Source organism: Haliotis rubra, unplaced genomic scaffold (assembly GCF_003918875.1).
Source record: "Haliotis rubra isolate DU_JTF1 unplaced genomic scaffold, ASM391887v1 Scf504, whole genome shotgun sequence".
In the NCBI taxonomy this organism is placed as follows: domain Eukaryota; kingdom Metazoa; phylum Mollusca; class Gastropoda; order Lepetellida; family Haliotidae; genus Haliotis; species Haliotis rubra.
Window position 1 is genome coordinate 267,724 of NW_025767196.1, and position 137,459 is coordinate 405,182.

The 137,459-nt window shown below is 39.4% G+C and overlaps 4 protein-coding genes, 3 long non-coding RNA genes and 1 pseudogene across 7 annotated transcripts; 3 read left to right on the forward strand and 5 right to left on the reverse strand.

Annotated features, from left to right (window-relative positions):
- Positions 1-12,401: 12,401 nt before the first annotated feature.
- LOC124292004 lies at positions 12,402-19,838 on the reverse strand. Its single transcript, XM_046729077.1, has 7 exons — positions 19,438-19,838; positions 18,917-19,109; positions 18,181-18,324; positions 17,425-17,730; positions 15,539-15,787; positions 15,104-15,229; positions 12,402-13,637 (listed from the first exon to the last, which is right to left on the reverse strand). Exons 1-7 carry the CDS (start codon positions 19,714-19,716, stop codon positions 13,096-13,098), a joined length of 1,839 nt encoding a protein of 612 aa, XP_046585033.1. The 5' UTR covers positions 19,717-19,838; the 3' UTR covers positions 12,402-13,095.
- Positions 19,839-27,327: 7,489 nt separating this feature from the next.
- On the forward strand, positions 27,328-36,937 carry LOC124292002. The gene is made up of 7 exons (XM_046729075.1): positions 27,328-27,719; positions 28,041-28,233; positions 28,906-29,049; positions 29,538-29,843; positions 30,914-31,162; positions 32,148-32,273; positions 36,094-36,937. Exons 1-7 carry the CDS (start codon positions 27,423-27,425, stop codon positions 36,489-36,491), a joined length of 1,713 nt encoding a protein of 570 aa, XP_046585031.1. The 5' UTR covers positions 27,328-27,422; the 3' UTR covers positions 36,492-36,937.
- Positions 36,938-56,687: 19,750 nt separating this feature from the next.
- LOC124292006 lies at positions 56,688-57,294 on the reverse strand. The gene is made up of 2 exons (XR_006902340.1): positions 57,217-57,294; positions 56,688-56,894 (listed from the first exon to the last, which is right to left on the reverse strand). It is a non-coding gene; the product is annotated as an uncharacterized LOC124292006 (long non-coding RNA).
- Positions 57,295-65,193: 7,899 nt separating this feature from the next.
- LOC124291984 lies at positions 65,194-92,623 on the reverse strand. The gene is made up of 9 exons (XM_046729062.1): positions 92,610-92,623; positions 91,796-91,971; positions 77,971-78,003; positions 70,369-70,394; positions 68,495-68,516; positions 67,576-67,602; positions 67,112-67,246; positions 66,089-66,148; positions 65,194-65,355 (listed from the first exon to the last, which is right to left on the reverse strand). Exons 1-8 carry the CDS (start codon positions 92,621-92,623, stop codon positions 66,093-66,095), a joined length of 489 nt encoding a protein of 162 aa, XP_046585018.1. The 3' UTR covers positions 65,194-65,355; positions 66,089-66,092.
- On the forward strand, positions 89,875-89,998 carry LOC124292012 (annotated as a pseudogene).
- Positions 92,624-93,923: 1,300 nt separating the features above from the next.
- On the reverse strand, positions 93,924-95,694 carry LOC124291994. The gene is made up of 3 exons (XR_006902336.1): positions 95,609-95,694; positions 94,735-94,782; positions 93,924-94,050 (listed from the first exon to the last, which is right to left on the reverse strand). It is a non-coding gene; the product is annotated as an uncharacterized LOC124291994 (long non-coding RNA).
- A 14,339-nt stretch (positions 95,695-110,033) lies between these two features.
- On the forward strand, positions 110,034-113,054 carry LOC124291985 (the record flags this gene model as incomplete). The annotated part of the gene is made up of 2 exons (XM_046729063.1): positions 110,034-110,069; positions 111,957-113,054. Coding segments are annotated over 2 exons (1,134 nt in total), but the record flags the coding sequence as incomplete, so codon positions are not given.
- Positions 113,055-128,947: 15,893 nt separating this feature from the next.
- Positions 128,948-131,813, reverse strand: LOC124292001. Its single transcript, XR_006902339.1, has 3 exons — positions 131,752-131,813; positions 129,354-129,437; positions 128,948-129,130 (listed from the first exon to the last, which is right to left on the reverse strand). It is a non-coding gene; the product is annotated as an uncharacterized LOC124292001 (long non-coding RNA).
- Positions 131,814-137,459: the final 5,646 nt, after the last annotated feature.

The window sequence follows — 137,459 nt, forward strand, 5'->3', positions numbered from 1 at the left end:
TCGGCCTCAGAATCCACGCTATGTGGGGAAAATGTCTCAAGGAGTAGAAAAAAAGAAGGAATATTTTCTTTTACTCACAGACAATTACTCAATAACATTATTGTTTTCTTCTTAAATAAATAATAAACAAAAGACAATTGCACTGCACTGACAAAAAATGAACAAAAATAATGTCACCAATTTTACGATTAATTTTACCACCTTTTTACAGGTGACCATATCAATATTATTTATACAAAAGTTGATGTGATAGAGAACACCCAGTTATTATGAAGTGGAGTATCAGCTCCACAAACCTGCCCCCCAAGTCTAGCGTGGTGTGTAATTCCATACCAAATCATGCTGTAGATACTCACACATAGCGGGCGTCAGTGGTCTTTTCCAGATAATGGTGTTTGGCTAGGACTTAGCAGGTGTACAAACATTTCCATGGTGTGTGACCTGATATGTCCAGTACACAAGGTGCCAAGGATCATCACAGTGGTATACCATATGTCAAACAAAGTTATACACCACTGTCAAACATAGTTGTACACCATATGTCAAACACAGTTATGCACTGTATGTCAAACATAGTTGTACAGTACATCACTACATGTCAAACATAGGTATACACTGTATGTCAAACACTGTTGTACAGTATATGTCAAACATAGTTACACACTACATGTCAAACACTGTTGTACAGTATATGTCAAACACAGTTGTACAGTATATGTCAAACATAGTTACACACTATATGTCAAACACTGTTGTACAGTATATGTCAAACACAGTTGTACAGTATATGTCATAAACAGTTGTACAGTATATGTCAAACATAGTTACACACTACATGTCAAACACTGTTGTACAGTATATGTCAAACACAGTTGTACAGTATATGTCAAACATAGTTACACACTATATGTCAAACAGTTGTACAGTATATGTCAAAAACAGTTGTACAGTATATGTCAAACATAGTTACACACTATATGTCAAACACTGTTGTACAGTATGTCAAACATAGTTACACACTGTATGTCAAACACTGTTGTACAGTATATGTCAAACACAGTTGTACAGTATATGTCATAAACAGTTGTACAGTATATGTCAAACATAGTTACACACTACATGTCAAACACTGTTGTACAGTATATGTCAAACACAGTTGTACAGTATATGTCAAACATAGTTACACACTATATGTCAAACAGTTGTACAGTATATGTCAAAAACAGTTGTACAGTATATGTCAAACATAGTTACACACTATATGTCAAACACTGTTGTACAGTATGTCAAACAGTTACACACTGTATGTCAAACACTGTTGTACAGTATATGTCAAACACAGTTGTACAGTATATGTCAAACAGTTACACACTATATGTCAAACACTGTTGTACAGTATATGTCAAACATAGTTACACACTACATGTCAAACACTGTTGTACAGTATATGTCAAACACAGTTGTACAGTATATGTCAAACATAGTTACACACTATATGTCAAACACTGTTGTACAGTATGTCAAACATAGTTACACACTGTATGTCAAACACTGTTGTACAGTATATGTCAAACATAGTTACACACTGTATGTCAAACACTGTTGTACAGTATATGTCAAACATAGTTGTACAGTGTATGTCAAACATAGTTGTACACTTTGTCAAATACAGCTGTACACCATATGTCAAGAATAGTTTTACATCATGTGTTAAAGACAATTGTACACTATATGTCAAACACGGTTGTATACAATGTACATCAACACAGTTGTACAGCTGGCATTTCAAAGTACACTATGCACTTCCAGTTTGTGACCTGTTTAAGTTTTCAGTCATTGCATACCAGCTACACAGTCACTAAGCCAAAGTCAAATATACTTATAATAACTTGTATAATAACACTAACTTACACTAAAGTTATGCTAAGTGTTCAGGGTAGTAGTCTCTAAATGCACACACAGGTATTTGTTATCATCTTTGTTGATCGTGTTTACCAGCCGTATATATTGACAAAAACTTTTGATATGATCAATACTGACCTACTGTGGACAATGTACAAAACACTTACAGAAAGATGGCATCGATTGAGGAGAATCTTGTAAAACATGTTACAGGTATTGTAAATTGAGCTGAATATATATTCATATTATTTGTATAGCACCCACAGATTTCAATTTCCATGATCAAGACGACAGTTCTACTTTCATAACTGACCACAAAGTTCATACACATGATAATGATAAGTTATTTTATTGTCAAGTTTTGTATTTTGTGATATTTACCTTGCAGTTTTAATACCCATCTTTCAATGACAGCCACTAGTTCTGAGCCCAAGCATAGTCACATTCTGTTAGGTTTATATACTCAGCAAATATTTGTCCATAATAGAGTTAAAAATCTCTTGAACATGATCCATCGAGACAATTTAGTACTGGTAAATTTTAAGTATTTAGCACAGACTGGATTAATCTATCCTCATCACTATCAATCTCATATTGATCAATCTTTCATTTTCACATATCTCTGCATACAGATCTGACAACGCATAGGGCGTCATGGCCACTGAATTTTCTAATCAGCCAATCAGTGCATGAGGCATCTTAAATCTTGGTATCTCAAAATAAAAAAAGATAAGTGAGAGCGAGGGATATACCGATATTTAGGTACGAGTGTCGTAAATATAGTATGATATGGACAATACAATATTCTGTTTATTACCAAAGTTGTCAATTGAGGTAAATAGACCCAAATCTACTTTCAAACATAGGCAGACTACCCGCCTTCGCCGCATGTAGAACGCAACGTCACAGAAAAAATGTGACGTCATAGCATTGTTCATGACGTCACTTCACCAAGACAAAGTGATATTCTGCCCTAGGGCATCGTATGAAAAGTATGAACCCCAACATTTTCTCCCTCGTAGGTAATAAAAGTGGATATTCCATACACCCTGTCATTTTTAGTGTCATGGCGTCGACTCCAATATCAGAGTTCCATGTACAAATATTTGTGTTCTATGTGGGCATTCCAGTTTTTTTTTTCAGAAAAGCTGACATCTGTTTGGCTCTTATCCATATAAAAGATTTGAACAAGATTACATCTCTGTGTGGCTAAAATATTGCAGATGCCATGTAAAATTTAACTCACTCCTTCACTTATTCACTGTTATAACAGATCGTTGCTTTATTCCTTCTTTCATTAACACAACTTTAGTAATACGAGTGAATGAGTGAGTGACACCAATACCTATTGCCCATGTAGTATTATTTGGTACTTAAACAATAAAAACGAATTTTCAGTAAATCATGTCCACCTATGATGGTCAATATAACAAATTTTTTCAAGAATTATTTGGACCTGCACAACACCGCAGCAAAATATTGCTAAACTGTATTTCATTATTTCCCCAATCTTTTTGACAAGATAGTTATAAGCAATGAGATGGTATAGTCAAGGTCACATGTATTTCACTAACAGCAGGACCAATAAGTGAGAGTAAGTGAGCGAGTATGCTTTTACTCCGCTTTCAGCAATATTCCAGAAATATCATGACGGGGAACACCAGAAATGGGCTTCACACATTGTACCCATGTGGAGAATCAAAACCGGGCCTTCAGCGTGACAACCAAACGCTTAACCACTAGGCTACCTCACCACCCCAGCAGGGTCATTAAACAGTGTTTAATGTTTAATTTTACATTATTGCAATAAAAGCAGTGTCACAATAAAATAGCAAAATACTTCTGAGATCAATAAAATACAACGTTGGAAAGACTTTTTCATCTATATGCCTGCCAAGGTAACTTAATTTATCTAAATCCCTGCTTAGAAAGATACTGTTTACAATGTTGAAAAGGCACTATTGTCAACACAGATTCACAATTGGTTTTAAGTACCACAAACATGTCAAATAGTGTTTGGTGTACAAGGTAACAAACACATGATTACTGTAAGTAACACTGTACTGTCAGTTAACCATTACCTTGCTGTGTCACTTCAACTAAATTTACTTCAGCTACGCATGCATCCATACCTCCAACAACTGTCAAAACAATGCCACCCTCTACAGGTAAGTGTTCTGACGTGGACCAAACACAATACAGTTCCTGACAAACATGGCGAGACTAATGTGTCCACATAACCTGATATTGAGAGATCAGCTACAGGTCTGTAAAATATGGACAGCACGGTTCACTAGCTGCTTTGTCGGAGGGATCAGGCCTGCTTTGAGTCTGTTACAACTTAGGATTTACTGATAAGTTATAGCTGAAAAGTCTGAACACTCAGATCCTGTATTCCAATAATGAAGTTAGCTGGGGAACATAAATAGCATATATAGTACTAGTTATAAAGCTGGAATGTGTGCAGTCGAGATGGCATAACACTGAACTCAAAAGGATATAGTCCAGTTATAAAGCTGGAATGTGTGCAGTCTAGATGGCCTAATACTTTGCTCAAAAGGATATAGTCCAGTTATAAAGCTGGAATGTGTAGAGTCTAGATGACCTAATACTTTGCTCAAAAGGATAGAGTCTAGTTATAAAGCTGGTATGTGTACAGTCTAGATGGCATAACACTGAACTCAAAAGGATATAGTCCAGTTATAAAGCTGGAATGTGTGCAGTCTAGATGGCCTAATACTTTGCTCAAAAGGATATAGTCCAGTTATAAAGCTGGAATGTGTAGAGTCTAGATGACCTAATACTTTGCTCAAAAGGATAGAGTCTAGTTATAAAGCTGGTATGTGTACAGTCTAGATGGCATAACACTGAACTCAAAAGGATATAGTCCAGTTATAAAGCTGGAATGTGTGCAGTCTAGATGGCCTAATACTTTGCTCAAAAGGATATAGTCCAGTTATAAAGCTGGAATGTGTAGAGTCTAGATGACCTAATACTTTGCTCAAAAGGATAGAGTCTAGTTATAAAGCTGGTATGTGTACAGTCTAGATGGCATAACACTGAACTCAAAAGGATATATAATGCTAGTTATAAAGCTGGAATGTGTAGAGTCTAGATGACCTAATACTTTGCTCAAAAGGATAGAGTCTAGTTATAAAGCTGGTATGTGTACAGTCTAGATGGCATAACACTGAACTCAAAAGGATATATAATGCTAGTTATAAAGCTGAAATGTGTGGAGTAGAAAAACCAAATGTCTTCCCTCGCTACATGTCTGATATGGTTATTGTTCAGCCGATGACATCAAACAAAGACCAGACAAGCGGGTGATGTCAGTCAACCTGTAGAGGTGAGGTGAAATTGGGTTTAATGTCGTGCTTGAGAATATTTCGCTCATATGACGACGTGCATGCGTGTGTATGTGTATGTGCGGTTGCTTGTACTAGCCCAGACTGAAGCTGGTTTTATAGTGCTAGCCCACTGAGATACCATGCCGCAGTGAAGCATGAATACCCCACTCAGACCCACTAATGCCGAGGCAGAGACCAACAAGTACCATATTTTAACGTCTTTTGGTATGACGCGGTCGGGGATCGAACCCGCGACCTTCCGCTCTCTGGGCAGACGCTCTAACCACTACACCCTCGAGGCGGTCTCAACCTGTAGAAGCTTCTTAATGTGGCACTGACAATCTGGTATGATGAAGAGTAACGGAATGATTAGATACATAGACAACAAAATTTATATTATTTCTCTTCAACCTGTATGAGTGCATCATTCACCAATTAAAATTCACCATTCAGGAATTACAAAATATAGGATATCTATTCTTTGTGTTGTTCCTTCAATAAACTTAACAGCAAGACAATCAAAACAAACTTGCTTTCAGTGGAAAGTTGATGATGATATCATTTAATCAATTTAATGCATATGCTATCTCAGTAAACTGGTCTTTAAACCAACCAACTTTATTCAACCAGGGTACAAATCGAAACAACATTGTGTGTGTCTTTTCTGAATATTGAGCTGTGTTGGAAACTAGTGATTTAATTTCACATCCCCATACTGTTTAGTATTTACTGCACATTTTAATATGAATAGCCACCATTTCATCATTGAAGAACATAATAAAGCTATACCAGTGTAGGAAAGATGTAGAAAATGTAGCCTGTCCACAGGACTGGCTGGCCAAACTTTTTACCAGTCCTGCCAAAATCTAGCCTGTCCTCCAAATATAAATAAAACACCATTTCAAGACTTAAAACTGGTTTGTTTTATTTTAAGCTATCATTTATATGCGTACACAGAGCTTGGACTGTTAATCTCTCCTAGTGGAATCATCTGGTTACAACATAACAGAACTAGTCTTCAGACAAGTCATCAACATCGCCATGAAGATCTGAAAAGTCAGAGTCATAGTCAGAATCTGCATCCTTGCCAGTTGCACATTCAACATTGACTAAAATAAGAGTAAATTCGCTCAGTCATAGCAGCAGACCGACCGATGAGGGTCGCGCCATTTTGGTTTGAAATTGGGGGAAACAAGAAACATGTTTTCCTATTCGTTGATTCTGTGACAACCGGCCAATCACGCACTCCCTTACTAAACTTGTTTCAAGAAGCTAAGGGAGAGAACTCTGTTCTTATAGCAAACATATCTCATCGATTTCGTTTGCGATAATTTTATCTGTTTGATTATTCTAGTATCCTTTGGCAGTAAATATTCAGAAAGGTTATAATATAATAATGATTATGTCATTGGTTTGCTATAACTGACCCGACATGTGGACGGACCAGATTTTTTTTTAACCCGTCCTCCACAAAATTCACCCGTCTCGGACATTGGGACGGGCTATCTTTCCTACACTGGCTATACCCTAGAAATATGTAATAGGATGTGATACCGCTGACAGATCATTTGACCCAATGCTGTTTACTGCTACACCAGGCTATCCAGAACAGATAAGTCACCGTCAGAACACTGACCGACAAGTTGCTATGGCGCAGTGGTCAGAAACAGCACAGCTGTCTGAAAACCATGCCACTTTACTACCACGCCTCAGACTGCATGATTAGGCCATTAAAACAATATGTGTGTTTACGGTTTCCCGACCAACCCCATCATAAACCTCCCGACCCTAAACTTTTTTTTCCGTTTTTTAAAAGACAGCAAACATTTTGCTATTCCAACTGTATGTACTCCCCAATGTTGGGAGCGACCATATGTGACCTGTGCTCACTTACTCTTGTTTTTCATAAATGTGTTTCCCCTCTTTTCTTTCACACCTGGTCCCTGATATTACATAAATATGCGATTTTATGAAAAATATGCAAGTGCATTTTAAAAAAAATGTAAGAAAAAAAAGAGAAAAACCCTACCTACCGACCCTGTTTTATAATGTCATGTAACCCTAAACACACACATATTTTTGTTGGCCTTATCACAATAGCGTTTACAGAGATGATCAGCCATTGTTGAATGTCATACTCCAGCGTTGGAAACAATACCATGGAGTGATACTTCATACAAAAATTCATTATTAATTATTAATGAATTTTTGTATGAATTATTACACCATGATAATTCATTGAACTGGCAGTGATGTGGACTGGTATTCAAACAAATGATTGACTTTAACCAGGGTTTTACACAGACTTTTAAAAATGGGAGTCATGGTGACTCACAATATTTATTTTTTGGAGTCATTTTCAATATTTGGGAGTCATGAAAAGTTTAATATTTCTTTGTGTTAATCATTCTCAGTATATAAATGTATGTCACACCACTAAATGAAACTACAGCATTGTTCAATTCAAACAGCCAGAACTACTGTCTCCTCTGAGTTCTCTGGAACAATCTGACAATATCATTTTTTTGCTTATCAAATCGATTTTATTGAACTGAGTTGTGAGGGTCACCCATAAAACTTGCGTCAAGCTTGACTCGTATGATAATATTTTGAGAGTTGTTTACAAAATTGTTGCGTCAAATATGCAGGAATCATGTGTCATGTAAAACCCTGCTTTAACTTTAATATCAAACAAGGATATAGAATAGTTATTCACCAAGAAAGGACACAGAACAGTTATTAAAAAGAGTGGATATGGAACAGTTATTAACCAAGAGAGGATATGGAACAGGTATTAACCAAGAGGGTATATGGAACAGTTATATACCATTTTTCACACTAACATGATATACTCATGAAAATGAATAAGGGAACACATGAAAGTACAAGTGTCCCTTTATTCTTTTCAAGGTTTATGTTCCAATGGTGATTTCCTACCAAACTGTCCATTTAACAATCCGGGGTAGAATAGGTCTTCAGCAACCCATGCTTGCCACAAAAGGCGACTATGCTTGTCGAGTGGTCAACCTCGTTGACTTGGTTGACACATGTCATCGGTTCCCAATTGAGCAGATCGATGCTCATGCTGTTGATCACTGGATTGTCTGTTCCAGACTCAATTATTTACAGACCGCCGCTATATAGCTGGAAATTGGAATATTGCTGAGTAGGCGTAAACCTAAACTCACTCACTCCATTAAACATGGTTCTCATAAAAAGGTTGAGGATGTTGGTGTAGTTTGGTGCAATTGGATGACAATCTGTTTAGTGAGATAACAGTCAGTGCATATTTCCATAGCTACAGATAACTTTTTTGGTCATTGAGTTATGTACTCGCTAGTGTTCATCTCAATTGGGTATCCTAATTTTCCTTTGAGTAACCGAATAAATTGTACCCACCTCACTCAAACTCAACTGGGTATTCTTCCATTTTAAAATCTAATAAAATTTAAATGTTGGTTTACGTGTTTGTTATTTGTATTTGATCTGTAATATGAGAAACAATAATAAGGCTGCAAGTTGCCAAGTTCATGTGTGGAAATAGAATCTCTCAATATACCTCAGTTATTTGATCTGGCCTCGATTCTTGTACTTGTACGCAATAGACTTAATAGGAATTTAGTTTTCACATAACTATTTGCGTAATCTATGCAGATAAGCAGCTTATCTGTACCTCTGATATTTCCCCAGCCATCAGAACCCGTGAAGATCCGGGTTAGAGTTGTCATTTTATCCCAATTGCGTAATTGATGCTCATGCTGTTGATCGCTGGATTGTCTGGTCCAGACTCGATTATATACCGACTGGTGCCATATAGTTGCAATATTGATGAGTGTGGTGTAAAATTAAACTCACTCACTCACCTAACCATCAGAATCAGGGTTGGAAGCAAGGCCAAGGTTACACCTCACACCAGAGAACCGATTCCATAACATGACCAAACAACATGAGTCGTAATGTGTGGATTGTACAGATTTAACCAACATAATTTTTCGGTTTATGTGCATTTGACTATTTAGGACTGTGTGTTGACAATGTTTTTGACAGAACTTTCACCTTTGGCAGTCTACACATGCATCTGAATATGTTGTATATTGAGTGAAGGCTGACATATCTTTGGCAACAGACATGACCAACATCTCAGTAAGTGAGTGAGCTGGGATCCCACTGAATTATACAACTCAACCAAAATGTTTCAAGGATCTGATGTGTACCTAAATCAGTCATATTCTCTTTGCAATTATTACAAAATTCTGATTGGATACTTTTTGGAAACAATCAAACCAAGGATTCTATTTTGTTCTCTCTGCTCAATAGCATTGTATTCATGTAGGAGTGTGTAATATATAATATGTCGGGTGGGTGTGTGATGTTGATTTCTATGGAGAAGCATGTTCAGTGTGAATGACCTCCCCTAAAATGTATGTACGAAGTAAGTGACACCCCCCAACCCCACTCCACATACACCTGTATGTCATGTAAAAAATAAATTGGTGACCCCCTCCCCCCCCTAAAATGACCAGCAAAACACACACAGACACACACACCGTCATAAATTATGAACGGTTCCTTTGGTGAAGTTGTTGTGTTTCCTGTGACAGACACTAGTTGTGCTGTGTTTATCATTCAGTACTTAAATATGTTTTAAAATGTGCTTGAGCAGGGAAACGCTGACTTGGGTATGACCACTGTTAACATACCTGTGGATGTATTCGCCTTTAGCGTCAGATCTACCTTTTTTTCGTGTTTCATGTGAACTTTAAAATAACTCCCACATTCACCGTTTAAGACAATAGTCACAACACGGTCTATCAACTGTAACTGTTATATTTGACATGTGCTCGACTAAATCACTAAATCCGAGTCTTCGATGATCAAAATGTCGTACCGGCCGAATTGAAAGCCGCTGTCTTCTACGGTATTATGTTTTTTACAGGAAATTACATGCATTTTAAAAATCAGATAAAGTTATTTCAGATCATAGCTCATCGCCGATGTAACGGAATATTGCCGTACTTACGTAATAAACTACCGTGCTCCGACCTGATGATAAACAATCTCGCTTTCAAGGCTTGGTGACAGCCAACATGGCGTATACAACATATCCCACAATGCAGCGTGTCTTAAACGTTCCCATGGCCACGACCTCTGAACTTCCGTTCGAAATAGTGTTACTTCCCTTGGCAGCGGTAACGTTGCACTCCTGACACAAACCGGCCTAGACTAATGCTTAGTCTCTGAATATATATAATTTTGATGGTAACAAACAAGCCCATTTAAATTGAAAAGGAGCCCCAGGGAGACCAGAGATTCAGAGACTAAGAACATCTGCATTGGGGCTACACGTGCTTCATTACCAATTAGAAGTCACATCATACAACCATCAGATATTAAGCCCTGTCCATCTCTATGCTGTCATCACCTCATGTGAGCCAGTCAACCCCCCTACTGTCTAACAGTTTACAGTTTGGAAACTTGCAGCCCACAATGTCACTTAAAGACTAGATGACCAAGGTGCAAGATCTATCTGGAACACCCAAAAAAATATTTATGAATTTTATCTCAAAATTCAAAAGTTTTCATTTGTATAATATGAGAAGAGGATATAGACAAACCCCTTTTTTCAAACAAACTGTTCAATGGAAGTGAAAAGACGAGCGTCTGTCGTATGCTTGAAGATGTTCTGGATATTTCTTGACACATGTCATTGTATCCCAATTGCGTAGATTGATGCTCATGCTATTGATCACAGAATTGTCTGGTCCAGACTCGATTACTTACAGACCGCTGCCATACATGGAATATTGCTGAATGTGGTGTAAAACCAAATTCACTCACTCTTCATGAGTGCTACGAGTTAGGATACAACAGTTACTGTTGCTTCGTTTGTTACGTGAAGTTCTGTTTCTGAAACAAATCCTGGCATATGAACAAAGGAGCGATAGTAATACATTGATCAAATCAATCAGATTGAACCTGTGCACAAATAGGTCCCTGCCATATGTTGACACAGAGTTTTACTGTAGAGCAATTAGATAAAAAGCGATACTCAAAACACAACAGAGTTTCACAAAATAATCCTATACCAGGAATAAAAAAATAATCCTTTTTTAATTACACATTAACAATTAGGCTGCTATGTTTGGACCCAAGTCAGACAATGAAACAATACTTATTACATCATAAGAGGAACCTTTCCCCAAGATTTTGCTTGATTTGTCTCTTCAAGACCAGAAACTGTACACAAAGCCTCCACTATAGCTTCACATCACCCAATGTGCTTGTTAATTAAGAGTTGACAGATGAAAATGTGAGGCAAGATTCCGGACAACTGGTGAGGATGTTGGTCCGGCCAGCCATGGTAGTTAGATATGTTTACTTTGTAACCCGACCCCCAAAGTAAGTTAGTTTTCTTGCAGATGAGACAGACTAAAACCGGCCCTGTGCAGTGTAGTGAGTCGGTGCGTTTTACTTTAAACCACATTTGCGCAGTACTAAATTGTTTAAAATATAGAGAAAAGCAATATATAAACTGACAGTAATGGCGATCTTAGGATCTTCAACGAGTAGGATTTCGTTTGAATGTTAATAAAAAGACCCCGATACGATACGATAATGTCGAAAAGGAGTTTCTATTGCACAATAATTAGTGCATAAAGTCATATAATGACACATAGATACACACATAAATGCATGCATATGATACGTCCGCCTTATAACATTTTCCATTTCGCTTCCATTTAGGGTAAAGCTAGGGCAATAAAGAGGTGCAATTGTATGAATGGATCACTGAAGATCAGAGCTGACACCAAGTGATCGCGACAACTGCAAGTATGGTCACCTTTAGTGAAATCATCGTCCATCCCACATTTTGCATATTAAGTGTTTATTACCAAGAATCTTACCCCCTAATATTTAATAGTGGATATAGTTTAAATCCATAGAAACTTGTACAGTAGGCCTAATATACAAATAATTTCGTTCCAAGATGCAAGACTGATATCGAGGTAAAAGTAAGATTGACTAATTTCAATGTTTCTCAGTGGGTAAAACATCGCCTTGCTTTTTGACGACACACAAAAACTCTTTCTTGCCATATAAAGAAACTGTCATTGTATGTGATATTAAGAAATTTCACAACAAAAATAGTAATTATGGGTTAAAAAGGAAAGATGTTTTATTCAGGATGACGTATCAAATACAGAAAGGTCTACCGTACAAGGCCATTACGGAGTTCCCACTAGTATGTGTCAAAAGGATTTCTTCGAGAGCAGGGGCGGTGGGGATAGCCTTGTAGTTAAAGCGTTGGCTCGTCACGCCGAGGACCCGGGTTCGATTCCCCACATGGGTACAATGTGTGAAGCACATTTCTGGTGTCCCCCGACGTGATATTGCTGGAATATTACTAAAAGCGGCGTTAATCCATACTCACTCACTCACTCTTCGAGAGCAAGTGGTTCAAAGGGACGTTGGTTGAGTTATTCAAGGTGGTTTATCAGTACAAAATGCTGTGACGGCTTTCGACTACATGTACATTATTACACAACATTAGAAAATCTAGAATACTCTAGGGATGTACTACAAAAGGTCCAGATATTTATTGTGTTTACAGTTCAAACCCATTTCAGACACTACTGAGCAATCTCTCAAAGTTAGGTACAACCATAGCCATTAACCCCCAAATAGAAAATATTACAGGCGAATGAACGTTAGGAGAAATTATCGCATTACATTTTTCAAGGTTACCTGTTCCAATTTCTTATCTCCGATACTGTTATAATGACACGCTGTTATAAATCATTTCTGTCGTTTAACAATCTACCCGAGAAAGACTGGTTTACTTTTATAGGGGCGTCTCTGCTTCGTCCACACTGAACATGACATGTCCCTCTGCCTCTTGTGCACGGTCCTCGACACGGTCCTCTGTCTCTAGTGCACGGTCCCCGCCATGGTCCTCTGCCTCTTGTGCACGGTCCTCTATCTCTAGTGCACGGTCCCCGACACGGTTCTCTGCCTCTTGTGCACGGTCCTCTGTCTCTAGTGCACGGTCCCTAACACGATCCTCTGCGTCTTGTGCACGGTCCTCTGTCTCTAGTGCACGGTCCTCGACATGGTCCTCTGCGTCTTGTGCACAGTCCCCGACACGGTCCTCTGCCTCTTGTGCACAGTCCTCGACACGGTCCTCTTCCTCTTGTACACGGTCCTCCACATGGTTCTCTGTCTCCTGTACTTGGTCCTGGACAGGGTCCTCTGCCTCTGCCTGATCACTGAGAGAAGGCCAGCGTTTTATCACCGCGGCTGCAGTGATGGCCCCAACTCCGGCAATGATCAGGGACACGCCAGCACAATACAGGGCAGCATTTACTGGGGAGGATGAAGTACTTGCTGAAATATGAAATACAACAGGATACCAGAGATCATAGTTGATGGTGTTGGTGTAAATACAACAGAATGCTTAAGAAACAGCGATCATAGTTGATGGTGTCGGTGTAAATACAACAGAATGCTTAAGAAACAGCGATCATATTTGATGGTGTCGGTGTAAATACAACAGGGTACCAGAGATCATAGCTGATGGTGTTGGTGTAAATACAACAGGATACCAGAGATCATAGTTGATGGTGTCGGTGTAAATACAACAGAATGCTTTAGAAACAGCGATCATAGTTGATGGTGTCGGTGTAAATACAACAGGATACCATCATAGTTGGTGATGTTGGTGTAAAACACTTGACTTCGTTCAGGATCATTAACTGACTGACTGAGTTTGGTATTACGCCGCTTTTAGCAATATTCCAGCAGCATCGCGGCGGGGGACACCAAAAATGGGCTTCACACATTGTACCCATGTGGGGATTCGAACCTGGGTCTTCGGCGTGACGAGCCAACGCTTTAACCATTAGGCTACCCCACCGCCCCTCGCGATCATTAAAGTTAAAATAGCAATCCAGAAAAAACAATGTTAATTCATTTCCTGACATCTTGTAAATAAATACCGATATTTGACCATTATTGATATCTTGAATTGTTGATATCATTGTTGATATGTTGACTTCCGCCTATTTATAGAGATCTACTTCATGGCGTGCGGTGCTGACAATTCTCAACAGGTCCTTGACTGTATTTGTTTAACAATGACAATTTATGTTGACACGTTCCTGTACAAGTTGTTCATGTTTTTATTTGCTGCAATTTTTGGAACCGTAAGAATAACGGATATGTAACCGTGACGATATCTTGGGAACCAGAACGATTCCACATTTCCGATTTCAACAATCTATATAAGGATCCCTTCCAAATTTTTGTGATATCTGTACTTTGATTTTGATATCAGTAACACTCAGAAAAGGTGAAATATCTCAAATTGAATTGATGCTATCTTACATGAATCAATTATATCTGTTTTCAATGTATTTTTGGATATGATATCATGATTAACGAAATTGAATTAAATCTTGACTTAATCTGTAACATGACTCTTTAGTATGATGTAATTGTTATGATATCTAAAACAAATTTAGAGATGTCACGAAATATGTCCTTGATGACAATTTTAACATATCAGTGATAGTACTTTGAATATCAGATTGTAACGATATCACCAGATATGTAATGGTGCCTTGACAACATTGATATCCTTCAACAGAATACCGAAATCTATAAAACAATTGAGGATATCAGTAATTTCGTATTACACATGTACATGTAAAAATGACTTTCCAAGTGTGAGTAATGTTTGATGGTCTTGTAGCAGTGCTGGACACATCTCGCTCCTGTCATTGTGGCACCGTTGCCAGTCTTACAGGTTTACCAAAATAAAGCTGAAGTACACCAGTTACAGTAACACCTACCCTGGATGGAGCCGCCGATAACTCGTCCCATCTCATCAAGACAGACCAGCAGAGGGAGAGACAGTTTCAGGGTTTTTCTGCCTGTAGTGTTCACCAACGCTAACGGCAACATGACTTTAGTGAACGCTGGAAAAGAATACCAATCAGAAGGCGACATCCTTAATATTATGTAACCATGAGAGCAGATCTTTGGCACTCCTAAGGGACGCTGCTCCACACAGTAATTGATTTTCCATCACACTAAACGGTTGTTACCGAGGATAGTTAAGTCTGGGTATGCTTTTGAAATAACTTTCTATATCTCCGTTGGATTACACTGCAGCCACTATTAGGCGACTTACTACAACTACAGGGCCTAAGACGACTGGGCCTTAAAACTAAACAATAAAGCGTGTGTGCATAAATTATATGATGCAGACTCGTTAGTTTACTCACCTATGACTGCTCCAAGCAACGAGGAAGAGGCCATTACAGATGCACGACTGTAAAAGACATCCTGGTGGACCATGGCAACTATACCGAGAGCTACGACCGATATACCCATCGAGAAAAGATATGACTCTTTCAGCTTCTTCTTCTGGAAGATCCAGATGATAGACAGGACTACCAGCACAAGAATCTGACTGACGTAGATAGAGACAAAATAATCGAAGATGATGATTTCTGCCTGAAGGATTGACAACCCTGTAAACAGAAGTGCAACCATGAGTGTTGTTATCACACAAGAAACATCATCCGTATATGTTTATACAACAACATATGAGTGTATGCTTGTTATCACATAAGAAACATCATCCGTATATGTTTATACAACAACATAAGTATATGCTTGTTATCACATAAGAAACATCATCCGTATATGTTTATACAACAACATATAAGTATATGCTTGTTATCACATAAGAAACATCATCCGTATATGTTTATACAACAACATATAAGTATATGCTTGTTATCACATAAGAAACATCATCCGTATATGTTTATACAACAACATATAAGTATATGCTTGTTATCACAGAAGAAACATCATCCGTATATGTTTATACAACAACATAAGTATATGCTTGTTATCACATAAGAAACATCATCCGTATATGTTAATACAACAACATAAGTATATGCTTGTTATCACATAAGAAACATCATCCATATATGTTTATACAACAACATAAGTATATGCTTGTTATCACACAAGAAACATCATCCGTATATGTTTATACAACAACATAAGTATATGCTTGTTATCACATAAGAAACATCATCCGTATATGTTTATACAACAACATAAGTATATGCTTGTTATCACACAAGAAACATCATCCGTATATGTTTATACAACAACATAAGTATATGCTTGTTATCACATAAGAAACATCATCCGTATATGTTTATACAACAACATAAGTATATGCTTGATCTCACACAAGAAACATCATCCGGTATATGTTTATACAACAACATAAGTATATGCTTATACCACAAAGCTATGAAGTATATAATGCTGTCACGAAATGGGTCTGGTGCATTTGTGTATAGTTGGCCTGAGATTTTGGACCGATAACGTTCGAATAGTTGGTAAGAATTAGAGTATATACACAAAGAACTTAGTTAAGCACCCCCGCCATATCTCACGATTGAATGAGTCCTGATCCTACACCTTTTGGGTATATCTGGGACATGATTGGTCGCCGAGAGCAGCAAAGGGTTCCTCCTGTACAGAACCTGGCACACACAATTGGAGGCTGCTTTACTTGAGGAATGGTGTAACCTGCCCCTTCACAGGAGTATGAGGAGGGGAATTCTGGCTGGCATACAGTCACATAGAGGTTACACTTGGTATTGACCTTGAATCGTGTAAGACACGCGAAATGACATTTCGAATGTTAACATAAACCAATAAACATTCCAGGGCCATACTTGTACAGACATGGTTTTGTATGAAGATTAGTGTTTGGTTTTTATTTTAAATGAGCAATGATCATCATATAATCAACATGGATTCCAATGGTTTTTTCGTTTTTTATAACTTAAAGGATCATACGGGCCAGAAAAACGTACACGGAGTGCTTAATTAAGTTCTTTGGGTATATTTACCATCGTTAACCCTTGATATTTGTTACATTGATTACAAATATCCAGACAAATGTCAAGATTAAACATCCAAAGCAGCAATATTTGCGGAATCCTGTTATTGACTCAAAGACGAACAGGTGGGGATAGAAAAGGAACGTTAATCTAGAAATCAGTTTGGTGTCTCTCCAAGATCTTTTTTACCCGAACACCCTGATTTGAGTTTACAGATGTATTTGAAAACCTACCCACAGATGCGGCAAGTGTGATCGAGATGAGGAAATAAAACAGTGGGTGTTTGAACAGCATGGTCACATTTTCCTGTGCCTGGGAGGTCCTCTGAAGACAACAACCGGCGATCAGTCCCATTACAGCAATCATCCCAAACACTCTCCTGTCGATGTGCCAGTCATATTTTTTAAGTCCGAAAATACTCCAAACGTTCCCCATGGTGAAGCCAGTATGGCTGACAATAAGGGCTAGGGTTTGGTGAGTGAAGAGGTGGTCGACGATAGCCACAACACCCAGAGTCCGGAGATGACCCACAGCAAGTCCTGACAAACATTGTGTAAGGACTTCATCAAGGTCAAGTAATATCAGACAAATTATTAATAAATGTACTTTGTGTGTAGTCGATAGCTTAAAAAATTCAAAATGGCTGACAAGTCCAGAATGTTTGACAAAAATTCCAAATGATTGCACCGAACAGGATATTTTACAATGAAAGATTCAGCTGATTCCATAATATTGTATTAATTTGACAATTAACTACATCTGAGTGAGTGGGCAAGAACTGCCCAAATGCCTGTAAAAATATTCACACTTGAAATACTCAATTCTCAAAAATATTACAAATGACAGCGTTACGTGTAAGGTATATACTCATTCAAATTTAGGCCCTAAACATCACCTTGATATTAAGTTTTCTTTTGTTTTGGCGATCTAATGTGTGTCTAAAAACAGCTCTAAATAGAGACAACAATCTTTAAAGGATTTTGACAGACCTCCCATGATGCCGAATAATATAGATAGGTTATCGGCTGTGGTTGTCACTGACGACGAGAGAGAGATACAGATGAGCAGAACACTTCCGGCTAGAGCAACCTTCCGGAAGCCAAATCTGATCACGAGCGGCCCACAGGAAGCAGCTGAAATACATGACAGAAGGGCAACTATTGATGACTAAGAGCAAATATGACAACATGTAGTGTCTTTGTAGACATAATTAGCATGTCAGGAGTGAACAACGTGAACAACAGACAACTACAAAAGTGAACAATAGATATGAATTACATTGGTGGTCATGGTGAAAAGGTGAACAACAGATAGATATTACATTGGTGACCATGGTGAAAAGGTAAAACAACAGACGGTTATTATATTGGTGACCATTGTGAATAGGTGAACAACAGACAGATCTTATATTAGTGACTATGGTGAAAAGGTGAACAACAGACAGGTATTACATTGGTGACCATGGTGAGAAGGTGAACAACAGGCAGGTATTACATTGGTGACCATGATGAAAAGGTGAACAACAGACAGGTATTACATTGGTGACCATGGTGAGAAGGTGAACAACAAGCAGGTATTACATTGGTGACCATGATGAAAAGGTGAACAACAGACAGGTATTACATTGGTGACCATGGTGGAAAGGTGAACAACAGGCAGGTATTATATTGGTGACTATGGTGAATTGAGCTGAGATGGTTAAGGTAGTCGAAACACTGAATATACCTGCTAGTGAAGAAAACACAATAAATGTGGTTCCTGCTTCAGCAGTGATCCTTCCATCTTCCAAGGATATTTTTCTTGGTAAGACCAGAGTATGGAACATTAAGGACGTGAGGAACCCAGCTATGATACTCAGTGTCACACTGGCGAATGTGGGTACGAGAAAAACAACATCCTTCATACACTTAGATGTTAGCTGAAATTAGAGATAGTTTCAATATCTGTATTAAGTCAGTGATGTTATAACGCCTCTTTTACACACTATCATCACCTTAGGGATTTGTTCAATAGTTACGATGTCTTTTGATGGATTTGAGTTTACTGACAAAGCATAAGTCATCTTATATTGCTTACAGGGTTTCGTGTATACACTGTACTCAAAGTCCGCGTTTATTGAATAAAACCCTAAAAATAATCGTTTATCTTCTAACCTGAAGTTAAAACATCACAGGTTCAAACCTAAAAGAACCCTTTGAAACCTGTACATTAAGAATACAATACAAGAGTACAATTTCCCGTCTTACCGTAAGTGGCTCGTTTATTGCTTGAATGTAATCATAGGCTGGATTAGTTCCAGCAATGTCTTCATAGTCGTTGGCTTCCGACTGGTTTTCTTCAATGGCTTGATGATCAGAGGTTGGGTTGGTGTCGTCAATGTAGTGGTACTCAACAGATCCAGGGTCGTTGTTGTCTGTGCCAGGAGCACATTTGAGTTCGTCAATGGTTTCGTACCCAGCATGTCTATCTTCTACCAAATTATCTTGCCCTTCAGGAATGATGTCATCACAGGATTCAACTGACATTGTCGGTAATGTCAAAGTGATATAAAGAAATATATCGGCAATTGGCAGCAAGACCTAATCTAGCTGACTCAGATGCAATGGCCTACAAGATAAAGTCGTTGCGGTGTGTTTCAGTTTGCAGTTCCTTGTTGAATATCGTACCCGGATACGATCTTTGTAATCCGCAATGGACAGAGTAGTGAGTGAGCGAATTTAGGTTTACTCCACAGAGTCCACACTCAGCAATATTTCAGCTATATGGCGGCGGTCTGTAAATAGTCAAGTCTGGACCAGACAATCCAGTGATCAACAGCATGAGCACCGATCTACGCAACTAGGATACGATGACATGTGTCAACCAAATCAACGTGACTGACCACCCGCCTCTTACGATAACCATTGATTTCTGAAGATCAGTTCTAACTCCGATCTTCAATGGAAGGAGTAGCTTGAGAAAACGCCTCCTCTGCATTTCGTTCAGCCACAAAGCGACGAAAACAAGTTTATGCAAAGACACAAATCCTTAAAAATACAAGGCATATTTACAAAACAATTTGTTATATACGTTTTCGCATAACAGCATTATATGCAGTTGTGTAAAACACAAACACCAGCAAACAAAGCTAGGTCACATCCCGAGCATCAGGCAGATGAAACCTGCTGTTTCCTGCCGTATGAGACAGTAGTTCAGTGAGATGGATTCATCATTCTGACAGTATTCATAATGGTTTCATATTTAGTAAACGTTAAGGAAGTATTAAATAAATGATTGAAACCTTATTTAGGTGAGTCATAGGAATTAGATAGGTGAGGTTAGGTGAAATGGGGTTCAACGTCATACCTAAGAATATTTCGCTCATATGACGACATGCATGCGTGTGTATGTGCGCCTGCTTGTACTAGCCGATACTGAAGCCGGTTTTATAGTGCTAGCCCACTGAGATACCATGCCGCAGTGAAGCATGAATACCCTACTCAGACACATTATACTGACTCCCAGCCGACCAGTCCTTGTTGTACCCATTAATGCCGAGCGCCAGGCAGGGAACAACAAGTACCATATTTTAACGCCTTTTGGTATGACGTGGCCGGAAACAAATGAAATAACAGAACATACTTGACCACGTGTGTCGGGCCATGATTTTGTTCACGATATAATCACTACAACGGAAAAAGGAATATTTTCCAAAGTTAACAGGTGGGCAGTTTCAAACACTTGTTCTTAATCTTCGGTTTCAACAAGTTTAAAAGCGATTATATATTTTTAAGCCTATTGAGTGGTAACATGCACCACCACGCCCTTCAAGTGAGATTACCATGGTTTGGGTGAATGACATGCCAAGTGCACATACCATTGTTAACCACAGCCCCTCATGTCTTTGCAAGGATTAAAGATTTTTAAAAAATAAATAAAAATTTGAGATGACGCCCGACTCGAAATGCTTCACAGTACAATACATTATAATGTATTGTATTGTACTGTGAAGCATTTCGAGTCGGGGGGTCATCTCAATTTTTTATATATTTTTTAAAAATCTTTAATCCTTGCAAAGACATGCGGGCCTGTATTGTGAACCACCATTTGCAAAGACAGCAAAATCAACATTTAAAACACGAACGCTGTTTCTCCGTCTATAAACTTCCGGTATCATTCGAGCATTGTGAAAGTACATAAATAATTTAATACAACATGAAACTACATTAGCACATTGCCTTAAAGGTCACATAAACCCTAGGGGGTAAAAATACATAAATCACTAACTCGCATCATTATAAATGAAACCCCGTCATTAAAACTACTCATTTCGACCTTTAATTGACTTAAATCGACCTTTTTGACAACAGTGCACAATTCTCACCCGCGAACGAAATTTCAACCAATCAGAGCGGCGCGACTCTGTGACGTCATATGAGGAATAGCTAGGAGGGCCTGTGCAGAATTCATCTACATTTTAGGGGTTAAATTATCTTGTTTACAGGCTTGTATAAACCTGAAATCGTGACAATTGTTGTGGAAAATGAAAGCTATATGTTCTCACAATCTACTGGCATTTAATTTTGTCTCATGCTTTGCCTAGTTTCCGAGTTACAACTTGTTTTCATAGACGATTCTGTCAAAATCGATTGGTGTCGTTAGGCCCTATTTGTATAATGACTGATCCAAATTGATCCCATTTCTGTGTTTTTTTACCTCGATATTTAATCATGTCATGTAAAAATCTGTTTGTATTCTCAAAACAGTGTCGGCCCATAAGTTTTCACATGCAATACAGCAATTAATACTCCCTTGTTGTAACCCGTGTTAGGTGGTATAAACCTACACATGTTATTTGTCATCATTCACTTGATGGTCAGTTAATGAATTTATAACAGGTATAATTAGTGGTAACACACTTAAATTACCCGACAAAGGTTCCCATTTGGCATTTCTTGTGTCTGGAGTAAATATTCAACATTATAAACATCGATCAAAGGATTAACCGATAACACGCTGATTGATTAATTACTTTTATCTTACACAGCGGAATTGTCAAAAGGTAGTGTTTATGTACGTAGATTTACTAATCTATACTGAATACACTCTGTCGTGTCGGTGTCTGCGTAAAAACAACGTCCTTCTTTCAAAGGATTAACCGGCAATACATTGATTGATTGCCCATTATTGGCTAACTAAATTACTGTTTTTAAAGAAAAACAATTAGCTGCCAGGTGTGCTATCTTGGGTGACCAATGAGACTATACACCAATACCTGAAAAGATTTATCACTTTTTCGTATATTAAACTGTTAAAAGACACATCATTTGGAACAGTTTTGTGGATATTGATGGATACATTCCTCGAACAAGGTAATGGCCTGATATTGTTCCTATAACTTTAATCTGTTTTAATTTTAATATTTGCATTTTGTTTTTATTCATTTGTCGTAGCATTCAACAGAATCATTGTTTTCGCCGTGAAGTGTAATGAGACAGACAACATGCACTAGGTGTGTGTGCGAATTATGATTCACATTGGCAAACTATAAAATGTCTAGATATTACAGTTCTGTTATAAATTCACTATAAGTATCAGCAGATCGTCTGCTTTTTATTTAGTTTCAAAATGCATACAAGTATGATAATAAACTAATTAGGATTATAAGACCAAATATAAAGACGCACATTGACTAGTATCTACATACTGGTGAGTGGACATTAACCATGGGAATGTAGCAAGAAATTTATCGCGTAGTATTGTGACTTCGACCCCCACCTCGCTTCCGTGGAAGAAATCGTTATGTTATAAGTTGTGTCATGCAAAATCCGTTTGGTTATGATTCCAATACATATTTAACTACGAGTAGAAAGTAGTCTTGATTTTCTAACTTGATGAAAACAAACTATAATCTCCTTAATTCTAACAGATTTTTTATTTTTAAAAATGGCGGCGCCCTGTCGGGAACATCCGCCAGTCTGAGGATAAATGGTATTTAGGTTTGTTTCCACCGAGTTACAAAATCAAAACTACTTTCTACTGATAGTAAAATATGTATTTTATTGATGGCCAATAGGATTTTGCATGACAAAGCGTAAAACATAACAATTTCTCTCGTGGCAGCGAGGTGGGTGTCAATATAATACTACTTACAATATTATTGTTACTTCGACCACAACCTCACTTCCTAGGAAGAAATCGTTATGTTACAAGTTGTGTTATGGAAAATCTTTATGGTCATCAATCATATGCATATTTTACTACAACTAGTAAGTAGTTTTGATTCTTTAACTTCCGTGAAGCGATCTGAACACAAGTAAGATATCGTTTCAGGCTTCCACAACTCTCGCTTCGCACTCACAAACATAACCCATTTAGCACGAACTGCGGGGTCCTGTGGAAATCTGTGCATGGGGACACCATCGCCCGACCCCTAGGAGCAATTGACGACAAAGCAACGATTCAGCATGTCGTCGTTGATGTCGAGAAATCATCAAAATGATGAGCGTGCTACACATTTTCTATACAACTAACTGAAAATCGTTCCTCATATGACGTCACTGCAGTGCTCTGGCGACAGAGTTACGTAACCTGTCTGTGGTTTCGTTGGCGGGCGAGAGGGAAGCAGGCGACTTTTTGGCAACTTTTAATCGCTCGGTATTAAATAACCACAAGTTTTTAAAGAATAAATTTGGTGTTCCGCATAAGACTAACCACAAATCTTTCATATGTAATGGTTAAAAGAGTAACAAAAAACAAACTTTAGTGGTTCTTTAAGCAGTTGTTACTAATAACTAATTTCCAGTTTGGCTTGTGCGGCGTTCAAAGCCCCATGTCTTCACGTACCAACAATGTGTTAATTATGTGGCAATGTAATTCATTGTATAACAGTGTTGTAATGTTTATTAAACACAAAAGATATACCATCAAAAGTAAATATTTATTCATTTACCACCATAAAAGTAAGTATATCTTCATTTACCATCATAAAGGTAAACATGTATTCATTTACCATAATAAAAGTAACTATATCGTCATTTACCACCATAAAGGTAAATATGCATTCATTTACCATCATAAAAGTATCACGCCGAAAACCCGGGTTCGATTCCCCACATGGGCACAATGTGTTAAGCCCATTTCTGGTCTTCCCCGCCGTGATACTGCTGGAATATTGCTAAAAGTGGCGTAAAATTAAACTCAGTCAGTCAGTCAGTCATAAAAGTAAGTATGTATTCATTGACCATCGTAAAAGTAAATATTTATTCATTTGCCACCATAAAAGTAAATATATCTTCATTTACCATCATAAAGGTAAATATGTATTCATTTACCATCATAAAAGTAAGTATGTATTCATTTACCATCATAAAGATTCTAGCACTTTTCTAGGGTTGAGTCCCATCCGGGATTTGAACTCACACCCTCAGAGTCAGGCACCTAATCGCCAGGGTGTCCTCCCAAAACTTCTACATGCCAAAACTTCTACAGCTTAAAACCACAAAGTTAATGGTGCACTGCACCACTAATCTCCTGGCTATTACATGTTGGGGACCGCCTCCGTGGTGTAGTGGTTAGAGCTTCCGCCCGGAGAGCGTAAGGTCGCTGGTTCGATCCCCGACCGCATCATACCAAAAGACGTTAAAATATGGTACTTGTTGGTCCCTGCCTGGCGCTCGGCATTAATGGGTACAACAAGGACTGGTCGGCTCGGAGTCAGTTTAATGTGTCTGAGTGGGGTATTCATGCTTCACTGCGGCATGGTATCTCAGTGAGCTAGCACTATAAAACCAGCTTAAGCCTGGGCTAGTACAAGCAGCCGCACATACACATACACACGCATGCACGTCGTCATATGAGCGAAATATTCTCAAGCACGACGTTAAACCCAATTTCACCTCACCTGTTGGACATTGATTGGAAGAGCCCAAATAATTAAGTGTAGGAGTTTTGGCACTTCTCCAGTTTGACAATTTTATATTGTATTTCACTTCTAAGTACTATACAACAAAACATAAATTAAAATAGCATATAATGAAGACAATTTATTATAAATATCACGATTGTCAAATGTGCAACGTGAACGTGCCGTTGGCATGTTGCAACCGGGAAGATCAGTTATTGACGTCGCAAGAGCAATGGGTTGCAGCCGTCGTACGGTGTATGACTTGCGAGGTCGTCTACAACAAACTGGCACCAATTCTGATCGCCCAAGGTCGGGTCATCCACGTGTGACGTCACGAGCAGAAGACCGTCAAATCGTCCTACGTCACCTACGTGACAGATTTCTGCCGGCTACACGAACCAGGGCTGAGATGTTTAGAGGTCGACTGTCCTCACAGACCATTCGAAATCGGTTGCGGGCTGCAAAACTCCATTCTCGACGTCCATATCGTGGGCCAATATTGACACCGTTTCATCAACGTCAACGTCTGCTGTGGGCCCAACGTCACCTCCGATTGACCCAGAGAGACTGGAATCGAGTCGTCTTTAGCGATGAATCCAGGTTTACCCTCAGATTCGCGGACGGCAGGCATAGAGTCTGGAGACGACGTCGTGAACGGTATGCCCAATGTTGTGTACAGGAAGTCGACAGATTCAGGTGCGGAAGTTGCATGGTGTGGGGTGCTTTCTGTGGGAACAACCGTTCCTGACTTCCGGTCATCCGTGGAAACCTCACAGCTGCTGCTTACCGCGACCAGGTGCTCACCCCTGAACTCGTTCCTTTCATGGCGGCTCATGGCCCATGTCTACAGTTCCAGCATGATAATGCTCGGCCGCATTCCGCGATGTTGACACGAAATTTCCTTCAAAACGCTGGAATCAACATCATGGACTGGCCATCGAGGTCCCCTGGCCTTTATCCAATAGAGCACATTTGGGATGCACTTGGGAGAAGGCTTCGTGGTCTTAGGAACCAACCTCACAATTTGCAGGAACTTGGCGCTGCCTTGCAAGAGCAATGGCGCAGAATCCCCAACCACGTGTTCACAAGCATCAGGCAGTCGATGAGGAGACGGTGTTTGGCAGTGGTGAATGCGCGGGGCGGCCACACACGATATTGAACTGAGAAATTTCGCATTGTTATTCTTGTGATTTGACATTCTGTATACCCATGTTTTGGAACGGCGGTGTAGCCTAATGGAACTGATTATGGCACTGTCAGTGTATCGAGTACATCACACAGATCTCAGCAATGAAATAATAACAATTTAACTATCTTACCATCTCTTGTTCTTTTATAGTGCCCTGAAGAAAAAATGTGAAGTTTCTTTTTTGACTCAGTATATTTGAAATAAAAGCTTAAAGAAATGATGTGGCACTATTATGTCTCTGTAGAATCCCACTGGAAAGGTAAAACCTAATGTGCAAACACAAGGAGTGAGTGAGTGAGTATGGTTTTACGCCGCTTTTTGCAATATTCCAGCAAGATCACAGTGGGGAACACCAGAAATGGGCTTCACACATAGTACCAATTTGGGGAATTGAACCCGCGTCTTCGAGCGAACGCCTTCACCACTAGGCTACCCCTCCGCCCCCAAAGGCAAGGATCAAAACTGGAGTCACTTGATTTTTATGTCAACAGAAAAGATTGACCGACTAAACAATTTACAGCAAAACTGGGAGTAACTTCTTTGAGCGGCATTTAGAAGTTGGTGTGATGAACAACGAGGAGAGTTCTATGGCTATACAACTTCTTTAATATAATTATGAGCGACGTTCCGTGTAGCTTCGAACACCGTTATCAAGCAAGTGTTAGCATATATGAACAATGGCTCTGTTTCTTAACATATATGAAGCAATGGACCTGTTTCTTAACATATATGAAGCAATGGACCTGTTTCTTAACCGATATGAAAGAATGGACCTGTTCCTTCGTTGGTTTGTTATTTTACGCCCATTCAGCAATATTCCAGCTATATGGAGGAGGTCTGAAAATAACCGAGTATGGACCAGACAATCCAGTGATCAACAGCATGAGCATTGATATACGCAATTGGGAACCGAGGACATGTCAATCGAAACTGACTGACTGACTCACTACTGTGTCTCTTGCAAAGGTCACCTCCGGGTACGATATACGTAACATAGAGTTACCATTGAGTGTAATAAATGAATATTGACCCATGAAACTGCAAACTGAAACTTCCGCCAAACACAACACACCGCAACTGTAGCCCATCACATTAAGCGAGGTCAACTAGATCAGGTTTTGCTGCCAATAGCTTATATCACTTTGACAATACCGACAATGTCAGTTGAATCCCGTGATGACATCATCCATATTCCTGAAGGACAAGATGATTTGGAAGGAAACAGGCATGCTGGGTACGAAACCATTGACAAAATTAAATGTGCTGATGCTAGTCATGCTGGCACCGACAACAACGACCCTGGATCTGTTGAGTACCACTACGTTGACGACACCAACCCAACCTCTGACCATCAAGCCATTGAAGAAAGCCAGTCGGAAGTCAACGACTATGAAGACGTTACTGAAACTAATCCAGCCTATGATTACATTCAAGCAATAAACGAGCCACTTACGGTAAGACGGAAATTCTACTCTTGTATTGTATTCTTAATGTACAGGTTTCAAAGAGTTCTTTTAGGATTGACCCTGTGATGTTTTAACTTCAGGTTAGAAGATAAACGTTTATTTTGAAGGTTTTATGTAATAAACGATGAGTTTGAGTATTGAGTATTAACATAACCCAGTAAACAATATATAGATGACTTATGCTTTGGTAGTACACTCAAATCCAACGAAAGACATCGTAACTATTGAACTAAGGTGATGATAGTGTGTAACAAAGGCGTTATAACATCACTGACTTAATACAGATATTGAAACTATCTCTAATTTCAGCTAACATCAAAGTGTATGAAGGCTGTTGTATTTCTCGTACCCACATTCGCCAGCTTGACACTGAGTATCATAACTGGGTTCCTCACGTCCTTAATGTTCCATACCCTGGTCTTGCCAAGAAAAATATCCTTGGAAGATGGAGAGATCACTGCTGAAGCAGGAACCACATTTATTGTGTTTTCTTCACTTGCAGGTATATTCAGTGTTTCGACTACGTTAACCATCTCAGCTCAATTCACCATAGTCACCAATGTAATACCTGTCTGTTGTTCACCTTTTCACCATGGTCACCAATATTATACCTGTCTGTTGTTCACCTTTTCACCATGGTCACCAATGTAATACCTGTCTGTTGTTCACCTTTTCACCATGGTCACCAATGTAATACCTGTCTGTTGTTTACCTTTTCACCATGTTCACCAATGTAATACCTGTCTGTTGTTCACCTTTTCACCATCGTCACCAATGTAATACCTAACTGTTGTTCACCTTTTCACAATAGTCACCAATATAATACCTGTCTGTTGTTCACCTTTTCACCATGGTCACCAGTGTAATACCTGCCTGTTGTTCACCTTTTCACCATGGTCACCAATATAATACCTGTCTGTTGTTCACCTTTTCACCATGGTCACCAATGTAATACCTGTCTGTTGTTCACCTTTTTACCATCGTCACCAATATAATACCTGTCTGTTGTTCACCTTTTCACCATGGCCAGCACTTTTTTAGTTGTCTGTTGTTCACGTTGATCACGCCAGAGTAGCTGTTAATGCCTGACATGCTAATTATGTCTACAAAGACACTACATGTTGTCATATTTGCTCTTAGTAATCAATAGTTGCCCTTCTGTCACGTATTGCAGCTGCTTCCTGTGGGCCGCTCATGATCAGATTTGGCTTCCGGAAGGTTGCTCTAGCCGGAAGTGTTCTGCTCATCTGTATCTCTCTCTCGTCGTCAGTGACAACCACAGCCGATAACCTATCTTTATTATTCGGCATCATGGGAGGTCTGTCAAAATCCTTTAAAGATTGTTGTCTCTATTTAGAGCTGTTTTTAGACACACACTAGATCGCCAAAACAAAAGAAAACTTAATATCAAGGTGATTTTTCTTTGAGCGTTCTGTTTAGGGCCTAAGTTTGGAATGAGTATACACCTTACACGTAACGCTGTCATTTGTAATAATTTTGAGAAGAGAATTTTAAGTGTGAATATTTTTACAGGCAGTTGAGCAGTTCTCGCCCACAATGACGCAGTCCCTCCCTCCCTCACTCAGATGCAGTTAATTGTGAAAGTAATACTACATTGTGGAATCACCTGAATCTTTCATTGTAAAATATCCTGTTCGGTGCAATCACTTGGAATTTTTGTCAAACGTTCTGGACTTGTCAGCCATTTTGAATTATTTAAGCTTTCGACTACACACAAAGTACATTTCCTAATAATTTGTCTGATATTACTTGACCTTGATGAAGTCCTTACACAATGTTTGTCAGGACTTGCTGTGGGTCATCTCCGGACTCTGGGTGTTGTGGCTATCGTCGACCACCTCTTCACTCGCCAATCCCTAGCCTTTATTGTCAGCCATACTGGCTTCACCCTTGGGAACGTTGGGAGCATCTTTGGACTCCGAAGATCTGACTGGCACATCGACAGGAGAGTGCTTGAGATGACTGCCGTAATGGGACTGATCGCTGGTTGTTGTCTTCAGAGGACCTCCCAGGCACAGGAGAATGTGTCCATGCTGTTCAAACACCCAACGTTTTATTTCCTCATCTCGATCACACTTGTCACATCTGTGGGTAGGTTTTCAAATGCATCTGTAAACTTAAATCAGGGAGTTCGGGTAGAAAAAAGATCTTGGAGGCACACCAAACTGATTTCTAGATTAACGTTCCTTTTCTATCCCCACCTGTTCGTCTTTGAGTCAATAACAAGATTTCGCAAATATTGCTGCTTTGGATGTTTAATCTTGACATTTATCTGGATATTTGTAATCAATGTAACAAATATCAAGGGTTAACGAAAGTAAATATACACAAAGAACTTAATTAAGCACCCCCTATATTTTTCCAATGATTGGTTTTCAACACGTACATAGAACTTCTCACGGTGACCAAGATGGATAAACATGCGTTTTTTCTGACTCGTATGATCTTTTAAGTCATAAAAAACGACAAAATGATTGGATTCCATGTTGATTTTATGATGATAATTACTCATTTATAAAAGAACCCAAAACCCTTTTCATACAAAACCATATCTGTACAAGTATAGCCCCGGAATGTTTAATGTTTAATTTATTGGTGAATGTGAACATTCGAAATGTCATTTCGCGTGTCTTACACGATTCAAGGTCAATACCAAGTGTAACCTCTATGTGACTGTATGCCAGCCAGAATTCCCCTCCTCATACTCCTCTGAAGGGGCAGGTTACACCATTCCTCAAGTAAAGCAGCCTCCAATTGTGTGTGCCAGGTTCTGTACAGGAGGAACCCTTTGCTGCTCTCGGCGACCAACCATGTCCCAGATATACTCCAAAGGTGTAAGATCGGGGCTCATTCAATCGTGAGATATGGCGGGGGTGCTTAACTACGTTCTTTGTGTATATATTCTAATTCTTACCAACTATTTGAACGCTATCGGTCCAAAATCTCAGGCCAACTATACACAAATGCACCAGACCCATTTCGTGACAGCATTATATACTTCATAGCTTTGTGGTATAAGCATATACTTATGTTGTTGTATAAACATATACGGATGATGTTTCTTATGTGATAACAAGCATATACTTATGTTGTTGTATAAACATATACGGATGATGTTTCTTCTGTGATAACAACACTCATGGTTGCACTTCTGTTTACAGGGTTTTCAATCCTTCAGGCAAAAATCATCATCTTCGATTACACTGTCTTAATCTTCGTCAGTCAGCTTCTTGTGCTGGGTGTCCTGGTTATCATCTGGATCTTCCAGAAGAAGAAGCTGAAAGAGTCATTTCTTTTCTGGATGGGGATACCGGTCGTAGCTCTCGGTCTAGTTGCCATGGTCCCCGAGGATGTCTTTTACAGTCTTGGAGCTGTAGTGGCCTCTTCCTTGTTGCTTGGAGCTGTTGTAGGTGAGTAAACCAACGAGTCTTCCTCCTATAATTTATGCACTCACAACGTATCCTTGAGTTTTAAGACATAGTCGTCTTAGACCCTGTAGTTGTAGTAAGTCGCCTGTTCGTGACTGCAGCTTTGTGCAACGGTGCACAAGCACTCTCGGGAAGGCCAGAGTGTCAAAAGGACTGTGCTCCCGGTGGAGAACCCGGGCACTCTCCTGATCAGCGCCAAGAGATCAGGAAGTTCCAAACCAATCTACCGAGAACAATGGGGAGCCTGACGACAGAGTACTTGGGATGCAAGTGAGACATTTCAAAGGCGAGGTCCGCATACTTAGCATGCTTTTCCTGAATCTTGCCAATGACGTTGCTGTCAAAAGGGACAGGAAATTCAATGATGTAAATAAATTCATTCGGAGTGAAAGCAACAGGCATGGCGGAGACGGTAATAAAACCAACGAGCCATGCCATCATGTCTTTTCAGATATGGTGTTTGTGCCAAGGAAGGGCATCCACTGACAAGGTGTACGAGAGTCTCTGTAAATTCATTTCACAATCGACATTTCATGCAAATATTTTCTTTTAGAATCATATTTTGGCGACTGCGAGTGGAAAGTGACTGGTCCTGAGTAGCAATAATAATGATAATTATTATTAAGGTAAACCTATTTAGATATAGAGTGTGAGGGGAACCATTAAGTGTTAGGATAAAAAGTATTTTCTGTGTGGACTTGCGTCCCTTAGGGGTGCCAGGTACCTACGATCATGGCTACGTAAGTTCTTCGAGTGGCATTTAGACGCTGGTTGATGAAAAGGAACAGCTATTTATGGAAAGACAACGTCTTTATTGCCAATAGATGCGACGTTTCGGTGCATAACCCCATTATCTAAACGTCGCATCTATTGAAATGTAGGAAGTTGTCTGTCCACAAAACTTTCCCTCTTCGTGGCTTCATAAGGTTTGAAGGTTGTCATTTTCTGATTTATATTCATTCTCCAGCGTTGTCTGAAGTCATGTTGCCGTTAGCTTTGGTCAACACTACAGGCAGAAGAAACCTGAAACTGTCTCTCCCTCTGCTGGTCTGCCTTGACGAGATGGGACGAGTTATCGGCGGCTCCATCCAGGGTAGGTAGAGTTGTGTTGCTTCAGTTTCATTTTGGCAAACCTGTAAGACTGACAACAGTGCCACAACGACAGGTGCGAGATGTGTCCAGCACAAACAAATATACTCTCCCCAAAAAGAAACGCATATAGGATTTCGACTGTATTTTTATGTTTATTTTGAAACTTCTTGTAGGCGTTATGAGTCAATAAATTATAGCGAAATTGCACACTGGGAATGCAGACTTATCCGTCTTTGGCTACAACTCGAGGAAAGTCAGTTTGAGTGTCACATGGAGACGTGTGGTGGCGCTGAAGTCAATACCTCGTGTGACCACCGTGGGCATCCAGAACTGCACGGCATCGCCTCGGTAACGAACGATTAAGTCTCAGAACTGGTGTTGCCCAATCGCAGCCCACTCAGCCTGTAGTGCCTGTGCGAGTTGCTGAAGTGCCTGGGGCTGAGGGTTACGGCGTCGCACTCGTCTGTTCAGGGCATCCCACAGACGCTCGATCAGGTTTAAGTCCGGTGATCTTGAGGGCCAGGGGAGCACATTGATGTTGTGGTTCTGGAGGATGTCTGTCGTGTGACGTGCTGTGTGGCGTCTGGCATTGTCCTGTTGAAACAACTCCCTCTGGCGATCAATGATTTGAAGGAGGTGTGGGCGTAGGATTTCGTCACAGTTCCGTTGAGCTGTCAGGTTGCCCTGGATCATCACCAAATCACTTCTCCTACGGCAGGTGATCTCTCCCCATAGCAAGCGTCGGCGAAACGTTCACGTCGACGTCTGTACACCCGCATTCTTCCATCGCGTCGTTCCAATAGAAATCGTGATTCATCACTGAACCAGATTCTATGCCAATTCGGTAGGTTATAGGCCTGAACGTTGGTGCACCATTGAAGTCGATGTCGACGATGATGTTGGCGAAGCACAGGGCCAAAATAAGGTCTTCTGGCACGTAAACCATCCTCTCTCAACCTGTTCCTGACGGTCTGTGCAGAAAGCCTCCTCAATCCGGGTATTTGTCGAGCAGTACTGGTCGCCGTAGCTGTTCGATGACGCAGGTGATGTACCCGGATGTAGCGATCCTGCGCCGCAGTGGTCGCTCGAGGTCGGCCACTACGAGGGGCATCTGCTACAGCATTCTGCTGGCGATATCTCTCCCAGAGCCTTGAAAAGGTGCTTTGGTGAACATTCATGCGTCGGGCAACTGCACGTTGAGACTGACCAGCTTCAAGCAAACCAATGTCGATATGACGGTTGGCTTCACTTAGACGTGGCATTTTGCGTTCGTCAACAATATTCCAAATACAGTGAATAATCGACAGACAGCGATCAACCTTTTATACTCATCATTGAGACTATCTGATCCCCAACTTTCACGTGCATTGCATGTGAATTCTATATTCTGTGACACTACACGCCGAAATTGAAATTCATGCTGTTAAATACGGGTATTTTGCGGATGGTGCGTTTTGTTGTCATGTTTCAAAACATAAACACCATAGGACTCATAAACAGTGCAAAACCTTTTGTAAAATGAATCACGTTTTAATTCATTGCTACATAAAATTGCTATTTTCAAGATGCGTTTCTTTTTTGGGAGAGTATATAATGAATTCGTGAAAGATATCATCAATATAGTTTGAGATATCTTTTATTAGATGCAACATATTATCATTTCTGACTATCACTGATATCAAAATCAAACTAAAACTATAAAAAATATATCCTAAAAAGATATCCTTATATGAACGGTCCCAAAAATGGCTTGTTCTTGACAACAGAAGTGGTCATCCATTTTTGAACGAATAGAGTCTTGAACCTATTTAGAGTGAGTGAGTGAGTTTAGTGTAATGCCGCAATATGCCAGCTGTATGGCAGTGGTCTGTAAATAATCGAGTCTGGACCAGACAATCCAGTGATCAACAGCATGAGCATCGATCTGCGCACTTGGGAACCGATGACATGTGTCAACCAAGTCAGCGAGACTGACCACCCGATCCCGATCAATATTCTAACCCGGACCTTCGCGGGTAACCTATTTAGAATTGACAGCACCACCATGACTGGAAACATTGCTCAGATACTTCACGGACGGAAGCATCTAGAAACAGTCGGGAGTCTTTAATAATATCAGTAATTAATTAACAAATAACAGTTAATGTTGTTATTTATTTGCAAGACATCAGGAAATGTTATTTTGTCAGTTAGCAGCATTATTTTCAGTCATCGTTTTAATTCATTTTTATGATATCTTGAATATTATTGCAGATATCTAATTATCAGTATTCATTCTTTAATTCATTTCAATATTTCTTAAATTAAACTAGTTTAACAATCTTGTGCTGATGGTTAAATCGTCAGTATACATGGAATATGTAATGTATGTTTTTCATCGTATGGAATTACAACTAATACCGCTTTTGTAAAAATACCTGAGAAGTAATGTATTCATCAGCAAGTATACAGACTCAATCTTAAAATCAGTTGAAGATAGAAGTAATAATTTCATACAATTTGCCCAACATCTGTTTTATACAATTTGTTCCATCTGTTATATAATGATATACCAAACCTCCATTATGTTGTTCACATATCATGTCGGAACACAATCCTTTCAACATGATGCAGCTGAGAATATCTTTGGTCCAAAACAATATTTTAACACGGTATATTTTTACTTTTCAATGTCATAAACATCCAATATGAATATTGTTTGGTATATAAATTCGCTCGTCGATCAAATCAATAAAACTACACTCTTCAAAAATAAATAAAAGAAACGCTACGCTACGCCATCTTCGAAGAATTTATTGCGTTAGTTTAAGAGCAATTATTTCATGCAATTTCAATGGCAAAAGGTGAAAATTCACACGTCTATAGACAAAGAGTTCACCAACACAACAACATTGTTGTGTTTCTTTTTAATTGCGACCACAAGATGGTGTCAACATCAGTAGTTTGTATGGCCACCATTGGCAACAATTACTGCTTGGATAAGTCGACGAAGTCGATATTGCAGAATTCTTCCCCACTCTTCCTGCAAATGCGTTGTTCAGTTGTGGGCGCTTCTGAGGCGTGTTTGACGTTGACGTACACGTCGATCCAGTTCATCCCATAGGTGTTCTATCGGGTTTAGATCTGGAAGGTCAGGGCAGAACATTGACGTTAGAATTGGCAAGGTAGCGGACCGCGACACGTGCTGTATGTGAAGTAGCGTTGTCATGCTGGGACATCTCCCTCTGTAGGTCCATAATCGGAAGCATGTGGGGTGCAAGGACTTCGTTGATGTACCGATTTGCTGTCAAATTCCCCTGAAGCATCGCAAAATGAGATCTTTGGGTGCTGGATATCGAACCCCATACCACGACACTTCCTCCACCGAATCTGTTGACCTGTCGAATACAATTAGTGGGCAAAATGTTCATTTCTTCGACGTTAAACATGCTGTATTCCATCTCGCCGGTAAAGAAGAAATCGTGATTCATCACTGATCCAGACTATCCCCCAAGGGAATAAGTAACAATTGCCGCGTTTTGTTTTGTTTTGCAATCACACAAAGGTAACGTTTTGGAAATAAATAGTATATTTGCATTGATTTGCCGAGTTCAATATTCTTAAAATCACATATGCGTTTCTTTTTTTGAAGAGTGTATTCATCAAAAGCCCACTGAGTAGATGTACGTTGCAATAAGGCATGACATAACGGTCGTGAATGTCTGAGAAAAGTGCTTCTTTTTCACCATCAGCTATGATCGCTGTTTCTTAAGCATTCTGTTGTATTTACACCGACACCACCAACTATGATCTCTGGAATCCTGTTGTATTTAATATTTCAGCATCCTCCCCAGTAAATGCTGCCCTGTATTGTGCTGGCGTGTCCCTGATCATTGCCGGAGTTGGGGCCATCACTGCAGCCGTGGTGATAAAACGCTGGCCTTCCCTCAGTGATCAGGCAGAGGACCCTGTCCAGCACCAAGTACAGGAGACAGAGAACCATGTGGAGGACCGTGCACAAGAGGCAGAGGACCGTGTAGAGGACCGTGCACAAGAGGCAGAGGACCGTGTCGAGGACCGTGCACAAGAGGCAGAGGACCGTGTCGAGGACTGTGCACAAGAGGCAGAGGACCGTGTCGAGGACTGTATACAGGAGGTTAAGCAACATGTGAGGGACCGTGTGGTCGAAGCAGAGGACAATATCAAGAACCGTATGGACGAAGCAGAGACACCCTTATAACAGTAAACCAGTCTTGCTCGGGTTCATATATTGTTAAACGATAGAAATGATTGGACACACTGTGCCATTGTAAGTGTATCGGAGAAGGAAAGTTTGAACAGGTAACCTTGAAAAACGTAATGCGATGATTTCCCCTAAAGTTGATTCGACTGTACTGAAAATATCTCTCATTTGGGGACTGTAACCTGTCGATATATTGCTCAAAATTGTCGGAAATGGATTGTAAGTTGAGCTCTTGCATTCTTAACGATTATTCTAGATTTTTCAATGTTGTGTAATAATGTACATGTAGTCCAGGGCTACCACAGCATTTTGTACTGATAAACCACCTTGAATAACTCCACCAACGTCCCTTTGAACCTCTTGCTCTCGAAGAGTGAGTGAGTATGGATTAACGCCGCTTTTAGCAATATTCCAGCAATATCACGGCGGGTGACAACAGAAATGTGCTTTACACAATGTACCCATGTGGGGAATCGAATCCGGGTCCTCGGAGTGACGAACCAACGCTTTAATCACAAGGCCACCCCACCGCCCCTGCTCTCGAAGAAATCCTTATGACACATGCTAGTGGGAACTCCGTACTGGTCTACCGTACTGGTCGCGTACGGTAGACCTTTCTGTACTTGATACGTCACCTTGAATAAAGCATCTTTCCTTTCAACTGATAATTACTGTTGTCAATACTCTTGATATCACATACAATGACAGTTCCGTTATATTGACAGAAAGAGTGTCTGGGTGTTGTCAATACCAGTACTCTTGATATCACATACAATGACAGTTCCGTTATATTGACAGAAAGAGTGTCTGGGCGTTGTCAATACTAGTACTCTTGATATCACATACAATGACAGTTCCGTTAGATTGAAAGAAAGAGTGTCTGGGTGTTGTCAATACTAGTCCTCTTCATATCACATAAATGACAGTTCCGTTATATTGAAAGACAAGGTGTCTGGGTGTTGTCAATACCCGTGATATCACATACAATGACAGTTCCGTTATATTGAAAGAAGGAGTGTCTGGGTGTTGTCAATACTAGTACTCTTGATATCACATACAATGACAGTTCCGTTATATTGAAAGAAAGAGTGTCTGGGTGTTGTCAATACTAGTACTCTTGATATCACATACAATGACAGTTCCGTTATATTGAAAGAAAGAGTGTCTGGGTGTTGTCAATACTAGTACTCTTGATATCACATACAATGACAGTTCCGTTAGATTGAAAGAAAGAGTGTCTGGGTGTTGTCAATACTAGTCCTCTTCATATCACATAAATGACAGTTCCGTTATATTGAAAGACAAGGTGTCTGGGTGTTGTCAATACCCGTGATATCACATACAATGACAGTTCTGTTATATTGAAAGAAGGAGTGTCTGGGTGTTGTCAATACTAGTACTCTTGATATCACATACAATGACAGTTCCGTTATATTGAAAGAAAGAGTGTCTGGGTGTTGTCAACACTAGTACTCTTGATATCACATACAATGACAGTTCCGTTATATTGAAAGAAAGAGTGTCTGGGTGTTGTCAACACTAGTACTCTTGATATCACATACAATGACAGTTCCGTTATATTGAAAGAAGGAGTGTCTGGGTGTTGTCAATACTAGTACTCTTGATATCACATACAATGACAGTTCCGTTATATTGAAAGAAGGAGTGTCTGGGTGTTGTCACCACTAGTACTCTTGATATCACATACAATAACAGTTCCGTTATATTGAAAGATAGAGTGTGTGGGTGTTGTCAACACTAGTACTCTTGATATCACATACAATGACAGTTCCGTTAGATTGAAAGAAAGAGTGTCTGTGTGTTGTCAATACTAGTCCTCTTGATATCACATACAATGACAGTTCCGTTATATTGAAAGACAGAGTGTCTGGGTGTTGTCAAATACTAGTGATATCACATACAATGACAGTTCCGTTATATTGAGTTCCGTTATATTGAAAGAAGGAGTGTCTGGGTGTTGTCAATACTAGTACTCTTGATATCACATACAATGACAGCTCCGTTATATTGAAAGAAAGCGTGTCTGGGTGTTGTCAATACTAGTACTCTTGATATCACATACAATGACAGTTCCGTTATATTGAAAGAAAGAGTGTCTGGTTGTTGTCAACACTAGTACTCTTGATATCACATACAATAACAGTTCCGTTATATTGAAAGAAAGAGTGTCTGGGTGTTGTCAATACTAGTACCCTTGATATGACATACAATGACAGTTCCGTTAGATTGAAAGAAAGAGTGTCTGGTTGTTGTCAACACTAGTACTCTTGATATCACATACAATAACAGTTCCGTTACATTGAAAGAAAGAGTGTCTGGGTGTTGTCAGAAAGAAACGCAATCTGATGACCCGCACATAAAATTTGAATTAATCAAGCTTACATTTACCCCGGTATCAGTCTTTCATTTTGGAAAGAACTTATTTTTATATTTCTGTACAGGTTTCTATGTACAGGTTGAACTAAACTGATGTGCAAAAGAAAGTACACAGGTTGTGTTTCTTCCAATAAGATACAAATAACAAAACCTTTTGATGAAATGGAAAATGTATGTTGAAGCACACTGCAATAAACGTGTTTTAACAGCAAAATGACATTGTAACAATAAACAGCGATGTAGTGATGACCACTCCAGACGGTTCCTACGATGCTGGAAGGTCAAGGCCATTCCACGCAGCGGTCGGTAGGCCCATATATGCCAGCAGGACGAAGTCGTCTTGTCACTGTGAATCGGCTTACGCGATGACCCAATGATGTGGCTGCTAATGACATCACCGCCAACATCCAGTTGCGTAGGTGAATAACCCGCAGATAGCGATCCTCTCGGGGTGTTGTGACTCTGGAACGTCCACTTCTGGTTCGATCACATGTCTGGCCTGTCGTACTGAAACGGTTAAACAGCCTAATTATGGTTTGTCTTGTGTAACCCAATGTCCTTGCAATATCACTGTTGAAAGCACCCATTTGTGTCATACCTTTGGCCCGTTCTCGTTGCGCCGACGTCAATCTTGGCATTTCCTCGTGAGATTTCTGTCAAGTGATTGTTCAGTCTTCACGACAAACAGGTTTTATTCTCTCTGTCAGAAAAGTGCTAGTCTATGGGACAATAATCACAATTTTGCAAGCATTCGTGCAAATCACGTACAATTGTTTTTGGTTGCATTTTGGCAAATGAAACATGACGGTTGCGTTCTATACAATCAATGTTTTTCAATAATTTTATCAGTTAGAACGCATATTTGGGATTGCAACAACAATTACACCTGTGTACTTTCTTTTGCTCGTCAGTTTATATCTATAGTTTACTTTAGGGGTAAGATTCTTGGTGACAAACATATGCAAAGTGTGGGATGGCCGGTGATTCCACTAACGGTGAACATGCTTGCAATTTTCGCGAACACTTGAAGAACCGAATTAGAAATGGTTTTCAGCAACCAATGCTTGCCGTATGACTAGCAGAACAAACTCAGAACCAGTCCCATAATGTTATGAGATTCTGTTTGCTGTGAACGTTTGTTCAATAAGGACAAAAGTGTTATTCTTAAAGAAACTATAAAATGAATAAGAAATTTTAAGTGAGCAAAGTGAACATACTTGATTCCATGAACACTGTGTATGATGGTTGTATCAACCGTGGTCTACTAGTAATATCTTCCATTATCTTACCTCGCACATAAATGTCGCTTTCTGATTGGCTGAGCGTTCTTCTATTATTTTCAATGTACCCGGCTTACAAGCGAGTAACATTTCAATGTACCCCGCTGTCAATGGTAACTCATTTGGTACTTCATGGTAGTAATTCTTTATCTCGAATAACATTGAATCACGTATGATGTACGGAAATTACCGATGTTTTGCGAATGCAAATCGACGGAAGGGAGATAACTCTAAATCTTGTTTTCTTGTCAGCAAAATCTAGCGATGGCTACAAAAGATTTGTACCCGTGCTTCAAACAGTTCAAAATTTACCTTAAAGGTCACATGCAACGTAAAACACAACCTTGCAGATTCTGATACCTTTCGGTATGGACAAACCGAAACAAATCGTCAAAAATGCAAATTCAACTTATAAAGTTGAAAAATAACGCGATGAAAAAAACCGCGCGAAATCGGAGTTCAAACGTTTCACTAATTTTCCCCAGACTTTTCTGGGGAATACGGGTTTCAACAGCTGGGCTGCGCTCATAGCACGTGCGCAAGTAAATAGGTTCGCGCAGCTTGGAAGCGGGTTGTCGGGTGAATACTCGGTGAAGGCTTTGGTTTGAGCTATTTTTCTAATGTTTTGTTGATATCTCACAGGCGCGAGCTTTTTATATGTTATGACAGTAAATTAACTGTTTCTATAATTTCATTTGTCTATTTCACCACACGTTCTTCTTACCGAGACACTTTCTCAGTTCGATACTTAAAAGCAATGTCATTATTTAGCGTTGACAGAATTTCTAACTGTGATATAGATATGTCGTTGTCACAGACAAAACTCAATGTCTTGTTTTATTGACACCTGTGTGTCTGCCTGCCTGTCTGCTAATGACAATATTCAATACACAGCTGCTATCACTGACCACAAGCGATTTAAACTTAACACCAATCAGGCTATACGCCATAAACAAATTGCATTGATTTATGGCCCGAGTTCGGTCTCTGTCACATTCTGTAATTACACAGACAGGCAGGTGTGATACTTTAACACATGACATGTTATGATGTCTGTTGATTGCAAAATGTTATACACAAAAAATGAGCATGTATTTACAAAACCCAACATCTCTCTCTATATATACACACAATTAGCCGTGAAGGCATCTGCAAATGAACCAGCCGTTACACTTGAGTGCACACCTACCCGCTCTGACTGGGTTCGGTATCCCGGCTGCTTCGTTTCTTGGGAAGTAAACCGAAGTACACAATTTTGCACTTTCGATTTGCGATTGTACGCTTATAATTTTGTTTATATATTTTTTCGTAACAAGCAATTTATATTACATGTCATGAATAAGTGATAATTGTGTTTTAATAATGTTTGATGTTTTGGTTGCATGTGACCTTTAAGGTGTTTGGTAAGATAAATACGTTGTTCACTGGTCCCTCGGGGCCCATGGATTGATGTACCCTCGAAGGCAAAGGGGAACATAAACATACACATAAACAAACATCGAGGGTACATCAACCCATGCCCCCCTCGTGACCAGTGAACAACTTATAATGTTTGTTTCCGATCAAGAGAACGTTCACATGTTGGGTGTGTATTACTGGAGTAGTATATACGGGACGTTACACAAGACATATGCTGTTTTGTTGTTTTGGCAGTTGGTAAATAATCAAGTCTGGACCAGAAAATCCACTGACTGGCATCATCAGCATCGATGTACGAAAGTCGACAAAAAGATGACATGTGTCAACCAAGTCAGCAAGACTCACCGGCAGATTATGTTTTTCGCCACTTACGACAAGCATGAGTAGCTGAAATCAATTCCAATTCGGATCTTAACAGATATAGTTTCCCGGCACTGTAGCTCACCTGGATATGTTGTCAAGAGTTGTACATGTCAACAGAGTGGTTGAGTGAGTTACAACGGTGTTCCAGTTGTAGTCTGCACTTATTATGTGAGGAAAGCACAAATTGATACGAGTCTGAGACGTTTATCATTTTGTGAATTCCAAGAACACAGGCCAAACCAAACAACATGTCTTCATTCACTGAAGCAAACTGCACTTATATCTCAGAATAGCTTCTCAGCTGACCATCTCACATGCATTCCAGATGGACCTGGTCAGATACAGTTTGACGGCACAACAGACATCTTGGAGGTAGAAGAAGGGAAACCTGTAACAGTGAGATTGTCTGCTGCCTGTACTGTAACCTGGTGGAACATCTCCAGACATACGGTGATTACAGGACAGGGGGAGGCTGTGTTGTCTATACCAGCTGTAGATGTATCTGTGTCTGGACTGTACACGTGTCACGTCAACAACAGCCATGGGAGTGCATCACGGAACCTGACGCTGGATATTCAACGCAAGTGAGTGAGTGAGTGGGTGAGTTTAGTTTTACGCCGCACTCAGCAATATTCCAGCTATATCTGTAAATAATCGAATTTGGACCAGACAATTCAGTAATCAACAGCATGAGCATCGATATACGCAATTGGGATACGATGAAGTGTCAACCAAGTCAGCGAGCCTGACCATCCGATCCCGTTAGTCGCCTTTTACGACAAGCATGGGTTACTGAAGATCAATTCTAACCCGGATCTTCACGGGTCGGATATTCAACGTAAGATTGTATTGTAATTATGCTACATAACCTGGAAACATCAGACTACACACAATTCATCACTCTAGGTGCCCTGGCAATACAAGCAACTTAAGAAGTCTCACGGTTTCTGATTGAGAGTTCGTAAAAAGCTTTCTTGAGGATGTCAACCATTCCTTTAATAATGGATTTGCAATGTATAAAACATACTTTTATAATGCATGACCATGAATGGAATAGTGTTCCTATTCCTTTACTGGTATCGTTGGTAGCAATCCATACGTATCCATTCATACATTTTCCAATTTCCTAACACTAAACTTACCGACGAAGACTGTTGCTGAAAAAAAACAAAACTGAGCGAGCGCTTTAACCACTAGGCTACCGCTCCGTTAAACCAGCTTTTGGGGATGTGGCAGTGGGAGCCGCACTAAACCATAGCTCAATGCAATCCATAAGCCAATTTGCCAACGTTCCTTTTAAATTCATAATTTTTCTAGCTGGTTTAGACCCTGGGCCAGGTGGTATTGCCTCCACCATCGTTGTCGCTGTCCCTGTGGCCGTTGTCTCCTCTGTCCTGATCATCATCATCGCTGCTGTTGCTGTGATATGTGTTTGTAAAAGAGTGAAGAAAGGTATTGTAAAAATGAATAATATATATGTTATAATTTATACTGTAGTTCATTTCAGTTCATTTCTTTTCAAAATTGATGTTAATTTGTTATGACCAATATCATTACTTCGATGTTGATGCTGTCGGCGAGATACATTTGCTGCATAATTGGGTTTCGTTTACCTTTCAGGAGATCGTCAGCACAGGTACGAACACTGGTGGTATATGAAGCTTGTGTAAAGCCCATTGTTTACCATTGCTGCGTTCGATCCCCGACCGCGTCACACCAAAAGACGTTAAAATATGGTACTTGTTGGTCCCTGCCTGGCGCTCGGCATTAATGGGTACATCAAGGACTGGTCGGCTCAGAGTCAGTATACTGTGTGGGGCATTCATGCTTCACTGCGGCATGGTATCTCAATGGGCTATCACTATAAAACCAGTTTCAGTCTGGGCTAGTACAAGCAGCCACACATACACATACACACGTATGCAGGTCGTCATATGAGCGAAATATACGCTACGTTAAACCCAATTTCACCTCACCTCAACTCATCTCACCTTTACCATAGTTGGAATATTGCTGAAAGCGACCTAAATCTATACTGACTGTTCCTACTATGGTCTGTAGTATGGCATCTGTATCTGCAGCAGGTAAAGCGATGATTCATGAATTATGTGGCTTAGATATTACAGTTAAAATAAATTAATCTGGGCCCACTTGCACAAAGCGATCTTAGCGCTACGACTATCTTAAGCCTATTTTGGAGAATGGGAGTTACAATAATTGTAGCGCTAAGATCGCTTTGTGCAAGTGGGCCCAGGACTCAGTCAGCTGTTATTGAACGTTATCTACGTTTCAGATCTGGTGTACGAAGTATGGAGGACAATGAAAGTCATATTCAGCTTCAACCCCGTCGTAAGTGTATGAGGCAACTGGAAATCCATGAAAACTAAAACGTTTCAGTTTCAGTATACGAGATTGGTACAGTATCACTGTCATTTGATATCACGACAATACCATGCATGTAATGTGAGGAATTAGAAAGGAGCCATGTGAACTGCATGGGTGCAGGTCCATACACCTCACACTTCAGTGGGCCTGTGAAGATCCTGGTTAGAATTGATCTTCAACAACCCATGCTTGTCGTAAGAGGCGAGTAACGGGATCGGGTTCTCTGGCTCGCTTGCTTGGTTGACACATGTAATCGGTTCTCAGTTGCGCAGATCGATGTTCATGCTGTTGATCACTTCATTATCTGGTCCAGACTCGATTATTTACAGACCGTCGTCATATAGCTGGAATATTGCTGGAGTCCGGCGTTAAACAGCCAACAAAACAAACCACACTCGAATGATTTACTTCCAGAACAGAATATATGATGTTTTCTCTGCCCTTTCTGCAAACATGACTGATGGTCTTCGTATTTCATGCTGTAAATATGACAACTCACGAAATAGGAAGCAGGATGAAACATTCATGTTCTGTTCAGTTTCAACACTTACTCGTTATTCTCACACGTTTCTTTGTCTGTGTTTTCTTGTCTATTCTATTTCAGAAAGACATTCTGCTGGGTAATTATCGTTTCATATCATTGGCATGTAATATATTTATCGCGAATAATTGCAGTTCGATTTAGAATTCGTACCAATGATAACTGTAACGTTTCACTGTCAGTGCATTTCCTCATCAGTGGAAGATCACGATGAAATTCGGGAATGTTTTCATGTACATTTTAAGAAATAGCAAGTACAAACAGAACCTTCTTAAGTGTATTATAGTATAGCTTATTGTTAAGCATTGATACTCCATTCGTAACTACTCGTTCCTTTCCGTAACCTGAAAGAAGACTCGTACCTCTCTCGTAGCCATTTTACTGAACTTGACTCTGTCTGAGCGCAACAGCGCAGAGAGAAAGAAATAGTCAAGGTTGTGTTTAACATGCTTAAATACTTTACAAAGTTAATATATCCTGGTTATTAAAATTCAGGAAACTTAGGAGGACTATGCAATAATTAAAATATACTTGAAGTGTCTGGGAAAAAAATGATGCAAACCAAAATGAAAATGATTTCAGCAAACTAGTTTGACCCAATTTCTTCTCTACATACGCGTATCCTGATTAGCAGAGGGAATATTTCTCCCGGACATGGCTACGAGAGGTCACGGAAAGGGACGAGTTATTACGAATGGCAGATACCCCAGATATAGTCATAGTTTAACATCCATTACGTACAGAGGGAATATTTCTTCCGGACATGGCTACGAGAGGTTACGGAAAGGGACGAGTTATTACGAATGGCAGCTACTCCAGATATAGTCATGGTTTAACATCCATTACGTACAGAGGGAATATTTCTTCCGGACATGGCTAGGAGAGGTTACGGAAAGGGACGAGTTATTACGAATGGCAGCTACTCCAGATATAGTCATGGTTTAACATCCATTACGTACAGAGGGAATATTTCTTCCGGACATGGCTAGGAGAGGTTACGGAAAGGGACGAGTTATTACGAATGGCAGATACTCCAGATATAGTCATGGTTTAACATCCATTACGTACAGAGGGAATATTTCTTCCGGACATGGCTAGGAGAGGTTACGGAAAGGGACGAGTTATTACGAATGGCAGATACTCCAGATATAGTCATGGTTTAACATCCATTACGTACAGAGGGAATATTTCTTCCGGACATGGCTAGGAGAGGTTACGGAAAGGGACGAGTTATTACGAATGGCAGATACTCCAGATATAGTCATGGTTTAACATCCATTACGTACAGAGGGAATATTTCTTCCGGACATAGCTACCAGAGGTTACGGAAAGGGACGAGTTATTACGAATGGCAGATACTCCAGATATAGTCATGGTTTAACATCCATTACGTACAGAGGGAATATTTCTCCCGGACATGGCTACGAGAGGTTACGGAAAGGGCCTGTTATTACGAGATACTCCAGATATAGTCATAGTTTAACATCCATTACGTACATCACGATACAAGAAATGTTTCCCCACCAATAACCTGAACAAAAATTAATTCCAAAGTCTGAATTTCAGCGTGGTGCTTAATATCCGTGAGGTGGAAACATATGGGAGCTATGAGGAAATAGACGGTGAGTTGTCATGTGGCAATAAGAAAATGATAATTTATAATTACATAATTGTAATATGGTCATTGCGTATAAATAATATATTAAGTTTTGAGCTGGTCAAAAAAAGCCTTTAAATCTATACTGACTTCAAACCTATTACACTGTCAGCATGTCTGGCACCCTTCAAGAACTCATAAACTAAATGTTCTCACAATATCAAAACGTACTGGCACATGTACAGACGCATTTCTCATTGTTAATAACCCACTTAAGATCCGGATTATAAGTGGTCTTCAGTAACCCATGCTTGTCGTAAGACGCAATTAAGGGTTTCGGTGGTGAGGCTTGCTGACTTGGTTGACACATGTCATTGTATCCCAGTTGAGTAGATAGATGCTCATGCTGTTGATCACCGGATTGTCTGGTCCAGACTTGATTATTTACAGACCACCAGTTATATATAGCTGGAATATTGCTGAGTGTGGCGTTAAACAGTAACCAACTAATCATCTTCATTAACAGAGTATATTTGTCTCCAGTACCACATGCTATCGTCGACGACATCGTCCCTGTTGTTGCAGCTTACTCTATCCTCCTAACTGCTGTCTCAGTTGTAGTTGCAGCAGTTGCCGCCCTTGTCTGCAAGGATGCACGACGTATGTATTGATATATCCCTCATTGAAGTTGTACTTATAAAACCTGACTGTGTGACAAGTAATATTCAATATGAAGTCAGATGAACAACAACGGAAAACATAATGAACATGCACTCACAAATATGAACCAGGAAGTTGGCGTTATCGATTTAGTGTCCCCGTCAGACTGATCTTGTGATGATGATTTTGAGCTTTTACGTGCGGTTCCCGACATGATGCGATAGTTTGCTAATTGATAATGTTTAATTACAAATGGTCATAACGTGAGGTATGTATAAAATTGTTATAATGAAAACCATTTCAATAAGTTTCTTTAAAACATAATTTATTCAAAAGACGTAATTGTTTCACGATATGTCAAAGTGCATCGAAATCCAGTCTCTTTTACGCGTTTCCAGCATCCAGCAAACGGTACGTGATTTCCCATTTTTGGCAGTCTCTTGTGCACTGGACCATGCAGATGTTGTATCTCACTGCCAAAATTGGGGGTGTCCTCCCATTTGTGAGAACTCCCAGTTTTTAATGGTTCAGTGCACATAGGTGGTGTTTCCACATCCCTACAATGAAAGTGGGATCAGCCCAGCCCAGCCCAGTACCCACAGGAGGCATAGTTCATTGATGAGTTGATTAATGAAATAGATTATCAAAGATTATAATTAAACAGAAGAAATAGTTCATTGAATATTTTATTTATTCAGAAGAATATGTAATTATGATAACACATTTTTATTGACTATTATGAAGTTTGAAAGTCATTTTCGTTTAAACATATTTTATTATTATTTATGAAAATGAATTGGGATTGGTGAAGTATTACTGCTTATGTTAACACCTCTCCCATGCAACATAAAATATAAAATGAAATGGAGGATGTGACGTCATCGCTATTGACTATTGCATAAATATATTTTTAAGTACATATAAATATATACAGATTACATCAAATACAACTATTTTCTAAGTAGTCATAATTAGAGACTTACAGCATGACTCTTTGGAATTTGGTAGGGCATTCCATAAATTTATTGTGTCGGGTAGAAAGGGTTTGGCATAAGGGGCATTTCGAGTGTAAATTTCAGAGTTATTTCTTAAACTATAGCCTGTCGTTTCGGAGACGGAGTAAATCTGAGTAGGTAAATTAATTTCTCTTTGATCACGAAGTTACCTACACAAAGTGTTTAATTTATTTAAGACATTTACCTGAGTATGTTAATCAATTTATCTTATAAAGTTTCATTAAGTTACCTCCACAAGATTCAGTTACATAGCAAATCAGTAATCAGCTAGGGTGACTCCATTCTATCAGACAGGGGAGTATGGTGTGTTTTCGTTGCTAATTACCTACTCCACTGTCTCATAACTGGAAGTCTCAGAACTGGAGTTCTCACAAATGGGAGTAGACCAAATTGGGACAACTGGTGAGACCAATTAAGATCAATTAGGCCTCGTAATGAGAAGGCGTTTCAAAGTCATTTAGTAGGTATGACAGCGATATATGACTGTGTGGGGCGCTTCCTTTACCTTTCATGCTACAAAACACTGATATCCTGCTGTCTGTAGCGTAGTGTTTGATTGTCGCGCGACAAACATCACACGAAGAAGGCCGGACCACTGCTCCTGGTGTCGTCTCAGGACGCCGACCTTTCGATTTTCTACTAGTCTCAGGACGCCGACCTGGGGTTTCCTTTGAAGGTTAGGTTCTGATTAGGCTTAATTAGCGTTGCGGATAATCTTCTCTATATGTTTTGATAAGGTGAACTCGTCGCACATGTCACTTCCATCTGATTGAAAAGTTTACAATAACACTTAGCAGAGTGAACATTGTTCATATCTTTGGTATAAATATCTATGGAATGGCCAAAGGATTCACATTCGATTTCGAAATGGCAAATGCACAGCTAAATCAGAGAATCATCCCTACAGCTCGCGGCAGTCGTTACTTGGTTGTTGGCGGGTTCATGTACAGAGACAGCAAGAGAAAAGGAGACTGGATATCTTGGATATGTACTGCAAAAGACTGAAGAAGACCACTGCCGACAACTCAGAGACTACATGACCAACTTCTGAAGACTGAAGAAGACCGCTGCCGACAACTCAGAGACTACATGACCAACTTCTGGGTGGAGGGAGACCTGCACATGACGCAATGGAACCACCACAACACAGATGGGCCAAGAACAAACAACCACCTACATGGGGGGCATTCACGCCTGAAGAAATACGTCGGCAAGGCTCATCCAAACATTTTCGAGATAGTGTCGTTGCTGTCACGAGAACAGACCAACACCGAAAACAAGCTGGTCCAGTATGCGGCTGGCCAGAAGCGTCCGTCCAAGAAGAGGAAATACAGGGATTTGGAGCGACGACTGGATGACATTTGTCACCAGCTTCAACAAAGAACACTGTCCGTGAGGCAGTTTGCTGATTCAGCATCCCACCTATTGCATTTAGGTTAAGTCTTTGAAAAAATGTACATGAATTTATGATGTATTTAATAAAAAAAAAAGTAAAATATGTCATCTGTTGCTCTCATCCGCATAATCCGGATTATCCTCCTCTAACAACTCTTTGATCCTGCATTGTCCTCGTAATCCATTATTAATTGGCAAAATGAAACCGTCGAAACGTCGACCTGTATATTTCACTCAACCGTAAAGTTTGGTCGAAAGGTCGGCGTTATGAGCCTGAACCCTGATCCTTGCCGTCATCGCCGCGGTGTTGTTTACATTAATTCATGCGCGTTCCCTTTGACGCAACACAAAAGAGCTTTAAATGATGTTTGTAACATTCTCGTTCTTCCAAACACGGAATATCAATGATAAATATCGGACTTTATTCTGTATGTGTTTTTGATTTGTTTAAGTTTGAACGAGGAACTACTTTGTGCTGCTGATAACTGTAGTGATAGAGAAGACGAATCAGCTGACGACTTTTGTAAAGGAGGCAATTGTGGCATGAAAATATAATAAATATAATATATATATGATAAATAGACTACTTCATGCTGTTTAAATAATAAAGAGACGATTTCAGGATGTTTGTCAAACCTGAAGTGAAGATATGACTTCACTCGATAAGGTATCCATCGTGTTTGACAAAATGCATGAAATACATTGTAGTCACTATTTGTCATCTGGAGCCACATTGTGATGCACATGGACTTCGGTAAATGTGTTTTTATGCAACCATTTATATCAAGCTTGTTTTCTCAGCAAATGCGGTACATACCTAACTGTGGTAGGAGATAGACTATCAAGTGACGCAAATGATCTAGAGTCTCCTTATGCGGGCTTCAACAACGAAGATAAGTTGTCCCTGCACGATTATGAGAGGCTTCTAAGGGAACAGTTCCAAATCTACACGTCTCTCCACCCTTCAGCCTCCTACACAGGACCCTAGCACCAGATGCAGCCTTATGTGACGGAACAGTTCCACATCTACACGTCACTCCATCCTTTAGCCCCTCCTTTAGAGAACCACAGTACAAAGTCAACCTTTATGTGAGAGAACATATCTAAACATCCCTCCATCCTCCATCTTCATACACAGACAAACACAATACTGTGTGAAAGGACAACCAACGTGAAACGTTTTCCCCGGTGTGCGACGCAAGTACACACTGTACACCGCACCTAGTACAGTGGTTAGAATCTTCATCGCGTGATTAAAATAAAGTGATATGTGATTACATATGCAGTGTTTTTATTAAAAACAAGAAAGGAAACAAGAATACTATTAGCTCTTACGTCAGCCAAAAAGACAAAGAGCGGCAATACCTCTCCCCACCCCCACCCCCACAAACACACACAAGCGCGGGCGCGCACGCACACACAGCACAAACACTCACATCCTAAGCGAACAGGAATTTCAATCTTAACATACAACACTTGTAAACAAAGTCGTCTTTATTTCAAATTAATTTCTACAAGCTGTTACAAAGCATTGGTGAAGGCAAACACCTTAATACGTTAAGTCTGAGTGAAATATCCTTGAACAACAAACGAAAAGGGAGCTGAAAAGAAAACGTAAAGCAAACACTGAATTGGTTACAATTATATTTAGGAGATAAACCTACTGTGTGGGAAAATCAGAGGTATATAACGAAATTATAATAGCTCTAAATTTAATTTAAAACCGAACGCGTAAAAAAATATGTTGGGCTAAACAGAACGGTTTGCAGATTCTGTAGATCTAATTGTGTTTTACTACCGCTAAATTTGAAACAGTACAAATTTCAAAATATCATTTTGTTTGAATTGATAACCCAACTGTTTATTTATGTGGACGGAAGGCATTAAAATTTCTTCTGCGTTCGATGTTAATGCATCCTCCGTTACCGGATCAAGATCAGTGGCGATATCGTTGACGAAAGCTGATAATAAATTTAACACGGAAATTATGTAGCAGTCTAGTGCTGGATCTATTCTGACATAACATAGAATCAACGTAAACATATTTGTTTTTGCTGAAATTTTATTCGGAAAGCAGACGATGTTTTGATCTTGTTCGACTGAATATTTGTTTCCATGCTTTCGAAGTACCTTTGTATGTATAAACACCTATTGCTGTGATTTACGCAAGTAGTGAGTCGAGCCCGTCATCGCTAAATCCATCTTTAAAGACATATGTGTAATTTCCGACAGTAAAATCGCCGTAGTTTATCGATGCATCGGTAGGTTGTTTGGTGTCCGCCATGTTAGTGGGCAGACAAAAATAGTGCATTACCGTAAACCATGTATGATTGCGCACGGAAAACAGAGACCTGTATAACGTGATTATATACCTCTGAATGACTTTAATTAACCAATCACAATCCAGTGTTTACTGAAGTCATGGTAGAATGTATCTTTATTGTTATTTTGTCAGGAATCATTCCGTGTCATTTCATTCCTTCTAAACAGAATAATCTCAATCCAATTTCAAATCTGTCTGTTTGGAGTTTAAAAAAACGTTGGCTTCGAAACTGGATACCTAATGCAGATTCGTTTGATAAATTCTGGCCATAAAATGATCGAGGTAAGCTCACAGTTGTTACTTTGAAAACGAAAGAAAAATAAAGTATAACCACTGTAAACGAGCCTAACACCTATTCTACTAAGCCATTGTAAAGACATGGTAAACATTAAGATAAATTAAACAATGCAAAGAGTGGAAATATCTAAAACTTTTGAAAACACAATTTTCACGTTCCTCTTAATATTAACGCTTTTTTGTTGAATGTATGGTGTATGGCAAACAATGTAAACTGTATGTTAATAATCATTATGTCATCAAATGTAACGTCACAATACAGGTAGATTTCTTTTGATAAACATGCAAATGAAAATCCCACAAGGAATCTTAAAGGTCACATGCAACGTAAAACACAACTTTGGAGATTCTGATACCTTTCGGTATGGACATACCGAAACAAATCGTCAAAAATGCAAATTCAACTTATAAAGTTGAAAAATAACGCGATGAAAAAAAACCGCGCGACTTTTCTGGGGAAAACGGGTTTCAACAGCTGGGCTGCGCTCATAGCACGTGCGCAAGTAAATAGGTTCGCCCAGCTTGGAAGCGGGTTGTCGGGTGAATACTCGGTGAAGGCTTTGGTGTGAGCTATTTTTCTAATGTTTTGTTGATATCTCACAGACGCAAGCTTTTTATATGTTATGACAGTAAATTAACTGTTTCTATAATTTCATTTGTCTATTTCACCACACGTTCTTCTTACCGAGACACTTTCTCAGTTCGATACTTAAAAGCAATGTCATTATTTAGCGTTGACACAATTTCTAACTGTGATATAGATATGTCGTTGTCACAGACAAAACTCAATGTCTTGTTTTATTGACACCTGTGTGTCTGCCTGCCTGTCTGCTAATGACAATATTCAATACACAGCTGCTATCACTGACCACATGCAATTTGAACTTAGCACCAATCAGGCTATACACCATAAACAAAATGCATTGATTTATGGCCCGAGTTCGGTCTCTGTCACATTATGTAATTACACAGACAGGCAGGTGTGATACTTGAACACAAGACATGTTATGATGTCTGCAAAATGTTATACACAAAAAATGAGCATGTATTTACAAAACCCAACATCTCTCTCTATATATACACACAATTAGCCGTGAAGGCATCTGCAAATGAACCAGCCGTTACACTTGAGTGCACGCCCACCCGCTCTGACTGGGTTCGGTATCCCGGCTGCTTCGTTTCTTGGGAAGTAAACCGAAGTACACAATTTTGCACTTTCGATTTGCGATTGTACGCTTATAATTTTGTTTATATATTTTTTCGTAACCAGCAATGTATATTACATGTCATGAATAAGTGATAATTGTGTTTTAATTATGTTTGATTTTTTGGTTGCATGTGACCTTTAACTGTCTCTATATAAGTTTCCCATTAAATCATTTCTTAATTAAATTGCATTTTCATAGTGTTCCAGATTATATATAATGCAAACACACAACACACAATGTAAAATCACAGGAAAGCATTTACATCAATATACTAAAAAACAAACAAATTACTTTTTGGTTTGATTTTCGACCGCGATATATATCAGGTTTGTTTCATGGTTATCAAACCAAGCAATTTCTTATACGTATTTGATTGGATTTTCAATAAAAGCAATTCCCTTAGCGATTTATGCAACAGGTTGAAAACAGGGGATCGCGCATCTATAGATCATCACATAAGAAACAGACCAATTACTGTCCAAATGCAAACAATATTATTGAGTGAATAAGGAATTACATATCTTACTGTTGCAGCAAAACACAAATGCACGAATGATTTGTTATGAAACATGCACAACAAAGGTATTCTGATATAACAGACATCTATGTTCAGTTTGGGTATTCTGATATGACAGATATCTATGTTCATCTTGGGTATTCTGATATAACAGACATCTATGTTCAGTTTGGGTATTCTGATATGACATATATCTATGTTCATTTTGGGTATTCTGATATGACAGACATCTATGTTCATTTTTGGTATTCTGATATGACAGACATCTATGTTCGTTTTGGGTATTCTGATATGACAGACATCTATGTTCATTTTGGGTATTCTGATATGACAGACTTCTATGTTCATTTTGGGTATTCTGATATGACAGACATCTATGTTCCTTTTGGGTATTCTGATATGACAGATATCTATGTTCGTTTTGGGTATTCTGATATGACAGACATCTATGTTCATTTTGGGTATTCTGATATGTCAGACTTCTATGTTCATTTTGGGTATTCTGATACGACAGACATCTATGTTCATTTTGGGTATTCTGATATGACAGACATCTATGTTCATTTGGGGTATTCTGATATGACAGACATCTATGTTCATTTTGGGTATTCTGATATGACAGACATCTATGTTCATTTTGGGTATTCTGATATGACAGACATCTATGTTCATTTTGGGTATTCTGATATGACAGACATCTATGTTCATTTGGGGTATTCTGATATGACAGACATCTATGTTCATTTTGGGTATTCTGATATGTCAGACTTCTATGTTCATTTTGGGTATTCTGATATGACAGACATCTATTTTCATTTTGGGTATTCTGATATAACAGACATCTATGTTCATTTTGGGTATTCTGATATGACAGACATCTATGTTCATTTGGGGTATTCTGATATGACAGACATCTATGTTCATTTTGGGTATTCTGATATGTCAGACTTCTATGTTCATTTTGGGTATTCTGATATGACAGACATCTATGTTCATTTGGGGTATTCTGATATGACAGACATCTATTTTCATTTTGGGTATTCTGATGTGAGAGACATCTATGTTCATTTTGGGTATTCTGATATGACAGACATCTATGTTCATTTTGGGTATTCTGATATGACAGACATCTAAGTTCATTTGGGGTATTCTGATATGACAGACATCTATGTTCATTTGGGGTATTCTGATATGTCAGACTTCTATGTTCATTTTGGGTATACTGATATGACAGACATCTATGTTCATTTGGGGTATTCTGATATGACAGACATCTGTGTTCATTTTGGGTATTCTGATGTGACAGACATCTATGTTCGTTTTGGGTATTCTGATATGACAGACATCTATGTTCATTTTGGGTATTCTGATATGACAGACATCTATGATCATTTTAGATATTCTGATATGACAGACATCTATGATCATTTTGGATATTCTGATATGACAGACATCTATGTTCGTTTTGGGTATTCTGATATGACAGACATCTATGATCATTTTAGATATTCTGATATGACAGACATCTATGATCATTTGGGGTATTCTGATATGACAGACATCTATGTTCATTTTGGGTATTCTGATATGACAGACATCTATGTTCATTTTGGGTATTCTGATATGACAGACATCTATGTTCATTTTGGGTATTCTGATATGACAGACATCTATGTTCATTTGGGGTATTCTGATATGACAGACATCTATGTTCATTTGGGGTATTCTGATATGTCAGACTTCTATGTTCATTTTGGGTATACTGATATGACAGACATCTATGTTCATTTGGGGTATTCTGATATGACAGACATCTATGTTCATTTTGGGTATTCTGATATGACAGACATCTATGTTCATTTTGGGTATTCTGATATGACAGACATCTAAGTTCATTTGGGGTATTCTGATATGACAGACATCTATGTTCATTTGGGGTATTCTGATATGTCAGACTTCTATGTTCATTTTGGGTATACTGATATGACAGACATCTATGTTCATTTGGGGTATTCTGATATGACAGACATCTGTGTTCATTTTGGGTATTCTGATGTGACAGACATCTATGTTCGTTTTGGGTATTCTGATATGACAGACATCTATGTTCATTTTGGGTATTCTGATATGACAGACATCTATGATCATTTTAGATATTCTGATATGACAGACATCTATGATCATTTTGGATATTCTGATATGACAGACATCTATGTTCGTTTTGGGTATTCTGATATGACAGACATCTATGATCATTTTAGATATTCTGATATGACAGACATCTATGATCATTTGGGGTATTCTGATATGACAGACATCTATGTTCATTTTGGGTATTCTGATATGACAGACATCTATGTTCATTTTGGGTATTCTGATATGACAGACATCTATGTTCATTTTGGGTATTCTGATATGACAGACATCTATGTTCATTTGGGGTATTCTGATATGACAGACATCTATGTTCATTTGGGGTATTCTGATATGTCAGACTTCTATGTTCATTTTGGGTATACTGATATGACAGACATCTATGTTCATTTGGGGTATTCTGATATGACAGACATCTGTGTTCATTTTGGGTATTCTGATGTGACAGACATCTATGTTCGTTTTGGGTATTCTGATATGACAGACATCTATGTTCATTTTGGGTATTCTGATATGACAGACATCTATGATCATTTTAGATATTCTGATATGACAGACATCTATGATCATTTGGGGTATTCTGATATGACAGACATCTATGTTCATTTTGGGTATTCTGATATGACAGACATCTATGTTCATTTTGGGTATTCTGATATGACAGACATCTATGTTCATTTTGGGTATTCTGATATGACAGACATCTATGTTCATTTGGGGTATTCTGATATGACAGACATCTATGTTCATTTGGGGTATTCTGATATGTCAGACTTCTATGTTCATTTTGGGTATACTGATATGACAGACATCTATGTTCATTTGGGGTATTCTGATATGACAGACATCTGTGTTCATTTTGGGTATTCTGATGTGACAGACATCTATGTTCGTTTTGGGTATTCTGATATGACAGACATCTATGTTCATTTTGGGTATTCTGATATGACAGACATCTATGATCATTTTAGATATTCTGATATGACAGACATCTATGATCATTTTGGATATTCTGATATGACAGACATCTATGTTCGTTTTGGGTATTCTGATATGACAGACATCTATGATCATTTTAGATATTCTGATATGACAGACATCTATGATCATTTTGGGTATTCTGATATGACAGACATCTATGGTCATTTTGGGTATTCTGATGTGACAGACATCTATGTTCATTTTGGGTATTCTGATATGACAGATACCTATGATCATTTTGCTTGCTAGTAATCTCTATGCATTACAAACAAGTGTAGAAGTGAGCCAAGCTCACATACCCCCGCTTCCCACTTTGGGACATGGAAATGACTGATATTGATATGTATAATGTGACAAGGATCAGCAGCTCACAAGACTTTCTCTTTGACTCTACTAAACTTTATATACATGTTAGATAATAGTTTTGGCATGTACTGATTACGGTAATATTTTATGGAAACTAGATTTTTTTGTGTTTTCTGTGGTGAAACCGGTGACCGGACAAAATCCACCCCAAAATTGCCACCCCGGACAAAATCCATCTTTTCTTAACAAGAAAATGGACAAAACCCGCCCTTCTCAAATTGCTATTGTTAAAAGTTTTAGTGTGTCCTGATCTTTGATCAAGTTGTTTTTCTTAAAAAAAAATGGACAAAATCCACCCTTCTCAAATTGCTATTGTTAAGAGTTTTAGAGTGTCCTGGCCCCGGGATCATGAAAAAATCTTAAGTCTAAAATTTGCTTAGCACAAAAAAATCTTAAGTCTAAATTTTTTTGCTTAGCTAAGATTTTAGATAAGACTGGATCCTGAAACTGTCTCAGCCAAATCTTACCTAAGGGGTGGATTTTGTCCAAGGTTGCAATTTTGGGATGGATTTTGTTCAGGTGGATTTTGCCCGGGTGGATTTTGTCCTGGATTCGGTGAGGAATCGGTGAGAATCCAGGGGTGAAACCTGACATACAATTGAACTTGACTGCCTCATGTGGTTTAAACATATTTATTTCATGAAAAAGCAAAGACAGAATTTTCATGAACTGGATTGGTCAACAAGCTCGAAAGAACTTATATGAAGACCGCTCCAATATACATAGATATATGAAACAGTATCATGACAAGAAAAGATGATATCTAAAATGAAAGTAGATGGTATGACATGTAGTCGGAAACTTAAAATCCTGATGTTTGTATACATTCATGGCATCTGCAGTCGGGATCCATAGTAGTATAGATTTGAGAATTACAGGTTTTAGTGTATGGCTTGCTCAGTTAAAGCGCCTAGTTTCAATTATAAGTAGATGGACTGATTTTAAGATATGTGATTGAATTTGTGGGTCCATGGAAGACGTTCCGTATAAGATTATTTCTAATGAAAAGCCATTGGTATAATAAAATTTATTTATTCTTACAGCATCAAATCTGGGACATACAAAGAAATAATGACGTGCATCTTCATTAGGGTGGCCACACAAACAATCTACTCTCTCTGATATATGTCTGTTGCGTTTGTCAGCGTTGAGATCACTACATCCTAACCTTAAGCGACAGTGGAGGATTTGACAAACTCTTTAACCTATATTTGGATCGAAATGAATGTCTTTAGCTCTATGACTTAAAGCAGATGTAAAATCATTGATGTCTGTAAGAGATTTAATATTTTGCGGTAAAGCATTCCATAAACTTGCAGCGTCCGGTAGAAATGAATTGTCATATAGAGCAGTACGGCAGGCAATAGTTTGCAAATGCGATGTGTTACGTAAGGGATAGTTACTTACTTGAGAGACGAAGGAAGGGACGAGTTCGTTTAGATAGTGGGGTAATCTGTTATGATACATTTGACAAATGTGATTAGTTCAGCTATTCTTCTTCTTTCGCGAAGAGAAACAGAGATGTTTCAGCGTAGATTTTATCACGACTGGTGCCGCGAACAGCTCCACATATTGTACGTAACGCGTCAAAGTGCATGTTTTCCAAGATTGTTGCTTGAGTTTTGGTACAATTGTCATAAATATGGCTACAGTAGTCAAAGATCGGAATTATAAACGACGTATACATACGATTTAGGGTGTTTCTCGTTAGTCGATATTTAAGGGTTCTTGAGCAATTTATCAAGGGGCTGACTCTCTTAACGATATCGTTTATATGTATATCCCATGTACAATCGTTTTGAAGAGTTATACCTAAATGTTTATGGCTCGAAGTTTCTTCAATTCGAACGTCGTTGAAAAACAAGCTTGGATGAGGATTTGAATTTGGTTTTCTACTGAATAAGACTGTTTTAGTTTTGGAGGGGTTGAAATCGATTTTCCAGGTTTTTGCCCAGTTTGCTATTTTTAGTAGATCATTATTCAGACTAAACGCCGCTACGTAAGGTCATCTATTATTACATAGATAGAAGTATCATCTGCAAATAATCGTATATTACTGTTAATGCCTTCAACAATATCATTTATGTAGACCAAAAACAGAAGTGGTCCTAGAACAGAACCCTGCGGGACGCCAGCTTTTACCGGTTTAATATTAGAACTATAACCATTTATGACTACACGCTGGGATCGATATTCTAAATAACTTTTAAACCATTGTAATAGTGAACCATCGATTCCACATGATTTTAGCTATGCACGAGACCTTTGTGCCATACTCGATCAAAAGCTTTGCTGATATCGCAAAATACTGCACGTATTTCCTTACCTTCGTCCATTGCCTTGGCTATGAAATTATACAAATATGTCAACTGATTCACGCAAGAGTCCCCTGGGATGAAACCTGACTGTAAATTGGATAAGATGTTATTGCCTCTGAGATAGTTGAAAACATGTTTGAATATACATCGCTCAAATATTTTAGATACACAACTAGTTAAGGCTACTGGTCTGTAATTTGTACGATCATTTACACTTCCCTTTTTGTGACGGTATAACGCTTGCTTCTTTCCAAACTGCCGGGAATACGCGTTGTTGAAGTGATAGATTAAAAAGTTCCGTTAAAAGGGGTGAAATACTGACAGCGATTAATTTAAGAATTCTATTTCCAATGTCACCGGTTGCTTTCATAGCATTAACACTCATTAAGATATCATATACTTCACTGTTAATAAGTTTAATTTCTGATAGACTATTGATTGTCTTTATATTGATATCGGGGGGTGTTTCAATCCGGATTTTCTACTCGCGATTGCCGAGTGAAATAATCATTTAGAGAATCAGTTATATCTTGTAAATCATCGCTTACATCATTGAAAATCAACGGGGGAAAAATTATAGTTGTTTTTATTTCTCTTCACGTAATTATTGACTAATTTCCACCAACATTTGTCCGTAGTGGATCGATTTATCGTTTCATCTAGTTTATTTGCATACGCTCTTTTCGCTTTTCGGATAGCCGAGATTACTCTATTTCTACTTTGTCTGAATCGAGCCCAACGGGTAACAGAATTGTTCCTCCTAGCGAGTTGATGATGTCTATTGCGCTTACGTATTAGCGATCTAATTTCGTTATTCATCCAAAGTGGATCAGATGGTCGAATAGTAACAATTTTATTTGGGATATTCTTGTCACATGTATTCCTTATTATAGTCGTTAATTTATTTGCTATGTCATCCACTAGGTTGTTTAAGAATAAGTCATTAGTGTCAAGATTATTGATATCAGAAATCATACCATTAACGTCCATATGTTGAAAATCATATATTTTACGTTTAAATGTATCACACTTGGGTCTTACAGATTTGATATCAACATATATCGGACAATGGTCACTGCAAATAGGGTCTAACATCCCGCGATCCTGCACTTTTTGCTTATGAGATCAATTAAAGTACTGTATTGCGGGGTGATTCGAGTTGGTTTGTCAATAATTTGGGTTAGTCGGTGTAAGGATTCCAATAATTGAATTTTAGGATTGCTTTCATTTAAAATATCTACATTAAAGTCGCCAGTAATAACGGTAAATAAGTTAAGATCAACAGCGTTTCCAATTGACTGACCAATTAGTTCCCAGTACGCAATGCTCAGGTCAGCTCTGTGGAAGGTACTTATGAGGTAGGTACGATGTTTACATTTAACATGAACCCATACGGCTTCAAGTCCAGCAATGTCGAGCTGGTGCATATGCTCCACATACAAATTGTCTTTAACATATATAGCCACACCGCCCCCGCGACTCCCTCGATCTTTGCGGAATGGAGGTTGAAATCCCGGTATAAGAATATCATCGTTCGGAATGTCTTTATGCAACCACGTTTCAGTTATGCAAATGATATCAAAAGAATTAAATTCAACTTCTATAACATCTAATTTGTCTTTGAGACTGCAAACATTTTGGTGGACTATCTTTAAAGTATTTAGTACTGGGCCGGGGTTAGGATGTACGTCTCCACAACAGAGTATTACAAGAGATGCGATAATATTAACAGGTTTGCTGAAAACGCAAAGATGTCGGGATAGAAAAGTGAAAATATTTAGTTTACAAGCTGCATATGAGTGTAGCCCGACTGCAAATGTCCCCACTGCCTGTCTGTACTGACTGATGTCAACCGGCATCTATACATTCAAACACTCTATTGCACAGCAAAACCATCATCTTCTTGTTTTAAATACACACAAAATGTCATTTCTTTCAACATATAAGTTTGTAAATAGATATCACAGTCAACTGAGGGAGAGTAAAAGCATCCAATAAAGTCAAAGAAGATGTTTTTATAAAAGTAGAGAAAAGAAAGAAAACATGTAAAAGAGAGGAATGAAAAAGTCCACACCATCATTTCGATGTGATGGGGAAATACCATGGTGGAAACAGTATGGGTAATTAAAATGAAATAATTTGTACAGAAAGGGGAAAAGTGCCATAAACCTGCTAATTGCTATAAAAGCAATAGTAGGGAATAACATACCTAAGGTAAGTTTGTATATCATTGTTAATTTTTGATTAATCATATTTATGTCTATAATCGCTAGGTGTTATGCATGTTAGCTTACATACAACAGAAACAAGTGTGTATGTTTAACTGTAATATTAACTATAAATAATATTGAAAAATAAAATAAAATTATAAATAAATAAATAAATTAAAAATAATAAATACATATACATATACACACATACATACATACATATATATACATACACACATACATACTTATACACACATATACATATGCCAAAGTATTAATAGTAATAGTAAAGCAAATGAAAACATATATAAAAAATATAATAATAACAGTGTTGAGATATCAAAGGGAGTCAGTCAGCCAGCACGAACTTCAACAGCAGTAACATGTCCTACAACAACAAAAGCGTTACATAACTCGTGCGCTTACATAACTCGTGCGCTTACATAACTCGTGCGAGGTCACGTCAACTAATCCGCGTGGCTCGTGGATACCTGCCGGTTGTGAGCTCAAAATATTTATGGATAATTGAGAAAACAAACAACCTTGCGATGTCCTCGAAGGGTACCTACCATGATTAATGACTTTCTATCCAGTGAGTAAAACCCTTGTGTTGAATTCCTCAATATTTTGAACATAAATAAAATAGAGATCTGCAACAAAACAGTAACCTCGGCGGGTTGCATGATTTGCACGTGAAACCGTAGACAATCATAACGTAAACAAAAGCAAAGGGGTCAGTGCAGACAAAGCTTCTATTGTCTGATGTTTAAGTAAAGTTTAAGAACATACATAATGTGAGTCAGTGCAACAAGACAAACAATCCGCTTCGTTATTGTCAATATAGTTATTTTGTCAAATATACCGTCGGGTATTTACTCCACTTGCCTAGGAAGATGCTATATTACATGTCAAAGTAACAGCAATGAAGTTCAGCTGACATTAATTTACCCACGACAAATGGAGTCTTAATAAAGCATCAGAAAATTAAGAACCATTTATGCACTTACACACTTTGTAGAGCGATAGCTTTGATTGGTCTCGTCAGTGCTTTCAGCATCAGGTAAAACGGCAATACAATAACACTGGCGTATTTTACATGTGCAACCATAGATGATCATAGGGCAAATAAAAGCAAAAGTGTCGATGTAAACAGAACTTCTATTGATCGATGTTTAACCAAATTTAAGCACATACATAATGTGAGTCTTAGTGCAACTAGACAAATAACCAACTTCATAGTTGCCAATATAAATTGTTTTATCAGCGATACCAGTTTAATCCACTTACCGAGAAAGATGCTATATTAAATGATGAAGTAATAGCAATGGACTTCAGTTAATATTCATTTACCTACGACAGTTGGGGTCTCAACAAAGTAGCATAAATTACGAACCAATTACACAAGAACGCACTTTGTGGAACGATAGCTTTTTGTTTGTCAATAGATTTGTATTAGGGTAGCACTTTTAGTGAAAATTATTCCATCCAAGTATGAAACATAAGCTGATATTCAATTATTTTTGGCACAACACATTGAAATAATGATTGCAATTGGTCGTTGCTATGACAGAAAAATAATATATATATTCACTATTAATAATGCTGTTTGGTAAGGTTGATACATCAGGACCATAGAATCTGAATATCGTGATTGTTGAGAATAGAACAGTTCTGTTTAGGTATGCAAATCAGCTGGCAAGTCATTTGGTATTGTTCAATTAGGGTAGCATCTTGATGAATATTGTTTCATCAGGATATCAAGATATCAAGCCTGGACTAGTATACGGTTGTTGGTGACAGAACACAATGAAGCAATGATTGCAATTGATCGTTTATCTTGTAATGGAAGCATAGTTACTGTTGATATTGCTGTTTAGTAGGGAAGGCACAGTAACTCAGCATCTTAATATCATGGTTGATGAAACTAAATCATTTCTGTTGTTGATGTGTAAATGAACTGGAAAGACATTAGCTATTGTTCAATAAGCGTAGCGTCCTGAGGTTCAGCAGCTCACAAGACTTTCTCTCTGACTCTACTAAACTTTACATACATGTTAGATAATAGTTTTGGCATGTACTGATTACAGTAATAATTTATGGAAACTAGATTTTTTTGTGTTTTCCGTGGAAACCTGACATACAATTGAACTTGACTGTCTCATGTTGCACACAATGGACGTAGATGAAGATTGCTATTTTTTAGCACATGGCATATCTGTGGGTCATGACTAACTTGTGTATTAAGTTTGGTGAACCTAGCATGTATAGTTTCGATGATATGCCGTGGTCAGGTAACCATCAAATACATTTTGCATGTACCTAGCATGAACCTAGCATGTAAACTTTAAGAGATACTAGTATGTTCCGACAAAATAATCCAACACATTTGGCACTAAGTCATGTTTCCATGGGAACAGTTATCCTTAAGCCATCCATCACCCAAACATTGACATATCTAACTAATATCTCAGACTGGTAGGGGCCAGTAGATACTTAATCAAATCATTTCAGATACTATGCGTGCCCCTTTATTGACAAACTGACCATCTGTATCCCAAATGTCCATCCACCCAATTGTGTAGGAACACCAGTTTGAACGTTTCATCCTCATTTATGTCAATTCAGAGAAACTGTTATTCCCCAAGAAAAGGGAATCAATAAGAGTTCGGTTAGCTTGGTCAATGCACTTTCCCAGAATTCTTAGGTTGTACCTACCTGAGAAGTGTAGAAGACATGTTAGAGCAAATAACATTTTTATGCAACAATTGCTGATTGAATATAATAAATGCAAACATAATAGGTATAACAAATCAAATCAAATATCGGAAGTTTGGAAGATCTGCTCCGGACAAGATGATATCCTCATAGTCACAGCGTAAGTCGTGTTTCCATGGAAACAGTAACAAGAAGACAAAGTCATCAATATCCCCCACAATGGCAAAATACTCTTCATGAATATGTCTACGAGTTATGATTATGTCAAATATTTTGGTGTGTATATAGAAAAGTGGAAGGAGAGTATTGAAAGGTTTTGAAAGTTCTGCTCCAGAAAGGAGCACTATCACCAATTTCAGTCTATGTCAAACTTGTTGCCATGGAAACGCCAAAAATATTTTATTCAGAATTCCAAAACTACCAAAAGGCACAAGTACACCACCAGATATATATGAGGTATGAGAAGTTTGGTGAAGACATAGTGAACAGTTTTAGAGTTTTGCTCCGGAAAAGACAAATGTGCACGGACGGAGTCCATTTTAATACCCCCCCGCAAAACGCGTTGCTGGGGATAAAAAAACTAAATTCTGAAAAATCTTCCACGATTTCCGCGTTAGCACCAATCATTTGCATATAGAGGTAAGTGTATGTTGCCAATTGCCACAAAGCAGGGGGATCTAACTTGTTCGAATGAAGTGCATCCGTTCACCTTTGTTGGTCTGCAAGAAAACGGAAAGATGTATGCACCATATGTAATGTGACTTGTATGTCATGACGATGTACCAGCATAGAATGTTAACAAAACTTCAGTAATGAAAATGGACAAGAAAATAGACAATCACAATATGTGTCATAATCTGTGACACTACAGACTTGAATTTGAATGGCGTTTGTATAAACACTATATTTGAAACAAAATTTCAAAAAATCTGGACGCAGATGAATCAACAATGTCATTAATGTCATGCATTTCCCTACTGATCATCGCCGCGAATAGCTGTAAAATTGCTAATGCGGTGCTAAGCTATACTCACTCACTCACTCACTGATATCAGGGATGTGAGCACGAGTATGTTGCTGACAAACATACACATACATTTTGCTGAGTAATACACACGGGACTAATGTACCATCACGGACTGACTGAGTTTAGTTTTACGCCGCTTTTAGCAATATTCCAGCAATATCACGGCGGGGTTCACCAGAAATGGGCTTAACACATTGTGCCCATGTGGGGAATCGATCACGGGGACTGACCTACTTTCACAGATGCTTGAACATGCTAAAGGGACGCAACTCTGCATAGCGAATTATGGCTAATGGGTCGCAAGTGCTGTAATTTGAAACCTTGCTCAAGCCTAACTTTACACTAACATCAAGTACTTTCATGATTTAACTCTAAGAAACAAAATACTCTAAATACAAAATACATCTGAAAGAAGCAATAACTACCTGGTTAAACTGCACTATCCTCTTGTTGCGTCAGGCCTTGGGATACCATACCATTTTCCACTGTAAATATTACAGAAAAAATCATGTATTATTTTACATCTATATCCAATCTTAATCGAAATAATCGAATTATATAACAATCTTCCTACCGGCCAATCGACATCGTCCTCTGTTGGTTACCAAGCCATGTTGGAATTGTTTCTAACTCAACGACCGATACTGATATTAAGGCGGCACTCAATAAATCTGTGACACGACCTCTTATTCCATACTGTGATAAGATATTACATCTGTGATCTAATGCAAAATAAAGTGGGGTACCCAAGTAGGCATAAATATATTACATCAAATAAAACCAACAATTGTTTCAGCTACTTCTTTTGTCAGTCCAGATTTGAAGAGGTCATTTTGCGATGATGTCGCATTGGCCACAGGAGGTATACTCATGAATATTTATTGAAAGATGAAGATATTCCGTTTTACATCCCTTGCGATGAAATACTCATGGTAAAACATGTCCTGCTTGACTGTATTGTATTTTTTGCTTTACTAGGGATAAATATTTCATTGTCAAAACAGTGACTGATCTTCTTTATTACGCTCATACTCATTTAATTCTTAGTTGTATAAAAGAAAAGTTTTGGAATTGATTAATTTTGAATTTGTATTGCAATTACTAATTGCATTTTAAATGGTTAGAATGAATGAATAACCTGGACTGTTAGTGACGATAACTTCAGAGGGGGTTGAAGTATCGTACAAACACTAAAATCGAACCAGTAAATATTAGTAAAGACCACTTCTGATCAGTAAGGTGTTCCTCTTTTGTGTAATTCATTCATAGATAGAATAACAGATATCCGATGACTATTAGTCTGATACAAGTTATATACTGTGTCAAACCATGGATCATGAAAACCACACTTATATACTGGCCAGATAACGGGGAGTTTGAATGTTGTCACAGGCTAACCAAATTAACCTTGTTTCAAGAGTGTTTAGCTAACATACACAAACGCTTACCTTCTGAGCGAACATTCTGATTTTCACCAGTGGATTTGCATTTCTTCCTGAAAACCACAACAGCAACGGCTGCGATGACGATGACGATGACAACAGGGACAGCAACGGCAACAGGGTTAGCAGTTCCAGAAGAATCTGCCAGATTATACACAATATCAGTTATCACATCTTACAGCTTATCCATGTATTCAGTTTCACATTCTATTTACCATGGCTAAACTTTAAACCCATGTTTGGCACCTAAAAGAATTACATACTTCATTAGATACCATTGTGATGAGCCATCATATGTGGGTAAACCTTGTGGTTCAAGATTTTGGCCGTTTTGTGGCCAATACCAGGTCTTATTATATAAAATAATAATTTCACCAAACGATATTTCAGGCTATATCAATGGGAATTCCGGAGAAACACCTTGGGTATTTACATAAAACTGCTTTTAATATATAAATTATCATACTTACCAGTCGCAGGACGTTGTTCGTCTTCACCTAATATTTGAAAAAAGATAGACTGAAGCTATATTTGTTTGGAATTCTACGAATGTTTATATCATTCTCCAAATCGTTCATACTTGGCAACATTTATCAAGCAGTTGCTGAGAAAGCGTTCACAATATGAGTAGTTTTATTGTGCATACCAAAGTAAATGAAAACTGAAACATTACAAAGATTAATTATTTGATTCAATATTTTGAAATTTGCAGTGGCTATATTTAAATTTAACCTATATATCTCTACTAATTCATGATAATATTACAGTGCATATATTTCTTAACATTTTATATATTTTTCACAAATTATTCTTAACAAGGGATCCATATATGTGCAAGTCGCCGTGCACATTCTACATATGTATCTTGTATGTAACCCCACGTGTCAAGCGCAGCAGTGGTCAGTTAGCAAACGCATCAACTCCAACCTTAAACTAATTAATCAAGGATGAAGTTAGAGATGTTGGCATCTGCTTTTCTTCTCTTGTACATCCCTTGGTCAAGTGCGGATACGTATTCCCTAGTCCCATCCCAGCAGGTACATGTTTGACCATCGACCGAGGCGTAATTAAAATATTCCTCTTCATCATTCCAGCTTCTAAATGCCACTTAAGGAAGTTACAATAACTGCCTGACAACGGTACAATAATCTGTGTGGAAACATGGCACTCACGAACTAAAGAAGTTGTTATCCATAACGTTTGTCTATATTGCTAAAAGGTTTGAAGTATATATTTATATGTAGTTTCGTGTGTTCAGCACATGCTTAGTTGGCGCAGTTGGAACTTACTTGGTCGCCAACACTTTATAAACGTTTCTATTCTGGCCTTACGTGTACATTGTATACCATCCATACAAGACCACCACGTTTATTTCAGTGTCGTACTTACCAGATTCAGGAGGCGGTTTATTTAAATAAAAGTTTGAATCTATGTCAACTGGTGCATGATTATTAGCAATTTTCATTAACAAATGTATTTCCCAAATCATTTTTTTCATTGCGCATTCGAAAGTATACTAGCCACATAAAGAAACTGTGCATTGTCAAAATGTTATCCCAGTTGATAAGTACGATAACAATGTCAAAGGTACATATAAACTTTAATGGAGGGATCATGATACCATAACAAGTCGGGAGAATTTCAATTGAAAAGACAATCACAATGACGTCACGAGTCCACAAGCGGGACAGGGGTCAAACGACCAAGTCACAAGCTCAAAAACGGGTATGTCCACCATCGGCATTGAGAACAGCAGTGCATCGATGACGCATAGAGCCTATCAAACGTGCAAGGAAGGCTTGTGGGATGTCACGCCATATTCTCTCAAGTTCTGTTGCAAGGTCAAGGACGTTATCTGGCGGATGAGGAAGACGGCGTAGACGTCGATGCATCTCGTCCCAAACATGCTCTATCGGGGAGAGATCCGGTGAATTTGCAGGCCAAGGCAGTAAGTCAACGTTGTGGTGTTGCAAGAAATCCATAGCAACCCTTGCCATATGAGGGCGGGCATTGTCCTGTTGAAATGTTAACCCGGGGCCATGACGTTGCAGAAAAGGAATTGCCACAGGTCGAAGAATCTGATCCCTGTAGCCCACACCAGTTAAGTTGCCCTGAACAATCACCAAAGGAGTTCTTTGGCGTGCTGTTATTCCACCCAAAATCATCACGGAACCACCACCAAAGCGATTCCTCTCCAAGACACAGGCCGGTGCATAACGTTCTCCCACGCGTCTATAGGCACGTTGACATCCATCAATATGGGAAATGTTAAACCTGGACTCATCTGTAAAAAACAACATTTCTCCACCAAAACAAGGGTCTGCGGACATGATTTCGGCACCAAATTCAGCGAGCTTGTCGATGACGTTGTGTCAGGATAGGCCGTATGGCGGGACGTAGTGGTCTGATCCTGTGATGACGTAAACGTTGTTGAACTGTGTTGGGGTGGATACGGCGAAGTCCTGGGATGGTTTGGGCAGTCATCACTGCAGTCTGAAACCTGTGGCGCAGATGGGTCACCCTAATCCATATGTCCTGTCTTGGCGTTGTTACACGTAGACGTCCAGAGCGTGGCCGATCGATGACGTCATTTGTGTTCTGGTAGCGTCTCACCAGTGCAGAAATGGTGTTCTGGTGGCAGTGGAAATGTGCAGCCACTTGTCGTTGAGACATTCCCCCACGGACCATCCCAATGGCCTCATGACGTTGTGCAGGCGTGAGCCTTGGCATGTTATGCGTTTCAATAGCCGTTTAATTTTTTGAACGATCGCAAGGGCAGGGGTTGAGCTTTCCAAAGTGACAGCATTCATTTGCTCTGTTTCTCTTTGCCGGAATGCACGTGCAACAACGTATTGCACGTCTCAAGGACGAACCCACTGACATCACGGAACGTGGCACGTGCATGCATGCTGGATACATGTCACTAATCTCTGAGTTTAAATCCTTATGTGTCTACACAGGTTTGATAAATTTAGATTTTAAATTTTTGTATGCACAGTTTCTTTATGTGCCTAGTATATATCGAATACTATGATGTACTACAACTGTTTACGGTTATCCCGCCTTCTTGTCTTTAGTTAGATTTTCACTTTCATTGATCCCCACGGTCAATATCATATATCATCCCCACAATAATCTCATATTTACTCGGCATCTCTTTCCGGTCATCCTTTTGCCATACTTCTGTTACGTGTCGTAAGCTTCTACGATACGTTAACGAGTTTGGCAAATGACAAATGTACAATAATTTTATACTTACTAGTACAAGTGCATTTCTGTTCACCCGCATCTAAAACAGACATGAAAACTTCTGAGAAACGAAATTCCCTAATTCTTGGCCGAATACGGGTATTGATGAACACATGTCTCATGATCCAAATAATTATATGACCTATCACAAGATGACTTTATATTATGCATACACAAAATATTTTGAATGATTCATCCTAAACTATGTTTGTTTTCACCAAGAAAACAATATAAATGCAGTCATTTTTATGTTTTATTTTTCTACATATTATCTGTCAAGCTCAAGCAATTTGGTTTTGCTATGTTCCAGTCTCACGATCCCTATTTGTTTTTTTACCTTTATCTTGGTACCCTCAAAAAACGCAAAATCAACAATAAATGCATCAAAACCTTCAGGAAACAAAATATGCAAAAAAAATATTTTGTGTGTTTGAGATTGATAGGAGTCCCCTAGAATCACACTTAGATATTAAAGTTAATAAAAATGTAATTTTCTGATTAAAATTGATATTTTATACTTATCCTGACTCATGCTCTTTTGCTGGTCTTCTTCTTGCGAACATAGTGGAACACTTGTATCTCCCAATTGAAGCTCCCTTCAATGTAAAATCACTAATTAGTACTCACCACGAGTTGCCTCCCTCTTCCAAATGCGTGGGAAAGGAGGCGCCACCCTCTGGCCTCATGCTTCACTCTCTCCTGATATAGCGAGCCCAACACTTAACACTGAATTTACAGGGAAATCCAAAGTGTTATGTGGGGAGGATGGGAGGGCTTACCTCATGAATCAGGATAAGTATAAAATATCAATTTTAATCAGAAAATTACATATTTTTCCTTATCCTGACTCATGCTGTGGGGCGGTGGGGTAGCCTAATGGTTAAAGCGTTGACTCGTCACGCCGAGGACCCGGGTTCGAATCCCTACATGGGCACAATGTGTGAAGCCCATTTCTGGTGTCCCCTGCCGTGATGTTGCTGGAATATTGCTGAAAGCGGCGTAAAATGAAACTCAGTCAGTCAGTCAGTCAGTCTTTTGTTTGTAGAATCCTACAGAAACGGAGGTGGGAAAAACCAGAATACTTTGGATTTAAATAATTAGTGATTTATTTATATATGTAATAACCCCCTACGGGAACTTCATAATAGCACTGAATTAGGATAATTCCTGCTACTATAAAACATAAGTTTTACCAGCTGCCATAGATGGGGTACTACAATAATTAGATACTATGATAATAGTAATAATGGTATAAAAGCAACTCCAAAATGGAGAAGCTACCCAACTGTACATAAACATCAGTACTGGGCTTCAGACTAAAGTAGACTTAAGATATGTATATAATTAGCACTAAAACTCCGTAGAGTTATAAGCTAGATGATACTGGTATGATATATACATAATAATCTCATGAGACTATGTCTCATCGTCCACAAGGGACTGTCAGCTGCTGTGCAAGGACCATGCGGCCGAAATGGTGAATACCTGAGACGTCCTCGGTGGTGATATCTCTCAGATAGTGATTAGCAAACACCATGTCGGATTTCCAAAAGCAGCCCTCCATAATGGTATTCAATGAGCAGTTTTCGTGTAGAGCGAGTGTGGAAGCCATTGCTCTGATTTCATGTGGATTAGATGCTCTTGGAGGGTCGAGTCCTGCAGCCTTGTAGGCATGAAGTATGACAGTTCTGATCCATATCGATATGGTGGTACGAGACTTCGGTCTGAGTCGCTGTCGATAGAGGGATGAATAACCGCTTGAGTTGTTGTCGCCTCGTTTTGGATCGTTGTAGATAGATTTTGAGTGCTCTGACTGGGCATAGAGATAGGTCAAGCGTATCTTGAGGTCCGAGAATTGAGGAGAGTGCAGGAATATGGAATAATCTGTCTGGTTGACCTGGCAATTGATTCTTGGCGATAAAATCCCATCGCAGTCCCATATGCACTATGTTTTGATTGTCGTCAAAACGTATTCTCTCATAATCTAGTGCGTGAATTTCTGACATCCTGGCTGCCGTTGCTAGGGATAACAGGAACAATATTTTCTGTGACAGAAATTCAAAGGTTGTTGATTCCAGTGGTTCATAAGCCTCACTTGTGAGGTGTTGGAGCACTATATTTAGATCCCATGCTGGAGCGCGAAATCTCTGTTTCTGATCCTCTAATCTGAATGCACGTAGTAAGGCCAGTAACTCTGGCGCCTTGGTTAACTTGACACCCGTTCTCATAGTTATCAAAGAACTTAGAGCTGCAAGATATGTTGACAATGTTGAGCCTTTTAAATGTTTATTTTGTCGTAGGTAACACAGATAGTCAGCCACTTGTGGATGTGTAGCATTTCTCGCTGTAAATCCCTTTTTAGCTGCGTAAGTTTCAAAACTGTGCCACTTGTCGTCATACAAGTTGCGTGTAGAATAGCCGTAAAGCAAACGTGACTGCTTTCACCGCTCTGGCTGAATAACCTCTCTTGTTTAGACACACTTTAATACAGTCCATACGTGAAGTTGGAATGCTTCTGGGTTTCTGTGCGCTTGTTTGGTGTGAGGATGTATTAGTAGATTCGAGCCCTTTGGTAGCTCTAGTGTTGGTTGTCAGATTTCTTGAATTAGAATGGGAAACCACGTTCTCACCGGCCAGTAGGGCACGACCAAAATCAGTTGGAGGCTCTGCGGTTGTCTGATTTTCTGTAACACTTGTGGGATTAGCGCTGGCGGCGGAAACGCGTACACGTTGAGGCCTTCCCAGGATATGCTTAGAGCGTCCGTTGCCCACGCTTGTGGATCCGGGACTGGTGATACGAATGTTGTTAGCTGATTGTTGAAGCGAGTGGCGAATAGGTCTACTAGCGGAGCTCCTATTTTCTTGATAATCTGTGCAAAGATTTCTGTATGGAGCATCCATTCTGTCGGTGACGGTAGATGTGGCCGAGGGAGTGCGTCTGCTAGTACATTCTTGGCTCCGGGAATGTGACATACTCTGACATGTAAGTTGAGATCGTCAATTAGATCGAACAGTTGAAAGCATAGAGTCAATAGGTTCAATGATCTCGTTTGTTTACATAAAACGCCACCGTTGAGTTGTCGGTGTGAATCATCAGATGCGCCTTCTGTAGAATGGTGCTCCAATGTAGTATGGCGTTAATTACTGCTTTCATTTCTAACATGTTTATGTGGAGCTTGCTTTCTTGCTGATTCCATAACCCTGATGCCGTCCGGTTGGCGAGATGAGCTCCCCAACCTTGGAGCGACGCGTCTACATAGAGATTGGTTTTGAATTCCGGCTCTGTTAAATAAATGCCTTCGCAGACATTCGACCTCCTGGTCCACCATAGTAGATGAGGTCTGATGTGTTTCGGTAGACTGAATGGTTGTAGGTCGTCGAGATGAGCGTTGATGAAGACCTGTAACGGACGTAACTGTAGTCTGCCTCTGACTGTCATGTCTTGGGCTGACGTGAGGAGACCCAACAGACTCTGCCATTGTCGTAGTGGTAGCGGAGAGAGTAAGGCTTGTGGGATGGTCTGTTGGATCTTGAGCCATTGGTCCTCTGGTACGACGATACGGTTCAGTGTTGTGATAAATCGAATGCCGAGAAATTGCAGATCTTGCGTAGGTTCTAGGTCCGACTTGAGTAGATTTACTAACCATCCTAGCTGTGTTAGTAGCTTGATGATGAAGTTTAACTGTAGTTTGAGACGCTGTGGATCTTGATCTACTTGTATCCCGTCGTCGAGGTAGAATGCACTGCGTAGCCCTAGACGATGTAGGTAGGTGACGATAGGTTTCGTTACTCTTGTGAATAACCAGGGGGCCGAAGATATTCCAAATGGGAGTACTCTCCATTGATAATGCAGCCCGTCTAGTGTAAACCGTAGGTATTTCCTGAATTCGGGATGTATCGGGATGTGTAGATAAGCATCCTGCAGATCTATACTGGCCATGTAGTCCATGGGACGAATTAGGTGCCGTAGTTGAGGTAGATGTATCATGCGAAACGTTGGCGGTTTGCGTAGGTAATCTCTGTTGAACGTGCTCATGTTGTAAATGAGTCTGAACTTTTCCTTGGAGTTTTTCTTGGGCACTAGGAAAACTGGGGAGTAGAAGCCTGGTTCGATGTTTACTTGATCTAGTACTTCAATTGCCTGCTTGGTTAGGAGAGATGTAACAGCCTCTCTTAACTTTGGTAGTTGTTGCGCCTGGAAGTCGAACTTGTGAGGGTTGACTGTAAGCGGAGGCGTGGCCTGTAGTTGGATTCGATATCCGTGTTGTAGGATGTTGGAGACATACGGATCCTGTAGAATTCCCCAGTTCTCCCAGTGCAGTTGAAGGCGTCCACCCACTTGTGATGGTTGTACTGGAACGGCTGGGGGTGGAAGAATCCAATCATTCCGAACCTGTCTTTCATTGTTTATAGTTGCGGGAACCTCTGGGTGCCCTGCCTCTTCCAGATCCTCCTCTGTAGTTGCCATATGGGCGACGAAAAGAATCTTTTCCTCTTGAGCTGGCCATCTTCCTGTCCCGTGCTTTCTGTAAGCCAGTGAATTTTGATCTTCCTGAATATCTCTGTGAAGTCTGCCTGATGACGCTGGCTAGTGTGTCCATCGACTTTATCATAAGGACTTCTCTAGAATCCTTGGTGACTTCCTTAGAGACTTTATCTATTCCTCCGTCGAAGATAGATGGCGTAGACCACGGGGCTGTGTAGAGTGGAGCTGTAAACTGCTCACCCTAACCACAGGAAGCGAGGTGACCTTGACGACGAGCCAGAGTAAGCGCTGCAGAGACTGATGTAAGATGATCCATTAGAAACTGCTGGTCCTTCTGCATAAGTAGGGCCGAGTAGATCATTCTGTCATCTTCAGATGTCGAATCTCGAAATCTGGTGATAAGAGTCTCATTAATCGTTCTTGATCTGTTAAGGCCGAAGAACATTCGCCTTGTCATGGTTTCGATCTGAACCAGCTTGCGGTCATCAATCTTATAGTTCTTATTCTTGACATCGTTGATTACTTTGTAGTTATCGTCGATCTCTTGTGCCTTGAAAAAAAGGTCCATATTATGGGTTGAGAACTTTTAGCGTTGAACTGTGGTAAGTGCGGAGCTTGGGCTTTAGTGGCTTTATGCAATGCTGTGTCCAGATTCTGTGGGACCGTAGCTATCGGAGGTAGGGTGATGGTGTCTGCATCGTCCTCCCTCATAAGGTAAGTGTGGGCCGGATTACCATTCTTGGAAGGTAAGATAGGTCCAGGTTGTTAACCATCCAATAGCGTATTTCTGCGTCGGAGAAAATGATGCCTCCATCATCTTCTGTAAGTGACTGAGGTTGAGACCTGTATACTTCTACCGCTGTGCAGGGTGACGTCAACGGAGACCTGTCTGGGGACTTCGGTGAAGACTTGTGAGTCGAACAGTGTGGTGACCTGCGAGGAGATCGGCGAGGTGAACGACGAGGTGATCGGCGTGGAGAATGGCGAGGAGATCGTCTTGGTGAACGGCCTGACGAGATGCGTCTATATGGTGACCTTCGGGGAGATCTATGTGGTGAACGTTGATAGCTTCGCGAAGCTCTTGTGGAATCCCTCGATGACCTTCTAGACGAAGATGACTTGGAGCCTGTAACTGGTGCCCTTCGCGAAACTTCATCCGAGTCCGGTCCTGGGGAGCGACGACTTGACCTTCGCGAAGGCTGGGGGTCCGAGTCAGAGAGGATCTTCCTTCGCGAACCTCTCCGTGAGTGTTGATCATCGGAGTCCGAGGTAGGTGACGATCTAGATGTCCTTCTCGAAGGCCTTCGCAAAGGCTGTACATCTGGGTTCTTTGCAGAGGTGGTCTGTGACTTCCTTCGCGGAGGTGGCTTAGTAGTGGCCGCTACGTTGACGGGGGGTCCCTCTGGGGTGACGTCTACGTTGGAGCCTTCGCGAAGGCTCAGGCTCTGGGCTGGTTGTCTCTCCAGTCTCTAGCGGAACACCAGACGGGAGGGGGTCGTCCGACAGCAGTTGACTGGCGAGGAGTTCCGATGTATCGGCCATGGCTAAACCCTGTTTGCGTGACCTATCTGCTGCGCGTCTCAAGAAGCAAAGATAATATTTGTTAAACGCAGAATTAGACAAATTAATACAGTAACTGCAACGTGAAGAAAACGCACATGGTGCAGTACAGCTAGGGCATATTAAATGCGGATCAGCAGCAGAAAAACGTAATCTACAAATAGCACAGATTTTCATCAACGTAAACTTGCTGAACAATCACGGCGTCCCGTGAATAAACAGCAGAATTATGAATAAATATCAATGCATAATTGTTGAAGGATACTACTAGCTACACCTCTATAGTAGACTATAAGCCGTAACTAACTAAGAATAATCAAAGGATATAGTGTGTAGGGAGACACAGGCGCTCTCACATCCTGCTCACTGGGCGAAGAAGGAGAGAGTGAAGCATGAGGCCAGAGGGTGGCGCCTCCTTTCCCACGCATTTGGAAGAGGGAGGCAACTCGTGGTGAGTACTAATTAGTGATTTTACATTGAAGGGAGCTTCAATTAGGGAGATACAAGTGTTCCACTTTGTTCGCAAGAAGAAGAAGACAAGCAAAAGAGCATGAGTCAGGATAACGAAAAATAAGCAATTTGAAATTACAGCCGCTTGTTAAAGTGACTCCCCTCTTCATGTTGACTGAAACAGCTTGTTTTGGAGACACTACCCACCCCACTTTCAATGACGTAATCATAAGGGCATAGCTTATTCTAATGTTTTCACTTATGCATACATCATGCCAAGGGTTTAAACTAAATACACACAAGTGTCAGCTCACAATATATTGTAAACAGTGCCAGATTTAATATCCAGACACAATGATTTTGAAAGATTAAAATGGGGGTGTCCTTAAAAAATAGCCCCCGGCTAAATATAAATCAGGCAATCCAAATCTTTGACTGTTGATCATGATGGGAAGTCATCCAATACTATGCTGAAGATATTTTATATGACATTTTCTGAAGGCATACCATTATCCAAGAGGTACCAAAAGACAAATCGTTTTTCATTTTCTGCAATTTTGTTAGAAATATTGTACCCCAATGTGTTGTGATGACAAATATCTGGTTAACCACATTACCCACACATGTGAAATTTTGGATATGGCTTTGCTAACGATTCCTTCAAAACATTGGACATCGAGAATATAGTTGGGCTACGTACTTTTTGATCGACCCTTGTACACTGAACACCTCTTGTTGTGGAGAGAAAACTCGAAAATTGCACATGCTTCACTGCTTTTGTCAAACTTCACAAAGTGTCTTGCTTGACATCATGTGGATGTGAATTATCTGATTATATGCAATATGTGCATGAGTGTGGAAACTGCACCTTAACCATAAGCAAATGCTTTTTTTCAAACGTTAATACTGTAATTGTATTCGACTTACATTTTGTTAAACTCGTTTGCAATATAAATAAACGAAAATAGAGACTATCACATGATCCACACTTCCAAATCAAAGACACATGTTTGTACTTCTGTTTATTCAACAGACAACATGTCCAGCCAGTTCTCTGGTTAACCTCAATCCCATATGACGCTTTTCGCATTCCTTTCTGTTAACAGCATGTTTTACGTACCTGATGCTCTCTTTACTCGCAGGCATTCTGGTTCTGTAAAAGAAGGAAGACACTGAAACTACCAGAAACAACATTGTAAAAGATTCCCGATGTGTGAGCTTTTGTGGACAAATATGACAATTATATGCATTTGGCGGTTAACTCGAAAAATGTAATTATACGCTTGTCGGTGCATTCGTACGTATGTGTCGTTTAAAAAGTATATAATGGCAGGTTCTGGAGGTGTGAAAGACTAAATCCGGGTGTCCTAAAATATTACTAAAATACTGTCTGGTTGACCGGTAATCTAGGTCTGGCCATGTTTCCTTGCTAGCACTAATAAACAGAGCAGTGGTGACTTGTAGTCACTATGACAACCTTATCGAAGACATAACAACATTTAAATGTGATACGGTATTTTACAACCACTTCTTATAATGTATTCTACAACTACTGTTTCGAGCAACATTGCCACTGTCATATACGACTAGCAGGTCTTTCAATTGCTAATCTTCTTGTTTCAACGTACGTTTTCATTGGCCTAACAGAGATTATTGTGTACAAATCAACAATGACATGTATGTATTATGTTGAAAGTCCTTAACAACACACAGAGGTTTACTGGATTTTGATAAAAGGATGGCTCTGCACGCTGTCCATGACAATTAACTCGAAATATTACCCCAACATCATCATAAGAAGTATACTAATGCTTAATCCCTGAATATATATAATTTTGATAGTAACAAATAAACCCATTTAAATTGAAAAGCAGTCCCAGTCAGATGGGAAATCCAGACTCGCTTCTTTTAGGGCTTCAGCATTGTAGGGAGGGCTAGGCAGTAGGGAAATTAATGTGGTTCGGGGACTGTGAGAGAGACTACATAAGAAGTTGTAGTACATAATACTACTTCTCAGTGTGTCATTAATAACCCCCGATTCAGACCTGTGTGATCCCATTAAGAAAGATATATACTAGTAACTTGCATTATACTCAATATGCAGACGACCACGAGAACTATTACATAGGCATGTGGAAATTACTTTTGAACATTATTCCAATATGATCTTAAGGAGTTGATTCGGTGTAGTTATGTCTGAACCATGTCTGGGAAATTATCTTTTCATACATAAACAATTGAGTAAGATAAGTCCGTTGTATATTTGTACACCAGTGTTATCTATGCATTGTAAGAATATGTGTTGATTTGGGTTGAGACTCGGTGAAATATTAAACGTAGTACTCTATATATCAACTAAATGAGTAGTCGTATCAACAGCTTAAACTACAGAAGCAGCTCTCTGCAATGCAATTAAAATATTTAAAGGTCACATGCAACGTAAAACACAACTTTGGAGATTCTGATACCTTTCGGTATGGACATACCGAAACAAATCGTCAAAAATGCAAATTCAACTTATAAAGTTGAAAAATAACACGATGAAAAAAAACGTGCGAAATCGGAGTTCAAACGTTTCACTAATTTTCCCCAGACTTTTCTGGGGAAAACGGGTTTCAACAGCTGGGCTGCGCTCATAGCACGTGCGCAAGTAAATAGGTTCGCGCAGCTTGGAAGCGGGTTGTTGGGTGAATACTCGGTGAAGGCTTTGGTGTGAGCTATTTTTCTATTGTTTTGTTGATATCTCACAGACGCAAGCTTTTTATATGGTATGACAGTAAATTAACTGTTTCTATAATTTCATTTGTCTATTTCACCACACGTTCTTCTTACCGAGACACTTTCTCAGTTCGATACTTAAAGCAATGTCATTATTTAGCGTTGACACAATTTCTAACTGTGATATAGATATGTCGTTGTCACAGACAAAACTCAATGTCTTGTTTTATTGACACCTGTGTGTCTGCCTGCCTGTCTGCTAATGACAATATTCAATACACAACTGCTATCACTGACCACATGCAATTTGAACTTAACACCAATCAGGCTATACACCATAAACAAAATGCATTGATTTATGGCCTCTGTCACATTATGTAATTACACAGACAGGCAGGTGTGATACTTGAACACATGACATGTTATGATGTCTGTTTATTGCAAAATGTTATACACAAAAAATGAGCATGTATTTACAAAACCCAACATCTCTCTATATATATACACACAATTAGCCGTGAAGGCATCTGCAAATGAACCAGCCGTTACACTTGAGTGCAGACCCACCCGCTCTGACTGGGTTCGGTATCCCGCTGCTTCGTTTCTTGGGAAGTAAACCGAAGTACACAATTTTGCACTTTCGATTTGCGATTGTACGCTTATAATTTTGTTTATATATTTTTTCGTAACCAGCAACGTATATTATATGTCATGAATAAGTGATAATTGTGTTTTAATTATGTTTGATTTTTTGGTTGCATGTGACCTTTAAGCATAAAAAAGATTGTAGCTCACAGATAAACACACATCCTCGTTGTTTCTAATTTTGCAAGAATGTATATGCTACCGTAGCTATTTAAAGCTTGGAGTCAGTCAGTGTCATGCGAAGGTATATATTTATATGTCCTTCGTCTACATCAACATTTCATGTATCTAATAGCGTCATGTGAAGGCATATAAATATCTTCAGATCATGTTTCGCAAATCGTCATATGAAGGTTAATATTTATATGACCTCTGTCTACATCTACAGATCATGAATCACACAGTGTCGTGTGAAGGTATTTAAATATATGTTCAGATCATGTTTCACATATCGTCATGTGAATGTATATATTTATCTGACCTCTGTCTACATCTTCGGTTCATGTCTCACATATCGTCACGTGAAGGTATATATCGATATCACCTCTGTCTATATCAACATTTCACGTATCATATAGTGTCACGTGAAGGTATATAAATGTATGTCCTTCGTCTACATTTTCAGATCATGTTTCACATATCAATGATGCCCTAATTTGATATTTACTGTGTTTCCATGTGCATCTAGCACATGACTTGCCTTTGCATGTGTTTGTGACTGGTGGCACCGGTGGGGCAGCATAAGCTTATCTTTTGGCGAACACCTGGTATCATCACTATTTTATAGTGATTCATGAACGCATGCTCATGATATACCTGGAATCATACAAGTCTGCTTTCGGCAAAGATGTCTTAAGAAAATGGATTCTTTTTGTGTTGGATGAAAGCCAGGAATGCTAACAACTAGACCACATTGGAAGCTGATAGACATCAGGAATGGTGAAGGAAATGTTTTGTTATCCATTTGGTCTATACATTTCTGTGCCATGTGTGTAACAAAACTGGTAATACGATTTTACGCAATTTCTTTTGTCCTGGTTTTCGTCCGGATGTTTCAAATTTTAGTGAAACGTGTCAGGCAGTATGGAAAACTAAACAATCACGTCTTTGACGGCGACACAAGCTAGCTATTTATGGAGACCTTCAATCGCATCACTGTTGATTGAGGTTGTAACCTGCCTAAAACAACCTCTGGTAACCAGATTTTGAAAACAATTATGTGCGCTTCGGCAATTGCATGCATCGTTATGGACACCAACTTGCTCCACTTTGTGAAGACCCTTTCCTTTATGCACATATACAAGAAGTTCTGCTCGGTTGGCAAAGTCAAAAGAAGGTATCTGAGAAGATTAGATTGAGCTTCAGGTATATCTATGATCTGCTTTCCTTCAAAAGAGATCAGATATTCCCTTCCGCTGCTCCACCTGAAGAAGAAGTACAGGAATCCAGTGAGACCGCCTCATCTGTTTCATGTTTAACCCTATCCATAAAGATTCAGAGTGCAATTTCCACAAGACTGTGTGACAAGAGGGCTAACTTCAACTTTCCAAACAGAACACTCTCCCTGTTTTGTTGACCAATATTTTTACAGTTCCGACCTTTGAGGTGCAATCGAGCAGTTTTCAAAGATCGTCAAACGGATCTTGTACAGAAGCTGCTAGATCAAGTTTACAACATTCAAAGTCTCACTAAAGCTTTCAGAACCATGTATGGTACACATGGGCATTTCAAATCTGACGCATCACTGACAAGAATCAAGTCCTGTGTTATTCCCTATTCTGACTTTAAATTTACGTTCTCATGTTTTCTAGGATTTTCTTTTCTTTTTTTTTTGCATGTGAACAAATGACATGCCTTTGCATGTGTTTGTGGCCGGTGTCACCGGTGGGCAGGATAGGCTCACATTTTCGCCAACACCTGGTGTCATCACTAAATGTTACTAGTGATTCATACACACATGCTCTTATTCTACAGTCGACCTTTGTGAATACGGAAAGGGTTTTGTCACTTTGATTAGATCAAAGTCTTCGCCATAGTTGGCTTATCCAAAGTAGTTCATACTATCACAGTAAGTCTATACTACAGGTCTGGAAGCCGCGGTAGCTGAGTGGGTAGACGACTGACTTTGTGTGCTGGCGATTAAGTGCCAGATAATTTATGATTTGGTAGTTAAACAGTTCAGTTTATCAACCTCGGTAACAAAGTGCATTGGTGCAGTATTGGCCTGATCAAATATGTTGATTTCAACAAGAATTTTTGCAATTTGCTTGTCGGTTTTGTTCTTTAAGAATGATTAGGGGTTGCACAAAGCACGTTCCCCAAAACACTGGCTTCATGTCTGACCTTCACTACTGTCACATAATTTGAAATCCTATTTTCAAGTTAGATGCCAGTTTTAATTCTTGATACTGTGATATACTAGTTGGTTTTGCTGTCCCTTGTCAACATCATTTTTTTTAAACTTGTGTATTTATCATGAATTAATAACTATTTTTAGTCATGATTTTGCAATACTGTCGCTCAGGCTATAAACTTTAACTCAATCACAACTGTCACCACTTTCGCTGACATTTCCTTCTTGTGTTCTATCATAAGTGATGAACATGGAAAATTGTCTGTGTTTGATGTTCATCCATTACTGTTAAGACGATCACAGGCAGCACCATACTATCTGTTTTGCCAACTTGTATACTAGTATTTGTATTTTCATACCAGCATCAGCTACACTCCAAGCACCAACTATTTACTAGATCGACAGATCTATTCATCCATTCTTCCCTAACAAGGTTAAAATGATTCAAGCTATTTGATTCACCACGTTTGTAATCTGTCATATTACATCCGTTAAGAAACGGAAGTGATATCAATATCAATGAAAGATGTGAGATTCACAAAATTATTGGCGTTCCCAAAATTGTACCGAAGAAGCTAAAATACCATCAGTTACACAAGCACTGTTTACACCTATAAAGGTAAAAGCCTTTGTTTTTTGTATTTTCAATTCAGAACATGTATGCTTAGAACTGAGGATGCATATAAAACACAGGGTTTTTTAGGTTCCTTTTTTCAACTTTAGGTTCTGCAAGTGCCACAGTGTGAGTATGGTTTTATGCCACTGTTAGCAATATTCCAGCAATATCATGACAGGGATCACCAGAAATGGGCTTCACACATTCTGCCCATCTGGGGAATCGAACCCAGATCTTCGTCGTGACTGACGAGCGAACGCTTTAACCTCTAGGCTACCTCACAGCCCCGCAAGGGCCAGAGGAACAGTACCGAAGATTAAGTAATGAAAAGGGACATAATATCATACACAACAAAATCAGAATATATTCCAGTAGTATAGAGGATAGCGGTTTCAGCTCAGTCCTCCTAAAGCAATATTGTCATGAATTGAAGGCCCTACAAAGTATGAAAATATTTTAGAATGATGAGAACCATCAATCGATGTTCATAGTTTAAAAGTGTATATTTTTTTTTCCCTTTGGAGAAAACATATTGTTAGAAGTATAACAAAAATGAATCAGGAAGAAAAATTTATGTATCAGGACATACCAAGACAGTGGCTTCAAGATATTGACGAAGCAATGCATGATTTACTAGCATCGTTTATTCAGAAAATATCAGCGAGAGTAGGAGAATCAATAGGAATATTTGGTTGGAGTAAGCGAGAAGGTAAACACGGAGGGGTTATTTGGGCAAATAAGTCTGGAGAGAGCATTAGGAGAGAATTCTCACTACGCCGTAACACTACCATTTGCAAAACAGACAATTAAGTGTGTAGTAAGAGACGAAGGCGATTCAAATGCTGGTTTTGAAATTCATGTGGGACCAGCTACAACATTCCGGAATAACAAATGCAGACTAATAGCGTACTGTCCAACCACATTGAAGCTCTTGCCTAACATCATAAGACCATCAGATTACAATTTGAGTGAGGTACGACTTGTAATTCCTCTCAAACGAGTCCTCGGCCTGGCCCGTCTTTGAGATAATACAGATTGGGTTCCTTGTCATTGATATCAACTCAGTCGATGTTGTACGTTTTCATCAACCTTATTGGATCCGTAGCACGTTTTCTACTATCTCCCTCGTGTTCACCCGTCTGGTACAAATACCTAACAATGACACTGTCTGGTAATTTTTCTCTTTTGTGCCTGGCGCAGATGATTCGACAGTGATAGATTTCATTTTGATGGCTTCGACGTTTTTCTTGCATACAAGTCAAGTGACTTCGTTGTTGATGGCCGACACAAGTCGAGGCAAATGTACAACCCGTTCTGTAAATCGTTTCTCGGGGGTGATCATATCCTGTGCCTAATGATAGCTGAACAGTCGCTTGGCTAAGGTGCGGTTGAATCTCTCGACTAAAGGCTTGACTGCAATGAGCTCCCTCCATGGCTCGTTTGACCCGGGACTTTGTGCTTAGCCAGTAGCTGTGACACAGCTCCCATAAACTCTCATCTGGGATCGACCTGCAGCTCGGCAGGCAAGGTTATTCGACTGCACTGGTATATGCGTTTGGGGGCTTTGGCGGCTTAGGTCGAATCTTTCGTTGTTAACGCTTTGGCTTCTTCATAGAAACTGGCAACATCCACGACTGTCAGTGCATACTTGTACGTTTTACGTCGTGCTTGATATGTTTTTTCACCAAGTATTTTTTCACGCCTTTCACCTTTCTGATTTTGTCATTGTTTGCTTTCTTGATCGAATACATTTAGGTCTCAACTCAACGTATTCAGCAATCGGCATGCCAGCATGTGGTAGATGTGTTTCTCCATGTGCACCCCAGCCCTGAAGAGACACGTCTATGAAAAGTTTGTTATCGTGAACAAACTCTGTCAAGGAGACTCCTATGCAGACGTTGAATTTGATGTGGCTTTAGTTCATGTGCAGCGCCACCAAGTCGCCAGAGAATATCTTGTTTCGGTTGAATGCTGGGGTGGCTATCAGTTTCCTGAGTTTTTCTTCCTCGTGAACTAGGACTTACTTCAGGTCGAGTCATTCAGCAAATTTTCCATAGTCTTGCCAAACACCAAGTTGTTCATGAGTTAGTAGAGATTTTTTTCGAAATTGCTGGTGGCTAGTTTTCGTAAATCCGTGTTCATTTGGATGTACGGCTCCATCAACGGACTTTGATTGAATTGTAGCACTCTGTGAATTTGTTTCAGCTTCATTCCCCACGACATGTACAGCTGCAGGTTTTGGTAGTGCACGATGTACTTTTTCTTATCCATCAAGTTGCGCACAAGTTTCTTTATCTTGGCCAGTTTACTTTTGTCTAGCAAGTCTCGTTGGTAGTCGGACATCCAGTCTTGATTCATCGCAACCTCTCAGGAGCCAGTGTTGGGTGGTTGGGGGCTGGCTTTGGCACCCAACCTCACAGCTGCCGAAAAACAAGCCATCCATCACCTAAGAAACGACAAGGAAATCACCATTGCCCCAGCCGACAAGGGCAAGGCCACAGTCATCCTGAACACACCGGACTTTCACAGCATGGTCAACAAGATCCTCCATGACCCAACCACCTACCGCAAGATCAAGAAAGACCCCACCGCCAAACTCAGCCGCCAACATAAAGCCAGCCTCAAACAACTGAAAGAGAAGTACGAAATCAGCCAGCAACTATATTACAAACTAGCCACATCCAACCCACAGCCACCGTATGCCAGAGCCACGATAAAAATCCACAAGACCCCACCCAAGGCCAGACTGCTTGTGTGCTCCAGAGACACTGTGTTCTACAGTACCGCCCAACACCTAACGGAAATCCTTGCCCCACTCGGTAAAACAGCGGACTCCTACATCTCTGACTCAGCGGATTTCTGTAACAAACTCCTCAAAATAACTGAAGCAGACCAGATCCTGAGTTACGATGTTGTGGACCTCTTCACAAGTGTCCCAATAGAAGAAACTCTCCAAATCCTCCGCCAGCGCATCTCTGAATTAGAAACTCCCCTTGACACCAACCTCACCACTGACTCCATCATTGCCCTCACCTCTGCCTGCATCACCTCCACTTACTTCACCTGGGGAGGCGACTACTATGAACAAATCCACGGCCTGCCCATGGGCTCCCCTCTGTCCCCAATACTCACAGAAATCTACATGACCTCCTTGAACAGCAAGCACTCAGCACCTCAACCATCAAACCAACCTGCTGGTACAGGAAGGTCGATGACACGTTTCTCATCCGCCCGGCAAGACCAAGACCCAGCAGCCCTCCTGCAACACCTCAACCAACAGCACCCCGGGTCCAATTCACCTTAGAAACAGAATCCAGTGGTCAACTTCCTTTCTAGATGTCCTTGTAACCAGAACTCCAGCCAACAAGATCCGTACCAGTGTCTATAGAAAGCCAACCCACTCCGACCAATACATTCATTTTGACTCCAACCACCCTTTGAGAACCAAAACTGGCATTATCTCCACCCTCACCAGACGAGCCATCAACCTTTCCTCCACCAGTCCCACTACAGAAATACAGCACCTCCGCCATGTTTTCACCAAGTTCAACCACTACCCGTCGAAACTAGTCGATAAAATTATCAGCACCACACTCCACCCAACAAGAAAACCGGCCTCCAACAAACCTGAACCAGCACCTATTCAGGTATCTCCCTCCCTTCATAGGGAAAACCTCTCACCACATCAGCCGTCTCCTCAAGCGAGAAGCAGGCATCGAAACCTACTTTACCAGCTCTACACCACTAAAACCCTACTGAAAGCGAATGGCAGGAACACCTCTAAGCGACAACATCAACCCAAAGGTGTTGTCTATAAAATCAACTGTGACTGTGGCGAGGCCTATGTAGGCGAAACCTCCCGGCCCATAAATATCCGAATCAAAGAACACTTATCATCTACCACTAAATCTGATAGAAAATCCGCATTATCAGACCACATCATCAACTGCCCCAATCACAACATAATTTGGGACAATGTGGACATATTATCCAAAAACCACCCATCATTGTTAATTAATCTCATCAGCATGTATATTTTGTTTTTTACATCCATCACCATTGGCTTCCTATTGTCACTACATTATTGCCACCGTGCCTTGTTGTTATTGTTAATCCCCCTCATTCAGTCCTACATGTTGTTATTACTTAATCCCTGTTCATGTATATAAGCCTGTTCTGTGCTGTAGTACTTCACTCTTGCTTGACAACGGTATAAGAATCCATACCGAAACGTCGCATCATATATAATAAAGAAGTTGTTATCCATAAATATTCTTACTTTCTTATTAGTCACCAACTTCTAAATGCCAATCAAACAGATCATACAGCAGGTGTTGCTTATTGTTGATGAAGAGCTTGTTGTTGGTGTCAGCTACGTTAGTCCATTACAGAGAACGATCTGGAGTCGACCCAACATATTGTCGATCACGTGCAGCAGTTGAACGGGCTTGCCGCTCTTTTTTGGGGGGGGAGTGTGCTTGCTCAACGACAAATCTTCAAACCTCTGGGAGCCGAACTCAAACTGAACGATTGCAACGGCACGGTCATGCTATCAAACAATGCGAAAGACAACTTCAGACTCGGCCGACGTCTGGCCAGAACGCTCGGGTTGACATCAAATGAAATACCACCACAAACCACCGTGACGGGTATGAAATTACCCGGGCATTTCATTTGACTCCAGTGTGTTTATATATACAGACATGTGAACCTAATCAGCTTTAAGTATATTAATCAGAGATTGTTGGAAGATTAAGTAAATATTAATTTCTAACTTATATTATATAGAATGGGTTTGTATCCTGCCATGGACAAAGCAGTGAAAACACTCGAATCCATGGACGATTTTGTTTGTGACAAATAACCGACATCAAACGCCAACTGGAAACATGATACACAGGGCACGCTGCACAAAAAAGAACACAGAGCTGTGAATGCTGTCGATGGCGTGGACACAGCGCTCGTAGCAGCCAGCATGGGACTCCGGGCATCTGGGGTTGGCTTATTATCGACTATCATTGCCACACCCATCGCACTTGGGTTAGAAACAGCAGCTGGGGTATCGGGTTCGCGGGAGTAGCTCTTAAATTCATTTCACATCAGCTGCAACATATAGCATTGAAGCACCACGAGATTAGGGTTTTAGCTGAAGCCAAGTTGAACACGATCAAGGATCACATATCAACAGCACTCGCAGACAGCAAGATCACTGAGGAAGATTTCTGTTTGGTGTTAGCAAAACTCGCCAAATACCACAGAATGAAACAAGAGATTCGAAACCAAGTCCCGCAAGACGAGTGACATTGGCGAACAGGAGAAAAAAAGCTCATAGAGCAGGACAGACAAAAAGCCTGTCAAGCATTCTATTCCAAAGCCAAAGAGATCATAGGAGAATAACGCTGAACTGTTTCCTCGATGTCGATTTGGATTCTGCACGATATGAACATTGAATGATGGTACAATATTTTCATACTTTGTAGGGCCTTCAATTCCTGAAAATATTTCTTGAGGACGACTCAGCTGAAACCGCTATCCTCCATACTACTATTCCAGTTTGATGATTAAAATACATAAGTATCTAGAACACCTCAGAGTATTTGCCCTGAAATGGAGTATCTTTACAGTGTGGAGGTTATCATACCAGTAATACCGTTTGTTTTCTGTTAGTAGATATACAGGAATATAAGTTGGAATCATGTCCAAAGATTATCTTGTTTATTATAACGCAAAACATTACATTGTTTCAGACTATCACAAAGTTTCAATCAGTTGTATTATCCAGCTTTGTGTTTCCCTTACAAATATGTTCTCTGCCTTTTCAGTAATACGTTCATATTCTGAGAAAAAAGTGTAAGTGTTTTATTCATGTTTCCGTTATACCAGCTATATCAAAAGATCAAAAAACAATTAAGGCACTTAACCCCAGTCAATTTGGGTGACATCTCAGAATTGTTCTGAAACATAAATTTCCCATATCTGTCACAATTCGCATTTGTGTAATCCTCTTTATCAGGGCATTCATCATATGATGATGCGTCGTATAATCACCATGTAACATCGACCTCAGTTGTCATTCTGATCTCAATCACTTGCCGGTGTCAGCACACCTTGTCCTGTTGTCTTTCCTCACACATTGTCTTCCCTTTAATCTTGTACAAGTGTGTAGTAAAATCTGCTATTGGTTTTAGTACGTGGTGTATACTCATCTGGTCTCTCGTGATTGTCAGATCATTGTCTATCCCAACTCAGTGCTGTTTAAGTATACCACTCAGACATCTGAGTGAGTGAGTGAGTGAATATGGTTTTATGCCTCTTTTAGAAACATACCAGCAATATCACGGTGGTAACACAAAAAAATGGGCTTCACATATTGTATCCATGTGGGAAATTGAACCTTCGGCATGACGAGCGAACGCTTTATTCACTAAACTACCCCACCACCCCTCAGACATCTGAGGATCAGGTTTCGATCATATCACAAATTTGTGAAATAATTTAATACTAAATTATTCCGGTAGACAATGAATGGGTAGCCCTAATAGGACCTCAGTTCAGGATGAATGGACAGACGCATGTAACCATGAGCACGCTATGTGTGGATGTGTCGTGACAGAATCCTTGCACATCACTATAACAGCACATCAACATTTTGTACTGCATCAACGAAATGGACGTATGCCCCTTCAACGTTAAAGATAATACTTTTTAGGGATCATTTCTATAGTATGCATTGCCACAACTCAGATAAAACTGACAGTCGACAAACCACAAGGACGACCAAATTACGAAGATGCCTAGGCATGTTTGAAACTTGGTCAACATCTTTAGTGTCAAAGTGTGATCAGCAGGTAGAGCATAGAATCCATACCTGGCGTTGGGATCAGCATCCCATTGACACACAGGTAGTCACTAGCTTTCCACTACAGTGTAGAATGACAGTGATTTCTCGTGACTGCAGATATACGACACTTCTCCTTGACTGCCCCTTCAGTCAGATATGACTATGGAACGCCAATGGCATTCACATTTCTCCCCAGACAGTACTTTATTGTCTCTATGAGGCTGGTCAACAGTCCACTGAATCTCAATGAACCAGTGTCACAGGCAGGAACGTTTGGATTGAGCTGAAGATCACGTCATTTGGAGAGACCAAGAATGGGTCCCAGTACCTTTCACTAGTGAATCGCGATATTGTCTGGATTTCACAGATCGTCCTGAGCGGGTGTGGCAAAGACGAGTATAAGATCAGAATTTCAGCTTAGACAAACATGACACCTATGGTTTGGACGCACACTCGTGAGGGACCATTAGGGCTGGAAGAAGCGATCTCTGTATGGGGCATGGCGGTGTGCTACAGGGATGACCCTCTGGATGTGTACGTGAGACAATATTTTCGTGCAATCCAATTTGACCTCCTCCCCAAACAATGACGCACAGTTTCAGTGTCTCAGGGTTGGTGATGCCTACTTAGAACAGGAGACAATTGTCCGTGCATGGAGTGCATTGTACTGAACACATGGGGATCGCCCATTGCTGATCGCCGGCTCACAGTGAATGCATTGTCTATCAACAAACTCTATAGGAAATCGCCATGCTAAGAGTTGAATTTGTTTTTAAGGAATTTGTTTTTGCGATGTTTTAACATTTTAATTGTTTCATACCCTTTCATTTTGACGGGTGCTGTGGCTGATTATTGCTGACATGTTGGCACTGTATAGCATATAACAACAGACATGTTCATTAAATTGTCTTTGGCTATTTCACTAACTGTTCACGCTTTGTGCTCGTCACTGGGGCAAATGTCCCTTGATATGCCATTGTCTCTCCCAGTGTCACTTTCGTTAACTCGCCACTTTTAAATTAGAAGTTCTACAACAGATTCTCTGTGCTCTTTCAATATCTCCTGTCACAAGTTTGGCAATAGTTTAGCATTTGATTGACAATCAGAGAAACCAGACAATCCAGAGACATCTTGGCCATCACTCTATCACTTCACACAAAATGGGATAGAATGACATGCATTGAGGGTCGGTGGGGTAGCCTAGTGGTTAAAGCGTTGGACTAGACCCTGGTTCGATTCCCCACATGGGCACAATGTGTGAAGCCCATTTCTATCTGATAACCTATTTGCCAAAAAGTTAAATATTCAATTATATTCAAACACATGCATAAACTAAACTGAAAGTTTGATAGTGACTGTTACCTTAATATTTGACGAGAACTTAACAAGAAAATATAGTTTTCTTACAATTTGAACTTTACATCCTGATTTTAAGTGAGCAAAGAAAATTGTCAGCGATGTCTTTGGCACTGACGCTTTGACATAAGTAATAACGATAGGTTATTGTTGCATTTGTGTGCTGCAGAAAATCTTCTCCTTATATGTAAAACAAAATAATTTCAAGAATTATGTCATTTAATACAATCAAAACCAACACAAAGTAAGGAAACAATGACAATGAATCTCAAGAGCACACACTGGTCGTATCAAGACAGTCTTTAAACGAGTGAACAAAACAAGATGTAAGGTTCATGTAGTCCGGTTTGGTGACTTCATACTCTGTTTATTCACTCAATCAGTTCTCAACATAAATTTGTGTATATTTAATTTACCTGTAACGTTTAACGTCCCTTTCTTCTTCACGCGGACACTGGTGCTTCGCAGGTTCACAATACACTTGTAATCCCCGTCGTCGCCTCTAGTCACATTTGTTAGATTGAATCCAATTTTGTCTTCCTCTAACAGCACAAAACGGGGATTTGTAACTGCCGTTGATACGGAGGGAGTCCTATAGAGAGAAGAAAGTTATCTCACCAGGTGAAGACACCAGAATTAGTCACACTAGGAAATACTTGCACTGACTTAGCTACAGTCAGTCAGTCAGATGATGATAATTAACATTTACAGGTGCCAACTTTGTATCGATTGTTATCGAATTAAGAGGTCTTGACAATGCAGTATAAACAGTGTGGGATTCACGCATAAATGATAATGCAACTCGGAAGGTATATGCTTATGAGAAAACGAAACTTACACTATAAGAAGATGAATTCAGTAGACGCGTATTGCAGAGCCGTAATTTTCCGTAAAGGAATAGCCACTGGAAATCTTGTGGAAGCACATGACAAGCATATACAAACTGTCTGACTCAGTTTTAGGCAAAGGCCTACACAGCCAATAACGACACTGTGAATGGGTTTTAGTGGTTCAGCTGGTATTTTCTGGTTTGGTTTGCCAACCACTTGGCTTACATGCCAGGTTTTGCCAAATTCAGCCAAATCGTGACGCAAATTAGGGACAAAATGTTGTCACAAGTTCTGTTCAGACCCAAATTTCCTGCCAAAGGAGTTTCATGTGACAAACTCAAAACATGTTTTGGAAGAACAGTCTGATGAACAACCCTCCATTCATTATCAGCAGGCACACCTGTCGACCTCCATTTCCCCATCAAAACACTATCCTTGAAATAATAGCAAACTGGAACCTTGTCAGCATCTACTAAAGAAACTGTCCTATTAGCAAGAACTTTGATTTCCTAATCTTCTCAGTGTAACTTAACTAACTGCTATTTGTCAAGAATTGGTTCCTCAACAGCCAATTCGTCAGAATTTGGAGTAGCTAAACAACCCTGCCAAATCATTCCCAATAAGTAAATCCACACCTTTGTTTTGGGAGAGTTTCTACAAATTGTTGTAAATCCACATAAAACCCGCCACAAAACCTCAGAATGTTTTTTGTTGCTGCCCTTAGTTTGATAAGTTATTATGTAATCAAGTTTGAAACTGGGTGCCAGAATTATCAACCACAACCATTGTGAGGTCAGCTGCTTCTATGCCACCATTAGAATAAAACATTCCAGACGTAAAGTTATAACTTAGTGCCTCTGAGTATGTAATGTGTTTGCCACACTCCCGGGAATTACAAATAGATACTCTATCTACCTGCTTCAACTGCTTCACACTATTGATAACTCAATGGGTCAGCCTAGCATTACTCCCTGTGATATACAGATGGTGCGCCAAGCTTTCCTTTTAAATCCAAGAGATTCGGTACTGGATTAACCGACTTGGTATCGTACCCCTATGATACATGTGAATGACACCAAATAATGTCGTCTGCGTTCATGCCTTATTCATTCCCGGTCGGACAAAGTGAACCGCCATTGTCTGTACCACAAGTAAATTCTGGGGTTAAGTCCCATCCGGGCTTTGACCCCAGACCCTTAGATACATTATCGCCTGCACACAAGTTCTCCAAGATACATTTGTAAATCCAGTTTCATGCAGATGTGGCATATTGTATTTAATTTCAAAGTCAACAGCCTGACGCGCATGATTGAAGATTACCCCAGTCACACATGCATCATGTACATGTCAGAGGAAAGCCGGGGGCCATGTTGGTTCCTCACGTTTGCAATCACGTGGTGATTCCACGAGTGTAGTCCTGACAAACAACGAAATTTAATCTCGCCAACTGGGATTCGAACACGACCAAGGGACGCAACTCTGCACAGCAAATTGTGTAGTAGATTGTTTCTCGGTTTACTGCGGCGAACTATGGACTTGAATATACTATCGATTTTTTCTCAGCGTGTCATAGCCCCAATTTATTGAAATAGTGTGTCCATTATGAATGAGGTGAAACAAACATGCACAAATCAGCTGAATGAAACGGTACATGATGAGTATCTTGCAACCCAGGGTACCATGTCTGCAAATGGGATATTTCATTACCTGTGAAAGAGGATCTTCAAATGCCTTTGCTATTAGTGTCTTTCCAAAATACCACTCAACTGCATAGAAGGGAGGGACTTTGTAATCCCACTGAAAAGAAGCAGTTTCACCTTTGCATGTTTCCACCAGTACCTCTGCAAATACAAGTCGCATGGATATATTATGTCCGTTTCGTTCGGGTTACCTTAACTTAGATCAGTTTGTGTTTTTGAATATGCTGTGAGTGGCGGGCGACTGACATGAATCTGAATTAGTGTGAGTGAAGAGAGTTATTGTTTACAAATGTCAGAGCAATGCACTTGGTCTAATGGGAATAACTACATTTTCCCATATTCAATAAATAACCTGCTGTGCGTGATATAAAAAGGGTTATTAAAGATGAGCTGTGGCATGTCATTAATTTGCCATAGGATAATTAAAATAAACAAATACAACAGCACTACTGATATACGAAGCAGGCTAGCTATTCTCGAAACGTTCGTAGCCCTACGAACTTCTTAAGCCCATTCTTAACACATTGGCTACGATCAAAGTTAAGAATTCTTAGGGCTACGAACGTTTCGAGAATAAGGGCCCAGGATGTATACAATTTAACACAATGGACTGAAGATACACTCGTGTAACTAATCTTGTACAATCAGGCAGCATTTTGCAACATAAAGGCAATTTTCTGCTGTATCTTTGGTTCCATCATTACCCTTATGCTGAAATATGTAATACATTTCAACGATATATAATGTGTTTCAACAGCACAAACCTATGATCCTTTTTAATGACAACCCATGCAAAAATTCTGACTAGTATACGTTACAACATACCGTTATGTGTACATGATGTAAACAGAGGCAGCAACAATAGTATCCACCCTGCAACACAACAATCCAAGCAAGGATATAAGACTGTCAATCACAAAACATTTTGTTAGGTTGTTAATGCAAATAATTGCAAAGTCATATTTCATAGCATACAAAACCCTGGGAAATTACCGAAAACTTTAAAAGCTTTATGATTATAAGCAGTTTATCATTGCTCGAAAAGGCTAATCTCACATTAGACTTCGAACTTCGATGGCACAAATGATTGATGTTGATGCGGATACTGGACTAGGAAAATAAAGGTCCCGAATACATCAAAATAATTATGTAATATGTTATTTGGATAATTTGATAAAACGTGCCTTGAACGCCTTTCTGTTCTGTGTTTTCGTTTCACATCTAGTGTTGAAAATAATAACACCAGGAGATGGAAAATTATGTTCAAGTGAAATTTAGTGCCAATTATGCAGTGCAATATTATATTTGTGAAGAATGACGGTCACCGCAGAATGTTGTTGGTGGTATTAAAATTTTATCATGTATACCATATTTTCCCAGGATATCCTATTTCACAATACATACAGTTATGACTGAACATGGGTTTTTTTTCCAGTATGCATATGGTTGTTCCTTTTTTTAATTTTTTGACATGTAACTGAAGTGCTTAGCTTCAGTGGAAATATCTACAATGTAGGAAACAGAGTCGAAGACTGTTACAGTTCACAGGGGGGCTTCAAAAGTAAAAGTAAATGAAAATGTGAGAAATGTTGTTCTGTGTGCCACTATCAGTACATCAAATACTAGAACCTTTCAAAAGTATTACCATTGTATTATGTTTGAAATTCTGTGGGAAAGTTGAATTTCTTGGTGTACCTACTTGACAAATGTCGCATTCTCTTCCTATAGGCCTGGCAGTTCTCTCAAACCTGATTGGTGTCAGCATAATCCATGGTATCCATTGCCGAATATCTAAACCAGAAAACATATGCTATTTTAAGAAATCTTCATTCTGATTGAGTTTTGTAATTCATACAAAAAAAGAATGTATACACATGTAACATATAGTTCGGTTCATAATTACTGAGAATTGTTCATGTCAGTATGTCTAGTACATGGAGTATCATTCATAGACAGTCTCCTGGCAGCGAGTGTATGTACCCCTACATCCTGTTAACACTCAAGCCGTGTACGTCTAGTACATGGAGTATCATTCATAGACAGTCTCCTGGCAGCGAGTGTATGTACCCCTACATCCTGTTAACACTCTCAAGCCGTTAATGCGTCTTGTACATGGAGTATCATTCATAGACAGTCTCCTGGCAGCGAGTGTATGTACCCCTACATCCTGTTAACACTCAAGCCGTGTATGTCTAGTACATGGAGTATCATTCATAGACAGTCTCCTGGCAGCGAGTGTATGTACCCCTACATCCTGTTAACACTCAAGCCGTGTATGTCTAGTACATGGAGTATCATTCATAGACAGTCTCCTGGCAGCGAGTGTATGTACCCCTACATCCTGTTAACACTCAAGCCGTGTATGCGTCTTGTACATGGAGTATCATTCATAGACAGTCTCCTGGCAGCGAGTGTATGTACCCCTACATCCTGTTAACACTCAAGCCGTGTATGTCTAGTACATGGAGTATCATTCATAGACAGTCTCCTGGCAGCGAGTGTATGTACCCTACATCCTGTTAACACTCAAGCCGTGTATGTCTAGTACATGGAGTATCATTCATAGACAGTCTCCTGGCAGCGAAGTGTATGTACCCCTACATCCTGTTAACACTCAAGCCGTGTATGTCTAGTACATGGAGTATCATTCATAGACAGTCTCCTGGCAGCGAGTGTATGTACCCCTACATCGTGTTAACACTCAAGCCGTGTATGTCTAGTACATGGAGTATCATTCACAGACAGTCTCCTGGCAGCGAGTGTATGTACCCCTACATCCTGTTAACACTCAAGCCGTGTATGTCTAGTACATGGAGTATCATTCATAGACAGTCTCCTGGCAGCGAGTGTATGTACCCCTACATCCTGTTAACACTCAAGCCGTGTATGTCTAGTACATGGAGTATCATTCATAGACAGTCTCCTGGCAGCGAGTGTATGTACCCCTACATCCTGTTAACACTCAAGCCGTGTATGTCTAGTACATGGAGTATCATTCACAGACAGTCTCCTGGCAGCGAGTGTATGTACCCCTACATCGTGTTAACACTCAAGCCGTGTATGTCTAGTACATGGAGTATCATTCATAGACAGTCTCCTGGCAGCGAGTGTATGTACCCTACATCCTGTTAACACTCAAGCCGTGTATGTCTAGTACATGGAGTATCATTCATAGACAGTCTCCTGGCAGCGAGTGTATGTACCCCTACATCCTGTTAACACTCAAGCCGTGTATGTCTAGTACATGGAGTATCATTCATAGACAGTCTCCTGGCAGCGAGTGTATGTACCCCTACATCCTGTTAACACTCAAGCCGTGTATGTCTAGTACATGGAGTATCATTCATAGACAGTCTCCTGGCAGCAGTGTATGTACCCCTACATCGCGTGTTAACACTCAAGCCGTGTATGTCTAGTACATGGAGTATCATTCACAGACAGTCTCCTGGCAGCGAGTGTATGTACCCCTACATCCTGTTAACACTCAAGCCGTGTATGTCTAGTACATGGAGTATCATTCATAGACAGTCTCCTGGCAGCGAGTGTATGTACCCCTACATCCTGTTAACACTCAAGCCGTGTATGTCTAGTACATGGAGTATCATTCATAGACAGTCTCCTGGCAGCGAGTGTATGTACCCCTACATCGTGTTAACACTCAAGCCGTGTATGTCTAGTACATGGAGTATCATTCACAGACAGTCTTACTAGCAGCGAGTGTATGTACCCCTACATCGTGTTAACACTCAAGCCGTGTATGTCTAGTACATGGAGTATCATTCATAGACAGTCTTACTAGCAGCGAGTGTATGTACCCCTACATCGTGTTAACACTCAGAAGCGTGTATGTCTAGTACATGGAGTATCATTCATAGACAGTCTCCTGGCAGCGAAAGTGTATGTACCCCTACATCGTGTTAACACTCAAGCCGTGTATGTCTAGTACATGGAGTATCATTCAGACAGTCTTACTAGCAGCGAGTGTATGTACCCCTACATCGTGTTAACACTCAAGCCGTGTATGTCTAGTACATGGAGTATCATTCATAGACAGTCTTACTAGCAGCGAGTGTATGTACCCCTACATCGTGTTAACACTCGAGCCGTGTATGTCTAGTACATGGAGTATCATTCATAGACAGTCTTACTAGCAGCTTGGCGAGTGTATGTACCCTACATCGTGTTAACACTCAAGCCGTGTATGTCTAGTACATGGAGTATCATTCATAGACAGTCTTACTAGCAGCGAGTGTATGTACCCCTACATCCTGTTAACACTCAAGCCGTGTATGTCTAGTACATGGAGTATCATTCATAGACAGTCTCCTGGCAGCGAGTGTATGTACCCCTACATCCTGTTAACACTCAAGCCGTGTATGTCTAGTACATGGAGTATCATTCATAGACAGTCTCCTGGCAGCGAGTGTATGTACCCCTACATCGTGTTAACACTCAAGCCGTGTATGTCTAGTACATGGAGTATCATTCACAGACAGTCTTACTAGCAGCGAGTGTATGTACCCCTACATCGTGTTAACACTCAAGCCGTGTATGTCTAGTACATGGAGTATCATTCATAGACAGTCTCCTGGCAGCGAAAGTGTATGTACCCCTACATCGTGTTAACACTCAACCCGCGTGTATGTCTAGTACATGGAGTATCATTCACAGACAGTCTTACTAGCAGCGCAGTGTATGTACCCCTACATCGATGTTAACGCCGAGCCGTGTATGTCTAGTACATGGAGTATCATTCACAGACAGTCTTACTAGCAGCGAGTGTATGTACCCCTACATCGTGTTAACACTCAAGCCGTGTATGTCTAGTACATGGAGTATCATTCATAGACAGTCTTACTAGCAGCGCGGTATATGTACCCCTACATCGTGTTAACATTTCGAGCCGTGTATGTCTAGTACATGGAGTATCATTCACAGACAGTCTTACTAGCAGCGAGTGTATGTACCCCTACATCGTGTTAACACTCAAGCCGTGTATGTCTAGTACATGGAGTATCATTCATAGACAGTCTTACTAGCAGCGAGTATATGTACCCCTACATCGTGTTAACGCTCGAGCCGTGTATGTCTAGTACATGGAGTATCATTCACAGACAGTCTTACTAGCAGCGAGTGTATGTACCCCTACATCGTGTTAACACTCAAGCCGTGTATGTCTAGTACATGGAGTATCATTCATAGACAGTCTCCTGGCAGCGAGTGTATGTACCCCTACATCGTGTTAACACTCAACCCGTGTATGTCTAGTACATGGAGTATCATTCACAGACAGTCTTACTAGCAGCGAGTGTATGTACCCCTACATCGTGTTAACGCTCGAGCCGTGTATGTCTAGTACATGGAGTATCATTCACAGACAGTCTTACTAGCAGCGAGTGTATGTACCCCTACATCGTGTTAACACTCAAGCCGTGTATGTCTAGTACATGGAGTATCATTCACAGACAGTCTTACTAGCAGCGAGTGTATGTACCCCTACATCGTGTTAACACTCAAGCCGTGTATGTCTAGTACATGGAGTATCATTCACAGACAGTCTTACTGGCAGCGAGTGTATGTACCCCTACATCCTGTTAACACTCAAGCCGTGTATGTCTAGTACATGGAGTATCATTCACAGACAGTCTTACTAGCAGCGAGTGTATGTACCCTTGCCTCGAATTGACGCTCAAGCCGTGTATGTCTAGTACATAGAGTATCATTCATAGACAGTCTTACTGGCAGCGAGTGTATGTACCCCTACATCGTGTTAACACTCAAGCCGTGTATGTCTAGTACATGGAGTATCATTCACAGACAGTCTTACTAGCAGCGAGTGTATGTACCCCTACATCGTGTTAACACTCAAGCCGTGTATGTCTAGTACATGGAGTATCATTCATAGACAGTCTCCTGGCAGCGAGTGTATGTACCCCTACATCGTGTTAACACTCAAGCCGTGTATGTCTAGTACATGGAGTATCATTCAGACAGTCTTACTAGCAGCGAGTGTATGTACCCCTACATCGTGTTAACACTCAAGCCGTGTATGTCTAGTACATGGAGTATCATTCATAGACAGTCTTACTAGCAGCGAGTGTATGTACCCCTACATCGTGTTAACACTCGAGCCGTGTATGTCTAGTACATGGAGTATCATTCATAGACAGTCTTACTAGCAGCGAGTGTATGTACCCCTACATCGTGTTAACACTCAAGCCGTGTATGTCTAGTACATGGAGTATCATTCATAGACAGTCTTACTAGCAGCGAGTGTATGTACCCCTACATCCTGTTAACACTCAAGCCGTGTATGTCTAGTACATGGAGTATCATTCATAGACAGTCTCCTGGCAGCGAGTGTATGTACCCCTACATCCTGTTAACACTCAAGCGTGTATGTCTAGTACATGGAGTATCATTCATAGACAGTCTCCTGGCAGCGAAAGTGTATGTACCCCTACATCGTGTTAACACTCAAGCCGTGTATGTCTAGTACATGGAGTATCATTCACAGACAGTCTTACTAGCAGCGAGTGTATGTACCCCTACATCGTGTTAACACTCAAGCCGTGTATGTCTAGTACATGGAGTATCATTCATAGACAGTCTCCTGGCAGCGAGTGTATGTACCCCTACATCGTGTTAACACTCAACCCGTGTATGTCTAGTACATGGAGTATCATTCACAGACAGTCTTACTAGCAGCGAGTGTATGTACCCCTACATCGTGTTAGCTATTTCGAGCCGTGTATGTCTAGTACATGGAGTATCATTCACAGACAGTCTTACTAGCAGCGAGTGTGTATGTACCCCTACATCGTGTTAACACTCAAGCCCGTATGTCTAGTACATGGAGTATCATTCATAGACAGTCTTACTAGCAGCGAGTATATGTACCCCTACATCGTGTTAACGCTCGAGCCGTGTATGTCTAGTACATGGAGTATCATTCACAGACAGTCTTACTAATGGCGAAAGTGTATGTACCCCTACATCGTGTTAACACTCAAGCCGTGTATGTCTAGTACATGGAGTATCATTCATAGACAGTCTTACTAGCAGCGCAGTATATGTACCCCTACATCGTGTTAATTTCGAGCCGTGTATGTCTAGTACATGGAGTATCATTCACAGACAGTCTTACTAGCAGCGAGTGTATGTACCCCTACATCGTGTTAACACTCAAGCCGTGTATGTCTAGTACATGGAGTATCATTCATAGACAGTCTCCTGGCAGCGAGTGTATGTACCCCTACATCGTGTTAACACTCAACCCGTGTATGTCTAGTACATGGAGTATCATTCACAGACAGTCTTACTAGCAGCGAGTGTATGTACCCCTACATCGTGTTAACGCTCGAGCCGTGTATGTCTAGTACATGGAGTATCATTCACAGACAGTCTTACTAGCAGCGAGTGTATGTACCCCTACATCGTGTTAACACTCAAGCCGTGTATGTCTAGTACATGGAGTATCATTCACAGACAGTCTTACTAGCAGCGAGTGTATGTACCCCTACATCGTGTTAACACTCAAGCCGTGTATGTCTAGTACATGGAGTATCATTCACAGACAGTCTTACTGGCAGCGAGTGTATGTACCCCTACATCCTGTTAACACTCAAGCCGTGTATGTCTAGTACATGGAGTATCATTCACAGACAGTCTTACTAGCAGCGGTATGTGTATGTACCTTGCCTCGAATTGGCGGCTCAGCCGTGTATGTCTAGTACATAGAGTATCATTCATAGACAGTCTTACTGGCAGCGAAAGTGTATGTACCCCTACATCGTGTTAACACTCAAGCCGTGTATGTCTAGTACATGGAGTATCATTCACAGACAGTCTTACTAGCAGCGAGTGTATGTACCCCTACATCCTGTTAACACTCAAGCCGTGTATGTCTAGTACATGGAGTATCATTCACAGACAGTCTTACTAGCAGCGAGTGTATGTACCCTTGCCTCGAATTGACGCTCAAGCCGTGTATGTCTAGTACATAGAGTATCATTCATAGACAGTCTTACTGGCAGCGAGTGTATGTACTCCTACATCGAGTTAATGCTCGAGCCGTGTATGTCTAGTACATGGAGTATCATTCATAGACAGGTTTACTGGCAGCGAGAGTATGTACCCTTACATCGAGTTACGCTCGAACCGTGTATGTCTGTCTAGTACATGGAGTATCATTCACAGGCAGTCCTACTGGCCATGAGTGTATGTACCCTTGCCTCGAGTTGACGCTCAAGCCGTGTAAGTCTAGTACATGGAGTATTATTCATATACTGTCTTACTGGCAGCGAGTGTATGTACCCCTACATCGAGTTAATGCTCGAGCCGTATATGTCTAGTACATGGAGTATCATTCATATACAGTGTTACTGGCAGCTTTTCTAAACATTCTCTCTCGCCAGAACACAGAATGACAGAGACGTCATTTTCCTGGGGAGGGAAGAATGTAGGAGTATGTAATTATGTATATATAAGCAAGTGTATTTTAATTTGTATTTTAATCACTAAGTCTAGCCCTAGCTTAACCACTCAATCTAACCTGCTTCACTTTCACAATAGCACTCTCACCCTTGCGCTTACGTTGTCTATTGTCTCTATTGTCTTGCCCCAGCCCCAGGCCCCTTAGTTTCAATAGCAGGGTGTTTTGTGGGTCAGCTATCATTTTCACTTCAGTCTGTCTGGTCACTGGTCACAGCTAGCAACAGCTTATAACAGGTTAGTTTATATTTGGATTGTGTATTTTATGTTTTCATGTTTAGTGTGTATGTATTATTTCTTAGCTTCCTTTAAAGCATGTATCATGTTATGTGTGGTAAATATTAATCAAATTAACTATCTGTTACATGCAGCATAACTAGGTCTTAGCAATACTTTATATAGGTATGTGTATTGCAGGTAATCTTAGACAGCATTCCCACGAGGATGTTATCTAACTTATTGTGTAGGTAAACCTAATGTGTACACCTACTTCATTAAACTAATGCGCCAAACTTTGCATGTATGAATGAATGTATGTATGATGGGATTGGTTATTAGAACAGATATTTTATGTACAGTAGATTGACAATGTACAGATGTAGAATGTTATATATTATTGGATTTGTATATGTTTATGTTCAGGAGTGGCAACATAGTTCCTGACGTTTGTGACGGTAATGGGCACAGTGCCATACACTCGGTGAGGGTTCTTTCATATTATATTGTAAATAATCATGTTATGTACCTGTATGATGCTACACATGTATGTTGAAATATAAACATTATATACATATACACACGTCTACTCTGTGACCTGATTAATGAATAGTGATTGTATTGATTATATACAATAGACCGATCCAGTCTGTCAATCAAAACTAACGCATGCGTCAATTTTGGACAATCAGCAGGCCGGGCGCGCTGTGTGGATTTGTCAGACTTATTTCTGGGGTCAAACGATGCCTTCGAAGCGATGTGCTTCGAATTATGCCATTTACACTCGCTATATCTTTTACATATTGCTGTGATTTGATGTGTACCTTTAACAAAACCATTACGATCAAGACAACAAAATTGAGGCGGATCAAGGAATGCAATAGGCCTAACGAGCAGTTAAATGTCGGCACCGTCGTTCACGAAACCTACGTCTGCCTGCAGATGCGAATTTGCACGAATTTACACACTTTTGCACATGTGCAAAATCATTACCAATTGATGACAACAAATAGCAGTTTAGGATTTTGCAAGTGTTATACACACGGGCAATTCTTGTAACTACAAAATTGTTTTTGCTTCACGTTTTTAGTCACTACTGGGCATTGAGTTAAACCTGAAATGAGACAGGCGAGAAAGCCGTGACACAATGTAAACAAATCTGACAGGGAGCTGATTTCGATTAGGGTCGACCGAAATAGCAAAACTTGTTACATTAAAGAACAATGTGGTGGATATGGTTGCATTTGCGATTAGATATTCTGAAATTTGTCACACATTTTAGGATGTTTTAAAGTTTCACAAGCACAATCTGAAGGCTTATGTACAGTACAGTATCTGTTGATAGTGCAAAATATTCGAAGAGTAATATTTTTTTATCCAAACGGAAATATTGTCAGTGTCAGCAGTTGCCTATCACGCAATATCAAAACATCAAAATTAATTCATATGAGTGTCTGTAAAACCATGTCTTAAATATTTCAGAATATCTATAAAGAGATGGGACCTTGAATTGATTTAGCTTTACTCAAATGTGAATCGGAGACGAAAACTATGTGAGAAGAATAGTGACTTTCTGGAATATCGGACGGAGTGAAATATAAGTTTATTTCCTAACTATGAGAACATTATTTGTTTTGATTTTTGTCACAGCATAATTTTTACTTGTAAGGTGGGGTTTGGGGTGGGGTGGGGGTACATTGGTACATTTTAGGAGTAATTACATAGTTCTGTCATTTTAATTATTATTTACTGGAAATGACAGCAAGGTATGTTTTAAGAATCTTGCCTCCTCCAGGAAACGTGGAAAGGTAATAAAATAGATAATACTCCAATCTATTATTAATAATTACTTAATTGTCTCACATATCAGATTCATGTGAAGTTAAGGCAGAACTAGGCAAACAAACACTATATACATATCATGGCTGAACAAACACTTGGTACTAAGATAACTAGTTTGTTTTAAGTTATATTTGGTCTTTAAATAATGTTTATTCAGAGAGTGATCACTAGTATCATCACTCATAATAAAGTTATTTCAACATCCAGAGAATTTGAAAGAAAAACAAAGGCTACGTTTTGGTCACACCCAGGCATTATTCAGTCATGGAACCAAGTAACTTACAGAATTCTAAGTTGACTGTTCATGTAACTGGAATGGATATTGAAACATAACATTCAACCCCAATTTCATGTAATACTTCTTAGAATTCATCAGCTTTTGAGGAGGTTACCAATATTTGAAGACTGAGCCAAAGTAGTGTTTATTAAGATGTTGGTTTTGGACAAATTGTTCAAGGTTTGTTGATGCTTATTTGGAAAATAGGCTTAAATTCATATTAAATTGCACACTGGTTTAATTGCAGGAGGTGAAAGCTTCAGGACATTTTCATGTATGTTTTCCTAAACTTTTGTTATGACTTTTACCAAATTTTTAAGCAACTTTAATATAAGTTTGATGACACTAGTAAGTATCTCAGAAAAGGAAATAGATCAGAATTAGTGTTATGTCCCTAAGGGACATGGTCTCAGATCTAATAAGATTATCATTGTTTAAGAAGCAATAATGTCAATATGCAATTTTATAGACAAATAGCTTTAAACTTTGAATATATTCTTTGCCTCTTATTTACAATAGTAGTTAGCTGTTAAATATATCTGAAGAAAAAGCAGTATTGTTGTGTATGTTGTGTAACATTCTGTTTCAATGCTAGTTAATTGTACGGATAACTGTGGATCCTCTGTTCAAAGATTTTGCATCACACATTTCCTATTTATGGAAGATGTGTCAGTGTACAGGTGCAGACTGTATTATATGTCAGGGTAGAGACTGCGATCTGGTAGAATCGGAGATTCTACCAGTAGAGATTGCGATCGAGTCTCGGAGTCTCTACCAGTAGAGACTGTGATCGGAGTCTCTACTGGTAGAATCTCCGATCCTACTAGTAGAGATTGCGATCGTAGTCTCTACTGGTAGAGACTACGATTATATGGAATAACCTATGCAAGCAAGTGCAAGCTTATGCAAGCAAGTATAATAAGTGGGGATAATGTTTTCCTATTATTTGCCAGTTATAATTGAACTTATTTATTGTTATCTTGTTAACTTTATTTGTTAAGTCTGTTTTGGAGTAAGGTATTTTGTTATTGTTTTTTGAGTGGAGTCCAAATTTGGCAGCTTGGTCTCATGATGTAAATACAGTGTTACAAACCATTTTTATTTTTTATTTTGATATTGTTTACAGTGAGGTGTTAAATGTTTGTTATCAAAGTCTCAGTTAAAAGTAGGAAGTTCATTCAGATGTATTTCAAAACTTATGATCAGTAATTGTTATAAAAACACTGCTTTCCAAAGAGGTGGGGAAATGACCAGGTGGGGATATGGCAGATGGGGTAATGACCTGGTGGGGAATTGCCCTACACCTATCCTCCCAAAATGCCGACATGCCAATACACCTATAGCTTATAACAACAAACCAATTCTGTATTTCCTGGAGCAGTGTTACAATAAGCCAACATGCTTGTTTAATGATCATTTGAAATTTATTGTTAAATAAAGAAATGGGTTTATGAGCATTCACATATGTATGGTATTATTTAATTTGGAAAAAAAAAAATTGTTTTGGGGATTAAATGACTAAATGTGAGTTATGTCTCTGAAAAATCAGGCGTGTGAAAAGGGCACCGAGAACATTTTTTAGCCGTGCCATTTCAATAATGACCGTGCCATGGCACACTAATATATGGGGTATTTCGAACCCTGATAACAGTTGATCTCTTGATGAAAGAAGTTGACTCCCAAAAACATGTCCATGACTCCCTCTCATGATGACTTCTAAATTTTTTTGCCTAGGGCAAACACTGATTATGCAATTGATCTTGCTTGTAATCAGTTTTGTAATATATGTATATATTGTAATATGATCTCTCAAGTCACATTTGTATTTTTAGTCCTTAATATATCTGTAGAAGTGGAAACAGTCTAGTGTTATATCTGAATAAAATGCATAGTACTGTTCAGAAAAAGTGTCTTTGTTGTTTACCCACAGATCACTCGGAGTTTCTACCAGTTGAAGACGATTGCAGCCTCTACTAGTAGGATCGGAGTTTCTACCAGTTGAATTGGAAAATGTACTGGTAGAATCTCCGATTCAACCAGTAGAGACTACGATTGCAATCTCTACTAGTAGGATCGGAGATTCTACCAGTAGAGACTCCGATCGCAGTCTCTACTGGTAGAGACTCCGATCGCAATCTCTACTGGTAGAATCTCGATTCTACCAGATCGCAATCTCTACCCTGACATATATATCGGAGTTAACTATAGGTGTTTATGATGAGACTATGTAAAAGTATGCAAATGTATCATGAACATTGATAATGTTTATCATGTAAGCGTTCATCGTCTTTATGCTTGTCAATACTATTCTTTGTATCTGATTTTACCACTTTTTGCTTTATTACATAAAGCAGGCCTAGGTATGTGTCATGTCATAATAAGAATTAAAACATAAACATGAGTAGGAGTTTATTGCAGGGATGAATAGTGGTTTTACTTACTTCTTATATTGGTACATAGAATTATGAACACTTGGATAACTTGTTTTTTGCTTCGGCTTTATTATGTATATATAGTATTACATGACCATGAAAAATGTAAACATTGAGTGTTATACTTAATTATATTAATTATAAAACTAATGTCTGATGTATTGAAGTAAAAGTCGACCACTTTCAGGGAACTATAGTCTGTAGTCTTGGTATGCATGTATCAGTAATGTTTCCTAACGTGGGTACAATGGCAGTTTAACTCTGTACAATATCATTTAAAACCCGCCTAATTTATTTGATCCATTAGTATGTGCACGTAGGCATATATATCGACTTTATTTCTTACTAAAATACCGTGTTCCCCGTTTCACTTCTTCCGTATCAATCCCTTATGTATACGTATGTGTGTTGTAGTTTATTTAACGCGTTTAACAACACAGGAAGTTGAAGAATAAAGGCGTCGATGAAGACAGTGTCCTGAAGCGAAATTCAACACCATTCCGGGTCCAACAACGACCGTACAGTATCCTGTTTCACGATTAAACCGCATTGAATACATTTTTGATGCATCAACGATAACCATGTCTTTGTTCAGATCGTCGAAGTCGTCCGCAATAAAGTATGTAACATCAGTCTTGTGGGTAGCGGTGGGGTAGCCTCGCTCGTGGTTAAAGCGTCCGCTCGTCACGCCTGGGTTTCGATTCCCCAACCTGGGTACAATGTATGCAGCCCATTTCTCGTGTTCCCCACCGTGGTATTGCTGGAATATTGCTAAAAGCGGTGTAAACCATATTCACTCACTCACTGTAACATCAGCAAATCCGGTATCTGGTACGAGAGAGAGACATACACCTCAGAATACGCTTCAAGTGGCGTACTATACTATACCCTGAGTTTTGACAAGAAGATGTGTTATGTGTTAGTATTGGAACCCAAGACTGAAATAAGCATGAATCAGATCGCGTTTCCACTCGTCCTTGCTTCCACATGAACTGCTTATGAAGCAGTGTATCTCAATATTCTACTAAGTTGAGCGCTCAACATACTAACGTGTGCGCTCAAGATACTAACTTGCGCGCTCAAGATACTAACTTGTGCACTCAAGATAACTAACTTGTGTGCTCAAGATACTAACTTGAGCGCTCAATATATTAACCTGTGCACTCAAGATAACTAACTTGTGCGCTCAATGTACTGTGCGCTCAATATACTAACTTGTGCGCTCAAGATAAATTATATTTCATGAGGTCCATTCAGCGTTTCCGTATCCAGACGATTTTTCATCGGGCATGTAGATCTAACTACTTTTTCACTCGCCAATTATACAACCTGTCAACTAAAATGTATTGAAAATAAAATATGTATAATTTTCCTTTTAAAATATCACACAAACGACGGATACCAAAGTACAACAAGCATAATTCATCAACAACATTCGCAATCACGTACGTTTCGCCGGCGGTGACGCCATTGTGATTAGTCCGTGGTTGTCCCCCCTAACGTAAAAAACGAAGTGGGCGGGGCTTATCGGCCGGGACTGGATCGGTCAGGGGCACACTCCGGCACAGCGATGATACTAACATAACATCACTGCCACAGGCTAATTTGCATATCACGTGACCGGACTTTTCTCTTGTTTGTAATCAAACGCGCATATTCATAATAAGAAGAGACTGGACTCACGAAAGCTTTTCGGCGCTGTCTTCATAATGTTTCACATTGTTACATATATATTCCTCCACAACTGCGACAGTTAGGTCTATGACAGTACATATTTAGATATCAAACTGGCTGCATCGTTTGCTCTCCGTCGGCTTCGATGACAGCACGTGGAGCCGTAGAACCTATGTAAACAAAGGATCGCTACGCAATTCGAAATAGTGTTACATGTTTTTGGATATTTTCTCAGTGAAACTAAACCATTCTATTAAAGATGTTTAGTTAGATGTGCAGACTCGTCAAAAATAAAAGAGTAAAAGAAATCTGTACATTATATTGAATTGACATTGCAAGATGTGACGAATCGTCACATTTTTCTGGCCTGTGGCAGAGGTACTATGCTGGCTTGCTGCATGGAACTCTGGGTAGGAGAGCGGGTCGGGGGTTTCAGAGTTATCCCGTGATTCCGTGCGCGCCGCCATGTTGGTTGTCATTCGCGTCCCCAGCAACGATAGCGTCACTAGCAACTATCGTCTACGCATACGTCTGTCTGCTTCAGTCCGTCATCTAACCATCTGTCATGGAGAATTATGCAAACTTACTGGATAAAGCATCTCGCATACGATATATCGAGAAGACTATTGTGATAGACAACGAAGATCCGTACAGGATTCCCAGATCGGATTGGAGTGACGACCACAAGTATTTGTCGGCAACAAACTATGTCGACATCGTGAACTATCTGGTGTTCAGCCCTAGTCCTTTTTATAGTTTATCCGATATGAGAAACTATAGGAGTCTGGAAGAATATGACAGATTTGTGTGTGGTTGGGTACGTGGCATCGTCACATATGTGCATTTATCCGTCCAAGATGGAAAGGCCATTCATGTCGTGATGTCAAAAGTAAGTAAATAGTTTGGGTAGACTGCACTTTACGGGTCCCCGGAAGTTTAGCTACAGACATGCGCAGAAGCCATATTTACGTCGAAGCGAGCACACGCTGACGCCATTTTTTGTTTGCTCCAGCAAATAACAACATCGCTGTTTTGGTCCATTCAATTACCCTTGGATACTAATCGATACAATAAACAAAAAAGGGTAGAATGCACTTTACCGGGCGCAGCCCTCGCTGCTCCCTTTACGATCCTTAGGGTTAGGGGTTAGGGTTAGGGAACCCCAGCAACGCTAATTAATCTGAAACAGTGCGCCCGGTAAAGTGCAGTACTCCCAAACAAAACAGGTAAGTTAACATGATGTAGCACAGCGTGATAACAAATATCGAAACGCTTCACTTACCTTATATTACAAGAACAAATCTGCGCCTCAATTGAATTGACCTCTAATTTCGTCTAAAATGGCTGCTAACGGAGATCAGCCCGCTCTCGCGTGCTTCTCTATATATATGACGTCACTTACGGCTCCTCACTTACTGCCGGGACTGGGGACACAGAAATGTGGCGGGGACTGGGGACACAGAAATGTGACCAAATATTCAATCTCAAGCTCTCTGCTGAACTTTTTATGTTTGGGTTTGACTCAAATACTGTCCCAGCTACTGTTTTTGACCTCTTACTATCAATGTCTATGTTCTTTGTGTGTTCTTTTTTTTTTGAAAATGTCAGTATTTCTACCAGTAAGATTTCATACTATACAAAGTCACCCTTTTCCTGGAGGTGATCCTCAATCTTGCAACAGGACTTTAAAATGAAAACATTGAAATTAAAAAAGAAAATCAAAACTTATGTGTCAGAGTTTGCCAGAGGTAATATTTCTGTGTCATACACTTCATCTTGATGTAAGATTGATCTCTGTGTTTGTTTGATTATACTCCTCACAAAAAAATAAGCAACAAGTATTTTCAGTGTAATATCTTTATCAATTTCGATAGCAATTTTTGCCGACATGTTACTGAAAGGTAAATATTCAAAGAATACATAACCTTTAGTGACTGTCAAATTAATTTATCTGATAACATTGACAACATAACCCGAACACAACCACACTCAGAAACAACATGCAAAATGTGTGGGATGAATGTGCACCACTCTTCACACATGCACCCTGATCATTGTAAACCTACCTGTAATCATTCCTCTGGCACAACAAGCGGGTCCTAACTTCATTTTAATGGGTGATAATGCCCGTCCATGGATGATAATGGCGAGAATGAGTTGTTAGCGATGTTGTTTAGATCAACAACATCACACATATGGACTGGCCTGCAAGGTCACTTGATCTTAATCCCATTGAACATGCTTGGGACATTATTGGAAGTCGTGTTTCACGGTCTCCATGTGCACCCCAGACTCTGGATGACCTTGAGCAGAAGTTACAGAGAATGGCAGAACATTCCACAACAGCAACTTTAAAGGCTCATTTGGTCAATGGAAAGGCGTGTAGAAGCTTGCATTTGTGCTCATGGTGGTCATACGCGTTACTGAACACTGCTTCACTGTCCAAAACTGACTTGAACCTTAATGTTAACATTTTGCTCCATCAATGCAGCACATTTTGCACGACTGTTTCACGAGTACATGCTTTTGATGATTTGTAAGTCTATTATTGCTCAATACCATTTCATTTCATTTTGTTAATCGTGTGTATACATATTTAACCTTTCTATTGCATCATTCCATGATTTGAAATTTCAATAAATGAAAATGTAATGAGACTACAAATTTGTGTTGCTTAACTTTTTGTGAGGAGTATATTTTGTCTAAATATTTTACTTTGTCTTAAGTAAAATTAATAGAAAGGTCGGCTGTAGGGGGAGTTTGGAGGCCGAAATTTTATTTGTTTTCTTTTAATTTTGATCAGTGAAAAATCAAATTGGTCAGGGATAAGTCAGGGAAAGTATGGAGTTTGAACTTTCGTCATCTGTGGCAAACCTGTGTAGAGTACAGCAATATTTTAATTACCTTTACACTGATTTAACAGTAGAGTTAATGTTGATACAAAATCCAAAATGTCTTTAGTGTGTTAATAAAATTTTGTACATACTAATTGCCTTCAGTGTGCTGCGATGAAAAGCCTTGGTTTAGTAAAACTGCCACATTTCAATCAATTTCTTAATATCATATAGCATTATGTCTGAACAAAAATTAATTCCTGCACTGTATTTTCACAGGTTGTGCATTCCCAGCACTTGAATGAAGCTCCATTGCAGCCCTGGTTTATCACTGATGATGCTGGCACAGTTTTATCAGCTCATTGTAACTGTATGGCAGGTTTGGGTGAATCATGCTCACATGTGGCAAGTATGATGTTTCCTGTTGAAGCTATTGTGAGATTAAGACAAACCGCCACTGTCACACAGCAACCTGCATACTGGAAACTTCCAGCTTCTCTTAAAAAGGTTAACTATGCATGTCTAAGAAAGATTGATTTCACCTCATCAAAGACTTTGAAAAAGAAACTTGACCTGTTAATTGAGGGTTCTAGGACATGTTCGACTTCATCAAGTGCTAAACATATCATGGAGTTAAAACCTGCATCTACCGTCAGTTTTGACAATTTCCTTCGCACTATTAATGCAGCTAAACCATCTTGTCTTGCGGTTCATAGTGATTACAGTGATCAGTATGTACCTGTACCATTACAACAACAATTTCCTCAAGTGATCACTGAACCATTTGATGAAAGTATGGTTGGCATCCCATACAATGATTATTTACTACACTGTCACAACGTTATAAATCAACTAAACATTACAGCAGAGGAGGTTTCAGCAGTTGAAGCAGCAACAAGAAACCAAGCGTGTTCCCCAGTTTGGTTTCAGTTCAGGGCTGGCCGTATAACAGCATCAAAGATGAAGAGTGTCAATCGTACATCACTGTCTGACCCTTCGAGGAGTTTACTTCGCCACATCTGTTACCCGACTGAGGTCAAGTTTTCTAATCCAGCTACGAGATGGGGATGTAGCCATGAAGTAACAGCTAGGGACACCTATGAGAAATTGTCTTCTGAGCGTCACCATAACTTCAGTGTTGAGGAATGTGGCTTATTCCTCAGCTGTGAGTATCCACATCTTGGGGCAACTCCTGATGGTATTGTTGACTGTAGCTGTTGTGGAAGGGGCTGTCTTGAGATTAAGTGTCCATTCTGTGCAAAGGATGACTTTGTTGATAGTAACATAGTTTACTTAGAGGAGATTAATGGGTCACTGCAATTAAAAAAGGGACAGTCAGTATTATTACCAGGTGCAAACACAGCTATTTGTAACTAATCATGATTATTGTGACTTTGTTGTTTGGACAAACAATGATATATTTGTGGAAAGAATTACACCTTGTATGGTATTTTGGAAACCAGTAGCTGATCATGCAATGCAGTTCTTCACATCCATTATTCTACCAGAGATTGTTGCACGTCATTTCTTGAACACATGTACAAGGGTTGCTGAAGAAAGAGTCGACAAGGAAGTGTTTTGTACATGCCAGAAGCCAGAAGATGGAAGGAGGTATATTGGCTGTGATGGGAAAGAATGTACAGTCAGATGGTTTCACTTCAAGTGTGTTGGTCTTGTGCGAAAACCGAAAGGGAAATGGTATTGTAAACACTGTTCTACAAATAACACAAGAAAGAAGCGGAAACACAATAGTGAAGTGTGATGTTTCAAGAACAATATCTTATCAGTATAACTTTACTTATGTGTCTCAAGCCTCGCTGACACCAAGCAACTTGTTCTGTGTCTGATGACACACCACCCTTTTATTGAACTTGTTCTCAAAATGATATTGATGTCATATTTTGTTGGCACTACACCAAGGCCAACATAGAACAAAAATAATCACAGATAATGTTTCAGCACATTAAGAATAGTTTTATTACTATAATTGACAGATTGTACATTTGAGCAGTAACTCATAGACTTGTGTATGAAATATTTTCCATTGGTTTGTGAAATGGTCTATGACATCAATAGTTGCTGGGATAATTATGCAGCTGAATTATTGTGTGAAACAAAATATCAGTAAAGTCATTTGAATAAGATGTGATTTCACTTACAAATAATTTTGTGACATATGATCTGCTTGAATAATGACAACACATCACAGTGTTTGAAATAGCTACTTGCCTGCTAGCCAAATGCTAGCTGATTGTGAATCGGGGCAGTAATATACTGTTAAAGCAAAGCTATCCCAACTGGTTCAGTATATCAGATAATTTGTTCTTTGTTTAATGTACATGAATATGATGAAGTCATTTATTAACATGATTAAGGTGTTAAAAGTCTGTCCTCAAAAGTTTAGTGATATATATTATCTCTTGCCACACGAAGATCACTATATAGAAAATGTTAACAGCATTGCGTAAAAGAAGTTAGGAACCATTACTACAATACAAATGTATTGTTTCAAAGGGTTGACAATAACCAACCATCTGTAATTACCAAGCATAATACCAGGCCTGACCAATGTGCATGCTGATATTGATATTTTGCAGGGCCTGTGAAGTATGATATGGGCAAGCGACAGTTTTACATAATTAGCCCTCCTTGCCAGTGACTTTTTAAAATTAATTCAATCTGAACACATCTATGATCATTAATGATGAAGTTATCAAATAATACCTTTTTAAAACTTGGAGTGAACAACATTGATCATGGTCATGTTAGAAACATAGATTACATAATTTTCAGATAATAGTATATCAGATGCAAACTACAATGTGGTTCTAGTCGCCATTGAACATGTCAAGGTGGGTGTATCACCGAGTGCTAAATATGCCAACATTAAACACATTTGACCTTTCATTTATGTTTTTCATCTTTTGTAAGTCTCACAAGATATAAGTAGCCTTCACTCAAATGGAACAACTGATGGACACATGCTGGTAAATGCACAGCAAACATGGACAAGCTTGTCAAGTAATGGATCAGTTTCATTATTCTTTGTCATTAGATAATCAATGGGAATAGTGCTACTGAGGATCATGAATTTTTGACGGACACTACCAATAACTCTTTCAACATGAATTCTTACATTGGCAATTTTTCTTGTTTCCTCTTCTTCAGTGCCACTTAACTGTGGTTTACCTCGTGTAAATGCTGGAATCCTTAACTCCGCTCCTACAGAACCAATAATTTCTTGTATATCAAAGCCTCTATCTGCTAATACTATATCACCGTGGAGAAGATGATTGGTGAAATCACTATTATTTGTTAAATACTTATCACTAACACGACCTCCCCATCCCTCAGAAATGTAACTTACAGAACCTTGGGGAGTGATGCCAATAAGATATTTTACAGTATTATGATGCTTGTACGTTGACCATGTCTGGGTTCTAGCTGTCAAATTGGATGGTCTATCAATAAAAATCTCAAAACAGTCTATAATAACAGACACTCTGCGTCCAAAATACCATTGGCATTGTTTTCCATAAATCCTCTCTATCTGGCCAGAACACAAGTTGTTTTAAGTTGATGTACAAGACATCCATAACCTGATTAAATGTCCTGGAAATTGTAGCTTTGCTGACACCAAACCTGTAACTTAGGTCAAGAGTGGGTGAATTCAGTCTGAGTCTCATTAATGTAATAATTAACTTTTGAAACTTTGTCAGAGATGAAATGTGAAGACTGACTAATTCCATATGATACAAGATTGAACAATGCAATTAGCGTTACAAACGAAGGCAGACCAGTATAATATCGTACTTTATCATCATCACCTTCAAAGTCTTCAGTATTATTTGCTTTCATTTTATGAACTGTCTTCTTAAGTAGATTATTCTCATGTTTTAAAGATTCATTTCTGACTTAAGAATGTCAGTTTCAATTTTGCAACTTTTAAGTTCCTGTTTGGGTGTAATATCATGCTCTTGATCTACTGGTTCAATGTCTGATTCTGCCTCACAAAGTTCCTCTTCAACTTCAAGATCAAACTGCAGGTTCCGGAGTCTTGATGCTTCCTTGCGCTCCTAAATGACAAAGAACACAAGTCCTTACAATAAACCTTATATATATGATGTAAATAATTTAAGATTGAGGGGAATATCTGTGTTACATACTACAGCAAAAATCAATTAACCTTGCACCCCTCAATTTGACTTCTTTTGAATGTTCAAGGAATTTCAAAATGAACAGAAAGACAGAAACATTTCATTTAATTAAGTGTCACAAGTCAATAACATATGAAATATACATACATAAAAAATATTAAACATGTTTAGGGACCCTTCATAAATTATGGCCAGGGGGGGTGATGATGATTTTTATGGAGAACCATGAACAATGTGACTGGCACCCCTAAAAATTATGCACAAAGTAAGTGACCCCCCTCTGCATGTTGTGTACAAAATCAATTACCCCCCTTCCCATATTTTGTAAGCCTAATTATTAAATATTTCCATGTACAAAATTGATGACCCCCCAAGAAATTTGTGTACAAAATTGCTGACCCCCCTTACCTCCTCAGAACAAAATCAAAATGGGTGACCCCCCTTAAAATCATCACCATCACCCCCCAGCCATAAATTATGAACGGTCCCCTTACTTTACCTGCAGACGGGAGAAACGAGAACCCTTGTTGTCATTGTCAGCCTTGCCATAGCCAAGTTTCAAAGTTGGTATCCAATCGGGATGGGTGTCCTGATACAAGGCCGAAGGAGAACCCGGAGAAGATTATTTGATTATTATCGTCATCATCACAATATTACACAATTATTGTCTTGTGGTGTTAACTGCATAACTGTACTGCAGTATGGAGGCATGCAGAGTTCAGGCATGTTCCTACTGTTAAATTATCGGTGACAGCCTCAATTTAGCCTGATATGTCACAGATCACCTGGACTATTTCATATATTGTGGCCTTATATAATTCAGCGAAGCGGGTTAAAATTCGTGTATTGAATTGATCATGTCGACGCAGAAACGAATAATTTCGTCACGCCAGAGCTGGTTTGGAAAGACAGATAATTCCTTCTATCGGTGTCATACTACTTAGTACTACTGACAGGATAACGAGTTTGATTAGTAAGACAACCGAACCTACTTTCGTATTACGCAGAGTTACCGGCCATAGTCACATATTGTACTTACCACCAACAAACTGATCGCTGCACACACGCATGTATTTGGTATCCTTGAATGCAAGATCCTCCCGATTGACAGCTGCAAACCACAAACGGCGCCGTTTCTGACTGAGATCTCTTGTTTTCTCATCACTATTACCAGGGATACTCTACAACAGGGATAGGTCACTCGCTTGCTTTCTTTACCATTTGTACTAATTAACGTGTGCCTCGTCATGCTCCAACGCACACAGTGACTTGGTTCGGTCCCAGCGCAACTTCGGCTGCGTTTAACAGTACTTCAGCCAGTGTATTGTATCAGTCGGAATTTTACAATGAATGAATGAATGAATGAATTAAGAGCAAGAATTTTATGTGAATGAATGAAAGAAATTAAGAAAAAGAAAAAGAACATATGTGAATGAATGAAAGAATAAATGATACACCACGGCCATCCCTCCCCAAACATGTCAAAGAACACAAAACTATCGGTAGAACACATATGTTAACATCAGCTGTCCATTTTCAAATAAAAAATTACTTTGAAACATGTTTTTACATTAGTAACTAATTCAGATATCTTATTGCATGTGTGGAATGACATGGGCATTGACAGAATGTTAACTGACACTGTCACAGACCCCTCAAGAACAGAAAGTTTAGAACTATCACAAAGCGCTGTAAACACCTTTCCAGTTTTGTCAAATACTAAGATCAACAAGAAAGAAAGAAGTTTTAGAACTATAACACTCAAGCATCACAAGCACCAATGGCGATATGTCATATTTTTCACACACCTCAAATACACACTAACCAAAACAAAACAAAATAAAAAGTATCAATGTTACTTGCAAAAACCTTTCACCTGATGGTATATACCCCTCATAAAAATTAAAGGTGTATGTGAAAGATGTTTTAGAACAATAACTAGAAACACTCAAACAACGCCCTGTAGTATTTCAATGGCAGATCGGCGATATGTCATATTTTTCACACACCTCAAATACACACTAACAGTTTTTTTTAAATTATAAAACTATCACTATTACTTGCAAACACCTTTCACGTGATGGTATATTCCCCTCATAAAAATTAAAGGTGTATGTGAAAGATGTTTTTGAACACTAACTAGAAACACTCAAACAACGCCCTGTAGTATTTCAATGGCAGATCGGCGATATGTCATATTTTTCACACACCTCAAATACACACTAACAATTTTTTTAAATTATAAAACTATCACTATTACTTGCAAACACCTTTCACGTGATGGTATATTCCCCTCATAAAAATTGAAGGTGTATGTGAAAGATGTTTTTGAACACTAACTAGAAACACTCAAACAACGCCCTGCAGTATTTCAATGGCGGATCGGCGATATGTCATATTTTTCACACACCTCAAATACACCCTGACAATTTTTTTAAAATTATAAAACTATTACTATTACTTGCAAACACCTTTCACCTGATGGTATATTCCCCTCATAAAAATTGAAGGTGTATGTGAAAGATGTTTTTGAACACTAACTAGAAACACTCAAACAACGCCCTGCAGTATTTCAATGGCAGATCGGCGATATGTCATATTTTTCACACACCTCAAATACACCCTAACAAATTTTTAGTTATAAAACTATCACTATTACTTGCAAACACCTTTCAACTAAAGGTATATTTCCCTTCTAAAAATTAAACGAATATGTGAAAGAAGTTTTTAGCGATATAATTTAGTCTTTCTTCGCTGTGTACTGAGAATTGAAGCCAGTGAGCTACAACATGCCCACTTGAAACTTTACTACAAAGCTACTGTACTTATACTGACACTAATAACAATTATTTGACTTGAAATGAAGTGACAGAATAGGTAACTTATCTTCTACATGTAGGTTTTCAGTTGTCACAACACTCAGCGTATGTAATCAGCTGTTGAAAATAAACCGGGCTCAATCTTAAAAACCACGCTGCCGCCATATTGGCTACACTGGTCACGTGACGAGCCGAGGCATAGCTTAGGAGCTTTCCGAGGAGTGACCACTCCCCCTTATAGAGTCTCCCTGCTATTACTAATAATAGCTGGGAATCTGAAAAATCTCTTCTTGTCTCGGGTTGCACGATTACTACATTTAAACACCGCGCATGAAACGGGCATATCGGCATCAGGTGGAATATCGCACTTGTTTACTTTTCGCGCTTCCAAGGTTGACAACCAACATTGCGGCCGCGTATTGCATCATGGGCACTGAAACCCCTCTATAGATCTGTCGTAACCGGGATTTGGGTGTTAGTAAACCCTACTACCAGTTACCTATTAAGATGGCCGTTCCGCATTGTCAGGGGTGATGTAAGCTCAAGTTACATACTCGCTTGGTCCGTCCGGGGCTTCTACGTTTAGGAGTGAGAGGTCTGACGACCGAGACTCCTAACTACAACATTGCATTCATGTACTGGCGCTCTGGCATACAAGGAATAACTCAACACTAGGTTCTATACTCACATAGTTTTACTCGATCTCTTTCGTCATTACAAGGTGACGTGGTCAGGACAGGATAGGGCAAGCTCTTCACCAGATATGGAACTGATCGATCGCGATGCGAACGTTCTGCTGACTTTGTAACCCGCACCACTTTCTAGTGCTGACGGTTTCTTTTTAAGGTGTTCGAGCCTGCTCCACCCTGGTCACATGACCAAATACAATCCCTCTGATTCGTTTAAAGTTACATCATTCCATGGTCTCATGTCGTACCTCGTGATCAGAGGATTACTGTAACTAATCGATGATTCACCGTTGATTGCTACGTTTCTGTCCTGTTACTGACAGTAATCCTGTTCTCTCTGCCTTGATTTATTGCCCATCAGAAACAGTATTGATTTTATGAACAAATACTCGCAATTCTTAATAATAGATTTGTAATACGTTTCTTGAGTCACGTACGCATTTTCGCCTTATAACATCCTCCGCCTGTGGACAAGAGCTGCCCACAGCTCGGAAGAAGTAAACACGAGAACATGGAGGCGATGTATAGAAAGACAACAAAATCTACCCAAGAAGCAAAACAGGAGCACGGAACTCGAATGGGATATGTGGATCATTTTGAAAGACGTCTTGTGTAAAACGTGAAAGTGGCAAACATGCCCAAGGGACACTAACTTGCGTTCGAAAAAGGGGAAGAAAATGGCTCCTATGTTACTTCGTAATACCACAAAGCATGTACACAACACAAGACAATCCTATTCCGTTAAAGTTCATAAAAGTAATAAAAGACGATTAAATGTCACTTCGTATGAACACATATGGTCTGATCATTCACAAAAGTTCACATGTCATCGGTCCCCAAACGGATTCACTGGCACTATCTTGGCCAGAAAAAGTCACAGCATGAGCTGTCCGGCATTGGTACCGAACTGCACAATGAAATGTCAGTGACTAAACACACAATGAAGAGTCAATGACGTAACACACAGCCTTGCAAAATCCCACAGTACGATTGTGCTATGGAGCCACGTGGTAGGATGAAAAAGTGTCCGCTCATTGGTAGAATGTTATGGGCACACATGTTGGTGCCCGAAAATCAGCATACCATGTCTAATTATGTTGCCATAGGTAGGTGGCGGAACAACTTCACGAGCGATGTTAAAGGCGTTTATATGAACCATACTATCTTGTGGCGTATGGCGGCTGCAACAATTGTGCTCGGAGTATAGTGGTTGTCACCAAATGAAGTGAGGTCAGATGATTGATGGTGGCGGGAATCCAACGACAGTAGAGGAAGTGCTTGACTTCTGTCCCAACAAAACGTGGGCCGGCTATGGAGCTGCAACACTTGGGAAAAAGTGTTAAGCCAAATCCAACATATTTGTGACATGAAGCGAATGTAAACAGTGTGTTAAAATATGGAGACATATGCCATTATGAAGGACCTCAATCTTTTCTGGACACACTGCGATGGAGGTAAGTATCAAAATACTATAAGCTTATTCAGACAAAGTACGATATTGACGTACAAATGCAAAATTGTAGGACGCCTCATCCAGTTCCTACTTGTCATATTCATAATATGGAAATGACATAAAGAGATACAAGATCGAAGTATAAAATGCATGGACGTAATCTATAACCGTCGATATGACTATGAACAATTAAGGTACAGCAGTCAAGAAATGCTTTGTGGTGTAAAGACGAGAACGAACAACATAGATAAATGTGTGAGGGAATACATTGAAACACCGAAACAATTTGATCTTATCAAGTAATATAAAGGAAAAGCAACTGGAGAATAATCTATAGTATGTAACTACTGGCTATCCATAATATGTGAGATAGGCAGTCCGAATACAATTATTATCTCTATGGCAATGTATATATATTACAATATTGTTGTAAGAATGAGTATTACTATATGACTGAATATGCCTCTGGTGACTCGATAGTGATATTAGAGACAAAAACATGATGGCATATGAAAGCAGAACACAAAATATTAATACAACTTCCGAACATGGAGTATTTATCGGATACCATCACCTATGAAATCCTAAGCCATTGTATAATCTCTAGTGCTCAATGTACCGTACTGACAAGTGTTAGTTGCTTGTTGCACTTGATCACAGTATGAATTATAACGTATAGCAATATCAACTAGGACAAAGAAAATGTCGCATTTGTCTACACATGCCAGATGGCAAAAACTGGGAGGTTAAGGTAGCTTTAATATGATGGACAGGATGCTGTCTCCGATATGGATTATGTCAGAGGTAACGAGAAAGCTGCCCCACACTGTTGGAGGCCTATTAATTATATTGTCTAGTGGGAAGAAAAGCTTTTAACCCACTGATATAAATCTTCACACAAATATATAGACTGTGATGTGTGGGAATTCGCAGAGAAGAAAAATCAAAATGTAAGTATTAGGAAAGGAATTCCGGTTGAATATGGAAAAAAAGTGAGAGGATTTCCGGCTGATAATGTCAAGTCTCGGGAAATTAGAATAGTGAGACCATCATCTCAAATATAAAAGATTATAAGCTCTTTCATACACAGGGAAGTAAGATGTAAATCAACGTGAAATTTCTTGTCCTTTTTCGGATGGTCACGTTATTATCAAGTCATAAATGTATAATTTTTAAAAGCATAATTTTCGAAGGTAAGTTATAAATTTTTTGAAAAGTTTCAAAAAAATTCCGATATGAGTAAACGGATAATTTGTTATAATTTTGAAGTTGTGTTTTCAGACAATTATGAATGCTCATGTTTATATCGAATTCATCGAGTTTCAACGCAAAATGGCAAGGAATTTTAAATATACAAATCTGACAAGCTGGACACTTCTCAGTAGGACCAATGAAAGTTAATATAATAATTTTATGCCATTGAAAAGAATAAGGCCTGGTTCGATTTCGAGAGCCATCGAACGAAGCCCGTTTAATTTAAATTTAACATGACACAAGTATAAAATTCGTCTGTGTTGAAAATCTCGGGTAGAACATTCAATATAGTGATAGTACGTTTCTACAACAGCCAAATAATCAGGTAAATTCATAACCTGCGTGACTTGATTGATTAATAAGTAAGCCGAATGAACTAATTCGATATACATGTACATCGAGGAGTGTGGAATGAGTTTGAATAGGAACAATATGCGAAATTAGAATTGACTCTCTAGTCCGAGAACAATGAACAGCACGTTAACTATAATTATAACTTGGATCTAATGAGCAACGTTAAACAACGGATATTGCACATTAAGACGTTTCTGAATCATGTTAAAGCTTTCTTTACTTCCTTAACTGGGAGCAAAGATGGACTCAAATGGTGATGACTTAACTGTTTAATTACCAAATACATTTAAACAATTTCTTGTCGAATAGTTGTTAGGAATGTAAGGCGATCTAACAAAATTGTCATAGAAATGAACATACTTTTCCCCACATCTTGTATGTGTCCAGCAATTTCCTTATTAATGTGTCTATGGTTTGTTACAAAACTATTACGAGCGGATGAAATACGAGCATTTGTTTTAGACATGTACATGTCTGTCGACATCTGACAAACTTTAAAAAACCACGAGAAATATTAGTTACATACTACTACAATTGTCTCATATACTGCACCAGTCGTTCTGAATATTCAACGCTAGCAGTGCCAAAAAGTGAACGACCCATTGATCCAATAAATGAAAGAATTCCTCGTTTTGTAGGAGAATCCGTGTATAGAACATTAATGTACAGAATCAATATGCCAGTGTCATTAGCTACCACTGTTCAGTAGCGGGGAACTTTTCTTCCGCCTGTTTTATACATCCATCTATTACATCGACTGAATAACCATTGTAATGAGGTAATGAGGACGTACCAAACGTTTTGGTAATGTGTCCTATCGCGCATTCTGGATAAATCTGTCATTTTATATTGGAATACATGCACTCATTTGTTTTAAAAATGTCAAAATTGAATAATTTTGTATACACAAAATACATTTTTTTCTGAATGCAAACAATCGCCATACTGATCGAAGGAGTCTCCCGAATGCTAAAATATAAAGAATGGGATTATGAACATAAATATAAACGTGAAAATAAGTAATATATATATCTCATCAACCGAGCAATCATGAGAATCAATCATCTCGAGACTTTTCCTGTAAATAGAAATTGCCTGTATCTGAAAAATATGATACCAATTGTCACAAGTAGGTAATGGTAATCTCACACAAGTAACCGTGCGAATAAGCAACATACATCAATAGTAGTAGTAAATACTGCATCAACATGTTTCACCAAAACATTTCTCTTCATGGAACGTATATTTGTATCCGTACAGTATAACCACTGAATTCTCTTGACTTCCTTTCGAGTCATGTAACTGTAATTCATTGTTCATCATCGTATTTCATTGAACATCATCGTGTTTCACCGTATGTCTTCGAACAGAATGAAATTTCACCGTCTTTCATTGAATATCATCGTGTTTCACCGTATGTCTTCGAAAAGAATGAAATTTCACTGTATTTCATTGAACATCATTGTATTTGTAAGTATATCGTATCATCATGTGACGCACTATCGTCAGATCTCTTTGGATCGTAGTTCATTTCTTTTTCTCGTATATACACGCATAGCGAAACGCTTTGTAATGGTCCGCGAAATATGTACAATGTCTCTTATGGACAGCGCGACCTGTAACCTTCCCGTAGAAGTAGTAGGTATATATGCAACCTGACCTAAACATTGTGGTCAGTAACCCAGGAATGAATTCATCAAGTAATAGTATGCAACGTGACCCAAACCTTATCAGCGTTTGGTCACCAACCCGTGAATAGGAATGTATTCTTCATTTATTATCAACCAACACGTGACTGTATGCAGTCGAAGTATTCTGAATATATTCAACAAGACATTTGACAAGAACAACACACATTTCAACATATATGCACGATTCTACATCTTTGTAACCTTGTGACAATTGAATCAAGTAACATCATAAGAATGACCTATAGCATGTATCGATATGAGCTGTGCTCCATGCATATAGCATCAACTAGTTATTTTCCTGAAATAATACACATGCAAAATCAATGTGTGGGTGATCAGTCCTCAGCATGATATTTGCAGTGCTGTAACTAAAAAGGGAACGAATCATAACAATTTTTCCGAAACAATATTTCAAATATTTTGGTAAATATTCTAACGCTTTCGTTTCTCATTAAACGACTTCAGTATCATATAATTTTAAATCTCCTTCAGGGAATTTGTATTCGTGATCAACTGTAACCTCATGTACAGTGTAGGTCTTCTAATGAATCCTGTAGTATTTCTTTCCACTGAATATTCTACGCGCTCGAATGCATTTTGCTATACAGAGTATTCCTGTATATCCAAGGTGACATTTTATGCCTGTTCGTGGTTAATCTTTGAGCAGTGGGGCTCATCAAATCCGTATCCTTATCATATCTGAGTAGTTTATGGATGTGATTGGACCGACCGACAACTGGAAATGGGTTAGTTGGCCTATGTTTGTGGCTGACAACCATTTTATGCCGTTTAGCGTGGCCAGGAACTTTCATTCCTGTACGCTTGTCACAACGTCGTCGTTTGCACGTACGATGTGGCAATGGATTGAGACGTCATATTGCCGATAAGCTTCGAAGTAATCTCCTGTGGGGACAGAGCTTACGCTAAGTGAGCTATTATCATACAAATCTGATGCTATATCTGTTGCCATTGGAATCGATATCTTGTCGTAGTTATCCGACTGGGGGAGACAATTGTCTGAATTTGCTGTGCACGGAAAGCATGACAGAATATCTACGGTATGCACATGTTTTCCTGGTCGACATTGAACTGTGAAACCTAGGCAATGTTCTATTTTGCATTGGGGAGGAACTGTGGCGTCTTGCCGCGAGCTATCAAGTATTTGCTCTGACACCGTAGGTTTTGATTGTTTACCAGCAACAGGTGGTAGCAATGTACCATTTGCCCTCATTGGAACAACTGTTGAACCATTTTGAATAGCCAAAGTACAAGATTGAAAATTCATGACAGCCTCTTGACGTATCAAGAAATCTAAGCCTAAAATCATCGGAGACTCAAAATTTGCAACAACTAGAAAACATTGTTCTGTTTGAAAATCACCAATAGTGATGGGAAGTACAACTTGTCCAAATACTGGCACTATATTTTGACTAATCCCTTGAATGGATGGCACATCTGCCTTTTGAATAGGGATTTCGTTCCAAAGGCCTGAATCATTGAAAACTTCCAGGCTTAAAACACTAGAACCAGCGCCTGAATCCACGATTGATGAAACTAACGTTTCTCCTAAAACAACTTGAATTCTAAGCCTATTGTCACTTTTAGATGTAAATATAGGCTGGTTGTAACAAGGAGAATTACAAACTTGTGATTTCAAATAAGTATGGTCGAACGTTTGTTCAGCACAATGAGAATATTTACTGCGTGGTCTTGACTGTAATTGCTATCTGCTAGTTGGGCTACCTGACTGGTACCTAGCCCTGCATACTCTTTGAAAATGTCCAGTCTTTTGACAAAGATGGCACTGTATATTCCGTGCGGGACAGAAATCAGAATGAGAAAAATCATACTCACCTCCACAGCGATAACACTGGCGTGCCCTTGACATGGTCCTTCCTGGAGTGTAGTCTGGCCTAGTAGACTGGGGTCGACGTCGCTGCTGGTTCTGTTGGTCCGGATACGACTGTTGCTGAAACTGAGGTTGTGGCGGCTGCCACGGACGATCTGTTTGCCCAGAAGTGCGTCTGGGGAAGAGGGGACTTTGATTCTGTCGGGACTCATAAGTATTGATCTGTGACGATACTGGAGCGAGCTGTGCTGAAAGTTCAGCAATCTGTCCTCTCAGCGTATCTATTGCGAGCATAACGTCCGTACTGTCTTCAGACTGGGGAATGACCGATCTAGCCAGTCGCGCAAATGAGACTGCCTCGTTTAGCACAGTTGGTTGTTTCATTAACACATGTCGCCTGGTATTGTCATCTAATCCCCGAACAAAAGCGTCCATTAAATCTGTGTCTGATTTTCCTAACAAGCTAGCCGTTTCGGTCAAGTCTGCCAAATAAGTATCTATAGCTTCCTTAGGGGAAAGCTTTCGACTCACAAAAGTTTCCAAAAGGGCCCAACGGTCAGTCGGATGGACATACTTGTCCTTGAACAATTTCTCAATCTCATCAAAATGGGGAATTTCTTCCTGTGGCGATGCTATCAGATCTCTGTACCATAGATATGCCGCGTCCTTTAAAAACAGGGGAAAAACCTCAATTTTCTGCGCATTAGTCCACCTTTTGAAGTTACTAAAATGAGTGAAACGGTCAAGCCACTCGGCAGCATGAGAGGTGTCTCTACCTGTGAAATGTTCTGGCATTAAAGTGGAGTCACCCATATTGAAGTCAGGGGCAGAATAAGAACTATTGACAGATGATGACAAATCTAAAGAGAACAGATCAGGGAGACCGGCCTGGTGCTGAAGTTCGTTACTGAAAAGTGACAAGTCTAAATCCTCCAGAGAAAGAGATAGAGAGATGTCTCGAAGAGCAGATAGAGGGTGAAACGGTGGTTGTGTTATGCCAAGTCGGACTGGATTAGTAAAAATGTTAGAAGTGATGGAATGAGATTGGACCGGACTGTCATAGGACGTAGATGAATCTGAATCATTTCCACGAGGCATTACAAAAATTCCAAATATCCTGAGGGAAAACTGGAGATAACATATCCCAGCCGCGAAAAGGGAACCTACCGTCAAACGTCAATGCAAAGGAATAAAAAAGTAAGAACGACCATAAGAAAAACAGCGAAAGGGATCGTCTTAAACATTTTGTTCAAGAAGAACCCGCAATCTCCACCATGTCGTAACCGGGATTTGGGTGTTAGTAAACCCTACTACCAGTTACCTATTAAGATGGCCGTTCCGCATTGTCAGGGGTGATGTAAGCTCAAGTTACATACTCGCTTGGTCCGTCCGGGGCTTCTACGTTTAGGAGTGAGAGGTCTGACGACCGAGACTCCTAACTACAACATTGCATTCATGTACTGGCGCTCTGGCATACAAGGAATAACTCAACACTAGGTTCTATACTCACATAGTTTTACTCGATCTCTTTCGTCATTACAAGGTGACGTGGTCAGGACAGGATAGGGCAAGCTCTTCACCAGATATGGAACTGATCGAACGCGATGCGAACGTTCTGCTGACTTTGTAACCCGCACCACTTTCTAGTGCTGACGGTTTCTTTTTAAGGTGTTCGAGCCTGCTCCACCCTGGTCACATGACCAAATACAATCCCTCTGATTCGTTTAAAGTTATATCATTCCATGGTCTCATGTCGTACCTCGTGATCAGAGGATTACTGTAACTAATCGATGATTCACCGTTGATTGCTACGTTTCTGTCCTGTTACTGACAGTAATCCTGTTCTCTCTGCCTTGATTTATTGCCCATCAGAAACAGTATTGATTTTATGAACAAATACTCGCAATTCTTAATAATAGATTTGTAATACGTTTCTTGAGTCACGTACGCATTTTCGCCTTATAACAGATCTATATTGTAGTACAGCACTTATTGCTAAGCCTCACATGTATTGGCCCATGAAGTATTGTAGCGTATTTTGATGCAATGTATTTATTCTTTTACAGGGCCTTCTTCAATTATTGCCATTAAACTGACATCTACGAAAACTATTTGCCTTTGTGGTATATACCAAACCACTCCGGTTACACCTGGTTTCACCTGTTTTCGGCGACGTTATGTAACCATATGCTATCGTAATAAAAATATTGGCTAGAATGCACTTTACCGGGCGTAGCCCTCACTGCTCCCTTTACGATCCTTAGAGTTAGGGTATGCCAAAATATTTTACATTCAAGACAAAGTACCTTAGCCAAGGTGTTTCCTCTTACTTTTTTATGATTCTCTCGGCTTCTTCGGTGGTCGTCACTCCCCAGATAGCATTCTGACGTTGGGCCAACGTTGGCCCAACGTCACCACTTACGTTGGCCCAACGCTGGACACCAACGTTGGCCCAACGTAATCGTGACCGTCGGGCCAACGTTGGCAAAGAAACGTTGCCCAACGTTGGTAAACAAACGTTGGCCCAATGTTGGATCAACGTCTGTTTCATTCCTCAATACCTCTTACCTACCCTGAAATGTTTGTACTAATCTCGCAATACTATCACATAGCAAGCAATACATTCTTTAAGTTGAATTCACTCTCTCTGTCTTTGCTGGACACCACTGGACAGCTTTATGTAGGCTCAAGAAAAATTTAAATTGTTTCTGAATACAATTAGTTAAAATATTATGCATATTTCAAAACAACTTTCAAGTCTATATATATCACAAACGATTTTAAAAAATAGTTCATTTTTAAATAGATAACCATTAGGCAACAGGCCCTGGAAAAAATCCCAACACAATGATTTGAAACATTAAATTTTTCTTGGCCTTACCCCAGACATTTAACACCAAGGGCAAGAGTGAGAGCAGCAAAATCTGCATCTGATGCCCCACAATCCATTTTCTTGATCAGTTAAAAGTTTGATGATGACAGCAACAAAATGAACAAAAGATAATTCTGGTTTAGATGATCTTCATTTATTTCTTAAATTACAAGTCAGGACTTGGACTGAGTGGCAGGGCATCCTTATATTTTCAGTTGCAGGGCATCCTTATATTTTCAGTTATCAGATGAGGAGAAAGAAATAATCACAGGAGATCTTCATCTGTATACAAGGTCTGTGCTTGTGCCTTGACCTCTGTTAAAAATAAATGACATAAACATCTAATGACTTCACAAGACATCTATTATTGATGGAAACAAACATTGGCTACTTTTTAAAACATCAACGGATATCTGGTGTCACTGAATCACATGAGAAAAGTACTTAAATGATTTGGATATATCAAGTTTTAAAATTAAGTTTTTATTTAGATATTTTCATTCTGGAAGATGTTTCCATTTTTTTGCATTGTACATACCTTTTGTATGGGTACATCAGTTGTCACCACTCCTTCATGTTCTGTACTTCACGGGAATATGCTGCCACAAGCTGTAAACATCACCTGCACAGAAACCACAAGCTATGACTTTCTTACTTTAACCAATATAGATTAACCCCATTTCTGAAAAGAATGATGTAACTGGTGTCAGTTTAAGTAGATATGGTGATTACTGTAAAGAAGTAAATTTACCTTTCTATTGTATCTTACATTCTATTAAAACTGGTAACTCAAATATAGAATAAATGCAAAATAAAAAATGTTTTGTAGTTATTCAGATGTTGGGGAAATTTGTAAAATAGCATAGCTTTGATGATATATCATAAAAGTCGAAAAAGCAATGCAGTCGTATCAACTACATGTATATGTGTTGGCATACTGAAGCGACTTTGTTTCCATAGACATCCGTGTTAATTCAGTTTAGCATAAATAATTTTCATTGATTTAATTTTGGTAAGATGCTAGTCAAATTTTGCACATTCGTGAGGAATAATCTTACCTACGATGACATACTTTCTGCTGCTTATTTATCGAATGGCATTGGCAACAATTATTTAAATAGTGGTCGGAAAATTGAACTAAAATTATGTGGGCAGAGCCAAGCTTATTTCACATTTGCCTGTCTGAGTGTCAAATTTTAAAAAGATCCATCCTAAACTCACTTCGTGAAAATTATTTATGCTACACTGAAATAACATGTTAGCCTATAGAAATTACGTGAAGTGTCCGAATATAACGGGCACGAGTCTGTACACGTCCAGACAGTGATCGAAACTGAACTCGCGATTCGCTTACACCAGTGAAGCTCCGCACGACGAATGTATGGATGACTGGTACTGTAACTGTAATATTTTTTACCGTTGCCACAATCAACCATCATATAACAAATGCCACATACGGGATCATTCAGTGGTCATGTAGGTGGATGGACGGCTCGTGATCTCCGGCGCAATACAGCGAGCAGGCGAGGGTCACTCACTGACTTGTAACTTTAAAGGTCACATGCAACGTAAAACACAACTTTGCAGATTCTGTTACCTTTCGGTATGGACTTACCGAAAAAAAGCCTCAAAAATGCAAATTCAACTGATAAAGTTGAAAAATAATGCGATGAAAAAAAAACGCGCGAAATCGGAGTTCAAACGTTTCACTAATTTTCCCCAGACTTTTCTGGGGAATACGGGTTTCAACAGCTGGCTGCGCTCATAGCACGTGCGCAGTGAAATAGGTTCGCGCAACTTGGAAGCGGGCTGTCTGGTGAATACTCGGTGAAGGCTTTGGTGTGAGCTAGTTTCATAATGTTTTGTTGATATCTCACAGGCGCGAGCTTTTTGTATGTTATGACAGTAAATAAACTGTTTATATAATTTCATTTGTCTATTTCACCACACATTCTTCTTACCGAGTCACTTTCTCAGTTCGATACTTAAAAGCAATGTCATTATTTAGCGTTGACACAATTTCTAACTGTGATATAGATATGTCGCTGTCACAGACAAAACTCAATGTCTTGTTTTATTGACACCAGTGTGTCTGCCTGCCTGTCTGCTAATGACAATATTCAATACACAACTGCCATCACTGACCACATGCAATTTGAACTTAACACCAATCAGGCTATACACCATAAACAAAACGCATTGATTTATGGCCCGAGTTCGGTCTCTGTCACATTATGTAATTACACAGAAAGGCAGGTGTGATACTTGAACACATGACATGTTATGATGTCTGTTGATTGCAAAATGTTATACACAAAAAAATGAGCATGTATTTACAAAACCACACTTTCTATATATACACACACATTGACCCGTGAAGGCGGCATCTGCTAATGAACCAGCCGTTACACTTGAGTGCACACCCACCCGCTCTGACTGGGTTCGGTATCCCGGCTGCTTCGTTTCGAGGGAGGTAAACCCAAGTACAAAATATTGCACTTTTGATTTGCGATTATACGCTTATAATTTTGTTTATTTGTTTTTTCATAATCAGCAATGCATATTATATGTCATGAAGAAGTGATAATTGTGTTTTAATTATGTTTGATTTTTTGGTTGCATGTGACCTTTAAACTTATATGCACTCTCGATCACAACGAACTAATTGATACTGACAAGCTCGATTTTCTTTTGATGCTGGAATGCTGCATTTTCAAAGCCACCAGTGTGATCGCATACATGTACTTATTGGGTTTCAGTCATGAATTTCCTTAGCCGAGAACCGCGATGTGGTCATTTAACAGTCATGACATGTTTTCAATTTCAAGTAAATAATCATTCACGTTGGTATTTCTGAATGAACCATGACTGTTTTTCGGTGGGCACAGTTCGGAAATAGAATTGAACATAATAAAAACACCAAATGAAACACTTACCGCTATATATTCGAGGAAACCTGTACTCCGATGGCCAAGCTTGTGATCATGTCGCGTCGTTAAGCTGGTTCCCGGCTCCCTTTGCGCGCGCTAACGTTCGACAAAGCTAGGAGCCGGTATAGGCTGCCATTTAAAACGCTCTGCTCGTTTATTTGACGTCACATCCGGATTGATCAATCTGGATTCCGTCGCAAAGAAAGATCTGGGAATCATAACACTTGAAAAATGAACGTAGTGCGAGAATTGCGCATACGTGGTCCAGGATCTGCGTATGGCTATAAAATTACATAGAAATGTAAAATATTAAATTTCCTATCCGCTGGTATTAAATATAAGTGCACCTACCTCGGCGGTAGAAAATAGACACTGTTATATGTTGTCCAAATCTTTGTTATGCGTTAAAAAGCAGTAAATATCTCCGCTTTTGATTGTGTATTGATGAAAGCACTGTGCTACGATTTTTTTTAATTTGGCATCGTTACGGAAAGTGTGAGCGAAGAAAATACAGCCTGATATCTGAACGACATAAGTATATATGAAATGGGTGTGTGTGCTTATGCATGACGGTATACGCTCAATCTTAAACATGACTCGCAATAAATGTCGAAAAAGGATTTTGTTCTATGACGTCAAACGACGACAGAGAGGCCATACACGTATAATGATAAGGGGTCATAACTCCCACATGCTTAACACTAGGTCAATGTAACTCTGAATACTTGAAGAGAATTTTTTGTGGATATGGACGCTATATTTTCGTTATGGTTTGTTCACCATGAACCAAACTATACTAATACAAAATTCCACAATGTGAGCGGATATGTTTTGATAGTTGCACAATTCATAAGAAAAGATGACAAAGTACTACATGAGAAAGCACGTAATAGCGATTTTGATGGCCCTATCTGATACATAATTTAGTTCTTAGATTCCCATATTCTCCTGTTATTGTAGATGTATTTTGACTAATTTTGCATCATTATTAATGGAGTACTAGCCATATCTTCAAATGTAATGAAATTACTGAAAATAGTACCTCTGGATTCGGAAGTATTTTGTGACGCAGTTTCATAGGATCTGAAATGTGAACGTTGCATTGGATCTACGGTGCTCCGACTATAACATTATGTTCAGATGTAGAATACATTTAGATCTCCTGACACTTGTCTAAAGGTACGAGGTTTTGTAAACAACACCAACATTGTCAATTTCCTATTAAAGCATGTTCAAACCAACTAATTATCAAACGTTCATAAATCTATAAAGTACACAGTATAAGATCTGAATTGTGATGATTTGTTTACATTATTAAACAAGTAGAGTTTGCTGCGCCTTCGTTTTCACACCTTATCTATATTGCTCAATTTCATATAACCACTTTGTATTGATGACAAGACCATATTGGCTTAAAAAGCCTACCCATGTTGATATAATATTTGGTGAAAATTGATGAACAAAGATGCATCGCCTCAAAAGTTTTCTTGTTGCTGTACTAAAGTGTCTTCAGGACACATTCAGCATTTTCTAAGTGAATAATTCAATACTTATATATCGCCACAAAATATTATAAATTCATTTTCCGCCTTACTACTGATTTTGTGCCAGTGTTGGCACACCTACCCACTCTAAGACACACATACCTTTCTAACGTCATCCGCGAGGAAAGTTTAGAATATTTGCAATACGAGATTTAATTTGTATGCGTGCCTCGACCGATGTCCACATGTATAAATTACCTGCATATTTGTGTCGTTCATACATCAGAGATGATTTTATTCGCTCACAGTTTTCTGACAAGCTTATAATAAAAATCTTTGTCGCATAGGGGAAATGTGGGTGTGCATTTAAAAAGCGACGGTCCTTTCACGCAAATAAAACGAATATTTACGTTTACTATTATTTTTCGTGAATATTAATATCAAATATGTACAATAACAGAAAGTAAGATTTTGAAAAAGAAGTTTCCAGAAAATATGAACAATTTAGATTTTCAAAGGTCTTTCAAGCGCCTGCATGACCGATTTTTGAAAACGATACAAAATGTGTTTTGGACGTCTTCCGATGAAGGACAGCGCGGTCGTCTAAAAATAGCAACCAATGGAAAATGACATAACATTGTCAATGTTGGCTTTTCGTAGGCCTTCTCAGCCATCGTCTCTTTGGCCTGTACCGGCTCGTATATTGCGATATGCGAGACGGGGCCCAGCTTAGTCGCGTCGTCTGCTCGAAGAATGTGAGCGCCCTCTGGGAAAAGCTAACAGTTTGGAGTAGCGTCCCTTTAATAAAATATCCGCGAGGCTTCCCCGATGTTGGGCCAACGTCGGGCCAACGTATGAAATCCGACCGCGACGTTGCCAACTATTGCCAACGTTGGGCCAACGTCGGAATGCTATCTGGGTCTCGTTCAGAGACCGCAGTGGCGGACTATATTTATCGAGTGGTACACCTTCTCATATCGCGCGTGTTATTCCGTGTAACTGTTGTTTTCTATGCGCGACGCAAAATGCACGTGCGCGGTACCCAGATAAATGTATTTATGCTTAGAATATCCTACTTCGTGTTTCCAGTTGCCTAATAGAATAAATTTGTAATTGTTTCATCAGTGCGTACACTCAATAACCACAAACGGTAGTAAAATGTTTCCTGGGCGCCTACCAAATAAAAGTACCCGTTAACTATTTTAAAGTTTTTAGTCTGTACTTTTCGGTTCAAATTGAAAATACATATTCACACTATGCGTTAAACAAAATCGAACCTTTGGCTCCACGATTAACAAATGACTATAGCAACTGTACATTACAGAAAAGAAATACATGTCGCAAAAACATATCCAATAGGTTGAGGTCACAAGTTCATGTACCTTTTAAGTAGTCCGTGACAAGAAAAAGTCCCGTGTTTCCAAACGTTTAACTCTGTTGTTCTAATACAACACAGTGAACAATAATGTAATTTTTACATGAACACGGTGTTACACAGTGTTACCAACACTAATTCAACCACTCACTGCCCAACTGACTTAGACACGAGATAGAAAGGTATTGTCTCCACAATAAATGTAGATGAACATCTTAGGAATACGGAAAAAAATAGAATGAGACTTAATTCGACGTTGTAGTGGTGTTGCAGCCGCTGCGTCCAACACTGTTCCAACGCATCCACTCACTGCCCATCCACGGCAGCCCTATATAAATATCACCATTTTTTACACTTTACTTTTTACATTTTTCATGGACATCTTGTTGTAGTGGTGTTGCGGCCGCTGTTAATTATCTGGGTGTTCTATTGTGAGTGAGTGAGTTAAGATTTAAAGTCACAGCGGCAATATTTCAGCCATATCGTGACTAAAACTAGTTCTAAATTTATAATTTATAATACATACATATAATATATAAAACCCTGTCAACGAAGGACAGTAAAATAACTAAAGTATCACAGATGGAGTCTAAAACTAGCATGAACATGTAAAACTATTTGAATCTGGGTGTTCTATATGTGACAACATGTGATTCATTAGAATAAACATGTTCTTCCCCATTCAGGCGGAGGCGGTAGCTGGGAGTGGGAGTGAAAATGATACCCTAGCTGCTGTGACATCTGTTTATAAACTATAGATTTTAAATGTGATATATTCATTATTGTGTTTGCTGGTCCTGAATGCTTTCGACTATACAGGAAACCCTCACTGACACAAAAGTATCACTGATTACCGCGAGTCTGCCCTATATTTTGACCCGAAACAGGTTTTGTCTAAAACAACCATCCTACAGGTTATGAACCAAGCCACATACACATGACGTGATAAGGAAGACATAGGATTGTGTGTAAGAGTTAAAGAAATTTTAACAAAATATATCAAATCAGAGACCATATAATTATTATATGGTTGTTTTTTTGTTTTGTTCTATTTACCATTTTTTTACTTGTTTATAGGTACAGTACATGTGGTCAACGTATGACATTGATAGGTTCAGTTGTGCTGATATACAAGATTACAAAAGCAATCAATGATATTTCTATAAAAAGGCTGCAAATGGCATCAGATACCATGGGTGTATGTATGTATGTATGTATGTGTCTAAGTGTGCGTGTGCATATGCGTATGTATGTACACATGCGTCTGAATGTACATATGCGTATGTCTTTACATATGCGTATGTAAGTAGATAGTAAGTAATCCAGATAGCACAGACAATAGCATTCCTAAGAGAACAAAAGCATTCCTGACGAATACAATAGCATTCCAGAGATGCGCTCCTCCAACTATTCAAGATATTAGCTCCTCAAACTATTCAAGATATTTACAGTCATACAAAAGCATTCCAGAGGAGTGCTCATTAAAGCCCGCAAAACAATACAATATGCATTCCAGAGGCGTGCTCCTCCAAGCTGTTTAAACTATTCAAGATATTTACAGTTATACAATAGCATTCCAGAGGAGTGCTCATTAAAGCCCGCAAAACAATACAATATGCATTCCAGAGGCGTGCTCCTCCAAGCTGTTTAAACTATTCAAGGTATTACAGTCATACAATTGCATTCCAGAGGAGCGCCTCTTAACACTCTTAAAACTATTTAACCACAGCATTCCGCAATAACGCATTTGAAACTATGCAAGCTATTTAACGATTGCATTCGGTTAGTATCGTAAACGTTCTATTATACATGTGTTTCACTGCTCTCACTAGTGACACGCCAACAAGTTTTTAGATTATAAATGAATCCTTTTGTAATCTTCTGTCATTGTTCAGATGTATGATAGGAGGTAAAGGGTTAACTTTATGAAACGTACTCATTCATGGAGTTTGGAATGTGTATTCAAATGAATGAATGAATGAACGAGACGTTGCTTCAAAACTTGAAATGTTCGCTACAGCATATACGTAGAGAATCAGCGATGTTCCCGTACGCTCCTGAAATTGAACGCCAAAACGCAGAAAGAGGAGAGGTAACACATTAGGTTTGGCTTCACAACGTCTTAACAGTTGCGTTCGAGCGAATATTTCCGGTTCATGCTCTATGTCATTAAATTGTAATGTATAAATAACATCGAATGTTAGCAAACTTCAACACCTTTAAGTGTGGTGGCACACTTTGTCCTCGCATGTAAGACATGTTACTCAAAGTAAAACAATAACACTTACCTAAAGTTGAACAAAACAGGGTTTGCATACACACTCTGCTGTTGTCATTATATCAGTGATGCTTTCTTTTTTTAATAATTCCATCGTTAGTCTTTCCAATTTCACTGAACATTCGGTCTGTAAACACAGCCTCTTCCCGTTCCGAATTCTTCCTTTTCCAAATGAAGTATCATATGCTTACTGCATGAGAAACATATAAATGGAGAAAATATAATGCAAAAAAAAGCTCATGACCTTACAGTCAATTTTATCAATTTGTACAAAGTTCTATGTACAGTTCAGTAAGTCATCACCGGGTTTGCTGAAAATCCGTTCCTGTTCCCAAATAGAAAACGTAAATTTTCACATCACTTTTCAGGATATGTTATACATTCACAGTACAGTTTTAGATTGGTACAATATTTCCATTAGAATAAATCATCAGGTTTTTCCCTTATAAATCGCCAAGAGTCCGTTTTCATCAGAAAGTATCGTTTACTTATCATTCCCACACTTTTTCATCACGTCAAGTCACAAATAGTTTTCATATCAGTTATAAGCTACATACACAGTGAGGTTTCTTCGTGC

Excerpts from the sequence above, each read along its gene's own strand:
- LOC124291984 (XM_046729062.1), bottom strand. Across the intron at positions 70,395-77,970 it reads GCGAGTAAAGAGAGCATCAG|ATGCGGGTGAACAGAAATGC; the intron begins GTACGTAAAACA and ends TGTCTGTTTTAG. Across the intron at positions 67,603-68,494 it reads TAAACCGCCTCCTGAATCTG|GTGAAGACGAACAACGTCCT; the intron begins GTAAGTACGACA and ends TTCAAATATTAG.
- LOC124292004 (XM_046729077.1), bottom strand. The coding sequence starts at position 19,716 with ATGTCAGTTGAATCCTGTGATGACATCATTCCTGAAGGGCAAGATAAT. Across the intron at positions 18,325-18,916 it reads TGTGTTTTCTTCACTAGCAG|CTGCTTCCTGTGGGCCGCTC; the intron begins GTATATTCAGTG and ends CATGTATTTCAG. Across the intron at positions 13,638-15,103 it reads TATCGGCGGCTCCATCCAGG|CAAGTACTTCATCCTCCCCA; the intron begins GTAGGTGTTACT and ends TTCATATTTCAG.
- LOC124292002 (XM_046729075.1), top strand. The coding sequence starts at position 27,423 with ATGTCAGTTGAATCCCGTGATGACATCATCCATATTCCTGAAGGACAA. Across the intron at positions 29,844-30,913 it reads CACACTTGTCACATCTGTGG|GGTTTTCAATCCTTCAGGCA; the intron begins GTAGGTTTTCAA and ends TTCTGTTTACAG. Across the intron at positions 31,163-32,147 it reads GTTGCTTGGAGCTGTTGTAG|CGTTGTCTGAAGTCATGTTG; the intron begins GTGAGTAAACCA and ends TTCATTCTCCAG.